Source organism: Ceratotherium simum, chromosome 7 (assembly GCF_057802395.1).
Source record: "Ceratotherium simum simum isolate JZ-2026a chromosome 7, ASM5780239v1, whole genome shotgun sequence".
Lineage (NCBI taxonomy): Eukaryota > Metazoa > Chordata > Mammalia > Perissodactyla > Rhinocerotidae > Ceratotherium > Ceratotherium simum.
In genome coordinates, this window is record NC_141906.1 from 54700420 (window position 1) to 54844598 (window position 144179).

The 144179-nt window shown below is 38.4% G+C and overlaps 3 protein-coding genes across 3 annotated transcripts in view; 1 reads left to right on the top strand and 2 right to left on the bottom strand.

The window, feature by feature from the left end:
- Positions 1–4179: 4179 nt before the first annotated feature.
- BIRC2 (baculoviral IAP repeat containing 2) lies at positions 4180–26764 on the top strand. Its single transcript, XM_014785211.2, has 9 exons — positions 4180–4571; positions 5776–7932; positions 8035–8134; positions 11944–12022; positions 12859–12907; positions 23043–23285; positions 25364–25618; positions 25898–25939; positions 26054–26764. The coding sequence occupies exons 2-9, from the start codon at positions 7035–7037 to the stop codon at positions 26245–26247; spliced, it is 1860 nt and encodes a 619-aa protein (XP_014640697.1). The 5' UTR covers positions 4180–4571; positions 5776–7034; the 3' UTR covers positions 26248–26764.
- An 8630-nt stretch (positions 26765–35394) lies between these two features.
- Positions 35395–91442, bottom strand: TMEM123 (transmembrane protein 123). Its single transcript, XM_014785023.2, has 5 exons — positions 91176–91442; positions 86915–86974; positions 41801–42121; positions 40501–40654; positions 35395–37974 (listed from the first exon to the last, which is right to left on the bottom strand). The coding sequence occupies exons 1-5, from the start codon at positions 91273–91275 to the stop codon at positions 37950–37952; spliced, it is 660 nt and encodes a 219-aa protein (XP_014640509.2). The 5' UTR covers positions 91276–91442; the 3' UTR covers positions 35395–37949.
- A 45247-nt stretch (positions 91443–136689) lies between these two features.
- MMP7 (matrix metallopeptidase 7) overlaps positions 136690–144179 on the bottom strand; it is an 8753-nt gene continuing 1263 nt past the window's right edge. Inside the window, exons 2-6 of the mRNA XM_004427486.3 lie at positions 142592–142818; positions 142357–142505; positions 140888–141016; positions 139054–139215; positions 136690–136718 (exon numbers count right to left, since the gene is read on the bottom strand). Coding sequence (XP_004427543.1) covers positions 136690–136718; positions 139054–139215; positions 140888–141016; positions 142357–142505; positions 142592–142818 — 696 coding nt within the window. The remainder of the gene's footprint in view (positions 136719–139053; positions 139216–140887; positions 141017–142356; positions 142506–142591; positions 142819–144179) is intronic.

Consider the following 144179-nt stretch of genomic DNA (forward strand, 5'->3'; position numbering starts at 1 on the left):
GTCAATGTGTAGCCTCTCCTCTTACCCTTCTATTGCATTCTGTCTTGGTCTCTGAGGTGCAGAGTGGTGCTTTAGCCTCACCCCCATGTTCTAGGATTCTCTCCGTGGTGTCTTGTTCTTGAACAGGTGTTAATTCTTCTTGTGAGGAGGAGTGAAGTCAGGAATGACCTATGTTGCCATCTAGGTGATATCCCTCTCAAAACAATTTATTTACCATACTTTTCCTGGTGACCTTCCTATAACTTGCCTCTCTTATCCAGAAGCCCAAAACTTCTTTTCCTTTGTTGGTATTTAAACCCTAAGTTCTAACCACCACTTTGGGTTACTCATCACTGAGGGTTCTCATTTGAACACGTGCAACGCACATATTAATAAACTTCTGTTTGTTTTTCTCTTGATAATCTATCTTTGGCCAGTCTAATTTACAGGACCCCAGCTGGGGAACCTAAGATGGGCAGAGGAAGAGATTTTTCCTCCCCTTCAGTATATACTGACATAGGGGAGAAAAAAATTTCTCTCTACCCGTCTGAGTTCTTAGCTGAGATCCCTGTAATAAAAGACAGATTAACGAGAGAAAAACAAACAGAAGTTTAACATGCATACCTCATTTATACGTGGGAGATACCCAAGGAAAGATGAGTAACTCCCTGAGGCGAATTAAGCCACAGGCTTAAATACCATCTTCAGCTAAAGACAAAATCAAGAGTGTGGGGAGGCCAGTTATGGGGAGGTTACCAGGAAAAGCATGGTAAACAGGGTAAAGTTTGTTATGCAGATTTAAGTCAGTGCCTTCTCCATTTGTCACCTCCCACCCCACTTTTGGCCCACCTATCCTGATCTTAGCAACAGTTCTGCTATAAGTCAGGTTAGTGAGAATGCCCCCACCCTTGATATCTGACCAAATTCCTTATCTTCCACCTTTGATATATAAGCCCTCGGCCTATATTCAGCAAGAATCCCCCTGCCCTTGATGTCTCCACTAAGTAATTATACATCCACTGACTCCCCTCATTTTGCTGGTTGGCTATAAATCCTCAGCCATCTTTGATGTATTCAGAGTTGAGCCTGATCTCTTTCCCCTACTGCATGCGATAGTCCTGAATAAAGTCTTCCTTCTGTTGTTCCTTACTTATTGACATTTTAACAAGTGTCAGAATAATTTTTCCTTTAACAATACCACATAACCAATCCTAATATTCTTTTATGCTTAATTTTAAAAAAATATATAAAATGTTACATATGCAATTGATGCATATGAAAAGATTTTCAATCTCATTCATAACAAAGAAATTAAAGCTACGCTGAAATATCTATCTGATAGACTGGCAAAATCCAAAAGTTTGACAACATACTCACCTGGTGAAGCTGTACAGAAAAAAGGAACTTAAATATATTGCTGGCTGGATTGTAAAATGCTAACATTCCCATGGAGGGGGAGGGGTATTTGGCTATATCTAGCAGAATTACATATGAATTTACCATTTGACCTAACAATCCAACTTCTGGGAATATATCCTAAAATAAGATGTATGTCCATGTTTATCATTACAGCACTGTTTGTAATAGCAAAATATTGGAAATCACCCAGATGTCCATCAATAGGGAAGTAGTTGAATACATTATGGTACTAGTTGAATATATTATGCTACATCTACACAGTGGAGTACTGTGCAGAAATGAGGACTCTCTCTCTATATATCCTAGTATTGAGTGATCACCAGAATTATTATTAAGTGAAAAAAGATGAGAAAAAGAATGCTATCATATATCTAAGAAAAAGGGAGATATGGATAAACATATATAATTAACTATATTTTTAAAATGAAAAAATGAACCATAAAAAATGTTTAAATCATTACCTACGGAGCAGGAAGGGAGTAAAGGTGAGAACAAGGATTTTTCAGTGCGAAGGGAGAAAGTCACAGATGTACGATCAATGAGGTTAAATAAAACCTTGAATTCCTGAATTTGAGTTGAAAGAGTTCATGATGCATTTTATTAGGGGAAAAAAAAACTACAACAAAACAAGACCATATTACCCAACTCTGTCCATGGAATAAGTTATAAAAACAATACAACTCTAATAATTAGCACCACAAACATTCAGATTATGGTCTTCAAATACTATTTCCCATGAAAGGAAACAGGGCACTTGGAATAAATAGCTTACTACAGGTATGGGGTAAGAAATGTACAAAACCAGCCCGAAAAGCAATCAAAGACTACTAGGGCCATGTTGAAAGGACTCAGGAGCCAATATGAATAAGCTCCCATTGGCCTGAGATTAAACAACTTTGGGCACCGATAATGACAATAACTGTAATGGATTACAACTCACAAGATACGTTTAAATCCTCAGATGATAATGATAGCTGTTCACTTTTAGGGTTTTTATTCACCAGGAATTTTTTTAATAGTTTAGGTCATGATCTAATTTTATTTTTTATTAGAATAATCAGTTATTTGACATTACTTATTGACTAGTTAATCCTTTTCTCTCTAATACATAATATCAATGTCATATATCAAATTCATATATATATGTCTTTTTTCTGGGTTCTTTAACTTGTTCCTTTGTTTATTTGTCTATCCTTGTGTTAATACAATACTGTCTTAATTACCATGCCTTTATTAAATAACTCGTTATCTGGTGGACAAGTCCCCTCCATCTTATTTATGTTCCTCAAAATTGTCTTGGATCCTATAAATATTTTTTCTACAAAAATGTGAAAAATATTAGGATGGCAACCTAACTCTACACTTGAAATATGAAAAAAATTAATTGAATAAATTTAACGCCAAACTACAAGGTTATACAAGATTAAAAGTTATAAAGTAATATTATACTTGAATGTTATTACATACTTTTTTGGGAAAATGTCTAAGGCCTTTGGGTTTTTGAAATTCGAATTTTCCCCAATACTGAAGTATATTCATTATCTTACTTTTTGGTCAGGACAAGAACTGAAAAAGAGAAATAATCTTGAACTCGGAATGAACAATTCTTGCTATATGTATTTTCCCACATATATAAGGAAGGTTCTGTAACTTTCCGAGAAAGAGTGACTTGGACTAAATACTGAACTATCAAAATTCATGTGCATATTTGGAAGTTTTTAGTCATTGGGAGCCATGGCATTTCTTTTCTCTGTATCACAAACTGCTACAAATACTTTCTTTTTATTATTATCATTGGAACAGAAGATCTCCTGTTCTGTGACTGACTGGCAGGCAGAAATGACAGGGACAGGAAATGGGAAATGGTTCAGGGTCTTGGAATTCCCCTGGCTGCCTAATTAAGTGGCTTGTTATTTGGAAGTTTTTGAAATGTTTGTCCCCTGGAGTTCCCCTGAGAGAAGAAAGCATCTGATTTCATTGACAAAGAGTGTCTTCACACACGTAAATTAAAAAATTCCTTCCCTGCAATACAACAAACACACACTGCACGCCTCTGCATTTCGGCACTACTAAAGAGGAGGGACACAAAACGCCCACAACTAGTAACACCAAGATTTTTTACTTAGAATTTTTCTATCAGTGAACTATTTAAAAATTTCATTGCGAAGTGGGCTCCTCTGTGGTTCACGCACGATTTATGTATACACACACATATATATGAATGTACACATTCCATTTTAGTCACATTCAGAAAAACCCGGGAGTGAAGCCTGGCCTAAAACACCGTTCATGTTGCTAGCGATGACTTTTGCAACAAGACACTTTTTCGTTAGTGCATATGTCTCCAGAACAGAAAACCGAAAGTTTAAAAACAATGTTTATAAATAAAAGATACACTGGTTGATTATAAAATAGATATATAATCCTCAAGAGATGATAAAATCAAGCCTTCAAAATTAATCTTCTGACGCTGTTCTACTTTCCAACCACTTTGCTTTTCATTTCCACTGCCGGCTGTGTAATGTTGATGCTATGCAGCTGCGCTCTGAGGCAAAACGGTTACAACTGTTTAAAACGGTTGCAATTGTTTACTTAATTGAAGCAAAAATGCCACCAGGTTGACTTCATCTTCAAGTGCACTCATCTAAGACGAGCGGAGGTGTCACCCCGGAGGAATTTTGCCAGATGCTGGATCATAACTCTGAGGTGACGCGGAGGAAGAGGCGCAAAACCGCCGGGGCTGGGGCGTTTCCGCAGGGTTTCCCAAGATTCAAACTCCACAGCTCCCCGTTTGCCACGTCCCCGTCAGGAGAATGTCAGGGACTGAGAGAGAAGGAAACGTTACTCAAACTGCAAGATTAAAAATCGAAACACCGAGATGATGCAGACGCTCGCGCCTCGCCCCGCGGGCTGACCAACTTCCCGCAGGCGGACGCGCGCTCGCTCCCGCTCTCGGACCGCAGACTCCCCGGCGCCCTCGAGCGGCGGTGACGCGGGGCCGGGCCAGGCGCGCTGACGTCACCGTGCGTCTGCGTGGGCCCTGCTTGGGCGGGGGGCTTCGGGAGCGCCGGACCGGAGCCGGCGGGCCTGTCTTCTGTCGGCGCCGTTGCTCTGGGTCTGTGGAGGTCGCCGGGCAGCCGCGCTGTTTCCGTGTTTGCTGCGCCGGCACTGCGGTGAGTGCAGTTCCTTCCGGGCCCGGGCCGCGCGGGGACCCGCTTCCCCGAAGCTGCGGCTGGGCCAGGGAGGGCAGGCCCTGGGCCCCTGGGGCCGGGGGGCGCGGGTCGCGGTGAGCTCTCTCCACTAGCTCTGTCTATTCTCCCCGAGGCTTTTTAATTCGGAAGTTTCAGCTCCAAGACTCGAAGTCGGAGATAATGTTTAAAAATTGACCTGTTTGCACGCCCGCCCTGGCCGCCGCCCACTTTTCGGCCCTTGGACTTTGACCAAGATGTTTTCTCATAGAGGTTTTGCAGGAATTTAATTTAACCCTCGGTGTTCCTTTAATATGTTGAAACGAAGACAGGTCTGCGGCGGCCAGATCTCACGTTTCAGAGTTCCAGCTGTGCTCCGCCACTTCAGGAGTCTGTTGTGTATTGTGAGAAATAACTCCGGGAAATCAGTGGGTAAATCCCACAGTTTCTCTTCTTTTCCCTTGCAATCTATCCCCCCCACCCAGCTACAGTTTGCATGAAGATGGCGGAATCCACAGTACGGTGTTTGTGTATACAAATTTAAAGATATGATATCAAGTCCTGGTGGAACGAAAGCATTTATGCAGTGGTCACGTTCCCAAGGCCAGTGTTTTTCCCATTGTGCTATGTTTTGTTTTCGAGTTGCTTTCTGTGGTTGTGGCTTGGGAGTTGTAGAGTTTAAGGGTTTATATTAATGAGTTCCTGATGCATTTTACGCTTACTGGTCAGTTTGCCTAGTCCTGGAAAGATGTGACATTCAAAAATAACATCACTGTCTAATTATTGCTGTACTGTTGCTGATGGGATGTAGTCTCTCTTTTTCACCGCTGTCCCCTTTTGCTATTAGCAAACTGCCAGAGATATCATCTTTAAACCGTTAAAAGTTGTCACCAGAAAAGGGGAGGAGACCAAGGACAAAATACTTTCCTCTTTGGAAATGTCCATCTGTCTTCAAAGTTGTACGTTTAAAAAAAAATGTATAGTTAGTGCTAAGGGGGTTATATTGCATTTATTTGAATTAAGAGCTTTTCCATTTAGAAAGTTTTGGAGACAAATTGCTGGAATTAAGATGTGGTATTATCTAAAGTGTAAATCATTTTTAAGACTTCACTGAATAAATTGAAGAGTGTATAAGTTCTATTTAACATGAAGATAGTTTTCTAAAATAGCTTTTGTTTTTTCTTTTCAGATTTACAGCTCTGAAGAGTCTACTTTTTCCCCCTCTTTTTTCCCCCTGCAGTAATAAATCCCGTTATGGAGACCCAGAAACTTTATAAAGGGATATAGTTTGAATTCTGTGGAGTGTAATTTTGTGTATGAATAGGGTTTTCAGAAAGAATGCTACTAGGGATAATTACTGGTACATTTTGCAGAAGCGGTAATTCTCTTGGTAGTGCAATATTTTGTTAGGCATTTGTATTAACACTAAAAAGGACAAGCTGTATCTTGATAAATTGATTTATCTTTAATTACAAAATGAGTGTATAATAGATGCATGACCTTAAGTGAAAGACAGATGATTTAATTTTTAAATGGAGTGTAAAAAGTTTCAGCTGTGGCAATTTTATGGTTAACTAGTTAAGTTTATGGAGAAACTTCAGTTGATCAAGTGTAATAAAGTGATATGCAGTTAGGAAGAAAGACAACATAATGATGCTGCAGGAAATGGAAACAAATATAGACAATATTTAACAAAGATGGAAGATTTAGCAGTTTGTGGGCTTTAAGCAAAATTAATTTCATTTGATATCATACACACTATAACGAGCATAAGTTCAATAAAGCTTGTGGGTGTTGACGTCCCCAAAAGTTGTTAGCTGAAGCTAATATAACCCACTTAAGTAAATACTATGATGATAAGCTATGTGAAATTAGCCTTTCGATAATGTGATCATACAAAGACTTTAGTTCTTGTTTACTAGAATAAAACAAGGTTTTTTTTATATATCATATTAAAGTACTTGTAGGGAAAGAAACTTGAATATAGATTTTTCCTCTTGTAGCATAATTAGTAATTGGCTTGACATCTAGGCTTTGTAGGCTGTAATCAGAAGCAAATTAAAGGTATAACTTAGGTATTCTACAGTTGTTTAGAATTTTGGGAATATAAACCCACTTGAAAAATCAAGGAGTTTTAACTTATTTTTAGAAGTATAGCAACTTAATTCAGGCCATTAGGTTAGTATTGCACCAAATAATAAGCACATAACACTTAAGTTACCTAAAAGAGTTAATATAATCCCAAAGAGTACTAAATAGTATCTTGGTAATTGAGGGGAGAGATTCATCCTACCTGAGTGTAAACTCAGGTGTAAGTCCAGTAAAGAAGGTTTAGTGAGTTTTACATAAGTAGGAGCTTATTTGATTCTTCTTTATGGTAAAAATCTAGTGTGAAGAGATGAGAAATTTCATGTGAAGGTTTTTAGCCGTTCAAAAGTAAAATCACTCATGCACAAAACTACCTCCCAAAGACTTGTCCCAGGTCCCTCGTATCAAAAAATTAAGAGTATAATGGAAGATAGCACGGTCTTATCAAGTTGGACAGTCGGCAACAAACAGAAAATGAAATATGACTTTTCATGTGAACTCTACAGAATGTCTACATATTCAACTTTCCCCACCGGTGTTCCTGTGTCAGAAAGGAGTCTTGCTCGTGCTGGTTTTTATTACACTGGTGTGAATGACAAGGTCAAATGCTTCTGTTGTGGCCTGATGCTGGATAACTGGAAACAAGGAGACAATCCTATTGAAAAGCATAAACAGCTATATCCTAGCTGTAGCTTTATTCAGAATCTGATTTCTGTTACTAGTCTGGAATCCACCTCTAAGAATACTTCTCCAATGAGAAACAGTTTTACACATTCATTATCTCCCACTTTGGAACATAGTGGGTCATTCAGTGGTTCTTATTCTAACCTTTCACCAAACCTTGTTAATTCTAGAGCAGTCGAAGACTTCTCCCCGTTGAGGACTAACCCCTACAGTTATGCAATGAGTACTGAAGAAGCTAGATTTCTTACTTACCATATGTGGCCGTTAACCTTTTTGTCACCATCAGAATTGGCAAAAGCTGGCTTTTATTATATAGGACCAGGAGATAGGGTAGCCTGCTTTGCCTGTGGTGGGACTCTAAGTAACTGGGAACCGAAGGATGATGCTATGTCAGAACACCGGAGGCATTTCCCCAATTGTCCATTTTTGGAAAATTCTCTGGAAACGCTGAGGTTTAGCATTTCAAATTTGAGCATGCAGACACATGCAGCTCGACTGAGAACATTTATGTACTGGCCATCTAGTGTACCAGTTCAGCCTGAGCAGCTTGCAAGTGCTGGATTCTATTATGTGGGTAAGAAACAATGTAATATATAGCTATACATTTTATCTAGTTCATTTTGATTTACATGTTAGAATATGTGTGTATTCAGTTTTAGTTTTTTGTTTTCCTTAGGTCGCAACGATGATGTCAAATGCTTTTGTTGTGATGGTGGCTTAAGGTGTTGGGAATCTGGAGATGACCCATGGGTAGAACATGCCAAGTGGTTTCCGAGGTAATTGTTTTGAAAGGTATTTCTACACAAAGCTCTGTGCTTAAAAGAAGTAGGCATGCTTTCATGATTAAATTTACATTTTAATATAACAGTTTCTTTTACTATTGGGGAATTTGCCTTTTAAAATACGAAGTTTTAACGTTAATTATTTTGATGAAAAATGTTGTAGAATGTTCTGTGTTTTCTTCTTTTGCAAGCCATGTACTCGGGATGTAATTTAACTTATTCTTGATGATGCATTTACAATTATGGCCAAACATTTCATTTACGTATTTCCCATTTTACTTTAAAGAAGACTTAAGGATTATGAAGATATGTAAAATAGAACAAAAGGAACATAAGTTAGAAAACAGTAAGAAGGGAACAGGAAAACAAGAAGGGAGCCATAAAATGGATCTAGGAATAAGACAAATATAAAAATGCATATAATAAAAGCTGGTTAAGTCTTATTATAATTGTAAATTATTTTTTCTATACAGTTTTATCTTGTGATATGTCACTTATGTGCTTTTAGTCACTCTGTCTCTAGCAGTATCTCTTATTTTTTACCATGGCTTAGAAAGAATTTAGAGGCAATGTTGTTAGTGGAAATAGAATTAGAAATTTATTCTGTTTTTGTTTTTGAGTAGCTATGTCAACTTGGACAAGCCATGTGATCCCTTGAACCTCTTTCCTCATCTGTAAAATCAGGAGATTGGACTAGATAATGTTGTTCTTGTTTTTTTAATTGTAGTAAAATATACCTAACATAAAATTCACTATTTTAAGCATTTTTAAGTGTGCAGTTCTTTGGCATGAAGTACATTCACATTGTTCCTCAATCATTACCACTGTGCATTTACAAACTTTATCATCTTTCCAAACTAAAACTTGCACTTATTACGCTAACTCTCCATTCCTCCCTCCCTCCCTCCAGCCCGTGGCAACCACCATTCACCTTTCTGTCTCTATGAATTTGACTACTCTAGGCACCTCGTATAAGTGGAATTGTATAATGTAGATAATGTTTGACCTGTGAGTACCTTTCACAATCATGAGGAATCTCTTGAACCCCTTCAGGAAATTAAAAAATCCTTTTGTCATTTTTGTATAATATAAGATACAAAAGAAATATGAAGTGAGAAATATTTTTTTATGGATTAGTACATTGTTAAAAGTTGTATTTTAAAATTATATCTTTAATATTCATAATATATCAAGATAAATTTTGACTTTCTAACTCTGGAAAGTAATATATATTTTGTTTGTTTTTAATCATTTATGTAGGAAAAAGCATGTTTTATTGTCAGAATTTTAAATGACCTAATTATGCCTGGCTCTATGGGATTGTGTACATATAATTTGAAATTTAACTAATATAGTATTAAAGAGACCAAAACAGCTTTCCAATTTCAGTGTTTGAATTGCTGCATTTTGTCCTTTATAAAACCAAACCAAACAAAACAAAATCTTGGTTTGTTTCTGTAATTTGTGTTTTGTTTTAAATGGTTAAATAACACAAAAGGCTTAGGGGTGCTTTTTGTAATCACTTCTGAAAACAACAAATTTCAATTGTGGATAATCTTAAATCTCAGTAAATGAAAAGTCAAAATGGATAATTGTTATCACTTTATTTTAACACAGTTTATTTATCAAATATTTGGGTGCCTACTGGATACTAAATAGTAGATATTGGGGATGTAACAGTGAATAAGACAGACAAAAATCTGTGTCCTCATAGAATTCACTGGAGAAAAGGGAAGTATGGAGCAGCCAGGGTTTGTTATACTTCCTGTCTTTAATCATTATGAATATAAATTAATCAATCCCGGAATAAAAATAATTTAAAATTATATAAAGATGAAGAACACAATGACAAGTAGCTCCGTTATCTGGGTGATAACCTTGAGTCCTGAGCATGCCTGTATGATCTCTACTGATTCTACCCATTCACTAGTTGAGGGACATTTGGGTTCTTTCCAGTTTGGAGCGATAATGAATAAAATCACTCTAAACATTAATAAACATTTGTGAACATATGTTTTCATTTTGCTTGAAAAAATACTTAGGAGTGGGACTTGTGGGTTGTATGGCAAGTTTTGATTTAACTGTATAAGAAACTGCTAAATTGTTTTCTGAAATGGCTGTACCATTTTATTTTATTTATTTTTTTGAGGAAGATTGGCCCAGCGTTAATATCTGTTGCCAATTTTCTTCTTTTTCATTTTTCTCCCCAAAGCCCCAGTACTTAGTTGTGTATCATAGTTGTAGAGTTGTAGCTCTTCTTTGTGGGACGTGGCCTCAGCATGGCCTGATGAGTGGTGAGTAGGTCCGCGCCCAGGATCTAAAGCAGTGAACCCCAGACCCCTGAAGCAGAATGCATGAACTTAACTGCTGCGCCACTGAGCTGGCCCCAGCTGCACCATTTTAAATTCCCACTGGCAATGTATGAGACCTCCAGATGTTACACATTTTCTTTTTTTGCTTAAGAAAGATTAGCCCTGAGCTAACATCTGTGCCAGTCTTCCTCTACTTTGTATGTGGGTTGCCGCCACAATGTGGCTGAAGAGTGGTGTAGGTCCATGCCTGGGAACTGAACCTGGGCTGCTGAAGCAGAGTGTGCCGAACTTAACCACTACGCCCTGGGGCTGGCCCCCAGATATTCCACATTTTAACTACACTTGGTGTTGTCAGTCCTTTTGATTTTAGCCATTGTAATAGATGTGTAGTGGTATTTCACTGTGATTTTAATTAGCATTTCCTTAATGATTAACGATGGTAAACTTCTTATTTGCTTCTTTGCCCTCTATATATCTTTTTTGGTGAAGGTCTGTTCAAATCTTTTGCCCACTTTAAAGTTGTTTTTTTTAAATTACTAAGTTTTGAAAGTTCTTAATGTATTCTAGATACAAGTCCTTTATTAGATGTGTTTTGAAAACTTGCAGTCTGTGGCTTGTCTTTTCATTTTCTTAACAGTGTCTTTTGATGAACAGAAGTTTTTAATTTTGATGACATCAGTTTATCAATTTTATCTTTTATGGATTATGCTGTTGGTTTCTTAGCTAAGAAATCTTTCCCTAACCTAAGGACAAAAAAAGATTTTCTCCTGTGTTTTCTTGTAGAAGTCTTATTGTTTTAGGTTTTACATTTAGGTATATGATTCATTTGTAGTTTATTTTTGTATATAGCATGGGCACAGATCAGGGTTCATTGTTTTTTGCATATGGATATCAAGTCGTGTAGCACCATTTGTTGAAAAACAAAAGGAATGAAATGGAAACACGTTATGTGAACTTCCTGGAACACCTTTGAGACATTCTAGTAGTTTGAAAACAAGTATTTGGGAAACACTGTCACATTATGTATAGATGAAAATGATTCAGTGTTTTTGAAGGGAGTGTTGATGCTTCAAATGTAATGGAAGAGTGGACACTGGAGAAAGATTAGCAGTTATTATATTGTAAAAGATCACATTTTAAATACCGAATTATAGTTTCTGAAACTGTATTAAGCCCCCAAAGTATATTGTCTAGAACAGCATTTGTCAAGCCTTAGCTTGTGCTCCTTTGAGGTCCAGACCCTTTTATTGTTGTTATTATGTTAATGCAATTAAATAGAAAATATCAGAATGCATCAACACATACTTAAGAGTTTGTAGTGTTTTATGAGAATTTTGTTTGTGTTAGGTATGTGTGTGTGGTAGCTTATGATGTAAAATGTTTATACTATGGGGTACAATCAAAGAGGTTGAAAGCCACTTTTCTAGAATGGTCAGGTTATATTTCTGGTATAAAACAATTTTTAAAAATAATTTTCCTCTTATGTTTTAGATGTGAGTTCTTGATACGCATGAAAGGGCAGGAGTTTGTTGATGAGATTCAAGCGAGGTATCCTCATCTTCTTGAACAGGTAAATAAGTTTTTATAATTGGCAACATTGAATTCTAAATAATAATTACAAAAAATATAAGTGATATTTACATCTGTTTTCTTATTAATTATAGTTACATGTTTTGTATCCATATTAATGACACCTTTAATTTTAATTTTTGTAACTACCTTGTTCAGGGCTAAACAAAAAAGATTGTTTTTAGTTTTTCGAAAAATCACTCAACTTGCCATTGTACAAATTGGTGGTGGGATTGGAGGAGGATCTTTAAGATCTCCTCCATCTTTTTCAGAAAAACAAACAAAAAATAACTTGTTAGGAGTTTGGAACCTCTGAGAGTGATCCAACTGAAATATGACTTTCTTTTTTTTTTTTTTTTTAAGATTTTATTTATTTTTATTTTTTCCCCCCAAAGCCCCAGTGGATAGTTGTGTGTCGTAGCTGCACATCCTTCTAGTTGCTGCATGTGGGACTCGGCCCCAGGATGAACGGAGAAGTGGTGCCTCAATGCGCACCCGGGATCCGAACCCGGGCCGCCAGCATCGCAGCGCGCGCACTTAACCACCAAGCCACAGGGCCGGCCCTGAAATATGACTTTCTAAATGGAAAAAGAAACCATTAATACTTTTTCCTACTTTCCTGAAACTAGAGAAATACTTGAATTATAATTTGGAAGTAGGTGAAGTTTAAGGAAATTTTTATGATGATTAAGGTAAAACAAAGCAAAATGAAGTATGTAAATTACCCAGTTTTCCAAAGAGTATGTACATTACTTAATGTAAACTTATCTAATTGTTGCTCTGTTCAATTGTTTGAGATTTCTGAGTTTACCTATTAATTTTTGTTCCATTTTATAGCTGTTGTCAACTTCAGACACTCCTGGAGATGAAAATGCTGATCCACCAAGTATGTATGAAAATACTTCAAATATGGAATAGGAATTTTTATAAGAATGTTAAGAATGAAAGTATGTAAATAAAGGATTTCTGAGGTCATAGGAAAAAGTGCCAGGGAGTTAACTAATAAATATTATGTCTACCAAGACTGATGACATTTTTAGAGGATTCAAGGAAGTATGCTGGTCTTTGTTCTTAAAGTGCTGATTTTCCAACTGGAGAGACAAGACACCTGCAAAAGAAAAACAACCATAGCAGATAGCTCAAAGAATGAGAGGTGCAAATAAAAAGCCCTCCGAACAGGAAAAGTTTGCTGTAAGCTAGCATGTTTGAAAAGGCCCAAGTCACTTATGATTTAAGAATTGGACTAGATGTTAGCTATTTGTCAAGCATACAGTATTTTAGTGTAAGACAGGGAATATATTTTCTGGTTAAAACTTAATTTTAGCCACATCTGGCATTTAGTTAATGTATGTAATGTACATATGTTATGGTGTCCAAAATAGTGAAGATAATAGTCCACTGTTTTCTGCACTGCTCTAGAAAGAGGTGTTCTGTTCTTGGCACGCTACTTCAAAGAGGGATATTGGCAGATTTGTAGCAGGACCAGAAGAAGATGACCAAGATGTATAAGAGTCCTAGAAACTATGACTCAGGAGGATTGTTGAGGATTTGTTAGTATTTACTTGGAAAAGACAAAGAGTTACTTGGGTACAGGATTACTGTCTCCTGGGTAATGGAGCTGGAAATGATAGACAGTAGTACTCATTGTTCTTACTTTAAATTTATAACTGCAGCTTTCTAGTGAGCTGCCCTGCAATCCTACTGCAGTTCCCTAATAAAATCACTTTGCTAAACTTCCAAATGACTGTTTCACATTTCTCTCTTCATAAGTTTTTAAGACTCTCTTTCCTACTTATTCTCAGCTCATAACCTTGCTTCGCTGAGAAAATAAAAACAGTGAAGAGGGGGCTGGCCCGGTGACTTAGCGGTTGGGTGTGCGTGTTCTGATACTGGCGGCCTGGGTTCGGATCCTGGGTGCGCACCAACGCACCGCTTCTCCGGCCATGCTGAGGCCGCATCCCACATACAGCAACTAGAAGGATGTGCAATTATGACGTACAACTATCTACTGGGGCTTTGGGGAAAAAAAAAAAGGAGGAGAATTGGCAATACATGTTAGCTCAGAGCCCGTCTTCCTCAGCAAAAAGAAGAGGATTAGCATGGATGTTAGCTCAGGGCTGATCTTCCTCTCACACACACACAAAAAAAACAGTGAAGAGGGAACTACTTCATCTTCTCACCAGCAAAACCACCGGTCTATATAATGTATTCATATACTCTCCTTTCTGTTCTTTTATAAGGATACACTGTCCTTGCCCTTATCTAAGGCCAGCTTCTCCACTTGTCCTCTGTCCTCTGAATCTCATCCACTACTGCCAGTTTAAGAACTTTGCTTTGGCAGTGATCTATGCTTTCTTTCTCACATCATAGATTTTTCAATCTCTCCAAATCAGTTATTTCAGCATGCAAACATAATGTACGCCAATCCTAAGAAAACCTTTCCTTTCCCCATCTAGCTATTGTCTCATTTCTCTGCTTCTCTTTACAACAGAATGCCTAGATAGCTTTATCTGTGCTTACTCTCTTCTTCATCTTCCATGCTTTCTTTAACTTATTCTACTAAAAGCTGTTCTCGTCAGGGTCACCAAGAACCACCATCTTAGCAGATCAACTACTTGACCTATTATCAGCATTTGAAACGGTTGAGTGCTTCATTCTGTTTCTTCCCCTCAGCTTTATTAAGATATAATTGACGTATAATATTGTGTAAGTTTGAAGTGTAGGATGGCATGATTTGATACACATATATTGCTAACTGATTACCACATTAAGGTTAGTTAACACATCTGTCACCTCACATAATTAGTTTTTTTTTATGGTAACATTTAAGATTTATTCTCTTAGTAACTTACAAGTATATATTTCAATATTGGTAACTGTAGTCACCACACTGTATATTAGATCCCCAGAAATTATTTATCTTATAACTTATTCATCTTATAAGGTCCATCTGTGTTGTTACAAATGGCAAGATTTCCTTCTTTTTTATGGGTCAATAATATTCTACTGTATATGTATATTATCACATTTTCTTTATCCACTCATCTGTTGATGGATATTTAGAGGTTGTTTCCATGTATTGGCTATTGTAAATAATGCTGCAGTGAACACGGAGGTGCAGATATCTCTTTGAGACAATGATGTCATTTCCTTCGGATCTATACACAGAAGTGAGATTGCTAGATCATATGGTAGTTCTATTTTTAACTTTTTGAGGAACCTTCATACCATTTTCCGTAATGGCTGCACCAATTTGTATCCCCCCCAGCAGTGTACAAGGGTTCACTTTACTCCATAGCATTGCCAGCACTTATCTCTTGTCTTTATGATCATAGCTATTCTAACAGGTGTGAGATGATATCTTATTGTGGTTTTGATTTGCATTTCCCTGATTATTAGTGATGTTGTGCATCTTTTCATGTACCTATTGGCCATTTGTATTCTTTGGACAAATGTCTCTTCAGATCTTCTGCCCATTTTTTTTTTATTTTTTTGGTGAGGAAAATTAGCCCTGAGCTGACATCTGCTGCCAATCTTCCTCTTTTCGCTGAGGAAGATTATCCCTGAGCTAACATCTGTGCCCGTCTTCCTCTATTTTGTATATGGGATGCCGCCTCAACATGGTTTGATGAGTGGTGCGTGGGTCTGCGCCAGGATCTGAACCTGCAAACTCAGGGCTGCCAAAGTGGAGCATGCAAACTTGACCACTGCGCCACCGGGCCAGCCCTGGTCTATGTCTGTTTTTATGCCAATTACCATACTGTTTTGATTACTATAGCTTTGTAAAATAGTTTGAAACCAGGAAGTCTGATGCCTCCCGGTTGGTTCTTTTTTCTGATGATTGCTTTGGCTGTTTGGGGTCTTTTGTGGTTACATATGGATTTTAGAATTGTTTCTTCTTTTTCTGTGAAAAAGTGTCATTGGAATTTTGATAGAGATTGCATTGAATCTATAGATGGCTTTGGGTAATATGGATGTTTTAACAATATTAATTCTTCCAAACCATGAACATGGGATCTCTCTCCATTGATTTGTGTCTTCAGTTTCTTTCACCAATGTCTTATAGTTTCAATGTCCAGATCTTTCTCCTCCTTGGTTAAATGTCTTCTTAAGTATTTTTTTTAAATTGAGATAGAGTTATATTTTATTGTTTTGTATTGTAAATGGGATTGTTTTCTTTATTTCTTTTTCACATATTTCATTGTTAGTGTATAGAAGTAACCGATTTTTGTATGTTGATTTTTTTTTTTATCCTGTAGCTTTAGTGAGTTCGTTTATTCTAACAGTTTTTTGGTGGAATTTTTAGGATTTTCTATATATAAGATCATGGCATCTGCAAACAGAGACAATTTTATTTGTTCCTTTTCTATTTGGATGCTTTTTATTTCTTTTCTTATTTAATTGCTCTGGCTAGGCTGTCAGTACTATTTTGAATAAAAGTTGTGAGAGTGGGCACCCTTGTCTTATTCTTGATTTTATAGAAAAAACTCTCAGGTTTTCACTATTGATTATGGTGTTAGCTGTGAGTTTGTCATATATGGCTTTTATTATGTTGAGTATGTTCCTTCTATACCCAATTTGTTGAGAGCTTTTATCATGAAAGGATGTTGAGTTTTCTCAAACACTTTTTCTGCGTCTATTGAGAGGGTCATATGATTTTTATCCTTCATTCCATTAATATGGTTTATCGATTTTCGTATGTTGAACCATCCTTGCATCCCAGAGGTAAATCCCACTTGGTTGTATGTATGATCCTTTTAATGTGCTGTTGAGTTCAGTTTGCTAGGACTTTGTTGAGAATTTTTGCATCTATATTCATCAAAGATATTGGCCTGTAGTTTTCTCTTCATGTAGTAGCCTTATCTGGCTTTAGTATCAGGGTAATGCTAGCCTCATAAAATGAGTTTGAGATTGTGTCCTCCTCTTCAGTTATTTGGAAGAGTTTGAGAAGCATTGGCATTAATTCTTTTTTAAATCTTTCGTAGAATTCAGCAGTAAACCATCTGGTTGTGAGCTTTTCTTTGTTTGAAGGTTTTTGATTACTGCTTCAATCATCTTAATTATTATTTGTTCAGATTTTCTATTTTTTCATGATTCAGTCTTGGTGAGTAGTATGTTTCTAGGAATTTATTCATTTTATCTAGATTATCCAATTTGTTAGTGTGTAATTGTTCAAGGTAGTCTCTTTGTATTTTTGGTGTCATTTGTAAGGTCTCCTCTTTCATTTATTATTTTGTTTGAGTCCTCTCTCTCTTTTTTCTTGGTTTGTCTGGGTAGAGGTTTGTTGATTTTGTTTATCATTTCTAAAAACCAAGTCTTAGTTTCATTTTTTTTTCTATTGTCTTTATAATCTCTATATCATTTATTTGCTCTTATCTTTATTATTTCCTTCCTTCCTGCTAACTTTGGTCTTAGTTTGTTTTCTTTCTCTATTTTTGAGGTATAAATTTAGGTTGTTTATTTGAGATCTTTCATTTTTCTTAATTTAGGTATTTATTGCTATAAATTTCCCTCTTAGAACTCCTTTTCTTGCATCCCCTAAGTTTTGGTATGTTGTGTTTTTACTTTTGTTTGTCTCAAGTTATTTTCTGATTTCCCCTTTGATCCATTGGTTGTTCAGGAGTGTGTTATTCAATTTCCCTGTATTTGTTAATTTTTCAGTTTTCTTCCTGTTACTGATTTCTAGTTTCATGCCATTGTGCTTGGAAAAGATTACTTGATATGATTTCAGTATTTTTAAATTTGTTAAGGCTTGCTTTGTGGCCTAACATATGATCTATCCTGAAGAATGTGCCATGTGAGTTTGAAAAGAATGTGTATTCTGGTGCTTTTGGAATGTTCTGTGTATGTCTGTTAGGTCTGTTTGGTGGATAGAGTTATTCAGGTCTGCTGTTTTCTTATTAGTTTTCTGTGTGAATGATCTATCTAATGATGAATGTGGGGTATTGAAGTCCCTTACTATTATTGTATTGCTCTCTATTTCTCCCTTTATTTCTGTTAGTATTTGCTTTAAATATTTAGGTGTTCCAATGTTTGGTGCATATATGTTTATAATTGTCATAGCCTCTTGATTAATTGACCCCTTTGTCACTATATAGTGACCTTCTTTGTCTCGTGTCGCTGATTTTCTTTGAAAGTCTATTTTATTTGATGCAAGTGTAGCCATGCTTCATCTCTTTTGGTTACTATTTGCATGGAATATCTTTTTTCATCCCTTCACATTCAGCCTGTGTCCTTAAAGCTAAAGTGAGTCTCTTGTAGGCACCATATTGTTGAATCCTGTTTTTGTTTTAATCACTTCAGCCATTCTGTGTCTTTTGATTGGAGAAATTTAGTCCATTTACATTTAAATTATTTATTGATATGTAAAGACTTCTTATTACGATTTTAATTGTTTTCAAACTGTTTTTTAGTACCTTTATTCATTTCTTTCTCTCTCACTGTCTTCCTGTTTTATTTTCTGTAGTAGTATGCTTTAATTCCATTCTTTTTATATTTTATGTATCTATTATAGCTTTTTTCTTTGTATTTACCATAAGGCTTACATAAAACATCTTATAGATATAGTTTTCCATTTTAAGCTGATAACTTACCTTCAATCATATACAAAACTCTACACTTTTACTTCTCCTCACCCCACATTTTATGCTATTGATGTCATACTTTACATTTTTTTGTATTATGCATCCGTTAACAAATTATTGTAGTGATAGTTAATATTATTGTTTTTAACTTTTATACTCAAGATACAGTTACAATATAGAGTATTCTGAGTTTGCTATGTATTTACCTTTACTAGTAAATTTTATACTTTTATGTGTTTTCATGTTGTTACTTAGCGTCCCTTTATTTCAACTTGAAGAAATCCCTTTAGCATTTCTTATAAGGCAGGTTTAGTGTTGATGAACTCCCTCGACTTTTGTTTGTCTGGAATGTCTTTATCCCTCCTGTATTTCTCAAGGACAGTTTTGCTAGTATTCTTGGTTGGTGGTTTTTTTCTTGTAGCACTTTGGTGTGTCACGTCATTCTCTCTTGGCCTGCAAGGTTTCTGCGGAGAAATCTGCTGATAGCCTTAGGGGGTTACCTTGTGTGTGATGAGTCATTTTTGTCTTGCTGCTTTTAAAATTCTCTCTTTGTCTTTGACTTTTAACATTTTGGCTATAATGTGTCCTGGTGTAATCTTTGGGTTGATCTTGCTTGGGGTTTTTTGAACTTACTGTTTTTGGGTATCCATATCTCTCCCAAGATTTGGGAAGCATTCAGCTATTATTTCTTTAAATAAGCTTTCTCCTCCTCCTTCTTTCTCTTCTTCTGGGACTCCCATGATGTGAATGTTCATTTACTTGTTGGTGTCCCACAATTCATGTAGGCTTTCTTCATTCTTTTTCATTCTCTTTTCTTTTTGTTCCTATAACTAGCTGATCTCCCGTTGAGTTCTCTGAGTCTTTCTTCTGCGTGATCAAGCTCTTGATTGAATTTTTCAGTTCTGTCATTGTATTCTTCAGCTCCAAAATTTCTGTTTGGTTCTTTTTTATGGTTTCTATTTCTTTATTAAACTTCTGATTTTGTTCCTACATTGTAATCTTTATTTCATTTAGTTGTCTGTCTTTGTTCTTTTGAATTTCATTGAGTTACTTTAAGATGATTATATTGAATTTGTTGTCAGGCAAATCATAGGTCTCCATTTCTTTGGGGTCGGTTACTGAATCTTCATTAGTTTCCTTTGGTGTTGTCATATTTGCCTGATTTGCATGGTATGTGTAGCCTTGCTTTGGTGTCTGTGTATTTGAAGGAGCAAATGCCTCCTACAGTCTTTGCAGACTCGTTTTGGCAGGTAAAGACCTTCTGTCATTTCCCTTGGCTGGTGGGATTACCTCTGGAATCACAGATGTGCTTAGTTGGAGCTGGTTACAAGGCTGTTGCTGGGTCTGTGATGGGATCCATGGTTGGTGGGCTTGTTACGAGGGGCTTGGGCTGGTGTGGATTCTGTTTCATCCCTTGGTGGATGGGACTGCCTCCAGTACATTGTTTAGTAGGATGTTGTTGGGACAAGGGTCTGCGTCAAGGTCCACAGTTTAGTCCTCAGACAGCGGGCCCATTACCAGATGTGCAGATGGGTATGGCTCCTGCTGGGTTCCTGGGAAGGCTCCTGTCTGGTCACCGATGGGTCCCTTGGTGGGCAGGACTGGTTCTAGACTGGCTGAGAGGGGCTAGAACTGAGCCCCAGGGCTATTTCAGGTGCTACAGCCAAGATTGAGGTCTGCAGACCTGGCTCTGGAGGCATGTCTCCTGCCCATCTCTTTGGTGCCTAGACTGCTCCCTGACTGTGGGTGGAGAGGCTGGAGCTGTTTCAGGATCGCCTGAGGTGCAGACATGAGTGTCTCCCACTGGTTCCATGTGCCAGCAGCACCGCTCGTGGACTGTGGCTGAGAAGGACTGGAACCAAGTATAGGGCCCTTTCAGGAGCCTAGGGTACACAGCTGGGAGTGTCTCTTGCTGAGTTCCTGTGCCAGCAGTACTGTTTGTGGACTACAGCTGGGATGGTTGGAACTCAGTTATGAGGCCCTTTCAGAATCTGCAGTCTGACAATTGTGGCGGATTTACCTCCGGCAGCTCCCAGACCCTGGCTGGATCTGGTTTACAGGCAACTTCAGTGTCCACAGCTGGGCTGAGGTCTGTATGCCTGTTACCGAAAGCATGGGTAGGCATGGCTCCTTCCCATTCCCTTGGTATATGGTGCTGGTGACAGGACCAAGCCAAATGGGGCTGTACCCAAGTCCTGAGAGGTATGGAACTGTTTCGGGTCTGTAGCCAGGACCATGATTGGTGAGTCAGCCATGTGGGTACGGGTCTGTCTTCTCAAAATGTCTCTCCTTGGTCTTGGACTGCACTGGGGTTTTGTAATCTTCTACCTGGATCCCAAAGCTCCCAAAAAGGCACTTTTGTCCGTGGATGGCTTCCAAATGTTGTTGAATGGGGATACAAGTAGGGGATATCTTATTTAGCAATCTTGCTGACATCACTATTCTGCATCCTTCTTAAGACATCTTCGCTTGGCTTCCCAGATATCACATTCTTGGTTTCCCCTATTTCCCTGGTTGATCATGAATAATATCCTTTGGTGGCTACTCCTTTTTCAAACTTCTAAATGAGGGAGTACCTCTCAACACTCAGCCCGAATTTATTTCTCCGTTTCCTGAGCTCTAGGCTAGCATGTCCAACTACCCGTTTAAATCTCTAGTTGGCTATAAGGGGTGTTTCAGAGTTGATATGACCAAAGCAAACATTTTCTCCCTGTCCTTCATCCCTCTAATTTGCTCCGTCTCTGGTCTTCACCATCTCAGTTAATGGCACCCACTTGCTAAGGTCAAAAAGTTGACTCAGGTTAGGCATCATCCCTGATTCCTTTCTTTACTTTGTATATTTAATCTGTTAGAAGTCCTTTCATCTCTGCCCTCATAATATGTCCCAAATCCTATTACTTCTCCCCATCTCCACCACTATCAACCTAATCCAGACTGTCGTCGTCTTCTGTCATAATATTCTAGCTGGTCTCTGATTCCATTTTACCTCATAAAAGTTGATTACAGAGCTGCCAGAATCATCTTTTGAAAAAACAAATCAGGTTTTTCAGTCTTCTGCTTAAAATCCTCCTAGAATATTCTAGGAAACTTAGAATAAAATATAAACTCCTCACAAGGTGCTCTACATGATCTGGGCATCACCCTCCTCTCTGACTTTCCACCACCTTCTTTCTGTTTCTTAAATATATCAGACTTTTCTCTTGACTTAAGACTTTTACACTTGCTGTTCTCTTTGCCTGGAAGACTTCTTTCAGATATTCCCATAGCTCACTCCTTATCATTCAAGGGTTTGTTCTGGTGTTATCTCTTCAGATAGCATTTCCACATATGTTTGAGCAAGGGAGCACAGGATACATCGTAGCCATTGTATATTTATATGTTTATTATAACAGTTTTCCAGCAGATGGCAGTAAAGTGTCTTAAAGAAGGATGTCTTTTTTTTTAAAACTGTGGCTCAACTGAGTCTTTTTTTTTTTTAATAATTTTATTTATTTATTTTTTCCCCCAAAGCCCCAGTAGATAGTTGTATGTCATAGTTGCACATCCTTCTAGTTGCTGCATGTGGGACTCGGCCTCAGAGTGGCCAGAGAAGCGGTGGGTCGGTGCGCGCCCGGGATCCGAACCTGGGCCGCCAGCAGCGGAATGCGTGCACTTAACCGCTAAGCCACGGGGCCGGCCCAGGATGTCTTTTTATATCTTTCACAGAGGTGCCATATTGGCCAGCATTGACCCTGTTATCAGAAAATGCCTCCCTGATCCCCCTATCTAAATTGTCCTCCTGCCTCCTAGTTTGTTTTAATCACCTTACACTGCTTTATTTTCTTCAGAGCATGTGTTGCTATCTGAAATCACATTACTTCTTTAACCACATTTTTAGAAATATTTTGCATGAACTAGGTATCCATTTTACTGTTCTTCCCGTCTTTGTTATTCTCTCTGCGTCATCTGTCCACCTCTCCTAGAGTCTGCTCTTGTCCATCCTTCAAGTCCAAACGCTAATGCCATCTTTTCCAGAAAGTCTTTGTTGATTTCCCCAACTTTCCTGGCTGAAGTGAGATAATTTCTCACTTCTAAATTTGTGTGGCGTATTGGTTTTCAAAAATGACTGTACATTGGAGTTATTTGGGGAATTTTTAAAAGATACAGATTCCCAAGCTGCATCCCTAGAGAGTCTCTCATTAAGTAGGTCTAGGATGTAGCCTTGGAAGTGGTGTTTCAAAAAAGTACAGCATATTATTACACTCTCATTTGATCCTTATCAAAAGGTCAAACTTTTGTTGGAGTTGATTGGAGGTTGTTGGAGGTAATTGGTGCATGTAGCTCATCTCCCTTACTAGGATATAAGCAGCATGAGATTAAAGATTGTGTCATAGTCTTTATTTTTCTCCATATTTTGTGTTTGTAGAATTTAACATTGGTACATATCTTTTCAAATAGTTGTTCATTTTGGACCTGGAGAAAGTTCTTCGGAAGATGCAGTCATGATGAATACACCTGTGGTTAAAGCTGCCTTGGAAATGGGCTTCAGTAGAAGCCTGGTAAAACAGACAGTTCAGAGTAAAATCCTAACAACTGGAGAGCATTACAAAACAGTTAATGACATTGTGTCAGCACTTCTTAATGCTGAAGATGAAAAAAGGGAAGAGGAGAAGGAAAGACAAACTGAAGAGACAGCATCAGGTATTTGGGAGTGTTAGTCGTCTGCATTATTTCTCAGTGGGGCTCATAGGACTGTCTCACATGTTGCAGGACAGTTAACATCCTTGTCTGTCCGCTAACTGCTGAGAGCAGCCACCAGTCATTTCCAAACCACACATTCCCGTCTCCACTGTGGGCGGTGTACTGCCCAAGTTGAGAACCATTGACTACAGCTTTTTTCTATATGTTTATTTTCCAATAAGATCCCTGATTTATACTAATCAGAGGATTTTAGTATAACTCTTTTCTTGAGCTATGTTGCATTTCTTCCTCATATATAACAAATTCAAATTGTTTTGAAAAAGCAAGATTTTAAAGTTGGATACAAGTCTTGTTTCTACTTTTTTTTTTTTAAGTTCCTTCAAATCATATTCTTAATATGGTGTTTGACTTTCTAATCCTTGCTTAGTGATTCTTATACAAAAGATAGAAGTGATGATGAAATCGTAGAGCTTAATGAGAAACCCCTGCCCAACCCAAAGATAGTAGGGAACTGATTTTGGTATTCATCCAGATTATGTTAAGCCTCAGACTCCCAAAACAAGTCTTTTGAGTTATCATTCCTTCAACAAATATTAATTGAGCATGAGCACCTATGTCAAATACTGTACTAGTCATGGTGCTTGCTCTGAAGAAGCTTATAGACTAGCTGTGGAGACTAGTGTGCAAAAGACATGGTTAAAGAGCCAGCAGAGGTGAAGGTTGCATATATAGTCTAAATTGGGGTATTTGAGTTGGAAGACACTTTTTCTATTTAAACTTGCAATGATAGGAATAGTTTAAGAGAACCTTATTGTGGGGCCACATAGCAAATTGTTTCAAGTCTGACTTCTAGATTGAGACAGATTTGTGTTTAAATCCTGGCTCTGACAGTTATCAGCTTGGCAGTTTATTTAACCATACCTCAGCTTTCTCATCTGTAAAATGGGGAAGGAAAATAGACGTCTCTTTTTAAAACTTATTTCTCATTAAACATGTAAATGTAGAGATGTGTTTTTTTTTTTTTTTTTTAAGCCTGAAAAGGCAATTAAATATTATGGTGATTAGGACACCAAAAGAAGGAACTTTTTGAAGAATACCTCAGGAATTCATGCCCATATTCCGTAAATATAGGAAGTTAATATGGATTTTATGTGATTTGAGGTTAAAGGAGAAAACATTTGCTCTCATAAAAATATTAGGCGTGATTCATATGCAGTTTGTTTTTTTTAAATTGGTATAAACCTAGACGTTTGTAAAATAATATTGGTAGCTAACTGTGTGCCAGATATTGTGCTACATACTTTACATGTATCTCATACAATCCTTACAACTCTTTGAGGAAAGTTCTATTATCTTATTTTACAGATGAGGAAACTGAGGTGTATGGAGGTTAGGGCACATAGCTGGTGGTAAGTGGCTAGGCTGGCATGGAGCGAGATCTGTCCTGACCTTACAGCTCAAACTTTTCAGCACTGCAGTACTGCGTCTTAAGCATGGAGTTGAAAAGAATGCTTATCTAGGAGACCTGGTTCTGCAACTGATTTCTTTCTGTGACCTTGGACAGGTCACTCATTCTTTTCTGAGTCTTTTTCTCCCTACCTGAAAATGAGAAGCCTTGTTTAATTGACAGGATCTTTGTATCAAGTGAGACAATTTATATGAGAATGCTTATAAAAGTAAACTGATAGAATGCAACTAGAAGGCATGCAAATAGAAGGCAGTATTATTAATTCTACGGGGGAAAGTATAGAGGTGGGAAAATTTTACTATCTTCTAAAATTCTCTGTTTACTTTCAATAGAATAAAGCAGGGTATTAAGATACATAAATATATAGACTTTAGAAAGTGACAAAAAGAGAAACCCTATGTGTACTGTATAATATGCCTTAGCTAAATCTTCTGGAAGTTTTCCAAATGACAGACATTAAAGTGCAAACAAGTAATTTTGTTCTTTTTTGATCTCCTGTTTGTTTAGTGCCTAAATTGTTTGTAGGGTTAGTGACTATATGAGTATAATTGGAGCAGTGTAAAATCTAATGGATTTTTTCTTTCTTTCTTTTTTTTTTTTAAAAATGAAGATGATTTGTCATTAATTCGGAGGAATAGAATGGCTCTCTTTCAACAGTTGACATGTGTGCTTCCTATCCTGGATAATCTTTTAAAGGCCAATGTAATTAATAAGCAGGAACATGATATTATTAAACAAAAAACGCAGATACCTTTACAAGCAAGAGAACTTATTGATACCATTTTAGTTAAAGGAAATGCTGCTGCCAACATCTTCAAAAACTGTCTAAAAGAAATTGACGCTACATTATATGAGAACTTATTTGGTGAGTTTGTTGGTAAAATTAGTTTAGAAATCCTTGGGATTATGTTTATCTTTGTGTTTGACAAACAAATCCAATTAGCAAACTATATAGTCTATATGTTTAACTTGTTCTAAAAAAGTGAACTCTTTTATTACCCAAATAGTATGGCTAAATAATTCCTGATAATATATAGCTAGAATCTATGTTGTTCAATAGATGATAGGTGAAAAAAAATAGGTAATAGGTGAAGCACTCCTGTATTTGATAGATGATGCTTTTCATATGTTTTTCTTTCCTCAGTGGAAAAAAATATGAAGTATGTTCCAACAGAAGATGTTTCAGGTAAAACAAAATTAAGACTTAAGACCAACATGAAATCTTCTTCTTCTTCTTTTTTTAATGGGAGATAAGGTAGAAACTGAATTGCACTAAAGTTTTTTTTGTTGTTGTTACTAGGTCTGTCGCTGGAAGAACAATTGAGGAGGCTCCAGGAAGAAAGAACTTGTAAAGTGTGTATGGACAAAGAAGTTTCTATTGTGTTCATTCCTTGTGGTCATCTGGTAGTATGCCAGGAATGTGCCCCTGCTCTGAGAAAGTGTCCTATTTGCAGGGGTATAATTAAGGGTACTGTTCGTACATTTCTTTCATAAGAGAAAAATAGGCTATATCTTAGCCTATATGTAAAAGTCTTTAAAATATTATTGAACATTGGTTGTCATCTGAAGTAAAAAAAGATTTATTGATTCTTTAATTAGTAACATTTGTGTTCTACTCTGCTTTGGTACTAGTAATCTTGTTTAAAAAAGTATTGTATATCATATTTAATCTTAATCTCTGTTTAATGAAAGGGAAGATTTGTGTTTGATGAGCTATATTAGTGTATGTGTGTAAACATAGAAGAAATTAAAAGAGTAGTCTCAGTGCTATTATGTGTCATTTCAGGAGTGGCTGGACTTGGTATTCTTTCTGAAAGCTTTGAGTACTACGTAAGAGTGTAGTTTAAAAGAACTGGAAACCAGGAACTCTGGAGTTTATGAAAGTTATGGTGCCAAATTCTCTTTGGTGTTTTTTCACTTATGTTGTAAAATAAGGATTTTTCTTTTACTGGCAAATAAGCTTTTCCCTAATTTGTGAGAAACGTCTTAATAAAGTTCTTTAAAAAGACTACATCATTAAAAAGTTTTTTTATCGTGACTTAAAAACTAGTTTCCATATGCCTTGATTGGGTTATAAGGATTAAATGAGATAATGTACATATGCAGAGTACCTGTCACATTGTAAGCACTCAAATGCTAGCTATTAAATAAAAAATTGAATTCATGCAACAAATTACTAAGAAGTGTTTTTTAATAGTAATGTGATTTATGAGAATGCCTTTAGATGACAGTATCTTTTTAGTTGCTTTGGATATTATAGATATAATTTGAATTAAATATCTGTATCAGAAATTCTTAAATAAAATTAGGTAGATCTATGTTGGGATTTTCAAAAAAATAGTGTAATTGCTTTGTTGCATAGGTGTTGGTAGAATACAGGCAATGGTAAATATCTCCTTTTTGGGCCCAATCATATTTAACCTTTCCTAGATCGGGGTCTGTGGTGGACTTCTGAGGCCAAGTGGAAAGGAGGTCTAATATTGAAAACTCTCCATTTTTCTTCTTATCCTATAACTCCTTTAGATCTCTTTAAATAGAGAATACACTGGAAAGAGTGAAAATTTGTTTATGCTTCCATCTCTTCTCTTGCCTTTATTTCCATTCTAATGTGCTGATGCATTTATGTAAGTCCAAATCCATACATCTTGGTGCAAGATCTCACGTTAGTGAAAGTGTCTTTCTGTCATTGTGGAAGGAGGGTAAGGAGGGAATTAAATCATTTTAGAAAATTTTCTTTTTGCTTAATAATAGCTACTATATATTGAGGATCCACCATCTATCCAGCATAGTTCTAGTTTCTTTAAACAATTAAGATGTGTTATGGGCTCAATTGTGTCCCCCCCAAAATTCATGTGTGAAGTCCTAATCCTCAATACCTCAAAATGTGACTGTATTTCTAGATAAGGCCTTTCAAGAGGTAACTTAGGTAAAATGAGATCATGTGAATCCAATATGACTGGTGTCCTTATAAGAAGAGATTAGGACACAGATGCCCAGAGAGAGGACCATGTGAAGATACCAGAGGAAGAAGGCCATCAGCAAGCCAAGATGAGAAGCTTCATAAGAAACCAGATCTTCCAACATCTTGATCTTGGACTTCTAGCCACCAGAACTGTGAGAAAATAAATTTCTGTTGTTTAAGCCACCCAGTCTGGTACTTTATTACGGCATCCCCTGCAAACTGATAGATGGTGCTAGATACTTTAAAGCACGTGAGCTCTAATCCTTTCAACTGCAAAGTGAAATTAGAACATTGGTCTGTCTGACTCCTTAGCTTATGCTTTTTGGACAAATTGGTCTATTAAGCTTTATTATTATTTTTAAAAATTACGTGGGCTGCCATTCAGCATAAGAACTATAACAGTTTTTATTTGAGAGTTTATCTTATTTGGCTTTATTCAGCTAGTCAGTGTTAGTAATGTATAAGAATGTTTTTTGCATTCAGTGAAAGTATTGCATAAAATATAAGTAAATAGTAATGTAATTAATATCTTAACCACTTGCTGAGTTCTCATATGTACCTAGATCAGAGAGCAGGGTTTAGTTCCTTATCCTTTTTGCCCTCCTAATGATAATAATTGGTGTCATAACAAGTATTATGTTGAACAGATACAGTCATGTGTCATTTAATGCCAGAGATACATCTGAGGAATGTGTCGTTAGGTGATTTCGTCGTCATGTGAACATCATAGAGTGTACTTACACAAACCTAGAGTGGACAGCCTACTATGTACCTAAGCTATATGGTATTAATCTTATGGGACCACCATCGTATATGCAGTCCATCATTGACTGAAGTGTTACATGGCGTATGACTGTAGATGAATGTTAGATGCTTTGTTAGGTTTATTTATTGCTTTATTTAATCCTTAAAACCCCAGGAGACATGTTATCCATTTTTGTAAATGTGGAAATTTAGGCTCAGTGGAATGGTGTAGATTGCTGGAGATAACAGGTGGGGGGGACGGTGAATTGTATATGGTCCAGGTGGGAGTGACGCCAAAATGTTTACCTTTTTAAATTTTAATCTCTTGTTAAACCACACTTTAAAGTTTTTCCCTCTCCTACTTATGTTTAGAAATAATATGTCTCTATTTCTTTACCTCCTTAACATAAATGGGGGGGATTGTATAATTTATCATTTGTTAGGCCTCTTGCTTCTGCCTTGGTAGCTTCCCACGATCTCTCTGAAGAGAGCACAAGTACTGGAGCTGAATTGAGTTCTCTCTCCTGCTCCACACTAACAACTTAAGAGGCCTTTTACTTCTTGGCTGCCATTCCATAAGGCAAAGGACAACTGGCTGTCAGCTTTGAAGACAGACCTAAATTTTTTTTCAGAAGTATAGCACTTCAGTCAGTATCCCTACCATATATGAGATAAACATATTAGTGTATATTAGTGGTTCTTAAATGTTTTGGTTTCAGAGCCTCTTTTACAATCCTAAAAATTACTAAGGACCCCAAAGAGCTTGTGTTTATGAGGATTGTATCTATTCATATTTACCATGTTAGAAATTGAAACAAATTTTTAAAATATTTACTCATTTAAAAATAAACTAAGTATTTTTTAAATAAAGCAATGTACATTACATGTTATTGTAGCATTTATTATGAAAAATAGTTATTTAAAAATTTAGTGAGGGCCAGCCCCAGTGGCCTAGTGGTTAAGTTTGGTGTGATCTGCTTCAGCAGCCTGTGTTCGATTCCTAGGTGTGGACCTTACACCACTGGTTGGTGGCCATGCTGTGGCGGTGGCTCACATACAAAGTAGAGGAAGATTTGCAACAGATGTTAGCTCAGGGTGAATCTTCCTTAAGCAAAAAAAAAAAAAAGAAGAAGAAGAATGGCATTGTTTTACATTTTAAAGCAAAGCTCTTTGATGTCTGCCTTAATGGAAGACAACTGGATTCTCATATCTGCTTCTGTATCTGATCTTTTGTAATATGTTGTTTTTGTTGAAGTATATGAAGAAAATTCAGCCTCTACAGAGTGTGTATTTGGAAAAGGAAGGAGAATTTTTCATATAATTGTGGGTATTCTTTTTTGATGCTACGCCAAAACTTGACAAATGGTAGTTTTTTAAAGGTAGTTGGAGTGTGGAATCTAAAATCATATCAATGATCTTTTTAAAAAGTTAAATTTAATTAAAAAAATTTATTAATTTATACATTTTATTTTTTAGAGCAGTTTTAGGTTCACAGCAAAATTGAGCAGCAAGTACAGAGTTCCCATGATATACCCTCTGTCCCTACATGCACAACCTCCCCTGCTATCAACATCCCTTGCTAGAAGAGTGCATTTGTTACAGTTGATAAACCAACATTGACACATGATTATCACCCAAAGTCCATAGTTTACATTAGGGTTCACTCTTGGTATTGTACATTCTGTGGGTTTTGACAGATGTGTAATGACATGTATCCACCATTGTAATATACAGAATAGTCTCACTGCCCTAAAAATTCTCTGTGCTCCACCTATTCATACCTCCCTCCCAGCTAATCCCTGGCAGTCACTGAACTTGCTACTGTTCAGTGATCTTTTTGTTTTCTCTTACATTAAGATCCATTGGTGAATCTTGCACTTTGAATGGATCTTTTACCCATGCATAATCTTGTACCATAATGGATTGGTCATTTGGAAAATATTTGTTTACTGAATTATACAGATCTCCCAGATCTCTGACACATTTCATTACTTGGTATCAAAAAGTCACATTTGTTAATCTTACCACCAGTATCATCAGGGCAAGTCTAAAAATTGGGAAACTCGCAAACAGTGGTGGATAGAAGTTTTCTAAAATTTTAATTTTTGCTGGAAAGCTTGATTTTTATCATTAGCTACAATCCCTGTCAGTTGTTGTCTCAGACTCACTTCAAGAGAATGACTGCTAAATACTTGTCATGTCAGTATTTTTTCATCAGTCATTCTTTTAAGAAACAATGCTATTCCATTAAAAAAACAGCTAGTTCAGCTTGCAGTTCAATTGCACACGTTTGTCCTTGAGACAATCATCGTACTTTTGTATGTAGCATAAGTACTTTACGTGTACTTCCTAGTTTGTCACATAATGTCACATAATATTAAAATGATGTCTACTAAAGGGTCATATTTAATAAAAATGTACTTCGTCAAGAATATTCTTAATTCAAGTGACAATTTTTTTTACTGTGAGTACCTGGCAGTGATAGATATGGCTTCTAGTATAGCTGATGCCACTACCTCCATTCATGCTAAAGTATCAACAGTTTTACCACCATTGTATTTGCACCCTCAGTGAAAACGACAACATCTTAGTAGTAGTCGTGAATTTTCAGAGCCCCCAAAGGGCTCAGGGACCCTCAGAGATCCCTGGACCCCCCCTTTAAGAACCACTGGTGTATGGTAGCCATTAGTCTTATTCTTTACAAAAATTAATCCAGGAAGAATTGTATTAAGGGACAACATTTAGTCTTCTCTTTTGAAGTTTCCCTCTGCATAGAAGGAGCGCTCTTTGCCCTTGCACTAACCTTCTTGGTGCTTTTGGGAGAGAAACTTGGATAAGCCTAGTAGTAGCTCAATCCTATCTTTCCTCTTCTTTCTCTTTGGAAGCCAGCCTGCCTTCAGAGAATGTTTTCTGCTCCTCTGTGATTTTGGCATCACAGGGGCCTGCCTTGGTTTTTCAGTATTTCCAGTGACTGAGTAGTAAAGTTTGTTTCATTCTGGGATTCAGTATTAGGAAATATACACGTTAAGTGTTGTCCTCCAAAGCCTTTATCAGTAATAAAGTGACATTTCATCTCTATGTGATGACTCCTTTCACCCTTTATTGGTTCTGAACTTGAGTAAAAGAAGTGTTATTTATTGGGCCCCACAAACCCACAATGGATTATGTTGCCTAGTTGGTCTGTTGGGATGTGTGTGATTAGCTTATTAGAAATGGAAAAATCATGATAATGGTAATTATGCTAGGTCCTGTTACATTTCTGGTATAATAGCGTCCAGACAGGTTTTAACCAGTGAGTCCTTGCAGCTTTTAATCCTTAGCAGGTCTGACAATAAAGGGTAGTAGGTAATTAGCTTGTTGAAAGCCATATGACTGTGTTGCTCAGTGTGGTATAGTGAAAAGAGCCCAGAATTTCAAATCCAAAGGCTTTGCCTCTAAGCTCAGTTCTACCACTTTTGTTGCCACTTTTGGCAAGCACTTTATAATTCTCTCTGACCCTCAGCTTTTATATGAAGGTCAGTTTCGGCCCTACTTATTAGGGCCGAACTTAGTAGTAGAACTGTACATAAGAACTTCTGTGTTCTTTATTAGCAAGCTGTGCTAATGACAGTGTCATTGGTCTGATCCCCAAGTAGCAAGCGTCTTGTTTCACGCCTGACCTGGATAAACTGAGTTATAGCATTGTGTTCCACTCAGTGTTATTGTTTCTTTTTTGGAGGCCAGGTAAAACTTGGATACTTATAAAAGATTCAAATAAGAAAGATACAGTAAAAATGTTTAAGTCCTCCTTAATTTTTCCCCGCCAGTACTTTCTGTCTCCTCCCCAGTGGTAATCATCATTAAATTTGGTATGTATTCAATGTGTGTGGTTGTGTATACATGCACGTGTATACATATATGTGGTTATATGAATGCACGTTTTCACTCAACAATATACCCTGAAGATCTTTATCTTTCCATGTCAGTAAATACCCAGTGATTTTCTAAAAATAGAAACCATAATCTCAGTTTCAGAGTTACAAGGAAACTAAAGATTTTCCTCTGTCCTTATCTGGTATATTTAATCTCTACAGCATTTCAGATGATTACATGTACAATCTCTGTTTCCACCAGAATTCACTGTCTCTTGAGGAAGCTCATCCATTTTGAGGCTATTGTGATTGCTCAGGTAATTCATACTATAGCATAATTTGGAGTAGTTGGGGTATATTTTACAGACACCAAAGGTGAAAAAGCATGGGAGCAGGTAGAGAGATCACTGATAGGTTTGGCATGTGTAAAGACAGAGAGGAGCAAAAGAATAAACATTGTCAGAGAACAGGGAGATGTCCTATAAAGAATTTTAGCTAAGGTAGTAATCAATTGGGTATTGAGGATTAAATAGGATTGGAGTATACAAAGTTGGAGAACAGAGGTGTTTGGAAGTATTTTCCAGGCAGAGGGGAAAAAATGAAGAAAGATGAAAATGCATGAAGCATTTTTGGAAAAAGTGAGTAGTTGTAGGGTCAATCAAGGTGAATAACGGGAAACAAGATTGGAAAGGTAGGATGGGGACTAGGTTTAAGAGGACTGCAAATTAGAACCTCTACTGCTTTTCGTATGTTAATTTTATATGCTGTAACTTTACTGAATTTGTTGATTAGATCTGTTTTGGTGGAGTCTTCAGGATTTCCCATATATAAAATCATGTCATCTGCAAATGGAGACTATATTACTTCTTCCTTTCCAATTCTGATGCATTTTCTTTCTTTTTCTTGCCCAACTGCTCTAGCTAGGCCTTCCAGTACTATGTTGAATAGGAGTGGTGAGAGTGGGCACCCTTGTCTTGTTCCTGATGTTAGAGGAAAAGCTTTTAACCTTTCACCATTGAGTATGATGTTAGCTGTGGGCTTGTTATATACCCCCGTCATTATGTTGAGGTATGTTCTTTCTATACCTAATTTGTTGAGAGTTTTTATCATGAATGGATGTTGAATTTTGTCAAATGCTTTGTGTCTATTGAGATGATCATACAGTGTTTTTCTTTCATTTTATTAATGTCATGTATCACAGTGATTTGTGTATTTTGAACCATCCTCACATCCCAGGGATAAAATCTCAGTGGATCATGTTGAGTAATCATTTTTTGTGCTGAATTCGGTTTGCTAATATTCTATTGAGAATTTTTGCATCTGTATTCCTCAGGAACCTAGTTTTCTAGTAGTGTCCTTTTCTGGCTTTGGTGTGGGGATAATGCTGGCCTTGTAAAATGAGTTTGGGAGTGTTCCCTCATCTTTGATTTTTTTGGAAGAGTTTGAGAAGGATTGGTGTTAATTCTGTAAATGCTGGGTAAAATTTACCAGTGAAGCCATGTGGAAGATGAACATTTAGAGATTTTTGATTACTGGTTCAATCTCCTTACTAGTAATTGATCTGTCCCTATTTTCTGTTTTTTCTGGATTCAGTGTGGTAGGTTGTATGTTTCTGATAATTTTTCCATTTCTTTCTAGAGCTATACTCAGTAGTGGACCAGGCTATGACTCAGCTCCCCTGCCTGGGCAGGGTTTGACCAGGCTCTAGGGCTGCTAAGGTTCTTTTTTTGCAGTCCCAAGTCAGGCAGTCCTGCACCCCACCAAGTTCCCTGGTCAGACTGCATGACCAAATTGATGCTGCAGATGAGTAAAGCTGCTGGTTGGGACTACTACACTTGGGCGCTGCAGGTAGGAACTCGGTCTGCCAAGTTCTGAGTGCTGGTTATTGCAAGCTCCTTCTCTGTCACAATCAGATTCCCAGTGGTCAAGCTCTGCAGATATCCCCACAATCCCCATGGGGTGAGACTGGAGTGGGGGCTCCCAAGAAGCAACCCACAATGCTGGGGGAGCTGGATGTTCACCCTGGGTTCTCTTTTCCCAGTGGGGGGAACTGTAGGCTCTGGAGAGACCCCTTAATGTGGTGCTGCACTGGCCTGGGGGAGGGGCAGTGTGGTCAGCTTGTACCCACTCCTCTTACTCTTTTGATGCTGTCTGTCCTGGTCTCTGAGGGGCAGGGGGTGCTTCAGCCTCACCCCCATGTCCTAGGATTCTCTCAGTGGTGTCCTGTCCATGAATAGTTGTTGTTCTTGTGGGGGGAGCAAAGTCAGGAATGATCTTTGTTGCCATCTAGGTGATGTCACTCTCTGCATTTTTTTTTGTATGCATAACATACTTTAATTTTTAAAAATTAGCTGAAACTTCAAAGGGTATATATATTTTTTTCTGGACAGATGCAATGTTTATTCTATCTACTCCCATACCACTGGGCCAAGAACAAGACACACACCCAAGCCTGAAGTTGGTGGGGGAGTACACTCTGCCCAGAGTGAAGCCAAAGCAAGGGTGGGGAGGGAGGAAGAATTGTGTGCAAATAATACTAGGAGAAGGTACTTTTTATTATGTAAAGGATTTCCTGTAGACTGCACCCTTTCCCTTTGGTTGCCTTATAATAACAAATATTTCAGTCATTCGCAGATAAATTATATCTAGTTGTCAAGAAAAAAAGACTGCTGAAAATACCATACATTAAGGCGTTTGTAGCTGATTTATATAGGGAATGGTAGTTTTTTATTTCTACCACAAATATAACTCTTTTTAAAGTTCCATGGCAGAATAAAGAAGTAGCTGCAAATGAAAATCCTTTGAGCAGTGCTTCTCAAACTTTGGTGTTCATCAGAATCACCTGATAGGACTGTTAAAATGTTGATTTTCGGGCTCCACCCGAGTTTCTGATTCAGTAGGTGTGGGGTGGGGCTCAAGAATTTGCACGTCTAACAAGTTTCCAGGTGATGCTGCTGCTGCTGGTCCAGGCAGCCACATTTACAGTGTCAGTTTAGCCCTAATAATCTACCTGTTGTTTTGGGCATTTTCTGTTACTTTCTCTTGAGTTTGATGAAATGAAGTAAAACCACACACATAAAACCCTTAGGTGGAAAACAAAATTTTATTCTAAAAATAGATCTCAGTAACAATGAAATACCAAAAGCTGGTCATTATAATAAAAAGAAAAAAAAAAGGTATCAGGAATTTGCTTTACATGTTTTTTCTGAAAAATACAAAATTATCAGTGTAATATACTACCACTCTCATTTATCTGTATTTAAATTATTCATTTACGGATTATCCAAGGAAATTTTAAAATCATAGATTGGATTCTGCCTAATATTTAGACATACATCTGGATTGCTTTTATCTTCAAGTAAATACATTCTGAAGGAATGCAAACAAAATTGAACATTTGCTTAAGTAAACAATCAGGAAGATACATTTATGCTTAGGAAATGTGCTCCAAAGCAGAATATTGGTTTGCATCACTGTTTCCCTCAATTTTTGCAGATAACCAAAAAAACTGACTGCATTGAAGTACTGGTATTTGAAAAAAATTCTACAACTTACACATACAGAAAAGACGATTACTTCAAACCCAAAGCACAGGAAACTTGAAAGGCAAATGATGACATTTAGTACTTTAAAAGTGGTTTTAGATCTTCAAAGTGCTAAAGAAACAAGCATTCAAGAAAATTTCAGGCTTGTCTACACAGTTCTGACTGACTTGAAGTACTGAAATATAAAGAATGCAGGAGACAAAACAAATTAAATTTAAAAGGCCCCCATTACTATAAAATATATCTTACTATGTTTTGCAAAAAAATGAAAGCAGTGGTTGAAAGACCAGTTAGGGCTAAGTTAGAAACACACAACTTACCTATCAGCCCACGGCTCTTTTTCAAACTACTGTAAACACATGTTTCATAATATTTCCTCCATACTGCATGTGTCACATACATCCTATCATATCCATATTTTGGATTTTTATCATCCATATTCATCACATCAATTGGGCATAATGCACAGTGAGTAAATGATCCTTTTATATCAAAATTCTTGACATGGCATTCTCTGCAAACCAAAAGCTGATCACAAAGTTAAATTCCTATTAAATTTAATTCCTGTTAAATGTAGGTACATGTTCATTAGGACTTCTTAGCTCATTTTTGGACTATCAGAAATTGGTGTGATTTACTTTGACCATCTAAGAAATACTCTCTTAGTATTTAGTATAGACTAAATACCTCTTTTGTCAAAACTTGACCCTGAGTTTTGAGTGTTGGAATATAAACTAAAACTGAAAACACTCCAAAATACCTTGGCTAATACTGGTGTCCCTACAATACTGTGCTTTTTCTCTCCATTAACATAATACATACGAAAGCGCCTCCTCTTCAGCAAGGGAGGAAGAGGAGTGGTCTGAAAAATATCCAAAGAAGAAGAAGTTAAAAATTCTTAAAAATTCCTGTTTTAAAACTTCATAGGAATCTTCCAAAATGCATTGGTGTTTTAGTATAAAAATGCTATTTCCCCAGATCTTTGAGTAAAATCAATGGTGCATGAAATTTTTCCATGCTGTAGGTTTAGTAGCCTGAGAGGAGCCCCACAGTCCCTGGCTTGATAAAGACAGCATTAATCTACAGTCCTGTATATAGAGTTCTAAATGTTGTTTTAGAACTCATATAAGGGGCTTTTTTAAAAAAAGTTAGGTGTGTTTACACTAAACATTTCTAGATACTGAAAGCAGCTCTACATCTCTTAAAAATATTCACTAAATATAAAATTAACAGCTGAATATGAAATAATTTCCAGTGGTGACAATATTCTCACAGTAGCAAATATTCTAACTTCTTATTTAATACTAACAACTAAGTCTTTAAAACATTGTATCATGTTAAACATTGCAATTACTTGAAATTACACAGTGAAAAAAAGATAATTATATCAACTGCCACTGAAAGCTCAAAAGAAGTTATTAATAAAAATACAGGCTCTCTAATGGCTCTAACAGAGCTAAGTCCAGGTATTGTTTCTGGTTTTATTTGATTTTTTGGTGGTGGTGGGGGGGGCGTGCATTTTGTTTTTAAACCAAGTACTAAGTTTTAAAACGTATAAATTATTGATGATTTCTGAAGAGACACAAACTAAAATTATGCTGAAAACCTGGTTTACTTGTATAATTTCTGCTGTGTGGCATTAGTAATTAGGATATATCCAGCTCTGAATAGCACTGAAGTTCTTTGTGTGAGCAAAAAGACAGTCAAAATCCTAAGTGTGTGACAAGCTCCTTATTTGTATGCCCAGATGGCATCGTGCCCTTCAGTGATGATGTCTTCCAATTACTGGCCCCATGTGACCAATGCCACAAAAAAAATGGGACAGGACTTGTTTGTCTTACTATGTATTTTTGAAAATTGAATTTAACCATTGCACTAACTGTATGCTTTAAGTGTTCATCAAAAAACCCAAACCAAACCCTTTTACCTTTAGTGATCAACGAGGAATCTTTACATATTTATATAATACATTGTAAATTATATGCATAGCCTCTTTATTTTCAAGAAGAGAATATTGTTTTAACTAATAATAAACCAAAATTAATTGATAGGGCTGCATCAATCTTTCTTCTTTCCATTGGTCCTGGGATTTCCTTAAATGATGGCATCATGTTCATCACTGTAATATATCAAAAGTTAAAATTACTTGGTGTTTTGTATTTGTATCAAAACTACTTAGATATTCATATTTTTAAGTAAAGTAAGTAATAATTTCAAGCTTCAGAATCAAAATTAATTGTCATTGCTTTGTGTACATTTCTTAAGTAAAAGCACCCAGGAACTGTAGTGGTTAAGGATTCAAAAGGTGATTGAGGTTGTCCAACAGACCTGCACTCACATCTCTGCTCTACCTCTCAGTGTCTGTGTGACTTTTCACCAGTTAGCTGTTACAAGCTTCTTTAAAGAAGAAAACAACCAAAATGACCATCATTTCTTGAGCATTTACTATGTGCCAGGTGTTATGCTACAGACTTTACATCCATATCTTATTTAAATCATCACAGTAACCCTACGCAGAGGGCATTTTTATTTACTTATTTATTCATTATCCTGTTTACAGAGGATCAGAAGCTAAGCAAGCATGTGAACTCCCATCTTGACCATCATACACTATGCTACATCGTTTATATAAGCATGGGAAGGCACCTTGCTGGTCAGCAGTAGAACCCAGACTCAAAACTAAGTCTGTCTGCCCCAAACCCCATCTCTTAACTATTTCACTCCAGTCTCTCCATGCAACTTTAAGAAACACAGGAGCTAACATTTTAATCAGTGTTATTATCCAATAAATGAAAACTAGCAATGCTCATTATTACTAGATAATAGAAGGTCTCAGTTTCCTTAAGAAGACAAACATTAAGTCCTTATTTATGGAATGCCATTTTTTTATAACTTCAAAGGAACCACTACTTTTTTTTATGTAGCTCTAAGAAAAACACAACCAATTAAATTACAACACAATGCTTATCCCATAGACTGTAAGGTACATCTCAATTTCAGAGGTGTTAAAATGTGGAAAAAAACAAAACCAAAAATGTGTACTTAGACTCAACTAAATATGGTATTTTCACCATCTACTGGTTCCTGTATCAATAAGCCTCCTATTACAGTCAAACTCTGCCTCTGCCAGCATAATTCCCTTACAGTAGTGAGGATTCTGGACTCGGACTTCCTCCATAGGGCATGCGTGCAACCTTATGTGGTCATGTATATGTGAGAAAAAAATTAGCCCATAAAGCTAAAATTACATACTTTGTAGTTAAGGCAGTTTACAATGAAAACAGCACATTTTAATTTAATTCCTTTACTACTTTATAACTTCAACTATATCAATAAATATTATAAAAAATGAGTGGCATTTAATTTCCTATAATCAAAATGTGCCTTCTGTTTAACTGGTGAAATTTACCAAGGAAACAGATGATAAATATTTCTAGAAACACATAGTGGTTTTAAAACTTTAATGTACTTTTAAAGTTAACTCTGTTTAGTCAGAGTTTCCTTCATGTATTTTTTTCTTTTATAGGTTAACCTAAAAGAGAAAAGAATGAATGTTTCTGAATATGCTTTTAATCTGGCAAAACACCACCTTGATATTCTTTTAAAGTGAATTTGATATGATGAATATATAGACGGTAACTTGCAATTTAAATATAATGTTTTAAAGTCTGGTTTTTTAGTTCGATGAAAAATTTGAGAAGTATTTTCATACTATATTATCCTCCTGGAAATTCATAATGCACATCAAGATATCAAAGGCTTAGAGAATTCTTGTAGTAAAGTAACCTGTTCTATTTTGCTTTGCTCAATCAGCATTTCCTAAATGTTTCTGACGTGGAAACTCTGTGTGGGATGCATGTGTGTGTGACAACTTAAACAGAACAAATTTTCAAAAATGGTTATCTATTCTATGGTATTGATATACATTAACAATCAAAAGAATGAACTGGCTCTTGTACATATAAGACTCAAAAGAAAAATCCAAAAGACTTTGTTGGAGTAACAAACGCTGGGAGATGATACCTCCAAAAACCACAAGACCTACAGAATTACATGAAAGGTGAACATGGTTTGTTGATCGGGACTTGTTGATAAAGCTCACCTAAAAAAGATAATTTTACTACAGATAAAATGATAACGTATATTACTTATAACAACTCATTTGATATAGTAAATTATCAGGAAAATGAGGCTGTCAGAAGAATTTCCTTAGTTTGTCTTTGTCATAGAAAGCAAAAATCATGTTTTTACCAAGGATGCTATGTTCGTATGTGTTGTGTTTGTGGGTAGCACTAAGTCAACAGCCTCATGAGACCTGATATGGTATTTCTTACAATGAGGGGTATAAGTAAGTGAAAAGGATTGGCTAAACTTGGGTCTCTGGTAAAAAATGACACTAATAAAACACAAACATTTTTATAGGTATATACATCTATTTTCGTTTGCAAATAATTATAACCACAAGCTTGTACATAAACAATTTACTTTGGACACAGAAGATTAATAGGAACATGACTCATAAATCTATCAGTTATTCATCCCTGACATGAACACTGGCCCTACTGTGTTTGTGATAGTTTGTCATGATATTTAAATAAATACAGAAATAGTAATAATAAAAAAGTCCTGGCCAATCAAAACTCACATGGTTGTATACCGAATGCCTCTTCTTGAATAATATATTTTGCCTCCAATGTAAAGAATAGATAAAAGTCCCAGTGTTAATACAATACCACCAACAAAGCTGCCAGTATCAAATTTTGATCCTTTATTTTCTTTAGAATTAATAGTGGCTGTGACTAGAAGAAAAAACAAAATAGGCGTTAGCACTTGTTAAAACCATTATAATAAGCTAAAACTTTCTGAATTTCTATATAACAATGCTGAATTGGGGATTGGGAGAATCTAAGCATAGAAAGTTGCTCTCCAGCCTCCTTTGTGTCTAGCGACTGCCTGGGTCTAGTTTCTTCACTTTATCCAACACGTCCCTCAATGAAACCCCCAGGGACTGCAACCCGAAGATCTGAAGGTGTTTGGTGGTGCTGGACTTGGATAGCCTACCAAAACCTCAAAGGCAGGAAGATTTGGAAATATTTTTCCTTATAAATCCTCTTAAGAGTTCATGCCTTAAAATAGGTCTGGGTAACAAAGCTGTAATCTTTAAACTGGATCCAATTTGAGTAACTGTTTCTAACTGAAATTTCTCCTTTTGATTAAATTGGCAATTTTAACTATTTTATAAAGTCAAGAGCCCCTGAGACATTAAAGTTGATTTTAATACATAAATTGTTTTAATGAATAAAATAAACTATATGGAGTAGAAATATATAAAAACATAGAAGAAACCATAAAGTCTGCTATTTGTTCTGATATATGTAATCATTAGTTTTTAAACAGAACTTCAACTTTGGATAACTGAAAAGAGAATCGTCTTAAGATTTCTAAATTCATGGTTTCACAGGCATTCTATTTTAAACAAATGCAAAAGGTAAGGAGTGCTGAGACTCTAATACTACATATGTGATTATATCTAATACCATTTAAAAATATCTTAAGGGCACAAATGAATTAAAACCAAAGTTCACCATGATTTTGGTTTAGAAGTCATGTAGATTGAACCTGCCTAACTCCTTTCTAGAATAAGATACAAAGAGTTAAAGGTACAACAAATTTTCAAACCATGTAAAATAAAATTCCCTATTAGGATAAATAACTTATTCACAGATGGTTCTTATTTGGCATGACTAACTTGGAAACTCATTTTTTTAAAGGGACAAGAACACTAGGTCAATTGACTCCTTTCCTAATCTCTACAGCTAATTTACTTAATAGGAAATCATTGTCTAAATTTCTGTATTTATTTTTGCAGAATGGAATGATGATCTAAATGTGGCATTTAACAGCTCTTCTCAGCATAGAAAAAATAGGTCACTTTTAACACATACCTGTTACTGATGAAGAAACAGATGTCACTGAACTATTATTGTAGGTTGTAGTCACGGTGGAACTATTGTGGGTTGTGGTCATCGTGGATGTTGACATCCGGGATGTGCTTTGTGAAACACTTGTTATTTTGGGTGTAGACTTTAAGGTGGTGGAAGTCATTTTTGTTGAGACCCCTGGTGTTGTCATTTTAGATGTTGCCATGGGTTTCAAGGTGGTGTTTGTCACGTTCTTTGAGACTGAAGAAAATGGAGTTGTTGATGGTTTCATAGTGCTGCTGGAAGATTCATTTATAGGGCTGACAGACACATGTTGGGGATCCCCTGCAAGAATATCAAGAAAGATTAAAACTGGAGCTCTGATTTAGGAAATTAAGATCTCACTTCACTGCGACTTTCATGGTCACACATAAATAGGTGTAACAAATACAGCAGCACGAAAGATACTTATTAGTCCATTAATACTTTGCACTATATGGCAATAAAGTATCTCAAACTAGTAAAATTCAGGGACCAAGCCTAGATATACATAAAGTTAGGAAGTTTTGTGAAGATATGAAAAAAATAAAACCGAGAAGACTGAGTTCCTTTAATCCAAGGACAATGTCTTAATCATCTCTGTGTCTGAACACTTTACCATATTTCGTGTCACAAATGTTACCTGAATGGGGGGTTTTTAAAGTTAAAAGTTTCAAGTTTCTCTGCCACATTCTTTTAAGGAGCTTCGAGGACAAACAGTAGCTGCATGTTTCTAAGCCCCCAGTGAATGTTTCCTTAAAACAAACTCCTAAAAATAAAAATAACTTTCTTTTGATTCACATTTAGAAAAAGGTTTCTTAAAAAAAAAAAGAAAAAAAAAAATATAAAATATGCCCTATGACCAAAAGCAAACCTGTCTTCATAATATTATTTCATAGTCTGTCTTCATTGTAACTCCACAACTTAAGTAACATTTACAACTAAAGGTACTTTAGTTATTATAATTCACTGTACACTAATTTATTATAATATAGTATAACTGTCTAGGGAATGAAAAACTTTATATCTCTTTGCCCTTTTAATATGATGTAATTTACTTCTGTATTTGTTTCCTGTTCTCAAAGTTTATTTTCAGGTTTACTAGTTTGCTATGTTGCCTGTATTCTCACATTTTATTCTTTATGTCCAAGTACTCAAGTGGAAAGAATTAACCACCAGGCTTGCCTTCTCCTTTCCCCAGGGAGAGTAGCATGATGCCATCAGGGTCCCTGTCCCACCGCTGCTGTCAAATGCCAAAAGGGATTACTTCATATATTATCATCCTATCTTCTGCAATTATTTTGGACTTTTTCTTGAAAGATTTCCATTACTTATTTTCAATTTAACTGGACAGGCTGGTTTTCATAGTGCTGCTTATCTGCATATCAGCTTTTACTATTCAAATTCCTATCACATTTTCTCAACTTGGAGTCTCTATTGTGTTGTCTCTTCCACTGAATATTATCTAATTAAAAAAAAAGGCCAAAGGAATTAATACTTTTGTACTATATAGACCAATAAATTATAATTATTCAAGTAGATGATACAAATGCCATGAACTTCAACTAATCTTTTATTACTAATTCTGAATGCTCTATACAGAGATATAAGTAACATACTTTAGCACTGGAATAATCACCTTTCATTTTAAACTAGTGAATGAATTCTATTGTAATGAAATTAAATATAGCAAAGAACCATCATTTATATCATATCTTTAGAACAGAATGATCTTTGCAGAGTAAAACAATGAACACAATGCTGCTTTTGGATTCAACACACACAGCCTACTCCCCTCTCCCTGCCATAATAAGAAATTCTTCAGAGATACTGTACAAAGTCACATGGGCAAAAACAGGGAGCTGTAATAGGTTAATTCTCCACTAAGAAAATCCAAATGTGTTAAAGAAACCACTAAGCAGCTAAAAATTTCTACAAATTGACAAAACAGGCAAATAAGTTTTATATTAAACTGTGTTTTGTGATGTTTAAGTGTGTAAACTGCAATGCAAGGATGCTGTCTTCAAGGTCAGACCTCACATCTGGTGATCCAACCCCTCTGTCTATAATATAAACAAGTGGTCATTTGTGCTCCTCTGCAAATGATACCATCCCACCATGGAAGTCTGGATGTCTTCCCTCTCCCTTAACTGTTCAGATACTGACTGGCACCTCCAGCGGGTGGCACAGTAAGCCCCTGCAGAGACGTCAGAACAGACCATCCAGGAAGGACTTGTAAAGGGTTAAGCCCTATCTGACTTTGCCCGTCTTAGCTATTCAGTCTCCCACCTCTAAGAAGCAGAAGTTGTAAAGGTGTGGGACGTGGGCAAGATTTGTGAAGGGGGTCAGAAGGTACAAACTTCCAGTTATAAAATGAATAAGTCATGAGGATGTAATGTACAGCATGGTGACTACAGTTAAGAACACTGTGGGGTATATATGAAAGTTGCTAAGAGAGTAGATCTTAAAAGTCCTCATCATAAGAAAAAAAAATTTGTAACTATGTGTGGTGCAGGATGTTAACTAGACTTATGATCATTTCACAATATATACAAATATTGAATCATTGTATTGTACATCTGAAACTAATGTTATATGTCAATTATATCTCAATTAAAAAAAAGTACTCAAAAAACCCAAAACAAAAGAAAGAAATTGTAAAGGCCGGAAGAGGGTATGTTACTGGAGAGAGGCAGTGTGCTATGTGTCCACTCCCACCAATGTCCGTGGAGGAAAAGAGGAGAACGCTCCTCCTCACCTCAAACCAAGCTGGAAAGGCTTCAAGGGAACCACCTGAAGAGCAGAACCAGTATCTCCTGGACTTGAAGAAACACAGAGACTAGGGTTTGACTCAAGCTGAAAAGGAAGCCTAAAGGTGAGATGCTGTGACTGAGCTGTCTTCACCTGTCAGCAGAATTTAAAGGCTGCACTGGGAGTAGACTCTGTTTCCAATGACAGCAAAGGTGCTTGTTTTCCATAAACCAAATCAGGCCCCGTGGAAGATAGCCAGCATGGGGTTGCCTTAAAAGACAGCCTCCCAAGAGAGTTCTGCATAGAAGGATGAAGATAACTAGCAGAGAGGTAGAACACCAAAAGCTAGGGGCCAAAGGTGTGCAGTGAGAGGGTCAGCTGGAGGAGAGGCCCCACCACGTCAAGAGAGCCAAAAGGGGAGTCCCAACTGGAGGATCTCCCAGCAGTCTACCAAGGAGAACCACATCTGCCATCCAGAGGGCACCCATGCCAGATGAAAACATCCCAGCTTTCACCCCACTGGCTTCTTCCCTTAAACCCCTTTAGGCCTGCTCCTGTAAGGGTCCAAACTAGAAGAAGGGAGGGACAGAAAGGCAGAGCAAGGAAGGAAGCCAACAGTGTCAAATTTCCCACTGCAGGCTTTCAAGCCTGAAGCAGGCCCAGGCTGGCCGAAGGGAGAAATTCCAACTTTGTATCACTGCTGAGTTTTATTATTTTGTTGTTATTCTGGAAGGGAGAGGTACCCTATTACATACAATTCACTCAATAAACTGGACATACTATCGATAACACCTCAGCTAGTGTAGGTGGGGGAGTAGAGCTGCCAGAGAAGGGGTATATGTGACATACAAGATAAACAATGTACATACGAATATGAGTGATGTTTTGTCATTGCTGTAAATCTACTCGACAGTCCAATCTGTTCTCCATTCCTGTTTTGTGATAAGAGAACTATTCTTCGAGCACAATTTTTCTATGATAGAGTAAGAGCTTCCATTTATCGAGCTCTTCTCTTTACCAAGTGCTGGTGATGTTTTCCAGGCACAGTGGGTATGAGCTCAAGCTCTAGATCAGCTCAGCCATTTAACTTGCTGGGTTACCTTAGACAAGTTACTTAACCTCTCTGAGATTCATTCTTCTTCCTTATCTATAAAAAGGGATATCACAAGGGTTTGGGAGAATTAATTGAGATAATTTGTGCTGAGCACTTAGCACAGTGCCTGCTACGGAATGTTTACTCTGTTTTAGCATTAGTTTTATTATATGTATCTCCCCTACAGAGCTGCACTGTAAAGCTCCCCAGAGGAGGGTGAGGAGCAGGCACTGTCAGAGCTCCTATTCTCATGATTATCATCACTGCCATCTGAATAACATCATATTGAAGAGGATGCTATTGGGGGTATTTTCAGTTCATTGATGCAATTATCCAAAAAGAAAAAAAGTGATGCCCCAGGCCTTTTTCTGTTAACCTCAGCGGGCCACCTTCCTATTACAGCAAGACATTACTAAGCAGCCTATTTTTTCTAATCAAGTTAAAAAGTACTCAAGGCCAGCCCGGTGGCATAGTGGTTAAGTTCACCTGCTCTGCTTCGGCGGCCTGGGGTTCACTGGTTCGGATCCTGGCCACAGACCTACTCACTGCTCATCAAGCCATGCTGAGGTGGCGTCCCACACAGAAGAGCTACAGCTCTACTACTATGATACACAACTATGTACTGGGGCTTTGGGGAGAAAAAAGAGGAAGACTGGCAATAGAGGTTAGCACAGGGCCAATCCTCCTCCTCAAAAAAAAAAGAAGTTCTCATCCTCTTCAAAGTCTAGGTTTGTTCCAACTATCTTTGTATAACTCTGCTGTGTTGAAATAACTTTTCTTACTCCTATAACTTTGAGTCCAAATATATCTAAGTGCCATTTTTTTTCCTTTAACCTAAATATTTCAAAGTTGAGAGTGACAATTTATTTTCATGAGGGCAAATACACACTTAAACCACAGTTGAAAATACACATCAATTTTTTAAAATCTCAGTTATTTTTAAATGGGATACTATAGCTTTCCATTTCCTATTACAGTTGTCAAAAATACAGAGCTATTTAAGGCATGGACCATATATTTCTGGTGCCACAGAGTTATTTGGAGGGGTCTGTGATTCTAAGAACAGTCTGCAGCTTGAGCAAATTAAAGAATAACTAGTCTTGTATTTAACTCTGGGAATATTTTTAAACCTTGAGAACCTGAGAACCTCTTGCCTATAAAGAAACTAAATATCAGTATAATCCCAGAAATATTCATTATTTAGAAAACAAAGAGGCCTTGCCTCATTGCACAAAGTCAACAGGCTCCTTCCAAAATTTCTTCTGAATTCAAATTACCTGAGGACCAAAAATCCATAGAATTGAAAAATCTAGGGGCCAGCCTGGTGGTGCAAGCGGTTAAGTGTGTGCGCTCCACTGCAGCGGCCCGGGGTTCGCCGGTTCGGATCCCAGGCGTGCACTGACGCACCGCTTGGCAAGCCATGCTGTGGCGGCGTCCCATATAAAGTAGAGGAAGATGGGCATGGATGTTAGCTCAGGGCCGGTCTTCCTCAGCAAAAAGAGGAGGATTGGCAGATGTTAGCTCAGGGCCGATCTTCTCACAAAAAAAAAGAGAAAAAGAAAAAGAAAATCTAGATTAAAGAAAATCTATCTTAAAAAGTTATCTTTTAAAAAATCTAGATTAAAAAATAGAGAAAACTGGGCTTGTTAAAAAAAGTATCATCATCCTAAAGAACTGTCCATTTTCTGAAAATCAAACATACTTTACAAGTTCCTAAATTTTCAAATTCAAAAATTAAAATTCCAAAAAGGAAAAACAACTGTATATATATAAACACTGGAAAATAACAACTGGGGTGTTTTAAATAAGTTATAGTATATCTGCAATAAATTTTACATCTACATTTTACTTACACTATCTTTCTACCTAAGTCTTTTATTAATATAAACAAGATGTTTGTTTACTCTGGCAAGAACTGAAAGAGGCCTTTTCAGTCCAAGTAATCATCTGCCTTACGGAGAGTGAGAACTAACCACTGGGAGATGCAGTCCAGGTTTGTTTAAGGAAATTCAGTCTCAAGGGTGATCTGTCCCTTCCCAGAGCTGTATGGAGGGCAGCTGAGCGGAGCATCAGAAAACCAGCGTGGCTTTTCAAGGCAGTCAGATGCCCAGAGAGAAGGCCTGCGTTGGCTGGGGCTGTGAGGCAATGCCCAGGCTTGGTTATGCTTTTGCCATAGGCCTTGCCCATTCTATTCCACTACCACCGACACAATCCACAACTAGTAACCCCGGCTAACTACAAAAAAGGTGTGAATCACAGTCACAAGGGCATCAGGCAAGACTGATATATTTTCTGTTTCTGCTCAAAATCTTCCCAGCCTCTCACCTGGCACTCCTTGCTCTCCATGGAACAGAATTCACTCTATTTGTTCTTCCCCAACACACTCCAGTCAGCCTGGCTTCTCACAGCCCAAGAACCAGCCACCCTCACTCCTCCCAACACTTGTTTAGTACCTACCCCGTGCCAAGAACTACGCTAAGAAGCTCTGCGGACACAGAAAAGATGCAGTCCTTCCTTGAAGGAGTTCATGGGGTAGTAAGGAAGACAAGGAAACAATACTGTTACAACATGGTGTGTCAGAGGCCTGTTCCATTTCACCACCTTCCCAGGCATCCCCTCTTTACTGAACACCTATTTTTCATTTTTCTAAACTCTTAATTGTACTATTATTATTACTATTAAAAAATTAACATATATTGTTTTATCTTTTCAATGGAATTAGCTGGGTTATTAATTGCAAGAATTACATCTTGTATTTTCATTTTACTCTTCGAAAGTGCCAGGCACAGTTTTGGGAGAACTTGATTATTTCTAACAAGTGCTCCAAACTGTGCAAGGAATGAGAGGGAAGACCCAAAAGGTGTCTCAACTCTTCGCCATGACAGACAAAGCCCTAGTCCCCTCTGCTGCCTAATCTTCGCCACTCCCTTCTGCTCAGCAGACCTATCTACTCACCTTTCTCCTAGCATGCAGTGCATTTCTGTTTCTGTTGCTTTGTTATATTATTCCTCTGCCTGGAATGCTTGCCACCCATTCTCAGCCTGGTGAAATTCTATTAGATACAAAGTACAGAAAAGCTGAAAAGTATTAAAAGTGAAAGTACAGGAAAAGTTATACAACTACTAATCAGAAAAAAGGTGATGAGTGGTTCTGGTTCAAGATGGCGACGTAGGAAGATCCTAAACTCACCTCCTCCCACAGACACACCGAATCTACAGCCACATATGGAACAATCGCTACTGAAAAAACCCCAAAAACTAGCTGAGCGACTCCTACACATCAGGCAAACGAGAAAAAACCTACATCGAAGAGGGTAGGAGAGGCTGAGACACAATCTCACCATAAATTCCACCTCCACTGCAGCGACCCACAATCGGGGAGGAACTCAAAACCCAGAGCTTCTCCCTGAGGAGCAAACCCCACATTGGGCACCCCAACTTTAAAGACCTCATATGAGAGACAAGCCCCCAAAAGATCTAGCTTTGAAAACCAACGGGCTTGTACCCACGAGACCCGCAAGGCATAGTGAACTGAGAAATGACTCCTAAAGGGTTTGCAGGTTTGGACAAACCCACCCCAAGGACCAGCACAGAGGCAGTCAACTGAGAGGCGCCCAGACTTTATGTGAAAGAGGCTCATTTATTAACCTTAAAGCATTGGCCTGAGTGTCAGGCATCTAATTTAACACACATCTAGGGGCCTTCTGGGGTACTCTCTGGGTACAGAGGCTGGAGGGCGCCATCTTTGTGCTCCTTCTGCCTCGCTCCAGCTCACTGCTATCTCCTGGAAAGGAGCTTGTACCCTCCTCCGCACCCTGATTTTTGCAGCTGCTGCCAGAGGACACCTCTAGATTACCTGGCTCTGGTGGCCAGCAGGGCATATGCTTACGGGTCCCACAGGACTGTAACCAACGGAGAAAGAGTTCTTAACCAGCTACTTCCTGCAAGGCACAGCAAGAGGCAACAATCTGAGGAGCCCAGTTTTTCTGTGAAAGAGGCCTATTAGTTTATCTTCATAGCTGCGGCCTGAGGGGCAGGCTTCTTATTAAAGACACATCTAAGGGCCTACTGTAATGTTTTCCAGAGACTTCGGAGGGCAGGTGCTATTCTGTAGTCTCCCTCTGCTGTGCTTCAGAGTGCCAGTATATCCCGGAGGGCACCTTTCACATGCATCTGGTGCCCCAGGTTTTACCTCTGCTGCCCCAATTTTTGTGGCTGCTACTCAGGGGGCACCCCTTGATGGCCTGGCTCTGGTGGCGGGGGGGGGGGGCTTGCATTCCTGGGTCCCATGGGACTGTAACAAATGAAGAGACAGTTCTTGGCTGGCTGCCTCCCTGAGGGAACTGCACAGACAGCAGACTGAAACACACCCCTAGCCTTCCTGTGAAAGAAGCCTATTTGCTGTCCAGGAGATTTGATCTGAGGGGCAGGCTTCTAGTCTGTCACACACCTAGAGGCTAAGCAGATGCTCTCAGGAAACAGAGGCTGGAGGATGCCATTTTTGCATTCTCGCTCCAGGTCACTGTTATCTCCTGGAAAGGAGCCTGTACACTTGTCTGGCACCCCGATTTTTGTGACTTCCATCAAGGAGACATCTCCAGATTGTTTCGCTCTGGAGGCCAGCAGGACTTATGCTTGTGGTCCCACAAGACTGTATATATTTGCATACTTTAAAAGCTGCTACCTCAGGGGCTGGCTTCCAATCAGCCTGAATCTAGGTGCTGACTGAGATCCTCTCCTTTAGGACACTGATAGCTCTTGGTATACCCTCAACTACTGGGAGCCATTAAAAATAAAATAGACTGCTTAATAGTCACAAAGGTTTGAGAGACAACCTAGGGCAGGAGGCAATGATAAGGTTCATCTCCTACACTCGGCCACTCCTTGAAGACTGGGAGAGGTGGCTGTTTTGTCTAATGCAGAGAAACCAACATAAGAGTCAAGGACAAGGAGGAAACAAAGGAATATATTCCAAATGAAAGAACAAGATAAAACTTCAGAAAAAGTCCTTAATGAAACAGAGATATAAGTAATTAACCTGATAGAGAGTTCAAAATAATGGTCATAAAGATGCTCACCTGACTCAGGAAAAGAATGGATGAACACAGTGAGAACTTCAACAAAGAGACAGAAAAATATTAGAAAGTACCAAAAAGAAATCACAAAGCTGAAGAATAACTGCACTGGAAAATACACTAGAGGGGTTCAACAGTAGACTAGACAAAGCAGAAGAAAGGATCAGTGAACTCAAAAATAGGGCAGTGGAACTCACCCAATCTGAGCAGCAAAAAGAAAAAAAATGAAAAAAAGTGAAGATACCTTAAGGGTCTTATGGGACAATATTAAGTACACCAGCATTTGCATTATAGGGGTCCCAGAAGGAGAAGACAAAAATGGGCAGAAAATTTACTGGAAGAAATAATGGCTGAAAACTTCCCCAACCTGGAGAAGGACAGACCTCCGGATCCAGAAAGCCCAAAAAGTTCCAAATAAGATGAATCCAGAAAGAGCCACACCAAGACACATTATAATTAAAATGTTAAAAGTTAAAGAAGACGGGAGAAAACTCTTAAAAGCAGCAAGAGAAAAACAACTTGTTATGTACAAGGGAATCCCCATAAAACTATCAGCAGATTTTTTAGCAGAAACTTTGTAGGCCAGAAAGGAGTAACATGATATATTCAAAGAGCTAAAAGAAAAAAACTTCCAACCAAGAATACTCTATCTGGCAAAGTTGTCATTCAGAACTGAAGGAAAGGAAAAAAAAAATTCCAGAAAAGCAAAAGCTAAAGGAGTTTATTACCACTAGACTGGCCTTACAAGAAATGTTAAAGGGACTTTAAGCTGAAATGGAAGTGTGCTAATTAGTAACAGGAAAACATATGAACTAATAAATCTCACTGGTAAAGGTAAAATTCAGAATAATCTAATGTTGTAAAACATTGGTGGATTGATCACTTAATGAAAGTTAAAAGACAAAAGCAGTAAAATAACTAAAACTACAATAATTAGTTGAAGAACACACAGGATAAAAAGATGTAAATGTGACATCAAAAACAAACTGTGGGGGCGGAGGAGAACAAAAACGTAGAGCTTTAGAATGCATTCAAACCTAAGTTGCTATCAACTTAAAATAGACTGTTATAAATACAAGTTTTTATATGTAAGCCTCACAGTAACCACAAAGCAAAAACCTGTAGTAGATACACAAAAGAGAAAGAGAAAGGTACCTAGGCATACCACTAAAGAACATTATCAAACTACAAAGGAAGAGAGCAAGAGAAGAAGAAAGGAACAGAGGAACTACAAAATAGCCAGAAGACAATTAACAAAATGGCAGTAAGTCCATACCTATCAACAATTACTTTAAATGTAAATGGACTAAATTCTCCAATCAAAAGACACAGAGTGGCTGAATGGATAAAAAAACAAGACCCATCTATATGATGCCTTCAAGAGACTCACTTCAGATATAAGGACACACAACACACTGAAAGTAAAAGGATGGAAAAAGATATTCCATACAAATGGAAACCAAAAGCAAGTTAGGGTAGCTACATTTATATCAGACAAAATAGACATTAAAACAAAGACTGTAATAAGAGACAAAGAAGGGCATTACATAATGATAAAGGGGTCAATCCAACAAGAGGATATAACATTTGTAAAATTTATGCACCCAACATAAGAGCATCTGAATATATAGAGCAAATATTAACAGACCTAAAGGGAGAAATAGCAATACAATAATAGTAAGAGACTTTAATACCCTACTTACATCAATGGATAGATCATCAGGACAGAAAATCAACAAGGAAACATGGGCCTTAAAAGACAGGTTAGACCAGATGGACTTAACAGATATATACAGAACATTTCATCCAAAGGCAACAGAATACACATTCTTCTCAAGTGCACATGGAACATTATCTAGAATAGATCACGTGATAGGCCACAAGACAAGTCTTACAAATTTATGAAGCTTGCAGTGACATCAAGCATCTTTTCCAAACATAATTGTATAAAACCAGTAATAATTATAAGAAGAAAACTGGAAAATTCCCAAATATGTGGAGATTAAACAACATGCTATTGAACAACCAATGGGTCAATGAAGAAATAAAAAAATACCTTGAGACAAATGAAAATGGAAATACAACATAGCAAAACTTATGGCATGCAGCAAAAGCAGTCCTAAGAAGGAAATTCAGTGATAATTGCCTACCTCAAGAAACAGGAAAAATCTCAACCTAACTTTACACCTCAAGAAACTAGAAAAAGAAGAACAAATGAAGCCCCAAATTAGTAGAAGGAAGAAAATAACCAAGATCAGAGCAGAAATAAGTGAATTAGAGACTAAAAAAGACAACAGAAAAGATCAATGAAACCAAGAGCTGGTTCTTTGAAAAGATAAAATCGACTCACCAAGAAAAAAGAGAGGCCTCAAATAAACAAAATCAGAAATGAAAAAGGAGATGTTACAATTGATACTACAGAAATACAAAGGATCATAAGAGAGTACTGCAAACAGTTATACACCAGCAAACTGGACAACCTAGAAGAAATGGATAAATTCCTAGAAACATATAACCTTCCAAGACTGAGTCATGAAGAAATATAAAATCTGAACAGATCAATTACTAGTAAGGAAATTCAATCAGTAATCAAAAATATACCAACAAACAAAAGTCCAGGATCAGATGGCTTCACTGGTGACTTCTACCAAACATTCAAAGAAGAATACCAATCCTTCTCAAACTCTTCCAAAAAATAGAAGAGGAGGGAATACTTCCAAACTCATTTATGAGGCCAGTATTACCCTGATACCAAAACCAGACAAGAACACCACAAGAAAAGAAAATTACAGGCCAACATCCCTGAAGAACAAGAGATGCAAAAATCCTTAACATGAATATTTATGAACTATCAGAAAGAGGAATTAAGAAAACAATCCCCTTTACAATTGCACCATAAAGAATAAAATATCTAGGAATAAATTTAACCAAGGAGGTGAAAGACCTGTATACTGAAAACTATAAGACATTGATGAAAGAAACTGAAGATACAAATAAATGCAAAGATATTTGTGCTCATGAATTGAAAGAATAAATATTGTTAAAATGTCCACACTACCCAAAGCAATCTACAGATTCAATGCAATCCCTATCAAAATTCCAATAGCATTTTTCACAAAAATTAGAACAATCCTAAAATTTGTATAGAACCACAAAAGACCCCATATAGCCAAAGCAATCTTGAGAAAGAAGAACAAAGCTGAAGGCATCATGCTTCCTGAATTTAAAATATATTACAAAGCTACAGTAATCAAAACAGTATGGTACTGGCATAAAGACAGACACACAGATCAATGGAATAGAACAGAGCACCCAGAATAAACCATACATATGTGGTCAATTAATTTATGACAAAGGAGCCAAGAATATATACAATGGGGAAAGGACAGTCTCTTCAATAAATGGTGCTGGGAAAACTGGACAGCCACATGCAAAAGAATGAAACTGGGCCACTGTCTTACACCATACACAAAAATTAACTTGAAATGGATTAGACTTGAGAATGCCTAACATACTATAAAACGCCTAGAAGAAAACACAGGTGGTAAGCTACTTGACATCAGTATTGGCTATGATTTTTTTGGATCTAGTATCAAAAGCAAAGGCAACAAAAACAAAGAAAACCAAGTGGAACTATATCAAACTAAAAAGCTTATGCACAGCAAAGAAAACCATCAGCAAAATGAAAAGGCAACATACTGAATGGGAGAAAATATTTGCATATCATATATCCATTAAGGGGTTAATGTCCAAATTATGTAAAGAAGTCATGCAACTCAATAGCAAAAAGACCCAACAATCCAATTAAAAGATGGGCAGAGGATCTGAATAGACATTTTTCCAAAGAAGACATACAGATGGCCAACAGGTACATGAAAAGATACTTAACATCACTAATCATCAGGGAAACGCAAATCAAAACCGCAATGAGATATCACCTTACACGTCAGAATGGCTATTATCAGAAAGCTAAGACATAACTAGTGTTGGCAAGGATGTGGAGAAAAGGGAATTCCCACTATTCCCAAATGAAGCTTGAAGTCATATCAAGCATCTTGTCCTAACATAATTGTATGAAACAATTTTCAATTTCAATTTTCAATCAAAAATTGAAAATTGGTGCAGCCACTACGGAATACAGTATGGATGCTCCTCAAAAAAAATTATAACTAGAACTACCATATGAGCCAGCAATTCTACTTCTGGGTATTTATTCAAAGAAAACGAAAACACTAACTGGAAAAGATGTATGCACCCCCATGTTCACTGCAGCATTATTTACAACAGTCAAGATACAGAAACAACCAAAATGTCCATAAATAAATGAATGGATAAAGAAGTTGTGGTATATATATACAATGGAATATTACTGAGCCACATAAATGAACAAAATCCTGCCATTTGCAACAACATGGATGGACCCTGAGGGCATTATGTCAAGTGAAATAAATCAGACAGAGAAAGACAAATATTGTATGATCTCACTTATATGTGGAATTTAAAAAACAAACAGAGCTCACAGACACAGAGAACAGACTGGTGGTTGCTAGAGGTGGGGGGTGGGTGGAATGGGGTGGAGGGGGGGATGTGAAATGGGTGAAGGGGGTCAAAAGGTACAAACTTCCAGTTATAAAATAAATAAGTTATGCGGACGTAATGGACAGCATGGTGACTATAGTTAATAATACTGTATTGTATATTTGAAAGTTGCTAAGAGAGTACATCTTAAAAGTTCTCATCACAAGAAAAAAAATTTGTAACTGTGTGGTGATGGATGTTAACTAGACTTATTGTGGTGATCATTTCACAATATATACAAATATTGAATCACTATGTTGTACACCTGAAACTAATATAATGTTGTATGTCAATTACACCTCAATAAAAAAAGGAATTACCTTTGTATATTTTAAAATTAAGTTTTATACAGCCTGTTTATATAATAAATTAAAACAGATTCCATATTCCTCCCCCAACCAATTTTGCCACTTAAAATCATGCTCAAGATTATAATTCAGGAAAGTCTTTATGAGGTTACTTGTAAGTTTAAGTCAAGAAAAACTACCAATGAGGTCAGAAAATAGTTGTAATAATTTAAAGGAGTAATTAATAAGTAGCTGCCATGAATAAAAAGAAAAAAAAAAGATAAAACAATGATAATACAAGTCAGATTATGATTGTAAATAAATTTTTACTGGAACACAGCCACTCATTTGTTTACATTGTCTATGGCTGCTGTTGTGAAACAAGAGAATTGAGTATAGCTGCCACAGAGACCATACGGCCCCCAAAGCCAAAAATATTTACTCTCTGACCCTTCACAGAAAAAGTTTGCTGGCTCTGGATATAAGCTGTTGTTTTGTTAATGTGTTAATCATTTGTAAAGGTTCCCGTGAGAATCAAACACATAAAAATTACACACTACCAGATTCTTCTCTAACAGAAGAATTTATGGTTTCATACCATAAAGCACTATTGCAATAATTTTAGCCTAGAAAACATTCACCTTGGCCATAAACTTTTTTCTTGGGACAGTACCCATAGCACACATAGCTTAGGGCAGTATAACTCCCTGATATTCCCTCCAAGATAAACTAGTCACAAAATATACTCCTAGGTCTCTAGGTGGGGAGACTTACTGTATGGCAGTGGTTCTCAGCCCCAGCTGCACATTAGAGTCACCTGGGTCAGGTGCCACCCCGACATTCTTATTTAATTACTCTGCGGTGGAGCCTAGGTGATTCTAATGCACAGCCAGTGTTGAGAACACTGCTGTACAGGATTATTAGTTATAGTAAACCAATTTATAAATTGGGAGGCATCTACCAGAAGTGATTACTTTGGTTTTAAAACCATTTATTTGTAGCTGCTCCTTCTGGCAGAACCAGTTATATACTATGACCACTCTAAGAGAATGACAGAATGATGCCATCTCCCTAAAAGACAGTGCTCATGTATTTATTCTAACAGGAGGCATGCATCTAATTCCTCCCAAAGGGTACAACATTTTGAAGAAACAATTTAAACAGAAAGAGAACAAAGGTGAGCATGGAGCGAGAGACTCATGCCTGTTACACTCAACTGCAAATTACTGTCTGAACCATCAAGAGATCTCCTCCAACTCTGGCCCTTGCATTAGTACTAAGTAAGAAATGGGTTTTTTTTTTTTTCTATGAGCACCTCCAGCAGTTTAGCCCATAATGTCATTCCTAACCAGAGGCAAAGGCTAAAAAAGTCCATACAATCTGTAAATGTTCTGTATTGTCCCTGACAGAGTTTTTCCACAAGGTGGTATTGTCCCTGACAGAGTTTTTCCACAAGGTGGTACAGGCGACAACAGTGGTCAAGAGAGGAAGAACAGTGCTTAATTCTACCTCCTCTTGGAGTAAAATATTCATTTGAAAGGCCCTGTAAGAAATGGGCATACATTTTAGATAGAATCTATATAGTAAAACTAAAGAATCTATAATTTAGGAAGGGTAAAGGGGTTGCCCTTTTAAAAAATGGGATACACAGTGATCCAAAAACAACCACACCTGTAGAAATGATGAAGGCAAATAAGTTACAAAGGATCAGGGGCCGGCCTGGTGGCATAGTGGCTAAGTTTGTGCGCTCAGCTTCAGCAGCCCAGCGTTTGTGGGTTCAGATCCCAGGCATGGACCTACACACCACTTATCAAGCCATGCTGTGGCAGCGTCCCACATATAAAAGTAGAGGAAGATGGACACAGATGTTGACCTAGGGCCAATCTTCCTCAGCAAAAACAGGAGGATTGACAACAGATGTTAGCTCAGGGCTAATCTTCCTCACCAAAAAAAAAAAAAAAAGAAAGAAAGAAAGAAAGAAAGAAAGGATCAGTGCCTCCATCTGGAGTGGCTGTGGAGTTGGGACATCTTCCCTGGGAGATCTATTGGGCTTAAGCTTAACAAACAGGAGTTTAACATGAGCGAGAGTTTTTAGATCCAGAGCCTTGTCTAAGACCAACTTAGGATCTACAGTGTATTACTTTTCTATCGCTGTGTAACAAATTAGCACAAATTTAGCGGCTTACACCACCAACACTTATTAGCTCCCAGTTGTGGAGATCAGAAGTAAGGACTCTCTATGCTCTATGCTCCCAAGACCGCCTGCATTCATGTGGCTCCCTCCATCGTCAAAGCCCATGTCCTTCTCATGCTTCAAATCTCTCTGACTTCCCCTTCTTCCACCAGCACAGAAAACTCTTTACTTTTGAAGGGCTCATATGATTATGTTGGGCGCACTGATAATCTCTCTTAAGGTCAACTGATTAATAACCTTAATCAGTTTTTACAATCAGTTTTACACCTGCAAAATCCCTTTTGCCAGGTAAGATAATATAATCACAGGGATGATGTCTCATCATATTCACAAGGGAGGGAATTATACAAAGGGTGAGGGTCACTGGGGTGGGGTGGGGTCATCTTAGAATTCTGCCTACCACATACAGTTATGGGTAAAGTTGATCTTGCTTTGTAAATCTGGGATAACTAAATTCCTACCTGTCAAATGGGACAGAGCATCAGCAACCTCTCACTAAATTCAAAGGTTCAAGTCAGGAAAACAGAATTGGCCACCACCCATAGGCAAGCTGAAGTTCTCCTATGTGGATTTACTGAACACACTTCATACTTTTGGGAGGCTACAAAAATTTTCCAGTAGGCTTTCAATTTAATAAGAACCATGTTTCCTCATCTCCTGAATAATTACTTATTAGCTACCAACAGCTAATTGTCAAACCAGGGTTAATCATGTCCCTTGTGTACCTGGACACAGAATTAATCCAATGGTGTGAGGCAAGAGCACATCCTTCTAAAGGCCTGTCCAGGGGGGAAGTTTTCAATGGTCTTCTAGGAACAAATCACCAAGAGAATTAGAGAGTCCCCTCATCCATCCTCTCTTAGCCACCTCAACTCCCCAGGGCAACTGTGTGCCCAGTCTGTTAGACAATGGTCTCTTTTTAAGCATTCTTTTAACTACTTTTCTTATGCAGGATATTCCATACCAGCATTACCCCTCTTGAAGATGTGAACATTAGAGTGGGCTCCATGGGCTCTACTAGAAGAACAATGAGATGACTGATTTAGGAATAGATTTATTAATCTAAAAAGAGAATTCAATTTATCTATTTACAAACAGAAATTATTAGTGTAGATTAGAAGCATTTGGTATAAAGATTGAGGAGTAGTTTTGCCTTCATTTCTACCTGGAAATAGCATTATCAATTCTGTCCACCAGCTCTTTACCATTTCCACCACGCTTGGAATGGCTTTTCTGGATTAGGTAGAAAATGAATTGTTTCTCCTTTAAGTCTTGGAATATTAATGCTGGAAATATGCTTAAAGTGACTGAGAATTTTTATTTTTCATTCCAGTTACAGATTTCTTCCTGTTGAAACTTAGAAAAAATATTGGAAGATAATGGAAAAGAATGTTGTTTTTTAAAAATTATTTTATTGAGGTCATATTGGTTTATAACATTGTGTGATTACAGGTGTACATTATTATATATGAGTTTCTGTATGGAGTGCATTGTGCTGACCACCAAAAGTCTAGTTTTTATCCGTCACTATATATATGTGCCCTTTTACTGCTTTCGCCCACCTCGCCTCCTTCCCCTCTGGTAACCACTAATCTGTTCTCTTTATCCATACGTTTATCTTTCACACGTGAGTGAAATCATACAGTGTTTGTCTTTCTCTGTCTGGCTTATTTTGCTTAACATAATACCCTCAAGGTCCATTCAAATTGTTGCAAATGGGACAATTTTGTCTTTTTTTTTTATGGCTGAGTAGTATTCCATTGTATGCATATACTACATTTTTATCCCTTCATCAGTTGATGGGCACTTGGGCTGCTTCCACATCTTGGCTACTGTGAATAATGCTGCAATCAACATAGGGGTGCATAAATCTCTTTGTATTGTTGATTTCATGTTCTTTGGATAAATACCCAGTAGTGGGATACCTGGATCATATGGTATTTCTATTTTTAATTTTTTGAGAAATCTCCATACTGTTTTCCATAGTGGCTGCACCAGTTTGCATTCCCACCAGCAGCGTATGAGGGTGCCCTTTTCTCCACATCCTCTCCAACATTTGCTATTTCTTGTCTTGTTAATTATTGCCATTCTAACAGGTGAAAGGATGTCTCATTGTAGTTTAGATTTTCATTTCCCTAATAATTAGTGATGTTGAACAGCTTTTCATGTGCTTGTTGGCCATCTGTATATCTTTGGAAAAATGTCTGTTCATATCCTCTGCCCATTTATTGATCAGGTTGTTTTTTTTGTTGTTGAGTTGTATAAGTTCTGTATATATTTTGGAAATTAACCCCTTGTCCGATACATGATTTGCAAATATCTTCTCCCAGTTGGTGGGTTGTCTTTTTGTTTTGTTCATGGTTTCCTTTGCCTTGCAGAAGCTCTTTAGTCTGATGTAGTCCCATTTATTTTTTCTTTTGTTTTCCTTGCCTGTGTAGACATGGTTTTTGAAAAGATGCTGCTAAGACTGATGTCCAAGAGTGTACTGCCTATATTTTCTTCTAGGATTTTTATGGTTTCAGGTCTTACATTCAAGTCTTTAATCCATTTTGAGTTAATTTTTGTGTATGGTGTAAGATAATGGTCTACTTTCCTTCTTTTGCATGTGGCTGTCCAGTTTTCCCAATACCATTTATTGAAGAGACTTTCCTTTCTCCATTGTATGTTCTTGGCTCCTTTGTTGCAGATTAGCTGTCCACAGATGTGTGGTTTTATTTCTGGGCTTTCAATTCTATTCATTGATCTGTGTGTCTGTTTTTGTACTGGTACCATGCTGTTTTGATTACTATAGCTTTGTAGTATATTCTGAAGTCAGGGATTGTGATACCTCCAGCTTTGTTCTTTTTTCTCAGGATTGCTTTGGCTATTTGGGGTCTTTTGTTGTTCCATATAAATTTTAGGATTCTTTGTTCTATTTCTGTGAAGAATGTCATTGGGATTCTGATTGGGATTGCATTGAATCTGTAGGTTGCTTTAGGTAATATGGCCATTTTAACGACGTTTATTATTCCAATCCATGAGCATGGAATATCCTTCCATTTCTTTATGTCTTCTTCGATTTCTCTCAATAATGTCTTACAGTATTCAGTGTATAGGTCTTTCATCTCCTTGGTTAAGTTTATTCCTAGATATTTTATTCTTTTTGCTGCAGCTATAAATGGGATTGTATTCTTGACTTCTCTTTCTGCTAGTTCGTTATTAGTGTATAGAAATGCAACTGATTTTTGTAAGTTGATTTTGTACTCTGCAACTTTGCTGTAGTTGTTGATTATTTCTAGTAGTTTTCTGGTGGATTCTTTAGGGTTTTATATATATAGAATCATGTCATCCACAAACAGTGAGAGTTTTACTTCTTCCTTTACAATTTAGATACCTTTTATTTCTTTTTCTTGCTTAACTGCTCTGGCCAAAACCTCTAGTACTGGGCCGGCCCTGTGGCTTGGTGGTTAAGTGTGCGCGCTGCGACGCTGGTGGCCCGGGTTCGGATCCCGCGTGCGCATTGAGGCACCACTTCTCCGTTCATCCTGAGGCCGAGTCCCGCATACAGCAACTAGAGGGATGTGCAGCTACGACATACAACTATCCACTGGGGCTTTGGGGGGAAAAAATAAAATAAATAAAATCTTTAAAAAAAAAAAAAAACAAAAAAAAACCAAAACCTCTAGTACTATGATGAATAGGAGTGGTGAGAGTGGGCACCCTTGTCTTGTTCCTGTTCTCAGAGGATGGCTTTCAGCTTTTCACCATTGAGTATGATGTTGGCTGTGGGTCTGTCACATATGGCCTTTATTATATTGAGGTACTTTCCTTCTATACCCATTTTATTGAGAGTTTTTATCATAAATGGATGTTGGATCTTGTCAAAAGCTTTCTCTGCATCTATTGAAATGATCATGTGATTTTTATTCCTCATTTTGTTAATGTGATGTATCACACTGATTGGTCTGCAGATGATGAACCATCCCTGTGTTCCTGGTATAAATCCCACTTGATCATGGTGTATGATCCTTTTAATGTATTGCTGTATTCAGTTTACCAATATTTTGTTGAGGATTTTTGCATCTATGTTCATCAGCGATACTGGCCTGTAATTTTCCTTTTTGTGTTGTCCTTGTCTGGTTTTGGGATCAGGGTGATGTTGGCCTCATAGAATGAGATAGGAAGCGTTCCATCTTCTTCAATTTTTTGGAATAGTTTGAGAAGGACAGGTATTAAATCTTCTTTGAATGTTGGGTAGAATTCTCCAGAGAAGGCATCTGGTCCTGGACTTTTGTTTTTGGGGAGGTTTTTCATTACTGTTTCAATCTCTTTACTTGTGATTGGTCTATTCAGATTCTCTACGTCTTCTTGATTCAGTTTTGGGAGGTTGTATGAGTCTAATAATTTATCCATTTCTTCTAGGTTATCCAATTTGCTGACATATAGTTTTTCATAGTAAAGAACAGTTTTTATATAGAAACATGCACAGGTATATATTATATGTGCACTATATATAAATATGCACTAAGACAGTGGCTTAGAAACTATGATGTACATTTTCTGTTTGTCCCTCCAGATCCCCTCTCTACCCTCATCCCACCTGCTCTCTGCCCTGAGAGGGGACCCTTATGAGTTGCACTGATAGGCTCTCTTGCCCTCCTACGCTTCTGGTTTGGTTTGGCCAAAGGGAAAGCATCATTAATGCTTTGTATTCCTCTTTATTCTTACTAGCGTATATGACTGAAAGGACAGTGTCTTTTACTGTTTGGGGACAGATCCCACCTGGAATGAGCTCACAAAGCTGAGCCCAGTCCTGTGTGCTCTATAGCTATCTGTCTGCCCCATAGGTATTTATTTAATGACTACTTAAACACTACTCACTGTGAACCAGACACTGTTCTAAATATTTTATATACATTAGCCATTTTCATAATTACCCTAGGACGCAGATGTTATGGTCATCCCCATTTTACAGATGAAACAGAGGCACGGAGCGGTTGAGTAATTTGAGCGCAAACTAGCAAGAGAAGGAGCCAGGATGTGAACTTTGGCAGTTTGGCTCGAGAGGCTTTGTTTTTCATCACTATGTTAGGCTGCCAGTCATGAAAAGCAGTGCCACCAAATCAAAAAGCTTTGGTTGGGATGGGTGAGTGATTGTGTCACTGCCCCATGGTTGACCAACATGTTGCTGGCTAAGAATAAGCTGGTAAATAGATTTTAGGTAGAAAAAAATCACAACATAAACATTCTCAGAATTACTCTAAGTATTTAATAAACCTCAGCTGGGTATTACCAAATACTCTTGATGTTCCACGTTCTACAAACCTGCATACAAGAAATATTACCAGTCTGTCTCCATCGTAAAATACACCTAAAACAATAACAACAACTTCTCGTACCCTGAAATATCATTTCATTGTACCAGCAGGGCTAAAATGTGTGAGAAAACATGTCTGAGATATTTGAAATAACATTATTATTTCAACAACAAGCTCAAAAGGCTGTGCAGGTGGTGCTGTCACTCAGTTGCAGAAGATTTATGGTCTAAACATGGAGAATAAGCATGTGTAATGTGCAGCTGCCACATAAGAATTTGGTCATTAACGAGCTCAAAGCAACACAAGAAAGAAAGATTCAGTCAGCAAAAAAGCCGTCTGCTCAAATGTCAGCAAAAAGAAATCCCTACAGATGACAACTATACAGCTTAGTATGCACCAGAAAATATTTTAATTGTGTAAAGCCATTAGAAAATTGAATATTTAATACTGAACATTTTTTGCTACAAGACAAAAGAAAAATGCGAACTTTGCAATTACTAAAAATACATACTTGCTTAAATGCTAGGAATGATTCCAGAATCAAGATGGCAGTAATCTGTGGGAGTAGGAAGAAAATACTGAACATCTGCTGTGTGCCAGTCACTGTACCAGGTACTTTTCATATTTTTAATTTTTAAAAAATTTCATGTGATCTGTATAATAGCACTGAGAAGTGGATTTGCTCCCAGCAATTTACAGATGAGACAACTGATTCAGAAGGTTAAGTAAACGCCCCAAATCGCTGTCAGATTTGGTGGTGAGCAGACCTAACACAGGTCATTGGACTCCTCCCAGCCTGGTGATCTTTTCACTGCTCTGCTCATTGTTTCCTGATGCAAATCCACCTGAATTCCAGAGCCTACTGTATTTACTTTAGGTATTAAAATTTTATTGTTGACTATCTTCACTGCACTAACATCACAATAAACAAATGTATATTGTTCATATTAAAAGTTGAAGCTAAAGTAACAGCTTCTCAGATTTTTTAAAATTTAAATTTAAAAATCAAGAGCCTCTCATAATTTTTATTAGGCAATACTGAAAACATATAAAAAGGTACAAAGAATAATATAAACATCTGCATTCTTACCATTCTAATTAAGAAATAAAACTTTGCCAATTGAGAAATCTCCAAAAGGTGTGCCTGTCCTCAATTGCAGTCCATTAGAGTAACCACTATCCTGAATTTATCATAGATTTCTTTATATTTTTACTTTACATTATTTCTAAGCAACATAATACTGTTTTTCACATATATAAATTTTATGTACCTAGCATCATGCTAGAGGTATTTTTCTGTGCTTGCTTTTTGTACTCAACATTATGTTGATGAATTTCATTCATGTTGACATCTATACCTCCAGTTAATTCATTTCTCATAGTATTTAATTTTTTTTATTGAGAGTTATATTTTAAAAATGTTTTCTGTTCCTATGAGTCCGATTACATGCAATGACTAACTCCAATACCTTTCTGAACCATCCACCCAGAACACAGGTGAAAGGCAAAACACGTTTGTACACGTTCAGGCTCTTTAGTTATAAGAGATCTATCCCCCTGGGCCCTCACTCAGAACCCAACAACTACTGACCCAACAATCCCACTTCTAGGAGTCTAGCTAAATCCTAGCTCAAGTGGGTAAAGGTGTGTATGTATGTTCACTGCAGCAATGTTTAGAAGAGTAAAAATATCCACAAATACGGGCACAGTTAAGAAAATTATAGTACCTTCATAGCAGGGAACACAACACAAACATGGAAATGAATGAGACAGAGCTGTACATACTATGGTGGTTTTAAAATATGTCCATGAATTCTTTGATATGCCTCCCTTCAAAAGGCGAAGCCTAATTTTACGTCCCCTGTATATGGACCTAACTTAGAGATTTGCTCTAACAAAGAGTATGGAAGAAGTGATGCTATGTGACTTCAAAGGTCATAAAAACGATAGCTTCTATGTGGCTCTCTCTAGGATCTCTAGGATCTAGTGACGTTTAGGATTACTCACTCTTGGGGAAGACTGCCACCATGTTGTGAAGACACTCAAGCAGCCCTACAAAGAGAGGAACTGAGGCCTCCTGCCAACAGCCAGGCTGTGAGTTCATTCACCTTAGAAGTGAATCCTTCAGGCTCACTCAAGCCTTCAGGACAGCAACCTCAAATCTGATCCCAGCTAAGCCACTACCGAACTCCTGACCCACAGGAACCGTGAGATAATAAATATAATCCTAAACCACTAACTTCTGGGGTTCCGTCATGGAGCAATAACCAATAATGTATTAACACAGAAAGATCAATACTTCATAGTTCAGTCAAAAAAGCAAGTTGCAGAACATTATATATATGCCTATTTTGTATATTCACACCAGTGAACTGATTATTTCTAGGGAGTCATTGGGAAAGGAAAGGGAGGGAGGGACCAGATTCTTTCTTTTTTTATTTTATATACTTTTGCATTGCTTGAAAGATTAAGTGCATGCATTATTAACTTCTGCATTTTTTTTAAAGCCTATAAAGATTTTAAAAAATAAATATGAAAAAAATTTAAACTAAATGAGATAAGAAAAACTCTCACCCCTTGTAAAAGAACAAAATTAATTTTAGACAGAATTACTAACAAGTTCTATTATGTGGTTTCCTAGTTGACTGCTGATTACAATCAGCAAATTGAGGGAGGAGTGGGCTATTAGAGGGAGGAATAATGCCATCACAAAGACATGACAGTTGAGACTGTTAGAAAAAAGGAGACAGAAGCTAAAATAAGCCATCTGAAGCCACTCAAGCGTGGGAACAAAGACCCCTATGTACTGAGAAGTCTCTGAGGATGGAACTGTCTCACAAGACTATGATTATAAAAACAATATTTATAAAGCAGTCAATAGTTTATAAAGTATTCAACACACAGAATTTTATTTTATCCCACAATACAACTCGAGGCATACACAAGTATTTTTACTGCCATTTTACAGACTTGGAAACAAAACCCAGGGAGTGAGAGGAGCCAGGGCACAAAAGACCCTGAATTCCATTCTAGGAATTCAAACTTGATGGGACAGATAATACTATTGATCTGATACTGAAAAAGGAGGGGGTCAAGCTTGTAGATGTGGGTCCTCAAGTCACTCTGGCCAGAAGGAGCGTTCCCTCCAGACCATCCCACTCTGCACTGACCGCACGCTCATAGCAACCTTTTCAGAAACAGTCTTGATGAAAGACAAAAATATGTTCTTATCAGAGGTGTCTGGGAAACGCTGGAACAGGCAGAAAATGTTTGTTGAAAATGCAGAAGTGGGAACAAAGAAAATTCTAATTTGTATCAATTTCTATTCTCAAGATGATAGCATGTGTCTAATGATCTGTCAATCAATCACCTGAGATTCTGAAGAGGCAGCCAGGTATATTAGAAAGAAATGCAGGCTTTTGCATCAACCACTCCCGTGCCTTAAATGGTTGCAGTCACTTTCTAACTATACCACTTTTCCTCATCTCTAAAATAGGGAAAATAACACATAACTCATATGGTTATTTTGTGGAATTCAATAACAAGGATGAAATACCTGTATAATGCTTGGCAACAGCATTATGTTCAACAAGTGGTTACCATTATGACTACCACCACCACCAGCAGCATTTTACAATGGAGTATGTACAAATAAAGACGGCCTGGACCTTCCTTCCAGCACAGACCCATTTCCTTCCCCTACTCCTTTCTTCACATCGTGTCCTCCAATGATATAGCTGTTTTTCCTCACTCCATCTCTGAATGTCACATTCACTCAGACCTAGTTTAAGAGCTATTTCCTGCAAGATTTTCCTAACTGAAAGTAATCTCTCCTTCTTCTGGGTGCTCACTTAACGTTTTCTGCACTTTTACTACTACATTTAGCATATTGGTCTTTTATTATAGCTATTTCTGTTCTTATTTCCTCTTCAGTTAATTTGTAACCATTCTAAGGGCAGTATCTATGTCCAGTTAAGTCTCTGCAGCTCCCACAGTACCCGGCACACTGCTCAACACATATTAGGTTCAAAGTGAACATTTGTTGAGTGGATATAACAAAGGAACATCAGAGGCTTATGTAGAATTATCACTAAACTTCGATAGGAAGGTCAGCTGGATATTTGCAGCTTTGAGTCTAAGTAACTACAGTAACCTATGAGAACTCTTGACTTCTCCATTCTTGCCCACTGTATTTGGATCATTCTTAACAGTAGTAATAGTTAACATATACTCAGCACCTATTACATGCCAGGGATTGATCTCAGTGCTTTGCATGTTATTAATGTATTTAATCCTCATGACAACCCTATAAAGCAGTACTAGAAGGAAAGAGAGGCACTGAGATTTTTAAGGTCATATCATAGTTTCTTTCTAACTGTATAAGAAAAAGGAAGGCTAAAGAAAACTCAACTCAGTCAAAATAGGAGACAACAATTTTAAAAAGCTATAACGGCCACAGAGAATTTATTAAGCATTGCAACACTTTTTACAGTGTACCTCAATCAATCTTCAGAAAACCCCTCTGGGTTGGAATCAGTTGTATGTTTTGTTTTTTTTTTTTAATTTTTATTTATTTTATTTTTTTTCCCCCAAAGCCCCAGTAGATAGTTGTATGTCATAGCTGCACAGCCTTCTAGTTGCTGTATGTGGGATGCGGCCTCATCGTGGCCGGAGAAGCGGTGCGTTGGTGTGCGCCCGGGATCCGAACCCGGGCCGCCAGCAGCGGAGAGCACGCACTTAACCGCTAAGCCATGGGGCCGGCCCAGTTGTATGTTTTATTTTCCATTCTTTCCCTCTTCATATTTTAGTGGATATTAATGCTATGCTTTTTTCTCCGAGATAAAAGAAGTTTCTAATACTTATCATCTATAATCAATTTCCAGTGATCTACTGAAACACTTTTGGTTACCTCTAACTAAATAGTATAAATGTCAAGCAAAACTGTCTCCCCACCTATAGGCACTGGACTTCCATATGAACGTACTTTGCCCGAGGCCAACTGCTTTGCAGCTAGCTAACAGCATATACAATAAGATATTTTAAAAACAAAACAAAAAATTTATCTAATTAAAACCCTTGTCATGAGTGGAAAATTATCAGGGATCAATTTATTTACAATAATTTATCATCACTTAAAAGAGGTTGCTATGTAAGTTTTAGCTATCTCAAGGAAGTTATAAAAATTGTCTTTGACTTCGTAATAGTGGAAAAACCCAGAAAGTTCACAAGTAAATAAGGTATGCAAGAATTTTGGTATGCTTTTGTTGCTGTTGTTTAACAAGGAAAGCAGTTTACTTACTAGAATATGAAGATAAAGACTGAATGAGCATGTGGCTTATGTTTAGAAATGCTGTTTTATTCCCCACTTATTTATCAAAATCCATGACTGGCAATACATTCACAATTAGAAAACTTCCATTTGATTTAGTGACATCTTGACTGCTATAGGATATCAAATAACTAACTGACGTATACGCCCAGACACAAAACTTTTTATTAACTGAACAGCCAGTTGTGGATAAAGTTTCGTGTCTGGGTATATACACCAGTTATTTGATATTCTATTGCAGTAGGGACGTCACCCAATAGAAGCTTTCTAATTGTGAATGCATTACTGTCTACTGCGGGAGCAAGCTCCAGATTTAGGCTGCAGGGTTTTTTGGCTTTTTTTTTTGCAGGTTCTCTTTTCACAAGCTTTCGCCTGTAGTTGGAACATACTATATGTATCTTGCCCATCCTTCATGTTTAGCTAGTTTGCTCACAAACTATTGCTCACAGTTGACTTTTGTCTAATTTCCTAAACAGCATATGCCCTTTTTCTTCTGTACAAGTTTTACAATGCACAGAGGAAGAAGGGGGCTCAGCCCTCTCCCCGTGGTGGCCAGGACGTTGCTCAGCTCCTCCCTCTTCCTCCTGGCACCAACGTGTGTCCCCACCCCTTTCTTGATGAACTTGAGGGTCCACTTGCCCTTGGGGACGTTGACAGCTCCAGGGCCCACGGCTCATACAGGGCAAAGCCATGGGATACCTATGGGATTAGTCCCGCATGAAGCTGGTGTGCTTGGTGAGGTGCCCATGGAGGTGACTGTACCTTGGTTTGCACACTTTTTTTTTTTAATACTTTTTTTTTTTCTTTTGGTGAGGAAGATTAGCCCTGAGCTAACATCTGTTGCCAATCCTCCTCTTTTTGCTGAGGAAGACTGGCCCTGGGCTAACATCTGCGCCCATCTTCCTCTATTTTATGTGGGACGCCTGCCACCGCATGGCTTGATAGGTGGCGCATAGGTCTGCACCTGGGATCTGAACCTGCGAACCCCGAGCCGCTGAAGCGGAGCGCCTGAACTTAACCACTATGTCGCCGGGTCGGCCCCAGCTCGCACACATTCTTGATCACTTTGCAGCCTTTGTTGAGACCCACGGCCGTAGGGTAGCAAAGAGTCATGGCTGCTGCTCTTCCCCGGGTGCTGCAGCAGAAGGCTGATATATGCCTCTTAATGTCAAGTGGCACCATGCTATCCCAACACAGTTAAATTAGTTTTTGTTGATTATGTCGAGTTTCACAAAAGAAGCCCCAGGTCCCTGTTGACATAGTACATGCCCAAACGATGAGGAATGAGGGGAGAAGGTAGAAGTGGCAGAGAAGGAGCAGGGAGGGTATAAACCCTAAGGAAACAGAATTTAAATGTAAACATTCTGCCAGTTCATTCACAAAGAGAAAGAATATTATCTCTACGCTGAAACGTGGAAAAGAAGAACACACACACACCTTATGAGAATTATCATGATAATTTTCTGGTAAGACACACTTCTCTACTATAAGAACTTGCTGGGGAAAAAATGAGATGCACATAAGAAAAGTGATTCTAGATTAATTTTACCCCTTATCAGAAACTCCTGGTCATCTGGACAATAACTTGACAAAGCTAACTCAAAAAGATATGGGAAATGATCCCCCTTCAATTCAAAATGGCACAACATCTTTGCCATAGCTCACATATGAATACAAAGCTGACAAGAGATGTTTCTGAAGAGAAAGGAGACTAATAACTATTGGCCATGTACTCTGGGTCAGGCAAAGTCACCACTACTGATGGTGGCTATGTGGCTGGTGTAGTGAACACCTGCTGTTTTTTCCCTGCCCAGCTCCTGTTCCTCATTTTTTGTAACAGCTCCCACTCTTCCTTTAGGGAACCATCCTTCCCTCATTCCATGTGGTTTGGAGAGACTGTCAGTGGGCAGGCGAGTGATTCAAACTAGGCCAGTCAGACTTTCCCAGGAATGCAAAACTTGAGAGAGTACACTAGGATGGCAAACAGTCATTTGACAGCAACCTCCTAAAGAGGTTCTCTGTTCACTCCTGCCCCTGGGGTCCCCAACTGCACTAGGTCTGGTCATTCAGTTTTTCCTTTTTGATTTTGTGAGTGACCTGGTATGTGTCCAATAAACCCTTGTTTGCCTAAATTAGCTAGAGTTGGTTTCTGTTGCTTGCATCCAAATCATTTTAACAATAATGAAATTTAAATCTGGGGTGATGTCTACTTTCTTCTTCCTGTTCTTTTCTCTTCATAATCGTGCTTATGGTTTCTCTTCTTGTTTCTTTTTCTTTCCAATGGAATGCACATTTCAACTTGTGCCAGCAGGAAGATTACAGGAAGCTATTTATTGAAAGGCAAGTTTGGTGCACAAACTGGAAGCTTCTAAAATTAGACTTTTCTCTTTGAAAAGGTCTTTGACATACCCCTCTATGAACCTCTGACTCTTGCCTTGAGAAAATATTTCCTAAAATTAACAAACATGAAGACATGAAAGCCTGTGTCTGTGTGCTGCAATGTTACTGTACTAAGCCAAGCCAACTAGACTATTTTGGGTTCAAACGTAAACTGTTAAAATCATAGCACTCCACTAGGCAAAAGTTTTACATCTTATACATAGCACCTTTTTTACTGGTAAACTAGTATAGATTTCAGATGCAGCTAACCTCACAGAATCTACAGGGACTTAGTATCTAAAACATTCAGTCTAAAAAGTTTATTTTGGGTCAGAGTGATCTGGAGCCTAGAATTATAAACCAGATTATTCTCTATTAAATCTAGTATGTAGGGAGATTAACTTCTCCTTTACAGAAACAGCAATACATAAGCTGTATAGATGATGCCAAATCTCATTAATAGAACTATGCTGTAGTAAGCACATATTATCCTTGGTATATCAGAGTTACCGACTACAGATTGCTGAATCTCAATGCTACTTCCTGAAATGGAAGGTCTGTGAATAAAAAGGATGAAATCATGGCAAAATTTGGATTACACAACAACTCTTGCAAGAAGATTTAATACCTAGAACAATCAAATTCAATTGCAAAAACATGAGAAACTGAACACTTTCTCATCTAAGTTTGAGGGTTCACTGAAGAACTGTATAGTTCTTTTGAGTTTACCAAGTAATTTTCGAATCCAGTTAAGCATTATTATGGTCCAGCACAAATAAACAAAAAAAATCATACAACTAAGAGAAAGAGTAGTGAGGTGTCCTGCTGACAGCTTTTTCTAAATCTTGTGGTTTCTCCATAATAAAACCCTGAGGAGTCCCTTGGATTTCACTTTTATGATATTTGATGGGCATGGCTTTCTAGATTAAATTTGGAGAGTTGATTGTCCTTGGTGGGGAGATTCCACAATGATTGTCATTTTTTATCTCTGCCCTTGTATCTTCTGTTGCCTCTATTTGCAGTGTTCTCTTCTTCTCCTGGTGAACTCCTACGGGTCTGGCAAAGTTAGTCACTTGTGCTTGTTTTCTCACTGGGTCTTGGGAACACACACCACTGTGGTTTATATGTCTTTCATGACCATGAGGGTATGATCCCCAAGAGAGTAGAGATTCCATCTGTTTCCCTGTTGTATCCTGAGTCAAGCAGTGTTCCTGGGACTTAGGAGCCGCACATTAATTGTTTTCTAAATGTAAAAAGTCAGCTTCTCATCTATAAAAGGAAGTAGGTCAATAAGATCTACATTTTAAAAACTTTTAAAATTCATCCCTCCCTCTAGGAAAGGATGAATACCCTTTTTATCCTTTAGGTAAAAGTATTTGTATTATTCCTTTTCCTAAAATTTCTAAAGTAGTACATGTTGATGAAAAATAATTCAAATAGCAGTGACTGCATATTCGTGTATATTAAGAAATTATTGGGAGTGATGTCACCAAGATGGCGACATAGGACATTCCTGACTTTGCTTTCCCTCACACGAAGAACTAACAACTATTCATGGACGGGACACCACTGAGAGAATCCTAGGACATGGGGGTGAGGCTGAAGCACCCCTGCCCCTCAGAGACCAGGACAGACAGCATCAAAAGGGTAAGAGGAGTGGGTACAAGCTGACCACACCGCCCCTCCCCCACGACAGGTCAGCACCATGCAGAGGTCTCCCCTGCGCCTACAGTTTGTCCAGGGGGAAAAGAAAGCCCAGGGTGGACAACCAGCTCCCCCAGCATTGTGGGCTGCTTCTTGGGAGCCCCTACTCTGGTCTCATCTCATGGAGATTGCAGAGGAATCTGTGGGGCTTGACCACTGGGAATCTGATTGTGATGGAAGAGAGGGGAAGGGCTTGTGACAACCAGCACTTAGATCTTGGCACAGAGTTCCTACCTGCAGCACCCAAGTAGTAATCCCAACCGGTGGTTTTGCTCGTCTGCAGAACCAAGCTGGTGGTGCAGTCTGAATAGGGAACTCAGCAGGGTGCAGGTCTGCCTGATTCGAGTCTTCAAATGAAGAGGTTTGCCAGCCCTGGAGCCTGGTCTGCCCCTGCCCAGGCAGAGGAGCTGAATCACAGTCCAGTACACTGCTGAGTGTAGCTCCTGGCCCCTCCTGACCAGAAAGCCCAATAGGGAAAACATGCAGGCTGCTTGGAGCTGGCCCTCTAGTCCTGCCCAGGCAGGGGAGTTGAGTCACAGACCCAAACACTGCTGAGTGAATCTCCCAGCCCTGTCTGACCAGAAAGGCTGGCAAGAACACCTGGAAGCTGCAGGACCCAGCAGCGCTCGAGCAGAGAGGCCAGCAGGCAGAGAAGATAGGCTGCAGAGCAAAGCTAACAGATCTGTTTGGCCAGGGAGCATGGGACATGGGTTGACTTGAGTCAAGACCACAAACAAAGAGCCTTATTGACCTTGAAGCTGGTTCTCCCACTGCACCTGGGCAGGGTAACTAATTCATAGCCCCACCCATTGCTGAATACAGCCTTCAGCACTCCCAACCATGGAACCTAAACAGAGCACGTGGGAAGCTGGGTAGCCCATCCAACAGCCATGCTTACAGCGACACTCGAACAGACAGTGCAGCTTGTGGATTTCACTGTCTGCAGAGCAAAACCATTGGTCCTGTCCGGCCAGGGAATTCAGTGCATGGTCTTGCTTGATTCAGGTCCCCAAATAACAAGCCATGCAGGTCCTGGGGCTCATCCTACCGCCCCACCAGGGGAGAGAAGCTAAGTTATAGCCCCACCTACTGCTGAGTATAGTACCCAGACCTGATGATCTAGTAAGCCGACCAGAGAAACCAGGCAACCACAGAGCCCACCCTACAGCCTCGCTTAGGCAGGGAATCAAGCCAGCAGTCCTATCCAACTGTTCTCAGTCAGCCCCCCTCCCCCCCAACCTCAAAGCCCAGGCAGTGACCTTGCCCAAAACAGACCCTGAGAACAAGCTCCACCTGCCCAAAGGTGTTACCAGCAGACATGTCCAGAAACCCAAACTGAGCTGACTGGTGAAGAACTGTTTCTGTCAAAGCAAACCTGTAAAGTCTAGAAGGGGAACTCCGTTATTCAAATACACCGATACCAATATAACGAATCAAAGATCATGAAAAAATACTGGTAACCATGACACCACCAAAGGAGATAAATAAAGCTCCAATAACTTACCCTAAAGAAATAGAGATCTATGAGCTGTCAAAGAATTCAGAATAGTCCTCTTAAAGAAGTTTAGTGAACTACAAGAACACACACACAGACAACTAAACAAAGTTAGGAAAACAATGCATGAAGAAAATGAGAAGTTCAACAAAAAAATAGAAACCACCAAAAAAAAAAAAAAAAAAACACCAAACTCAAATCCTAGAGCTGAAACATACAGTAACTGCACTGAAGAATTCAACGGACACCTTCAAAAGCAAACCTGACCATGCAGAAGAAAGAATCAGACCTAGACGACAGGACTTTTGAAATTATCCAGTCAGAAGAGCAAAAAGAAAAAAGAATAAAAAAGAGGCTAGAAAGCCTATGGGACTTATGGGACACAATCCAAAGAAACAATATCTGCATTATGGGAATTCCAGAAGGAGAAGAGAAGGGGAAAAGAGAGAAAGTATATTTAAACCATTAATGGCTGAAAATGTCCCAAACCTGAAGACAGAAATAGACGTCCAGATCCATGAGGCCCAAAGGACCCCAAAGAGATTGAACCCAAATAGGGCTACCCCAAGATACATTATAATTAAATTGTCAAAAATCAAAGACAAAACAGAATTTTGAAAGCAGCAAGAGAAAAGAGAGAAATTACAGACAAGGGAACCCCCCCATAAGACTATTGGTGGATTTCTCAACAGAAATGTTTCAAGCCAGGAGAGAATGGGAGAATTTATTCAAAATATTGAAAGAAAAAAACCGGCAAAGCTGTCTTTTAGAAATGAAGAAGAAATAGATTTTCCTGAACAAACAAAAACTGAAGAAGTTCATCACCACTAGACTTGCCTTACCAGAAATGTTAAAGGGAGTTTTTGAGTGGAAGTAAAAGGATGCTAATTAACGTCACAAAAACACGAGAAGGTAGAGTAAAACTCACTGGTAATGGTAAATATATAGTCAAAGTAAGATTCTGAAATATGGTAATGGTGGTGCGTAATTCTCTTAGAATTCTAGTTAAAAGTTAAAAAACAAATGTAATAAAAACAGAAGGAGGGTCCAAGATGGCAGCACAGGAAGACCCTGAACTCACCCTCTCCCACAGACGCACTGAATCTACTCCTGTATATAGAGCAATTCCTCCTGAAGAACTGAGGGCTGAACGAACAGCTTCTGTACAACAAATGACAGAAGGAACACATAGAGACCGGTAGGCGAGATGAAGCCATGGTATCAACAGGAACCCCGCTCCCAACACAGTAATCTTCAGGAGGGAGGGGTATCACTGAGGGGCTTATGCAGAGACTTGCCCACCCTGGGGCACAGTGGAAAACAGCAGTTTAAAGGGCACCTAGACTATATGTGAAGAAAACCTATTTACTAACTCCAGAGCATTTGCCAAATGGCCTGGGAACTGTTGGCACTCTCTCTGGGGTCAGAGGCACCAGTGAGCGCCACTTTTTGCATTCCCCCTCCACTGTGTGGAGGAACACAGTGAGAACTTCAAGAAAGAGTTAGAAGATATAAGAAAAAACAAAACAGAGCTGAAGAATAATTGAAATAAAAAACTAGAGGGATCAAGAGCAGATTAGATAATACAGAAGAATGGATCAGTGATCTGGAAGAACGAATAGTGGAAATCACCCAATTAAAACAGCAAAAAAAAAAAAAAAATGAAGATAGTTTAAGGGACCTCTGGGACAACATCAAACATGCTAACATACACATTATAGGTGTCCCAGAAGGAGGAGAGAGAAAGAGGCAGAAAACTTATCTGAAGAAATAATGGCTGAAAACTTCCCTAACCTGAGGAAGGAAACAGACACTTAGGTCCAGGAAGCACAGAGAGTCCCAAACAAGATGAACTCAAACAGATCCACACTAAGACATACTATAATTAAAAAGGCAAAAGTTAAAGAGAGAATCTTAAAGGTAGCAAGAAATAAACAACTAGTCACATACAAGGGAAACTGTAAGACTATCAGCTGATTTTTCAGTAGAAACTTCACAGGCTAGAAGGGAGTGGCACAATATATTTAAAGTGCTGAAAGGAAAAAACTTACAATCAAGAATACTGGCAAGATTAGCATTCAGAATTGAAGGAGAGAGACAGTTTCTCCGATAAGCAAAAACTAAAGGAGTTCATTACCACTAAACCAGGCTTACAAGAAATGTTAAAGGGTATTCTTTAAGTGGAAAAGAAAAGTCCATAACCAGAAATAAGAAAATATATAAAAGAAAAAATTTCACTGGTAAAGACAAATATATAATAAAGGCAGCAGATCAGCCACTTAAAAAGCTAGTATGAAGGTTAATAGACAAAAGTGGTAAAATCAACTATAACTACAGTTAAGTTAAGAGACACAAAATAAAAAGATGTAAAATATGACACCAAAAACATAAAACATAAGAGAGGGGAATAAAAATGTAGTACTTTTAGAATGCATTCAAACTTAAGTGACTATAAGGTTAAAATAGACAGCTATATATATATACATATGTCGATATATATGAACCCCATGGTAACTACAAACTAAAAACCTACAATAGATACACAAAAAATAAAGAGAAAGGAACTCAAACATAACACTAAAGCAAATCATCAAAACACAAATGAAGAGACCAAGAGAAGAAGAAAGCAACAGAGAAGACTACAAAAACAACCAGAAAACAATTAAAATGGCAAGAAGTAGATACCTATGAATAATTATTTTAAACGGAAATGGGCTACCTGCTCCAATCCAAAGATACAGGGTGGCTGAATGGACTAAAAAAACAAGACCCATCTATATGCTGCCTACAAGAGACTCACTTTAGCCTTGAAGACACACACAGACTGAGAGTGAAGGGATGGGAAAAGATATTTCAAGTAAACGGTATCCAAAAAAAAGCTGGGGTGCTATACTTATATCAGACAAAATAGACTTTAAACTAAAAATGGTAAAACAAGACAAAAAAGGACATTATATAATGAAAAAGGGGTCAATCCATCAAGATGATATAACAATTGTAAATATTTACACACCCAACATCAGAGCACCCAAATATATAAAGGAAAAACTAACAGCTAAAAGGAGAAATAAATAGCAATACAATAATAGTTGGGCACTTTAATACTCCACACTCTCAACAGTGGATAGATCATCCAGACAGGGAATCAATAAGGAAACAGCAGATCTGAACAACACCATAGACTAAATGGACCTAACAGACATATATAGAAATTCTATGAGACAACAGCAGAATACACATTCTTCTCAAGTGCACATGGAATATTTCTAGGATACACCATAAATCAGACCACAACACAAGTCTTAGCAAATTCCTAAAGACTGAAATTATTCCAAGTATCTTCTCTGACCACAATGCTAAGAAACTAGAAATCAATAACAGGAGTAAAACTTGAAAATTCATAAATTCATAGAAATTAAATAGCACTCTCCTAAACAACCAACAGATTAAAGAAAAAATTAAGGGAGAAATAAAAAAGTATCTTGAGATAAACGAAAAAGGAAACACAAAATACCAAGACTTATGGGATGCAGCAAAAGCAGTTCTAGGAGAGATGTTCATAGCAATAAATGCCTACATTAAGTAGCAAAAAAGCTACCAAATAAACAACCTAACTCTGCATCTTAATTAACTAGAAAAAGAACAAACTGAGCCCAAAGGGAGCAGAAGGAAAGATTAGAGCAGAAATAAATGAAATAGAGAACAGGACAACAACAGAAACGATTAACAAAATGAAGAGTTGGTTCTTTGAAAAGATAAACAAATTTGACAAACCTTTAGCTAGACTAACTAAAGAAAAAAGAGAGAGGACCCAAATCAACAAAATTACAAATGAAAAAGGAGACATTACAATTGACATCACAGAAATAAAAAGAATCATAAAAGGCTACTATGAACAATATGCCAATAAACTGGACAACCTACCAAGAGCAAATCAGCAAGAAATAGAATATCTTAATACACCAATTATTAGTAAGGAGATTGAATCAGTAATTAAAAATCTCCCAGTGAAGAAAAGTCCAGGACCAAATGGCTTCACTGGTGAATTTTACCAACTGTTTAAAAAAAGAATTAATGCCCATCCATCTCAAACTCTTACAAAAAACTGAAGAGGAGGGAACACTTCTGAACTCATTTTATGAGGCCAGCATTACCTCAATACCAAAGCCAGAAAAGGATACTACCAGAAAAGAAAACTACAGGCTGATATTCCTGCTGAACATACATGCAAAAATTCTCAACAAGACACCAGTAAACTGAATTCAGCAGCACATTAAAAGGATCATTCGCCACAATCCAGTGGGATTTACCCTGAGGTGCAAGGATGGTTCAATATCCACAAACCAATCAATGTCATACATCATGTGGAAAAATGAAGGATAAAAATCATATTATCATCTCAATAGATGTAGAAAAAGCATTTGATAAAATTCAACATCCATTTATAATAAAAACATTCAACGAAGTGGGTATAGAGGGAATGTACTTCAATATAGCTAGGGCCTTATGTGACAAGCCCACAGCTAACAACATACTCAATGGTATAAGGTTGAAAGCTTTTCCTCTAGGATCAGGAACAACACAAGGGTGCCCCCCTCACCACTTCTTCCAGTACATCAACATAGTACTGGAAGTCCTAGCCAGAGCAATCAAGCAAGAAAAAGAAATAAAAAGCATCAGAATTGGAAAAGAAGAAGTAAAATTATCCCGATAACATGATTTTATATATAGACAATCCTAAAGACTCCACCAGAAAACTGTTAGATCTAATCAATGAATTCAGTAAAACTGCATGATACAAAATTAACATACAAAAAGCAGTGGTGTTTCTATAAACTAAAAATTAATTATCTGAAAAAGAAATTAAAAACAAAAGGGTCCTACTTACAATAGCATCAAAAGCAATAAAATACTTAGGAATAAATTTAACCAAGGTGGTGAAAGATCTCTACACTGAAAACTACAAGACACTGATGAAAGAAATTGAAGACAACACAAATGATGGAAAAGTATCGTGTTCACGGATTGAAGGAATATCGTTAAAATGTCCATACTACCCAAAGCTATCTATAGATTCAATGTAATCCCTATCAAGATTCCACTGGCATTTTTTACAAAAGTAGAAAAAAGTCCTAAAAGTTATATGGAAAAACAAAAAAACCCTGAATACCAAAGCAATCTTGTGAAAGAACAAAAAATCAGGAGGCATCACACTTTCTGATTTCAAATTATATTACAAAGCTATAGTAATCAAAACAGTATGGTATTGGCATAAAACACACTAACCAATGGAATAGAAAAGAGAGCCCAGAAATAAACCCATGCATATACTGTCAAGTAATATTTGACAAGGGAGCCAAGAATACTCAAAGGAGAAAAAGACAGTCTCTTTGGTAAGTGGTGTTGGGAAAACTGGATATTCTCATGTAAAAGAATGAAACTAGATCCCTATCCTAACACTACTCACAAAAATTAACTTGAAATGGGTTAAAGACTTAAATGTATTGCAAACCCTAAAACTCCTAGAAGAAAACATAGGAAAAAGCTCCTTGACATGGGTCTTGGTAATGATTTTTTGGATATGACACCTAAAGCACAAGGAACAAAACAAAAAATAAACAAATGAGACTATGTCAAACTAAAAAGCTTCTGCAGAGCAGAAGAAATGATCAACAAAACAAAAAGACAACCTACAGAAATGGGAAAAAATATCTGCAAACCATCTATCTGATAAGGGGTTAATACCCAAAATATATAAAGAATTGACTCATACAAGTCAACAGCAAAAAAATCCAATTAAAAAACGGGCAAAGGACCTGCATAGCCATTCATATATTTGTTTTGGAAAAATGTCTAACAGGTACACAAAAAGATGCTCAATGTCACTAATCACTAGGGAAATGCAAATCAAAACCATGATATCACCTCATGCCTGTTAGAATGGCTAGGATTAAAATGATAAGACATAACAAATGCTTGTGAGGATGTGGAGAAAAGAGAATCCTCACGCACTGTTGGTGGGATTGTAAAGTGGTACAGCCACTTTGGAAGACAGTATGGATGTTCCTCAGAAAATTAAAAATAGAATTACCATATGATCCAGCTATTCCAATTCTGGGAATATATTCAAAAGAAATGAAAACACTATGTCAAGGAGATACCTGCACCCCATGTTCATAGCAGCATTATTTACAATAGTCAAGACATAGAAACAACCTAAGTGTTCATCAACAGATGAATGGATCAAGTTGTGAGATATATATATATATATATATATATATATATACACACACACACACACACATATATACACAATGGAATATTATTCAGCCATAAAAAAGGACATCCTGTCATTTCGGACAACATGGATGGACACTGAGGGCATTATGCTAAGTGAAATAAGCAGACAGAGAAAACAAATAAATAACGTATGATCTCACTTATATGTGGAATCTAAAAAAAAAACCAAACTCAGAAAAACAGACCAGATTTGTGGTTACCAGAGGTGAGGGGTGGGGGCAGAGGCAACTGGAGGAAGGTGGTCAAAAGGTACAAACTTTCAGTTATAAAATAAGTGCTAGGGATGTAATGTACAATGTGATGACTATAGTTAACACTGTTATATGATATTTATGAAAGTTGTTGAGAGTAAATCCTAAGAGTTCGCATCACAAGGAAAAAAAGTATTTTTTTCTTTTCCTATTTTTATTTTGTGCATGTGTGTGTTTTTTTAATCTACATGAGATGATGGATGTTAACTAAACTTATTGTAATCATTTCACAATATAAATCAAAACATTATGCTTTACACCTTAAACTTATACCATGCTGTATGTCAATTATACCACAATAAAACTGTAAAAAAAAAGAAATTGTTAACATTTAAGTGTAATAATGGTATTATGATTGTTTTCAAAAAAAATCCTCAGGTTCATATGTGAAATACACAATCCCAGTATGCACACCTTTATGATAAAAGTTACTGAAGTACTCCTTAAGATAAACTTTTAACCCAATTTAATCATTTATGCATTTCTCCAGAGTAACATTCCATTATTCACAAAATTACTGCTGTTTACTTTTTCTCTTTCTTTCTTTTTTGTCACACTGTGATGTAAAAAGAGTTAACAAGGATGAATTAACATGGGATGAGAGTTAGCTTTAATGTCTCAGGAAATTTTCACAAATAATCCAAGAACAATTGTTAAGAATACATGTATTAAGTTGATGTAAGTAGAATAAAAAGTCTTATGAATGGACTTCTCAACTATTTTCTATAGCTATTCATGTATATAAGTGTTTTGATTCTGAAACTTCTCTCAAGGAAATTGTACATTTCTGGAGAGTTAGTCCCTATTCTCTCTTGACAGCTAATAGGCTTTTATCAAATTTAAACAATGTTAAACACAGTAGCAAAAATACTATACTACTAATAGAACGACTGCTACTCTGTTCCCATCACTCCCCCTCACCCTTTTCCCTGCAAAAAATCTGTTCTCTGGATTATTGCAATGTCTTGTTTTGGGGGCTTTCATGGGATGGGAGGAGGATATCCCAAGATGAGAATCACTGTATTTTCTGCATATCCCCACCAGTTAAGATTTTATAATTCTTTACCAAAAAAATTTTCTTTTTTTAAAAAACTAACCCTCATCACAAAAGCAGCCATGTTTTCCACCCATTCATCAAAGGTTACTTAAGAAAAGTGGCCTTCTTCAGCCACTCTCTAGGTCAGTGATTCTCAACCTTAGTTACACATTAGAATCACTGGGCATGTTTTTACCCCCCTCAGATTTAACTGGCTTTAAGTGGGACCCAGACCAGTATTTTTAACGTTCTAGGTAATTCCAATGTGCTACTAAATTTGAAAAACGTTGCTCTAAGGTTTCTTTCAGTTCTAAGGTTTTATAATTTTTAAAATTAAAATGGAACAATATAACTACTAGATGATAGTTTCTAAGATTTCTCCTGCAAGAAACCTCTTTAATAACTCGGTCACGCAGGACGTTAAAACCGCCTAATTTTATCATTGTCGCCCCACCATCTTTCTCCAAGACCAGGAAACATAATAAAGTGGGATTCTCTTCCCTCTCCACTTTATCTAACCTCGTTTTTCCCAGAACTCATACAACAGGCTGGTTACTCAGTCTCATATTTCGAACCCTTAAAATGACTGAAAATGATTTAAAATGTTAACTATTCCCTTTTATAGTTGACATCACAGTAAAGTACAGCAGCAGTTCTTTTTTTTAATTTTTATTTATTTTTGTTGTGAGGAAGATCAGCCCTGAGCTAACATCCGTTGCCAATCCTCCTCTTTTTTTTTTGCTGAGAACTATTGGCCCTTGGCTAACATCCGAGCCCATCTTTCTCTACTTTATATGGGACGCTGCCATAGCATGGCTTGATAAGTGGTGCATAGGTCCACGCCTGGGATCCGAACCTGTGAACCCCGGGCCACTGAAGCGGAGAGTGCAAACTCAACCACTATGCCACCGGGCCGGCCCCAGAGCAGCGTTCTTGATCTGAATTGGAAGCATTTCATTCGGCTCCTAATTACAACTTTAGGAGAGAGGCATGCTTCAGGAAAGAACACAGGACAGTTCCAATTTATTATTACACCTGCTGTCTTGGGGATGCAGAGAGTATGAAGGTACATAGTGGTTTAGAATCACTATAGCATTTTAATGCTTGAAGGGTTAATCCTCTCATAAAGAAAAAAGACCCAGAGAAGTTAAGAAAATTGCCAGAATTCACATTTCCGTCCTCCTCTTTTAGAGCCTGCTTTACTATGTTTTTGATGTCTCAAAATACAACTTTTATATCTTAAATAGTGTATCTCTGTTTCCTAATTTCCTTTATGTAGTAATGTAACTGCAGTGTAGACCCACCACTGCATGCCAGCCACAGTGACCTGCCTGCTCCTTAGACACAAGAGGCTCACTCCTGTTGGCAGGCACCTGCATCAATTAATCCCTCTGCCTCAAATGCTCTTCCCTCTGGTATCTGTAGGGCTGGCTCCTTCCTGTCAGTCGTCTCAGCTCAGATGACTCCACCTCAGAGAGGTCCTCCCTAACACCCAACTTGAAGCAGCCCTTCCCTAATCATTCTCTACCACATTCCCGTTATTATGTATATATTTATTTTATCCTATGTTTATTTTTTTAAATTACAATCTGAAACTACCTTCTTCAGTTGTTTATCTCCTATAGTCTGTATCTCCCCACCTGGATATAAACTTCATGAGAGCAGGGACTTATCTAATTTACCACTATATGCCTATGCTTAAAACAGTAACTAGCAGAGTGGGCAGTCAAAACAAACATCTGTTCACCGAATAAGTAAACATGATTTTCCCACTCTACATTCCTTGAGACAGCATCTGATGATGTCAAAAATTACCAGCAATTTTCAAATGCAATCTCAAAACCATGAGTTGAACACAATAGTCTTTGAGGAGTTAAAGCTGTTCTTAAGGACAAACGAGTTCTTCATAGTAGTTAGGGAAATTCTTTCCTACATCAAATCTCTAGTTAAAGAACAAATATCAATATCTATTATGTCTGTCTGTCTATCTGCCCATCTAACACCATTTGTATCTGAAGCAGGCGAACTGGTTCCTGTCTTATAGTAGCTACAACTTAACAGGAAGTTTCCATTTAATATTTCTTTCACACATAAAACATTTCCCTTAAAATACATTGAAGAAGGTAGTATGGAATATGGAATTATGTACCTGAGGAATTCTTTCCACTTCAGTAAGACTTTTAGCATTTCCACTGGAGGTAAAAATTGGAATACAGAATTATTTGAGTAAGATGTTCCCAAATTTCCACTGCCCTCTTCTGTGCAAATCTAAGCCCAAGTCAGGTCCATCTGCTCAAAATTGCTACAGTCCTGCCATGTCTGCGGATAAAACCAATCCTACCAGAGTAGTTCAAGTTACTGGACCAAGGATGGGTTACCAAGCCAAACGCAATCATGTACGATGGAACATTAAGGCAGAGCAACTGCTTTGAAAGTGGCTTGGTACAAATTATGCCCAAGAAAAGAACTTCAAACTGGATGGTGGTACCCTGAACCTCTGAGATTCCTCTTTTTGGGGAAGCATCAGTGCTAAGTGATCAAGGAGAAGGCTGCATCCTGAATGATACTGAGCTGCTGTTCTGGTTACTGATGAGACCAGCTGTCCATTCTGGACCATGTCACATTCCCTTGTATCCTTGCCCAAACCCGTTATGAAAAATAATCTGGGCATGTGTCTTCCTTGCACCATAAAGAATAAATCATCTATCCACAGACCCTAAAATATAAACCCTCTGACTATACATGAAATGGGGGAAATTATTTTCTCTATAAGCTGAAAACGCATCAAACAAATCCCTGCAGAAAAGAATGTCAAAAGTATGCCTATCCTCAAATAATGTTTAGAGCATATAAAAAAAATAGAACCGTTACATACAATTCAGTGGTACAATTCCTGTTTCTTTGACCTCAAGCATCTATTTTACTCTATAAATAAATTAAAAACCCAGATATAATAATGGATAAGATTGAAGCATGGACCAGTTATGTCTGCAAAATATATATAGTGGTTCTTTGATAAGCTAAGTCAGCAACTACAAAGTATGTATTTGCTTTCACAATTCAGTTCAACTAACGTGTGCATACCTACTATGTACCAGGCATAGTGTTAGGTAATAGGATGAAGAAATCATAGATACCACTCTTAAGGAACTTAGATGGAGACTAAAAAACAAACAAAATAGAGAAAAAAAGCTGTGTTGAATCCAATGTGGTGAGTCCTATAAAAGTGACAGGCACCCCATGTTGTAAGTAGTATTGCTGGCAGCCTCCACTTTTTCCAACAATACATTCCTGGGATACACATCATACAGGAGTTTGCCAAAGAAAGGTGTTATTTTCCTTTTGGGATTGGTGCCAAATAAACTGTGCTAAATAAATAGCACCGAATAAATTGGTAAACAATATGTTCAAAAAACAATGTTTCAACAATTAGAAGGGTCTGTTACTACAAAAGAGAAAATATTAAGCAGCATGTCCTATAAAATGCACAAATTCAACAGGTTACATAAGGGTTTTCAAGATTCAAAGAGGATATAAGAGGAATACAACAGTTATGGGAGGTGTTACACATCGAACAACAAAAAATTTTTTATAATAGCTATATTATCTGGCGGCCTTAGAAAAAAATTTTGAGGCAATGCTTTCTTTTTTTCCTCAATAAATTTCCCCAGGATAGACGGGGCATTTGAAATCATCCCACTTACTCTGAAGCCGTTCTCAAAGTATAGCATTGATCTTTAACAACCATTCACGGTTGGTCTCAGTAGTGGTATTTCTTCACTGAAAAGTGTTTTTTTAAAGGTAAGGCCACACTGCAGTTTTAGGAAGTGTGGTGAACGGTCACAGGTTTTAGAATCCAAGAAACTGAGTTTCAAATTCTGAATGTGCCATGTGATCTTGAGCAAGTTTCTTAACTCTGTGTTAGGGTTATGTTTCAGTTTCCCACTGTGTAAAAGAGAACCACCCCTACCTCACCATTGTCAGATAATGAAATATAGGAGAAGTGTCTTATATGTTGTAGGTATTCAATAAATGCTGGCTCTTAATACTATTGTTGTTACCTTTACCTTTTTTCTACCTCCTTGGTTTACACAAAGTTAAAGTTCAGCAGTACAGAATTAGATTCAATAAAGGCCAATAGGAAAAGACACCTAATAATCTAATATTAAAAAAAAATACCCTCCCACAACTGCCCAACAATAATCATTATTACATTTTGGGGTAATCTATCTAGTCTTTTCCACCCCCCCAAGGAAAATTTTTCTATGGAATTACTAAAACTAAAATAAAAGTATATCCTGACTATGTTCAGCCAGGAACCAGTAGGAAAGGCAGAGACTATGAAAAGCACAGAAGTAAACTGAGAGTATGGACTACCTGGAGCACTGGGATGCCCACGAGAGTAAAAAAACTCCACAAAGTGCACAACAATGTGAAGGTACTTAATGCCACTGAACTGCACACTTAAAAATGGTTAACATCCTAAATTTTATGTTATGCATATTTTCCCACAATGAAATAAAACAACAAAAAAAAAAACAAACAAAAACTCCAAGAAGTCAGGGCTTGGTCCATTTTGTATCCTTAGCACATTAGAGACACTCAATAAATATGAGTTGAATAAAAGTAGAGAAAATGGGTCTAGTGATAGGATCTTGTAACTTTTTCTAGTTTCTACCTAAAGCCAACTCTGAAGAACAAGGATAGTGAGAAGATAAATTAAATATTGCTTAAAAGAAACATGCCTTGATGGTTTACTACTGATATTTATGACATCAGCCTGGTTCTTGTATCTTTCCACACTAGCGAACTCAGAGTTCCAAGGAAGAAATCCATTTGTCCCAAACTAAAAGCACAAGGAAAGTGTCTCACCAATTGTTTCAACAGGGAAGATGGTGGGTTGAAGTCTGACTGATGGTTGAAATTTAAGCAGGGTCTCCACCAACGCAAATTAAGCTTTCCCTGGCTAACTAGCTTAGAGTGACTTGTTTCACCAGCAGACTTATATATTCATATTTCACATCTACAGCACAGTGCAAAACCTTCACATCTAAAACTGTGCCTCAAAACTCAGCATGAAAGTCTAATACGCTTTTAATTTTAGAACGTATTCACATCTTTGCTAGACTGAGAAAGACCATTCATCCCGGGGACTATCATTTATTGATGGCTACTAACGGCAGCCCTTGAGGTAGGCTTTAGGGGTTCATGAATGAATAACTCACAGTTAAAACAGCTCAGTGTACCAGCTTTGATGTACTTTGCTGGCTAATATTACTTTATGTGTCCTAGACAGATGAAAATCCATTTCTTGAACCTTTTTAAACTCACCTGGTGGCGTAGCACTGGAGTTCTGTAGAAGCACAGACTTCACTGTGCTGTTTGGAGATCCTATAAAAATAAAGAAATATCCTGAGATGAAAGGACATTTAACATTTAACTAAGAACACTAGCAATATGTGTGGTCTTGGTGGTGTGGGGGAGGGTAGATTATTCCACAGGAAGTTCTACTTTTGCCACTGTTGCTATGAAACATACCTTGAAATTGTCAGTAAATCTGGGACTGTGTTACTGGATTTTTCAAGACAGAAAACATAACTTATGTAACAAATACTTACATAGTACTTACTATGTGCCAGCCACTGACTGACTATAATGGCTTTGCCAAGGTTCATTCACACTCATGAGGACACAGTGACTGGTCAGACAGAAACCGTTTTCTGCTACCGACAATGCTGCTCTTCTGAGTGGAGCGGACCATCTTGGGACGGGCCCTTCTATTCATGGGTGCCCCTAGGTCTTAGACCACCAAAACTCTTAACTTCATACAACAGAGAGAAGATGAAGTGGGTAGGATTTTCATTTTTAATTGCAAGCCTTCTAAGTATGATTCTTTTAATTTTTAACTAATACCTTAAGATTTAGGAAAAGTTTAGAAGAATTCTCTGCCTCAGTTAAGCAACTTTCAGAGTGGCTTATTCACCTTGGGTCTTTGTATAAGCGAAGATTAAATACATATACCACGTGGGAAGAGAGCAAGTGTATTATCGTGTACTTTTCACAGATAGCCCTCCCCCACCAAAAAAATCCCTCAAAGTACAAAGAACAGTAAGCAATAACAACTTTGAAGGATCTAGCTCTACAGTGTGTGCAAATTTCTTCCTCCTGATGGAACTAAAATCCACAAAAGGATATGGGGTGAACATTAACTTGAAAAAGATCAAGATCTGTAGACTATACAGATGTATTTAACAGCAGGTATCAAATAACTGCTATTATGAAGAGCTTACTACATGCCAGGCCTCCCAGGGAGCATATAACTTGCATCAGCGCATCTAACCCTCCAACAATTCTGAGACAGGAAAACTGTTGTGCAGTGACAGGAACTGAGGCCCAGAGGCCACCCAGCTAATAAGTGGCAGAGTCTGGATTTGGACCAGGCTGTTTGATTCCAAAGCCCGTACATGTGCGAGTCAGAACAAACTTGATTTTCTACTGTAAACCTGCTTCTCCCCCAGTTTTTCCAGTTGTTGCATTACCAGTTGTTCAACCCCCAAACCAAGAGGTCATCCTTTGATTCTTCCCTCTTCCTCACTCCACCATCCAATCCATTAGCAACTGATTTCAGTTCCATCCCCCAAACAGATCTAGAATCCATCCACTTATCTCCATGATCACGCACCATCATCTTTCACCTGGACTACTGCTAGAGCCTCCTGGTTCTGTGTCCCTGCTGTTGTCACTTTTATGAGGGATGACTTCCTGGCAACCTTTTTTTTTTTTTTTTTGCTTGAGGAAGAAGACAGAAGCAGATGATCTTTCTAGCTCTAGGACCTTTTCTCCCTTTTTTCAATAAGTACTATGAAGCACACTGTGGGCAGGCACTGTTTTGGTACCCTGAGACAAAGAACGTCATGGACTACCTAAGCATAAGGAGGCTGATGCTTTACTTGACAGAAAGACCAAGTATTAAAATACAATAATGCACTGAAAGGAAGAAAGTTAAATTCATGAAGTGGCATAGACTTACTAAGGATTAATTTCATCTCCTAATTGTCTACCCATTATGGTGGCTTTTGAAGCCTGGGACACACTTTAGAAAGTCCCTGTTATTTGGGGTCATGCCCTCTGTCCTCCCCCGTAGGCTGAGAACACTTTAACTATGGCTTGCCTGAGATTTGATAGATGTAACCAAGAGAGCTGGAAGTGGTCATCTCCTGGCAACCTATCTGAACTCTTGAATAGAGCATTTCTGAAGCCACCTTAATCTCTGGGCTTTTCAGTTAAAGAGTCAATAAAGTCCCTTCTTTCCCCTAAGGTTGTTCAAGGTGGGTTTCTGTCACTTGCCACCAAGGGTCCTGATTAATAGCCTCTCCTTCACCCTCCCTTATGTCTTTCATTGCACTCCCACAAGCTATCCTGTTTGCTGGTTTGCTAACTTGTTCAAAGTCTCTCCCCTCCTCCAACTGAGGATATTTGTGAAACTATGCAGCAGACTGTGAAGGATATTTTAAAAGAAGAATTTCAGTAACGTTTTTATCCTCTCCCACAATATGCTGGGCAATGGCAGTATTGTGGATTTAAGCATTATCTACTTGAAGAGCCAACATCACCTAATGTGGCTTAGTGGCAAAATGGTTGAGAGTTTGGATTCTGGTCTCTGAAATCAAACATGTATTAGTTGTTTTATTTTGAATAAGTTAGGTAACTTCTAAGCCTTAGTTTCCTCATCTATAAAATGGGGATAATACTGTGAGGATACAATGGGACGATGTATGGACCTCAATGAGCATAGTGTGAGGTACATAAGCGCCCAGTAAAAATTAGTTATATAAGCTCTAATATGATTGTTAAAAGTCACTGTACTTCATAATGACACTTTATACAGATTACACACTGCATACAAAGACTAGGAGAACATTTATTTGTTTTGAGAAATCCTCTATAAACCCTTTTTTTACTCTAGTTTCAAGGTGATATTATAGTCTGTAGAAATGGATTCCAGCTCATGCTGGTTATACTAGTTCATGAAATGAAGACTCTCCTATAGTACAGCATTCATTCCAAGTTTTCCAAATAGCACCAACCCCTAGTGAGACATTAAGCAATAAACAAAACAGTCCAACAGTGAGTATTAAAATAGGGCAAAAAAAAAAAAACCTGTTATGAGGGCAAAAGAAAGAAAAGGACACTCAATTTCTCTAATCAGTAATTCATTAGAGAAACAATAAAGGTTAACTTTCACAAACTAACAAATAAAAGAAAAATGGAGACCTCCCCTCATAAAAATTGGTATAAAATTAGCACCAAGATATACTGTTTCATTCCAGATTGTTCATTTTTACAATAAAACATCTCATAATACTGAAAAAATGATGGAAATGATTTATTGATCATTCTTTTCTTAAATGATCTCAAAACCGGGTCTGTAAAGCCAGTTTGTCACATGCACAATTCAGCAAAGCACACATAAAAATTCAGCAAAACAAAAACTGTTATTGTCTAATTCACCCAGATTACTCTAACAAAAGCAGGAGTTGTGCCGGAACCATCTGGTTTTACAAACTGCCGTCTTTATCTCCTGCTGGATAAAATTAATCTAAGGCTAAATACACAATGGATGGATAGAATTTGAAACCATGAAAAACTTGGATCACTTAAAGTAACTTATCGTAGTTTACTGACCATTACCCAGTGACCTGACTTCTGTAACAGTTGACAAAGAGAAAACGGAATTTACACAGCAAATCCCAGCTTCCTCGCCTTATCCAAAGAGGACTTTTTTAAGTAGCCAAAGGCCTAAAGGGACGCCCCTCGCCTCCCCCCGAAGAGAAATGTCAAAATCATTTTGTTATGGCCTTACTGGCCACGTCGTGGGCTCCTGACGATCGCGCAGCTGCGATCTTAAGGCTGCACAGCTGATACCGGTGTTCACCGCACACGAGGGGCGGGCAGCGCTCATCCCCAGGGGCATAAGCCTCACCTGCGCCCACGAGGGCCGTGCACACTCCCCAAAAGCTCCCAACCAGCTACGTTAGCCCCAAAGTATTAACTTCAAGGTCTGGGGAACCTTAAGACTATAAATCACTTGTTAACTATTACACAATTAGACGATAAAACCCCGGGGAGACGCCTGAACGGTTCCCCAACTATCTGGTAGACATGTTTCCGCAGGAATCGGTAGACATATTTTTCAATCCACCTAATGTTGTTTACAAAAGGAAGCCTTAGATAAACTCGAACCTCCCAGAAAACATTAACCTCAGGGAAAGACTGTAACAACTAATTTCGACCCTCCGCTGAAGGCTCGCTCGTCCTTCGGGTAACTCAACAGGTTGTACTCACTCCTGCGGGCCTGCGACCACCGCTTGCCGAAAAGTGAGGGGAAGGCCCGGGCAATTTCTAAAGCAGGTGGCCTCCTGGCTGGAGCCTCAGTTTCCCCCAGCCCCATCCGGTCACCTCCAGGTCTGCCCCGTGTCTTTGGCTTAAGACACGCAGAACTTTCGGCACAACCACATCCCCACTTGGAAACTCCCGCGCGGCGGCGCGCCTCCTCCCGGGATGGGGACTGGCGACCCCCGCAGCCACTTACCCCCCGAGTCTGAGCTGTCCACAGCGACCTTCAGCAGGGCTAGCAGCAGCAGCGCCCCCAGCATCAGCACGGCCCAGCCACCTCGCGTGCCGAGTCCCATTGTTCTGAGGGCAGGACGCGGCGGCCTCGTGGGTCCCCAACCAAGGTGGCGGCGGCGGCGCTAGCAAGAGCGGCCCCTCTGCGCACCGGCACCCGCCCCGCGTCCCCTTCCGCCGTGCACGCCTCCCCTCCCGCCGCCTGCCCCCCGAAGACCAAATACGGCGCGGGAGCCGAGCCCGGACCCGCCGTCGCTCGCGGAGCCCGGGCAGCGGGACGGGGCGGGGCCGGCGCGGGGGCGGGGTTTGCGATGCTGGGCGCCGTGGCTCTCCTCTCGGCCTCCAGCTCTGACGCGCGCCCGCGAGCCCCACAACGCTCGGGCAGTTTCCTTTCTCTTCCGAAATGGCAGTTCTATTCTCTTGCAGCGAGCGCCGCTGCCTTTCCGGATACTGAACACGCTGGGCTTCGCTGGGCCCGGAAGGAAGTCTTTGAAGAGTAGTTTTCGAGTGGGGCACGGGGGTGCGTGCGGCTGACTGCGAGTGCAAAGTTGCAGGCGGGGCAGCAAAACAGGGAGGTCAGGGCGAGAAGCTCGAGGGGATGCGATTCCCTCTGAGGGGTCCGTCAGCCCTTTCCTTTCCAGGGACCCAGCCTCAGGGGGGAGGGGGGAAAATCTCGACAAATTCGTTGCTTAAGTTCATACGTAAAACACCCATGATCTCTGTACCCCAAATTGTACCTCACGCTCTTCCACCAGTTACCTGCAACTCTGGATAAAGACACATTCTGTGCTGAAAGCGAGTAGTGGAGTGCGTGGGAGTAGAGGGAGAACGGAAGAGTTGGTAGCTATTCACTCACAAGTATAGCCGCCGAGGCCGGGGGCGCACAAGTCTAACCTCGTCTCTTCTCTCCTTGGTGTCGGCTGTCCCAGTTCGGATGGAATAACCTGTTTTGAATAGTTGTTGGCTAAGTCCCTCTTAAGCGATTGAAGCCAATTCTACTCACCTGTCCTGACTTGCAGTGCTTCTAAAGCCTGCGTCTTGTTTCTGCTAAGAACTCTAAAGTGACTTGTAGCAACAGTGGCTGATGCAGAACCACAAAGATGGAGACCTTGAGCTGAGATGCAAGACAGAGGATCCAGGGCACTTAAAGTCACAAGGAATCCTTCACCTGCAACACTCTAAATGTTGCAGATCTTTGGCATCTGACCCAGATTTCATGATGTGAAGTCCACATCGCAATTAAATTCCCCCCAAAATGTTATGAGACAGTACTTTCTGATCTCAGGTAAGTCTATATTAATATGGACATGACGCATCATAGAGATTAACTGGGACAATCTGTCCTGAATTTACAGACTTCCATCTGTTGATTGAACCAAACTTTCAAATACTCCCTGGCATCCACCATGGGCAAAAAGCAAGCGCTGCACACTTAGCTCTTGGTTACTCTATTTAATTGGGGAATCTGGGTTAGGAATAAATTGTTCTGGTGACTGCCTACCCCATTGTTCAAATATTTCACAATCCAGGCCCAACTTGTCTTTCTAGCCTTGGTTTGGCTGCCCATGGACAAGGACGCTTTCTGGTTCCTGGCATTTATTTGCATCTAGTGTTCTCTCTTTCGGAAATACCCTCCTCCATTATCTTCACCAACCCATATCTAACACTTCCTTTAAATCTCAGTATATGTCTACCTGGGAATCCGGAATGGAATATGAGAAGTGAAATGAGAAAGTATGGAAGACAAGATGTCTACTTGACGATTTCTACTGGGACTGACCTTGATGGAGACTGCTCAGATCTTCTCTGCTGGTTCTTCTCTGATTTTCGTATCTCAGATGTGAGTGGGTGTGCCCAGCTTTGCTTTAATAGTAACAGCCCAGAACTGTGGGCCCACCATGTTTTCTCTAGTCTGAGGAGAGGGGAAAGGGGCAAGGAACGGCCCCTTTCTGTGTCCTTTTTGCCCTCTTAGAAACTCCCATGGGAGGTTTGGACTCCCTGGGGGAAGATCTAGCTGCAGTTTTGTCTCAGGCTCAGCCCCCATCACTGCACCAACATTTTACTGTGGTGACGTGAAAAGTTAAAAGAACAACGTGAAAGCACTTGGCAGTCTAGCTCTCCCCTACCTTTCCAGCCCACGTCTGGATCCCTCTCTGTAACGTCATCAGGCTATCCAAAGTTCTGCAAACATGCCAGGGCCTTCCATGCCCATGTATCTTTGCTCTGGCTTTTTCCTTTGCCCAAGATGCATTCTGACCTCTTCTACCGGGCAGGTTTCACTCATCTCTCAAGATTCCCTTTATATCTCACCTTCTCCCCAACCATCTGGGCAGATTTTAGTGCTCTGATCCCTCTGCTCATGCTTTGATCTGCTTGGTCTTCTCACTTCTACCCTCTTCCCCTATAATCTGTTCTTCATGCAGTAGCCAGTGTGATCCTTTTAAAATATGTCAGATCGTGCCATTCCCCTGCCACCTTCCCAAGTCCAAAATCATGGCCTGCAGGGGCCTGCATGACATGGTCCTTGGCTGCTCTGCCAACTGCATTTTCTACCCTCTCTCCCTCTTCAGTTACTCAGCTCCACCTTCCTTATAGTTTTTTAGGAATGCCAAACCAATTCCCATCCCAGAGCGTTTGTGTTTGCTGCTCCCTCACATCATTTAGGTCTCTGTTCCTCTTCTCAGAAAAGCTTTTTTTGAATACCGTACCTCCCAGCTTTATTTGTCTTTGTAACATCTAGCACTATCTCTCATTATCCTCATTTATATGTTTATTGTTTGCCTCTCCTACAAGGATACAAGTTCCACGAGAACAAAAGACTATGTCTGAATGCATATTTCTGGTGTAGCTCCTATCACGTATTGCTACAGTACAGTGGACACGTCATATTTATGGCTACCTGTCATCTTTTGAATAGCTTTCCTTTTATTATTTTTTTAATTTTTATTTCCTTTTATTTATTTCCTGTATTATTTCCTTTTATTATTAACTCTTCACAATGAAAGCTGATTTATGGGTTTCTTCCTGCTCCCTCTTCCATACCTCTGCTTTCTTTCCCCTACATTCTACATTCCCTGTTTTTCTTGCACCTTCCTCTTCCCTCATCATTTAGTTTTTCCTTCTTGTTTCTTCCCTCAGAGTACAAACTGCAGCTAGAGTGTGAATCTATTCAATTAATCCAAGAAAATTTATTGGGTATCTATTTTGTGTTCAATACTATAGGATTCTGAGATTAAGACACAATTAGATTAGAAGTCTGAGATTAGAACTCAAATTCCCAGCCTCTCTTACAGCTGGGCTCAAGAATGTGACCTAGGCTCTGCCAATCATCTCTTCAAGGTGAAACTTAAATTCAGCTATGAGCAACTGGAGGAAACAGGCTCTGAATGGAGCTTCCAGTTTTGCTGATCTGAATAGCAGCAGAAGTGGCTGGCTTTGTTGGCAGCACTATCAGCAACAGCAGTTTCTCGGTGGTTGCAAGATTGAGTTGCTGATGCAGAAGTGGCATTGGTGGGGAGCTCTAATGGGGAGTTTCCTCACTGGACTAGTTCTGTAGTGGTTTCTTGCGTTATTCCTGGAGGCTTAGCCTCAGTCATGGTTCCCTACACCTTCCAACAATTCTGAGAGCTACACAATATCTTCAACATACTCCTTTTCTGCTACATCAGCAAGAGTCAGCTTTTCTTTCTCACAACTAAGGATCCAGACTTTATACAGTTGGTTGTGTCTTTTTCCCCCTGTAAGCTACAATCTCCATTGGGTGATTTACCAACTATTTATTGAATGCTTACTATGTGATGGACAACGTCCTCACAGAGCTTCCAGCCTAGTGGCAAGACAGATATGTGGACAGTTACAGTAGAGTGTGATAGATGCTAAGATGTGATAATGGGAAAGCACACTTTGGAGCCAGTGTCTGTGTCTTCATCTTTGTACCCGAGGGTCTAACATACGTCCCATTATAAAGAAAGCATTTTCTGTTAACTTTGGGTGGAGATAAACAGAGTAGCAAAACTCTGGTACTCTTCTCCCTCAATAATGTTCTTTTTTCATCCATCCTGTTATTTTCTATGTGTCTTCATCTTTGACTTAGGGTCATGTGAGGGTGGACCAGAGGTTGGAACCATCATTCATTCATTCAATCAGTCAATATCCAAAAATTTATTGAACACATGACATGTACCAGGCACTGTGCTAGGTGCTGGGAAATAGCAGTGAATAACATAGATTTACTGCCTCATAAAATAACAGACCACAGTGAGTATTTAAAAGTGAGTTGGTTTCTAGATAGGAATGGCAGAAGCTGCTTCTCTGATGACTGTACAGACGATATAGAGATTTCATGTTTTCCCACTGAAACTTACTTATTATCCCACAGTAAACTTTTATTCATTTAAAAAGAAAGAGGTGACAGATAGTTACTAGAGTTATTGTGATGATCATTTTGCAATATATACAAATATTGAATCATTATGTTATATACCTGAAACTAATGTAATGTTATATGTCAATTATAGCTCAAGAAAAAAAAAAGGAAGAGGTGATAAAGGAAAGTTCATCTGGTTTTATGTCCACATATAATTACCTTCTAGCTATGAATAAATCAGTCTGTTGATAAAGCAATATTTGCATGAGGGATGAATCAGAATCTGCTTGACTTTGAGATGGTGAGGTATCTGCAAATAAGGCAAGTTGGTGGAAAGATGTAACAAAAGAGTATAAGTTGGCCTGTAGCCATTTCCCTGTTTCTGCCAATTTCCTGTCCACTTCCATTTTAGGAGATTGACAACGTGTTATAAACACTGATTAACTCTTCGCAATGAAAGCTGATTTATTGGGTTTCTTTCTGCTCCCTCTTCCATACCTCTGCTTTCTTTCCCCTATATTCTGGACCACCTGTTTTTCTTACACCTTCTTCTTCCCTTTCCTTTTAGTTTTTCCTTCTTGTTTCTTCCCTCAGAGTACAAACTGCAGCCAGAGTGTGAATCGATTCAATTAATCCAAAAAAAATTTATTGGGTATCTATTTTGTGTTCAATACTATATAAAATTCTCGGATTAAGACACAAGCAGAAGTAAAAAATAAAACAAGTAAAGGTAAAGGCTAAATGAACAAAAATACACAGAGGACAATTAACTCCTTCACAACTGAATTTTCATTTTGCAACAAGGAGGTCAGAGAAGAAAGACTGCTGGGTGGACGAAAGTTTTTAAGGAATGACTTCTCGAAAAGGGAGTGGGGTGCTGTATCTGAATCCGAAAGATTTGGTTGAGAGAGAAGTGGTGATGGTGAGTTTTCAGTATCAGTTCTGGACGGGATTTTGTGGTGCTCTGAGGACTGTAGGAAGATGAGCTCTAAGTTCAGGGGCTTCAGGTGGTGGCCCAGGGAAGCCCCATGGGCCTTTCCATTGTTAAATCCCATGTTATTTATCAGCTCTTACTTTGATTCTGTTTCTTCTTTATAGGAGACTACAGGGATTCAGCCTACTTTCCTTTCCTGTTTAAATTCACTGCCACCTACCCTATCCTTTGGTGTTCTTATTTCTTTAAGCCTTCACATGGAGTTAGTTGCAAGTCATCATGCCATTCTTCCTAGCAGGCCCAGAACATAAGCACTTTCTATAGCAAGAGTTTCATTGCTAATCACCACAAAAATTGAGAAATTGACAAAAGATAAAATAGCTAATGTGAGGATGTTAAAAAAAAAAAATCTTAGGTCTTAGAAGTAAAGGTCTTAGAGTCTTGATCCCTGCTCTGTATTTCCTATCTCCCGTCTAGGAAATGGAGGAGTAGGGCTTACCATTCATTCATTCATTCATCAAAAGTTTGAGCAATTGAAAGCACACACATACACACAGGAAATAACTAGAAATAAGTGTTGTGCCAGGAAAACACAGAATCATGATGTAGAGCAAATGAGTAGTTAATTTAGCATAAGTAGTCAGGGAAGTCCTCTCTAAGAAGGTAACGGTTAAACTGAGCCCTTAAAAGGAGCCATGTGAAAACCAGGGGAAAGTACATTTCAACCAAGCTTGGTGTGTTAGAGGAACAGAAAGAAAGCCAGTGTGGCTGAAGCTTAGTAAGTAAGGGCAGAGAAGTCCAAGATGAGGTTTGTGGCTTTTTGGGTGAGGAGTTTGGATTTTAATTTAAATATGATGGAAAGCCATTCAAGAGTTGGCAAGTGATATGTTATGATTTACATATATATGTTTAAAAGGTTACACCAGCTGCTATTGAGAGGAACAAGAATAGAAACAGGGAGTCCACTTAGGAGTCACTTGTGTGGTGGCTTGAACTAGACTAGAAGCAGTGAAAATGGAAGAAGTGAATGGATTTGGGATGTGGATTGAGAGTAGAGTCAATTGGACGTGGTGGTTGAGGGAAAGAGAAATTAAGGCTGACTCCTGTAGGTGTTTGTAGCTTGAGCAACTGGGTGAGTGGTAGCTCACAACCCTTCTCCTGGAATACTCACGCACACTTTCTGAACTCTGTCCCACTGCCCTTCTGTCATTTCTGAGTCTCCTATAGCAGCCTCCATCAAGAATGCACAGATAGCCAAAGTAGAACAAAAAATTTCAGTGATCATCTGTTGTTACGTACATGAGTCAAGGGGGTAACTAAGCAGTATTGGGTGGTACCTGGACTGAGGGAAAAGAGGAAATAAAAAATAGTTAAATAAAAAAAAAAAACAAAATTAAGAACGAATAACATAACACTTGATTTAATTAAAATAATAAATATTTTTATTTCCTCTAAAAAAAAAATAGTTAAATAGATGAAACTGTTTTTTTGCAGGATCATCATATTGTTGGGGACATAAAACAAGGACTCCAACAAAGACCCCTCTGTACCAATAAAGAAGAGAGACAACATAATTTTAACATTGAGTAAGCATTATCAGTGGTAACATGCGTGTAAGACAACACAAAAGTGACGACAAAGTCTAGAGGGATTTTCACACAATTTTATACAAAAAAGTGAAAGAGAGAAAAATGAAAACATCTCTCTGAGAGACAAGAGGATGTGCCTTGTGCTTGTCTCATTATACCTAGGAGAGACCTCTGAGCTAATTCCAGAGTAAGTATTTATGGTTTCAAGGGTTAGAAGGTCGTCACTTTGCTTTCTAAGATCAAAACGTCAAACCATTTGTATCAGGCTTATTATGTTGTCAAGGTGACACCCTAAAGAAGAGAAAGTGGGTAGGCAAGGACATCTTTCCTCAAAGAAAATTTCATCATTTTACCCTTACAATTGCCACATATTTTTTTCCAAAGACCTTTCGTATAGCCCACCCTAAGTAAATGATATATGAAAATTTCACCGTGTAATAAGAATAAAAGAAAGGACATGACATTATAAGCATTTGTGATTTCTCCCGTCTCCTCCCTCTTCATCTGCCCTCAGTCCTAACTCCTGTGTCTCCCTCCAAGAGGGGGGAGTGACTGTGCCAACTCTATTCCCGGGCAATCCTGATGCAGAATCAGATACTGAGGAGAGAGGGGCTGAGCTGAAAAAACAAGAATGAATGCCAAGAAGATGCAAAGGGCTGTGATTTACTGGCAGGAAGGAAGAAGGGATATAACTCAAAGGAGAGGGGAAGAAAAGCAAAACCAAGAACCACAAAGGATGAAGTTTAGAGAGAATTTTGGTGATGATTTTGAGGGGTCTTTGAGTCAACTGTGGACTTGAGACATAGTGAAGCAAGAGGAATGGGACCAAGGAGGTTTTAAGAAGTACTGTTATGGGTTACAAGTTGAATTCCCTTTAACATTTTTCCAGTAATGGAAGTAAAGATTCAAATGACTTTTAAATTACCTTTGGTTACTGAGCCAATTTCTTAGAATGTGAAGCCTTGCCAAGACAGCCCTGCAGGGCCTGGGTTGGTTTACCTCTTATGGAGACTCTGAAGAGTGTTAACTTTGAAGTTGATAGGAAATCAACTTGATTTTTGGTAAAAATCATCCAAAAGTTCGTTACTGAGCACCTACTGCATTGGTAGCACTCTAGGAGGCCGGGAGGAAGAAAGAAAATAGTATAACATGTGGCCAAGCCCTTGAAGCTCTTATATTTAGATAAATGATACATTTCCATACAGACAGGTAAGTAATAACATACCACTGAAAGGGATATCACAAGACTAGGAGGGCTGTGAGTTGGTAGGAAGGAGCACTCACTGTATGTTGGGTGGTTTTCAACAACTTAATATCTATTTTTTCCTTATTCTGTCTTTTAAGCTTGCCCCCCAAATTTTAATAATTTTCTTAAGCTTTCCGATTCTATAATTTCAACCATATATGCCAAACAAAACACCATTCTTAGAAAAAAAGCCTGGAAAAAAAGTGCTCAAATGTTAATAGTTATTTTTCTGGTTGACAGTATTCTAGGTGATCTTATTTTCTTTCTCCTTTCCACTTTTCTGAATTTTCCAATTTTTTAAAAATGAGTATTTATTGCATTTCAAGGAATTTTTTGAATTGATTTTTTGAATTCTTTGAATTCTAAAATAAGGGCTTTTTTTAGAATTGTAAGTCTAATAATGATTTAAAAAACGTGTCTCTGACTATTCTACAGTTATTCTACTCGACTAAAGACAAGTGTGATTCTCTTAGAGCTTAGACCTGAGGAAGAAATGAATAAAACAAAATTATCTCCATGATGGAGAGCAAAATCCAGAACTTAATCAAATTCCTTCTCCCAAGTATATCAAGTGATCTATTTCCAATAGCCCCCAGTCTTTATGTAGACATTGCTGCCATTTGCCTGATCAACTGAATTAAATCTTAGTGGAGTTAACCTTGGAAAGAGGACTGTATTGGGAATCAAGATACCTGGTTTCTGATGTCAGCTCTGCAGTTCACTTTCTGTGTATATGGTCAAGCTATTTAACTAGAATTACCCTTGATTTCTTCATCTTTTTTTTTTTTTGTGAGGAAGATCAGCCCTAAGCTAACATCCGATGCCAATCCTCCTCTTTTTTTTTTTGCTGAAGAAGGTGGGCCCATCCGTGCCCATTTTCCTCCACTTCATATGGGACGCCACCACAGCATGGCTTGATAAGCGGTGCATCGGTGCGTGCCCGGGATCTGAACCTGGGAACCCAGGGCCGCCAAAGCAGAGTGCGTGCACTTAACCACTTGCAGCACCGGGCCGGCCCCTCTTCATCTTAAAAATAAAGGATTTACATGCATTGCTGGTGGATATGTAAAATGGTGTAGCAGGTGTGGAAAAGAGTTTGGCAGTTCCTCAAAAAGTTAAATATAGAATTACCGTATTACCCAGCAATTCTACTCCTAGGTATATACCCAAAAGAATAGAAAAATGGACTCAGATATTTTAACACCAATATTCATAGCAGCATTTTTCACAATATCCAAAAGGTGGAAACAACCCAAGTGTCCATCAACAGATGAATGGATAAACAAAATGTGGTATACATAGACAATGGGGTGTTATTCAGCAATAAGAATGAAGTTCTGATACATGCTATGACTTGGATGAACCTTGAAAACTTTATGCTAAGTGAATTAAGCCAGACACAAAAAGACTAAAGTTGTATGATTCCACTTATATGAGGTACCTAATATAGTCAAATTTGTAGAAACAGAAAATAGATTAAAGGCTACTAGGTACTGGGAGAGGGAGGAATGGGGAGTTATTGTTTGATGGGTATAGAGTTTCTGTTTGGGGTGATGAAAACAATTTAGAAATAGCTAGTGGTGATGGTTGCCCAACATTGCGGATGTAATTAATACCACTAAATTGTACATGTAAAATTGGTTAAAATGGCAAATTTTATGTGATATGTATTTTACTACAATAAAAAAATGAGAGATTTAGTGAGATATTTCTAAAATATCTTTGTACTCTAATGTTCTATAATACCATGGCCAAAGGGCTAATGGAAGAAGAGGAACTGATCTGGGTCATGAAGGATGTGTTAGAATTAGTCCACTAGAACTCGGTGAAGACAGCAAAACCCAAAGATGGCAAGTGGGAGGCCGTGGGCCAAATCCACCTGGGAGACATATTTTGTTTGGCTTTTGCAGTGTTTACCAACACAGCATTTAAGATTTAAAAAAATTAGTTGCTAAAGTGTAAAACCCGGGAGTATTGCTATGAAAAATTCTGGTTTCTGATTTCTCTTGAAATACTGAAAGATCTGGTAACACCAGATCCATCCTCTCAACCAGCTGGAGTTATGAAATAGCTGCTCCCTTAGGCATACGCACTCTCTGAACAGTCCCTCCGCTCCTTGTTGGCTTATTCCTAGCTTTCCTCATTAATCTCTGCGACTTTCCTGTCCTGTGGCATTTGAATTTGTGGACCCTCACATGAAACAATGAGCAGGCGAATTGTTTCTGCGAGCCCTACACCTGGGTTGTCAATTTCTTTAAAGTAAAGTGTTAAAGAAATTTCTTTTTCTCTTAGTTCCTTTCTGACCTCATTTACAACATGGAAATGACTGTTCTGTGATACCACATAGGGTTTCAGGTTTCTGTAATGGCAGAGATATGTGTGAATAATTTTGTGAGCACAGAGTGCTAAAGAATACTTAAAAAAGAGATTATTCATGCATGCAGTGCCTGAAGTTTGATTGCTGCTTCCTAGAATATTTACACATGTTATAATTGTTTCTAAAGTCTCGAATTTTATTGGGTTTATTTTTTATTTCAAAAGAAGTCAGAAGTATTACTTTAATGTTGAAAAAAAATTTAAACAATACACGGAAGTACATGAAAGGAAAGTCCTTCTTGTTTGACCTCCCCAGGGGTAAGCACAGTTAGCAGTTGGCTGTTTTTCTTTCTGGACCTTTGTTTTTGTTTGTATATTTGTTTTTGTTTTCGCACATACGGTTATGTAGAAGTGTGTACATGTATTTATATGAACATAGGAACATACAACATGTATCTTTTTTCCACAAGAAAGGAATTATACTACATTTACTGCTTTGCAACTTGCCTTTTTTTTTTTTTTTTGGTGAGGAAGATTGGCCCTGAGCTAACATCTGTGCCAGTCTCCTCTATTTTGTATGTGGGAGGCTGCCGCAGCATGGCTTGATGAGTGGTGTGTAGGTACGCACCCGAGATCCAAATCTGCAAACCCTGGGCCTCCAAAGCAGAGTGCACAAACCCAAAAACTATGCCACTGGGCCAGCCCTGCAACTTGCTTTTTTCATTTGACAATATATTGTGATCATTTTTCCATATCTACATGTATAGATAGGCTTCATTCTTTGTGATGGCTATGTAGCATTCAGAGTATGGGTGTAATTTATTTAAACATCTCACTTTTGACAGATATTTAAGTTATCTGTAATTTCTACTAATATAAATTTATGGTGCTGTGAACGTCCTTCAGCCAGTATCCTGGCAATATGGAAAAAGTAATGCTCAAGAGTAGGTTCTTGGAAGTGGGATTATTTAGTCAAGGGATATGTGTTTTAAAAATTTTGATCAGTATTGTAAAGTGCCCTTTAAGATTTACATTTCCACTGTTGGTGACACTGAACATTATCAGTCTCTTTGGCTTTTACCAAGGTGATAGGCAAATAATGATGTCTCATTTTGTTCAATTTGCATTATCCTTTTTATTAACTGAGGTGGCACATCTTTGCCTATTTTATTAGCCATTTGCATTTCCTCTTCTGGGAATTATCTGTTTATATCCTTAGGTGTTTAACTCTTATTTGAGTTATATACATGACAGTATGTAATCAGAAAATATATCCGTATATCAGTATACAAAGAGATGTTTCAAAACCTAGCTCCTGGCTTAGAGTGTATGTATGCTCTTGTTCCTTGCTTGCGTGTCAGCTTCCTCTTGTTGTGGCTTATAGATATATGAGTCAACCATCAGACAAGCAACATTTGTTCTTTGCCCGGAGCAACTAGGTAGGTGCAGTGTGTAATTTAAGAAGAAATAAGGTAAAAGAAACGGCAAGGTTCTCTTAACGGCCTTTAGAAGTTCATAATCTAATAGATGTGAAATGTACATGGGAGCAATTGCGACAAAAATAATGAAAATCACTTGCCTTTGATTAGTGCTTTTCAGTTTACATTTTTTCTTTTTTCTTGTGAGGAAGATCAGCCCTGAGCTAACATCCATGCTAATCCTCCTCTTTTTGCTGAGGAAGACCGGCTCTGAGCTAACGTCTATTGCCAATCCTCTTCCTTTTTTCCCCCAAAGCCCCAGCAGATAGTTGTATGTCATAGTTGCACATCCTTCTAGTTGCTGTATGTGGGACGCGCCCTCAGCATGGCCGGAGAAGCGGTGCGTCAGTGTGCGCCCGGGATCTGAACCTGGGCCGCCAGTAGCGGAGCGCGCGCACTTAACTGCTAAGCCATGGGGCTGGCCCTCAGTTTACATTTTTTTGGTAAAGAAGACATGTACAAAAATAATGAAAATATTAGGTGAAAAAGGTAAGTACTATAACATTGTAATAGAGGTTTGGGGGAAATAGATATAAGTTGGGAATGTGGGTACTAGTATTGTGGAGTAGGAGAGAATTTCAAAAGGGACAATGGAGAGATGAAGGATGAGATGGAAAAGATTTTTCTGGGTGGAAGAAAACTGTGTAAAGAGACAGGACAAAAGGGTGAGGGTCTATCTTGGAAAGAAAGATCAGTTCCCTTTGGATTGAGCACGGCATTTGGAATGCCTGGGAAGTGACCATAGGAGTGAAGAATCCCCTATTAATTTTCTTCTGAGCACCATACTCTTGTTAATTCAATCTCAAAGTTATATCATAATTTTCTTTTATCGGCCGCATCTCACTACTGGTTTATACTGGGTTTGAGAAGAACTTCAATTTTCCACATAGACCTTGTCTGTGACCACAGAAGGAAGATGACACATCTGAACCATCTTGTCTCTGACCTTCAGTCACAGAGATGTCCATTAACTCATTGATTTCTCCATTTATCTAAACGTTACAACATTCCAAAGACAGATACTGTGCTCCCCCATGCATTAAGACCATCCTAGGTGCTGGGGAGACAAAGATGAACATGTCAAGTTCCCTTCCTTTTGGAACATACAGTTTATCACCGGCTGGGATAAGTGAAGCACTTAGGTACTTAGCTAGCTAGAACACGTGAGTATCCCAGTCTCAGGGATAGCGTGTCCAGATCTGAATCAGTTTGAGGGCCTCCTGATCTTCACTCTTGTTACTGAGGGCTAACCTTGCTGGGAGGGGCTGCCAAGTGGCCTGCTGGTGCCTGAGACTCAGGGGGCTGTGAGATGAGCTGAGTATGGGAGGTGTTTTTAGTTCATATTCTCATTCAGGGCAGCCTTGGTTTTAATTTCTATTGTGTTTTGCTATATTTGTTCACAGAAAATGAGTATGCTTCAGTGGAAAGAGGAAGTTTTACTGAGGCTTAACACATTTTTTTCTTGTTAACCAGTTGGCTCACTCGACCCTCTAGCATATTGGAAAGGTAGCGTGACTCAAATGATGGTGGCATTATAATCGAAACACCTGTTACTTCTTTGAAGGTACTTCTGTTCAAATTGCTCGAATTTGTATTACCTTGTTTTATTGCTTGCTGTGAATCATACAGGTAACAATAAAACACTTATCGAGTTGAAAACACTTTCAACTTGCTGGATTTCTCTATTAATAAAACAATTTGTAGTTCCCCCATATCAAATAATTCAGATGGTTTATTTATAAAACATCAATTAAAAAAGTCTGCCTTTAGGATTAAAGAAGGAATAGTGAATGAACACAGTTCTTAAGTGTTAGAAGGTAGGACTACGGGCCTCATTTCTGCCACTTCTAATTGTGGAGCCCAATTCACAAACTTATAGCCCCAATTTCCTCTTAGGTAAAATGCGGAGAATTCATTTGACAAAGGTGTCTTTTGTGTCCCATCTAGATGCCAAAAACAACAACAGCAAAGTGGAACCAAACCCGTGAATTTAAGGGACACAAGCGTGTGCTGATGCCAGAGACGTGCAGCTGCCCACCTTCCTGGCTAAACATACTTGCTCTGCCACCCAACAGCCTGACTGTGAATCTGTCTCTTCCTCCACCTACAAGCCTAAGTTAGTCCCGTAGCTTCTTGGAACTTCCATTTCTTCTACTGTAATATGGGGATAATAATAGTCCCTATGTCATAGTGATGTTAGAAAGAAGAAATGAGATAATTCATAGAAAATCCTTACGGTTGTGCCTGGCACAGTAAGTGTTCAGTGTTAATTCTCTTTTTGTGTAAAATGCTTAGGTCTCTTCTAGTTTCTCTAAGGTTCATATGGGCATGGCTTTCATATGGTTTCTCCAGCCAATGATGCACAAGCCTCTAGGATTATGTGAGAAAGAGTTACTAATTTATAAATGTTGTCACTGACAGGTGCCAGATAGTAATAATAATTATAATATTTTAATCATAATAATAATTTTAATGGTATAAACACAATATAGCACTTACTATGTGACAGGCCATGTCCTAAGATCATTATGTATGTTAACTCAATCAGTGCCTAACAAGGAGGGTACTATTATTGTCACCCCCATTTTATACATGGGGAAGTTCAAGGCACAGGGCACACAGCTGAGCGGCAATGAGGGTTTGAACCCAGAAAGTTTGGGTCCAGAACTCATGCTTTTAACTACTCTGCTTTATTGATTATTTTATAAAAATTGCATATAATCCTGAGCACTTATTTGCTTTAATCAAAGGTTAGAAAGTTTTAAGAAGTCTGGGAAACCTTAGACAAATTAATCATGAAATATGAGAAGAAAGATCAAATAGACTAAAACATTAAAATATTCTAAAATAATAAAGATAGAAAACACAAAATAAAGAAACATTTTTGAAATGAAAATTGAAACTCCATAAGAACAGTAGATAGAACTACCAGTCGGAGACTTGTGTCTCGGGCAATGTGGCCTAGATATCTTGGTTGAGTCTCATAGTGAAAACACATAAATATGCTGGATGAAGGATGAAAGGACATCTAGAAAACAAGACTTCAATAAATTGATGAGGAAGTTAGGAATTTTTAGAGGCTAAAAGGTAAGTGAAAGCAGAAACACAATAAGCTCAAAGAGTTGGTTTTCACCATGGGAACATTTGTCAAACCAAGCTCTGGTTTTCAAGTGATGGGATTCAGGACACACTATCCCAAAACATGACATTTTGGCATATTGAATATCTTAAACTGAAGGAGCTTGAGAAAATGGCAGAATATTTTGAGCTGAAGTTTGAGAAAATGGTCTCTCTGACCTTCCCCCCACACTTCTCCCCTGAAGCAGGTCATGAGGCCCTCGTGTGAGAGGTGCCCTCCCTATACATGGAGAAAAGGAGCATCCTTATCTGCAAGAGGAGGGAGAAGAATCCAAACAAACAGGCCTTGCTAAGTTTCCTCCAGTTGATTACACTTGCCTCATACCCTTTGTCCTATCATATTTCCCCATGACTGTCCACTCTTCATCAAAGCCGGCATAAAATCACTCAGGTTTAGCCATTTCTTTAGGTCTTCATTTCCTTATGAAGACTCCTATGTCACATAAAACTTACATTAAATAAATTTATGTGCTTTGCTCCTGTTAATCTGTCTTTGTCAGTTTAATTTTCAGATCCCGCCAGAGGCCCTAAGAGGGTCAAGGAAAACTTGTTTCCTTTCTTACACAAGTCCTTGAGGGACCCAGGTGACCAAGTGTCAGGGCCTGCCTGAGATGAGGGATCTAATAGCAGATTCCTGTCAAATCTGGAAGACCAAAAGGCTGGAAATCTTGGTGTCCTCTTAGATTTCTTCCTCTCCCTTTCCTTCTGGAAGCCAATTATTCACCAAGTCCCATCCATTCTATATCCCAGTTGTGGCTCCTGGCATTCAACCCTTCAGCCATTGACTTTGTCATCAATAATCAATAGTCACTTGAGTCTTATAACAGCCTTGTGTCTCCCTCCTTCCAGTTAACTCTGTGCTGCAGCGTTCTCTCCTGTCCGTCTCTGCTGTCCATGGTCCCTGAACTCTGCCATATTGATTAGGCTCTGCCATGACTCTGCCTTTGCTCCTGCTATGTCTCTCCCCTGCCTGTGAGGGTCTCACTACTTCTATCCTTCAAGTTCAGCTCAAAGGTTACCTCTTCTGTGATACCTCCTCTGACTTAATTTATTCATCATTCATTTATTAAGCATCTTCATTCCAGGCTTTGTGCTAGTGGGAAAAAAAAGGTAAATAAGATAGAGTTTCTAGTAGGGGTAACTGACAAATCCTCAACAGAGATAGTTAGATTGTTCTCTATCTTCCCATGACAAAGGAAACCAACATATTCTGAGCACCTACTGTGTGCTATCCATTGCACTAGAAGCTTTAGAGTGATTTTATTTAACCTCTCTATTTATTCTTTTATATGTTGTTTTATTCGATAAATTTTATTAGGTGCCTAATTCATGACGATTGGTTAAGTGCTGGGGACATAACAAGAAGGATGGGCATATTTCCTGCCCTCCTAAAGGCTGTAGTCTAACTCTAGCAGGGGGGTGTTTTTGTTCCCAGATTGCAAACAAGGCAAATGAAGCTCAGAGAGTCTGAATAACTAATGGCCACACAATTACTGAGTGGAAAATACTCTATTTGTCTCAATCTTTAGCCCTTGCTCTTTCTATCACACTAGGCTACATATTGAAGATTTGTGTTAGTGAAGTCTCTTGGGTTGCAAGTGACAGAAAAGGAACTCAAACTACATTAAACCAAAACAGAAATTTTGTTGGTTTATGAAACCCAGCCCTAGACAGGGAAGAGAAGGAGCTGGCTTCAGGGATGACTTGGCCCTCTTGCCAGGGAATCCCACAGTGGTGAGAGTCTCTCCCTTGCACTCTTGTTCTCATTCTTGTTCTGTCCATCTCTACATCTCCTCTGCATTTTGGATTGATTTTTTTCCTACGTTAGATAGATTTTTCTCCATATACTGGGAAGCACAGCTACTGGAAATCTGTACCATTTTCTAATAACTCACAACAAAGAAAAAAGAGCAACTTCCCTGCTATGTATAGTTAGAACAATTCTGGGGAAAACTGATTTATTCTACATAGGTCATGAGCACACCTCTGACCTGTCACTGAGGCCAGAAGGGTGAGATATTCCGATTGGCTCCACCTGTGTCACCTACCTACTTCTGAAGCCAAGGATGACAAAGCCTGTTATCAAAAGAAGGGAAGGCGGCACACATGTGGCCACTGAAAGGATCATGAATGGTGCCAACACTTAGTAAGTACCTGATAAATGTTAGCCAAAGAGCAAAATTCTAATAAGTGTCCAGTACAGCACATTTGCATCAATATTTACTAAGGAGATTGCATTCTAAGTTTCAAACGCTATATTAATCAGGTTTGTTCTACTATGATGGATTCTAAAAAAATTAATTAGGAAGCTTGTCTGGTTTTATTCTTGTCTAAATAACATTTAATATTATAAATAACATTTATATTGTTCCTTGACAATTAAAAAAATTCACCAATAAAAACACTAAGGCCTTGTACCTTTTGTGGAGTAGGATGCCAATATTTATTTAAAATTCTTTTCTGGGTATTGGGTGTATTTAAATTTGCACAGTTAATAGCATATGGTAGGCACTCAAAATGATAGTTTTCTCTCTTTTCAACTGGAAAACAGAGGAGATTATAATGTTGAAGATACTTGAGAAAGAGCATAATATATTGAAAGCAGAACTTTAAGAAGATTGATGTGACAGTGTTGAAGAAAAGTTTTAGAGAAGTCCTTTGGGACTGTGCTTCTTAAACAATTTGTGATGAAGAACCAGTTTCTTTTTCCTTTTTTAAATCTATTGCAGATCGTTTGTAGGATACAATTATGAATTACTAGAAAAATAAAATTTAAACAACTTGTATGCTAAATACAAGCCTGATGTTCTATTTTTAGATTCATTCAATAGACATAAAATTACTCTCTCAAATTGTTGTCAATGTTTCTAAACAATAACTTTCAATTTCTGTACTTACCTTGGGTTGGACTGGGAACAAGCTTTTCATGGAAGGGCACTGGTCCCCACTGACTAGGAGGTTGTGCAATAATCCCTATGTCATTCTCATCTAGTCCAAGACCACCAGGAACATACCTGCTCCTGAGCAAATTGGGCTATTTACTCAATGTAGCAAGGGAGACTGCATACCCTGTAACATCTCAGTAAGAATTAATTAGAAAGGGCTTATTTTAGGATTTGGGTTTGTGTTAGGTAACAGTGAGCTTTGTCTGGGATTGGATGCTGTCAGAGAGCAGGGGCAATCCTATGACTGGGTATCTTAATAAATCTTATTGGAAAGGGGTAGGAATAAACAGAGTCTAAAGCTTTAATTGGCAAAGAGGTGATGGCCACTCATATTAGCTAGGATGGAAAATATTTTAGTTATTTTTGTGGTTTGGACACGTTCCAGTTTTTATCTGTGTTCAGATGTGATTACGGAGTGGTCTTGTTTTTGTCGTGATCACAGAGTGGCCTGGTCTGATGATGTTCTGTGAAACTGTTTATGTTCTACACCAAGGCCTAGCTGTGAGTGCCAGGCCAGCTCTCAGATATCAGGAGCTACTTTTCTCTTTCTCACATCTATAAAGTGACTTGAAAGATAAAGGAACAGGATGTGCTGAGTTGCTATCACTATTCAGCGTCAATCCTCGAACTTGAACATGCATCAGAATCATCTGGCAGGCTTGTGAAAGCAGAGCGTGCTGGGCCCCACCCCCAAAGTTTCCGATTCAGTAGATCTGGGGTGGGACTCAGAATTTGCATTTCTAACCAGTTTCCAGGTGTTGTTGATACTGCCAGACCACACTTCGAAAATCACTGAAGTAGATGGAAGTATCAAAAGTGAGGATGATTTCAGGGAAAGAAAGACTTATTATAGTTAGGTTTATAGGAATCTGCAAATCTCAAGATAAAAATCTAGAGCATTCTCCTGGTAATATTCGGATGCAGTTCTAACACTGGACTACACTGTGCGTTTTCCTATTTAAATTACCAGTCTTTGAGGGGGAAGTTCACATAGGAAGAGTCTCTCTAAAATAAATTGTACAAATTGCTGACTACTAAAGTTTGTAATTAATGTGGAAGTAAAATATATATGTTTATTGTCCATTTTCCAGAAATGAAAAGTTCCCAATTACAAATAGGCAGATCCATTTTAGGAAAATAGTTTAGAAAACCATCTCTTCAACTGGATTATTTGCAAATAAACATTGTACCTATTAAATGCAAAGTAGTCCTTACAATCCCCCTTTTAACCATTCTACTCCGTCAATATTAAGACAGACTTCCTTAAAAGGTATGCAACTGTCCCTGCTTTTGAAATATTTAACTGTCTTTACTAAACATTTGACATTTTATACTTGATTTTTTTTTCTCTTCTGGGACATTTGGTGAAAAGAGAAGGTGGAAAATAGGGGTGAGAAGGGGTGATCCTTGCTTGTTCTGAAAAATTGGTTTTAATTGAATTTTTTCTATATTTGCCTGAATAGGGGATAAAAGAAAAGTGTGAAATTGACCTTTTGTGGTTCAGCTGGATTGCCTCTGTCTTATAATTTACACTGAGATTCAGTTAATTCTTGACCCAAAAAAAACTTAAGTATCATACAAAGTGTGTGTATAGGAACTTATATGGAGGCCAGCCTGGTGGCGTAGCTGTTAAGTTCACAGGCTCTGTTTCGGCAGCTCGGGGTTCGCAGGTTTGGATGGGGCATGGACCTACTCACTTCTCATCAAGCCATGCTGTGGCAGCTGTCCCATCTAAAGTAGAGGAAGATGGGCAAGGATGTTAGCCCAGGGCCAATCTTCCTCAGCAAAAAAGAGAAGGATTGGCAATAGATGTTGGCTCAGGGTAATCTTCCTCAACAACAACAAAAATATATATATGGTTTTCTATAGCTCTTTTGACAAGTTATAAACTATTTTATTAACTCTCTCCTTAAAAGGCTTACCAAATTACAAAAATTTGATAATTAATGAGAAACAGCTCAAATGTAAATTATTGCTGTAAAAGTAGGAAACTTGGCTTTCTTTCTAAAATCATTTCATTGTCTCTCTAGAGAGAATAGTCTTTGGCAGGGAGCTAGATCTTGCAAATCTAATAGGAATTTTTCAGTTTTGCATCAGAATAAGAATTCAAATAAAATATGATGATTAACTTTGGGGTTGAAGTGGGTCTACCTCTGATTACCTACTGGACCAGGAGCAGGTCTTGCTCTGATGAGTAATTTAACTTCAGTTTCTTCATTTGTAAAGTCAATGAAGTGAACCTATAGGGACTAGAGAACCTATAGGGATTCTCTGAAGTCTTTAAGGCTCAAGTTGTTATATTAGGCCTAGGACTGCAAGTTTTAACTAAGTATGTTGTACTCATCTCTTTCACAGCTTTTCTTAAATATTTTTTCAATACCAGAAGCATGTTGACAATAAGGGTGTGTATGGAGGTGGCAAAGGGTCTGGGAACAGATTAGGTAGAGTTATAGGAACTGAGGATTTTGAGCTTGGAAAAGAGGAAGTTCAGGGTGGGAGAGATATGAGATCTCTCTGAAAAAATATGTGGAACCTGTCATGTGAAGAAGGTAAACATGTATTCCAAGATCAACGGGTGAAAACTACAAGGAGAGAAACTTTGGTTCAGTGTCAGGAAAAACTTTTCAGCTGTTTATTTAAACGTTACCAAATATTTATTGAGCACCTGCTATATGCCAGTCACTGATCTAGGTTCTGGGGATCAGTCAGGGAAGAAAACACAAAAACTCTTGCCCCAGTGAGGTGTACATTCTATTAGGGTAGCCTTATGGGGTGGTCAGTGGAGGTTTTCGAACAGAGATGGACTGATCATAAGGAATACTGCGGCCAGGATTCCTGTTTCAGACTGGATAACTTCCACAGTCTCTAAAGTCTTTAAAGTCTCTATAGTCTCTAAATGCAGGAACATTTCATCAGTCAACAAACATTTATTAAACAACTTCTAAGTGCCAGATATAGCTCTCATCACTGGAAATGCAAACATGCATAGACGGATCTCACCTTCAAGGAGCTATCAAACCTGTTGGGGAGAAAGACATAAACAATGTGGAAGTTGGTAATAGGAAAATGTAATGGAACAAGAGCACACCAAGGTGGAAGAGGAAACTCAGCTTGAAGGTGTTCTGAAAGAGGGGACACCTCAGGTAAGTTTTAAATGATGAAGAGGACTTCACCAGGCAGGGAGACCTCATGAACAAGGTCACAGAGGTCATAGACAAAATGGTGTATATGGAAAACCTCAGATAGTTGTATGATTCTAGTTTGTTTGTTTTTATTTTTGGTGAGGAAGATTAGCCCTGAGCTAACATTGGTGCCTATCTTTCTCTACTTTACATGTGGGGCGCCTGCCACAGCATGGCTTGATAAGTGGTGCATAGGTCCGCACCCGGGATCCAAACCTGCAAACCCTGGGCCACCGAAGCGGAGCACGCAAACTTAACCACGATGCCACGGGGCCAGGCCCCTCTAGTTTTGATTCTAATTCTGTATGAATAAAAATGGGATAGAGACCATCATCACTTGGGATATACAAGTATCCATGTGCCTTTGAGGGTGGATCCCAGGATTTGGTAGGCTGATCATATATATTCATTTATTCATGCATTCTTCCCAAAATCATTGAGTACATATTATGTTTTAGATACTCCATTACACTGACTGGGTTCCAGAAAAATGTTAGACTGAGTCTTTGTCCTCAAGGAGGGTCCAGTCTAAGGGAGGAGAACAGACACAATAAACGAGGTAGAATAAAGTGTCATACGTACTGTGATAGACGTTTGTGTAAGGGCATTGAGGCCACAAAGACTAAATAAGGAGAAAGGATGGGAGACGAGAGAAGAGAGAATAGGAAAAGCTTCAGAGAGGAGCTGACCTTGGAGTTGAGTCTTCAAGATGAGTGGATTCCACCTGGAGAATGGGCAGTGAAAGGGAGGCAAGTCCGTGGGAGCTGGTGGAACAGCAGAGTGCACTGGGAGTCAACCTAGTTGGTGTTTGTATTGAGTGTGTGGTTCAGGGGTACTGTATCATGAAGAGTCTTAGTTATCACATTAGGGAATTCTAAATGTATCCTGAGCAGGCCTGTGCTAACATTGGCGGGGCCCAGGGCAAGAGCACAAGTAGTTTCCTGGCTGGTCCCCTTCTCTTCCTATTTCTTCTCCTGCAACTCAAAGGACTTCATATACATGTGTGAACAACCCAGACTGCGTGTCCAAATTCTGTCCCATCTTTCTGAAAACGTCTGTCTTTCAGCCACCTCTAAGGCCTGAGAGTGAGCCCTCGCAGCGGGTTCAGATTCTCTGGGTTGGGAATTCCAGGAGTATTATCTAGAAAGGAAGAGGGCAGAGGCTCTGGGTGGGACAGCCCTTTGGAGGGATGGGGACTCCTAGATGAGTGGGGAGGAGAGTGGTTGGAGGAGGGACATAGCAGAGCCCTTTAAACTTCAGAGGGGGTAGCAAAATTTTTCTGTAAAGGGCTAGACACAAATATTTTAGGCTTTGCAGGCCACATATGGCCATTGTTGGATACTCTTCATTGTTTTCTTTGGTTAAAACCCTTTAAAAATGTAAAATTCATTCTTAGCTTGCGGGCCATACAAAAATGGGCTGCAGGCTGAATTTGGGCAGGGGCCATCATTTGTATGACACGGGACAGCAGAGTAGTGAGGCATCACTGAAGGATGTTAAAAAGGGGAGTGACAGTCACTTTGTGTTGTAGAAAGACCAGTCTGGCTTTGTGGAGAGTATATTAGAGTTGGACAAGTTAGGAGGCTGTTGTAATAATCCAGGCAGGAGATAATGACGTCCTGAACAAAATCAGAAGTAGCAGGACTGGAGAAGGTGGAGAATTAAGACTATTTTAGAAGAGTTGATGACTTTGGGTTTCTGATTAAGGCAACTTGTTAGTGGTTCTAATCACTAAGATAGGGACATCCAGGGGTAGGGGGGCAGGAGATAATGGGTTCTATTTTTAGCATTTGGAACTTGAGTTCTATGGAGGACACTCAAGGGGATGTCTGGTAGGCTGTCACACATACAAGCTGTTATTCTATAGTGAGGCCAGGGCTGGAGATACAGATTTGAGAGACACCAGGGGACAGATGGCCATCCCCAGAACATTTGGAAAGTAAAATCAAAGAGGAGAAATACCTTCTATTCTACAAGCCTCTCTTTCCTGAGATAAATCAGATCAAGACAGGGTGGGAGAGAAGATACTGCCTTTCCCTGGACACCTGGCCCAGCTTCTGGGGCCGACAATAGATGCTGAGGCTGTTGAGCAGTGTGGTGCCAGAAACTGAAGCTTGCTTGGAATGTGGCAGTAATATGTCTGAAAGGGTGACCGAGGAATGGTAAACAGAGAGATCTTTCCTCCATGGGATAGTCTCTCAGCCACTGGATTTATATCCTGAGTCAGGAATCTGCCGTATTGTAACAGGTTTGAATCTAACACCAGAATGTCAAGTGTGCAAGAAACATGACATTTCTTTATGAACCATGAATCAACCTAATTTTGACTCCAAGCTGCCATTCCATTGGGCTGGTAGGAAGTAAGTCGTTCTAGCAGCTTTGAGTCCTCACCTCAGCCATGCTCCCTCACTCTGCTAAGGTTCCGGAGTCCTTTCCTAGTCATGAGTCATCTCTCCAATCCAGTTACTGCTGATCTGCCCATTGTCTGTGTCTGTACAATCCTGTCAGGTCTGGCAGCTTCTGGCAGTTTTCCTGATACATTTAGGACACTAGAATATTTGGCAAAGCTCTGGAACCCAGTGCCTAGGGCTCTGCTTCCCTAGAGAACTGGGCACCTCCTGTCTGGAGTCTTGCTGCTTGACGGGATAATGACTTGGAGCAGAGTCATTATCCCTCCTGCTTCTAGACCTACAGACCTCTTTTCCTCACCACCTCCAAGTAATCTCTAGTCTGGGTGGAAGTTCTTCCCTCTTGTTCTTTCACCATATATTTTAAGTTCATTAAATCCATAACTTGAAAAACATGTTCCCCTTTGCTCCAGGGAAGGGAGGGCTTACTTTGCCAAAGATGAGAAAAACTATTTGCATTTCATTGTCTAGTGCATCAAAGAAAAGGAAGACAAATAAAAACAGGTAAGATTATGCGTTGAAATAGTGTGAACATTTACATCCTGCCACATGTTGTTGGAGAGGAGATTGGCAAGTGTGAGGAAGAACTTAGGCCTCTGAAGGACTGGATGAATGAGACAATTGGTGGGACAGGTGATGGGGATGAGGAGTGACCGAAGGTGGCGTTTGTGGACTTGGGCTTCCCTGATTTTCAGAATGGAGCATTGCAGGGAGCCTGTACTCAGAGACCAGAGATCAAACCTGGAATATACCCACTCACCTAGTAGACTGAGCTGCAGGTGGTAGGGGTGGGAGAGGATAGAGAGCTGGGCATTGGTTGTTGTGTAGGAAAAACACCCAATCTTCCTCCTGTGTTTCTCCTTTACTCTCACACTACTATTACACTCATAACACTTCTGACACCATGTGTGGGTTTTTCCCGCAATAAGCAATTCTCTGCAACACCAGCTGGATGTCCTACAATTTAACTCAATTCTGACACTATCTACCTGGAGATAGTGTTAGATCCCACAGGTTAAGGGCTCAGTCCCAGGAGACTGCCCCCCCACTTCAGATGCCAGTTTCAAGGAGTATCTCCCCAGGTTACCCACAATTTCTGTCCAACTTGACTACAAATCAGAGGTTCTCATGATCCCCCTCCTTAGATTTGATCATTTGCTAGAACAGCTCACAGAACTCAAGGAAACACTTATGTTTACTACTTTATTAAAAGATATGATGAAAAATACAGATGAACAGCTGATGAAAAGGTACATAGGGTGAGGTCTTGGAGGGTCTCAAGCTCAGGAGCTTCTGTCCCCGTGGAGTTGGGGTTTGTTACCACCTCGGTACGTGAACGTGTTCACCAACTTAGAAGCTCTCTGAACCCCTACTTTTGGGATTTTTATGGAGGCTTTATGACATAGGCATGATTAATTATTTACTCCATTTCCAGCTTTCTCCCTTCTCAAGAGAATGAGATGCAGAGCTGAAAATTCCAAGCTTCTAATCATGACTTGGTCTTTCTGGTGACCAACTCTCATCCAGGAACCCACCCAGTGTCACCTTATTAGAACAAAAGACACTCCTATCACCCAGGAAATTACAAAGGTTTAAGTAGCCCTGTGTCAGGAACCAGGGTGAAAGATCAAATATTAGAACAAAAGATACTCCTAGTGCTCCTATCACTTAGGAAATGACAAGGGTTTTAGGAGCTCTGTCCCATGAACCGGGGGCAGAGACTAATGTTTATTTTTTCTATTATCTTGCAGTGGTGTAGCATCATATAAACTTCCTTGCCTCTAGTCAAGATGGCTTTGGAATTCTGCTTGGTTGAACCTGGGTGCTGGGATCCTCGCTATGATCTGTGGATTGCTGGGGATGGCTGGTGTTAGAATCAGCTATCTTTTATTTAGAAGTTACAAGTTTACTTGCTTTATTTCATTTACTCTTCAAAGTACCCAGGGAGGTAAGTGTTATAATTTCAGTTCTGCTGATGGGAAACCTGAAGCTCAGAGAGGCCAGGTGAATTTACCACAGTAATACAGCTAATATGTAGCATCAAATCCATGTCAGTTATTGTAGGTCCACCCTAATGGATAGTTTATTGCCCCACAGTGACATTTTGAGAATGAAAGGGGTTGCTATTAATAATTGTGCCAGGACAGTAAGTGTAAAATGGAGTTCTCTTGGGAAGACTGGATGTATGGGCAACTGGCTATTTCTCTATTTTTATTAACTTTTTAAAAGAACAAATTGTAATTTTGGTAATTATTTCTACTTTAAAAAGTTATCTGTTTTATTGATTTATAACCTTAATTTTATTATATTCTTTCTTTAAGAAAGAAAGAGTGCCAATTCCTTTTATAAAGTCAATTTAACTCTAATATCAAAACTTGATAAAAGCAGTACAATGAAAGTAGATTACAGTCCTGTCTCACTTGGAACATAGGTGTAAGAATCCTAATATGTATTAGCTAACTGAATTCAGTAATGATTAAAAGAATATAATATATTGTGACCAATTATGGTTACTTCTTAGGAATACAAGGAGAAAATTCTACATTAGAAAAATCTATTAATGTAATTTCCCATACTTACAAGCTAAAGAAGGAAATACTTATGAACACTTCAACAGATGCAGAAAGAGCATTCATTAAAGTTCTGTATTTATTTATGATTTAAGTTAGTAGAAAACTAGAAAAGAAGTTCCTTAATGTGATAGAAAGGTATTTATCATTTTACATGTAAATCTTGAAAAGCATTTGCTTTATGATTAGGAACAATACAAGGATACGTGCTATCATAATGTTCTACATAACACTGGAGGTTCAGGTCAAAGTAATAAGATACGAAAGAATACTAAGAAATACAAGGATTTGATGGGAAGAGAGAAAACCACCATTTGCAAATGTTACAATCATTTACATAGAAGACTAAAGAAAATCAACAGACTCTTAGAAGTAAGAAGAAAGTTCAGTAAGTTTGCCGATTATAAAAAATATACAAAAACAATATACAAAAACCAGTAGCATTCCTCATTACCAGCAATAATAAAATCAAGAAGGTAATAGACCATCAGATACCATCCAAAACAACAACAACAAAACTATAAAACATCAAGGACTTAAGAGAGAAAAATTCACAAGTCTATTACAGAAGAACATTATAAAACTCTACCAAAAGGCATAAAGAGAAAGCTGAATTAATAGTGAGATAAATCATCTTCATGAATGAGAATGCAGTATTTAAAAATAACAATTTCCCCCCAATTTAATGCAATTCCAAGCAAAGTCACAGCCACTTTTGGGGAGATCCTGCCCCCCTCATATTTTGAATGAGCCCTCCATTGAGTGAGTCTTGGTAGAAGGCAGAGCCCTACCTCTCTCTGTGGAAGTTGAAGACGCGCCAGACACTCCTTGCTCTTTGGAAGCTAGCACATGAGTATGTGATCCTCGCTCAGACATACACTTCTCCTTCCCAGGACTCTGAATCTTGAGTGAGTGGTGCAGTGATGCAGATAGTGCTCAGAAGACTTTTCACTGTCACAGCATCCGTGGCGTCATCCTAACTGGGCACTCCCTGCAGTGTAGCCTTGTCTGTTCTGCTGCCAGGCCTCCCTTGGTTCTTGCCCATTTTTTGAGCCTGTTTCTCTAGCCTCCTTCCTGAGAGCTCCTGTGAGCTCTCTGATATCTTCTCCAATAAATTAATTTCTTCATTAAATTGCACAAAACCAGTTTCTGTTGCTTGCAGTCAAGAACTTGGAACTGGGAACCTTGCCAAAATGATTCCGAAATTTATGTGGAAGAATACAAGTCTGTGAGTAACTAAGATCGGGGGTCAGCAAACTTTTTCTGTTAAAGGTCAGATACTAAACATTTTAGGATTTGGTAGCTGGATGCAACTACTCAACTCTGCTGTTATAGTGCTCAAAAGCAGCCAAAAACAGTATGTAAACAAATGGTCGTGGTTGTGTTACGATAAAACTTGATTTACAAAAATAGTCAGTTGGCAGAGTTGGCTCACAGGCTGATCCCTGATTAAGACAATCTTGAAAAAGAAAAGCAAAGAGGAGGCAGACTCACTCTACTAGATATTCAGACATATTACCCAGTCGTAGTCGGTAAAACAATGTAGTACTGGTACAGGAACATACAAATGGACAGTGGAACAGAATAGAACTCAGAAAGAGGCACATGAGAGTTTGAGCTATTGAAATATTTTGTAGGAAAAATTGGCTCATTGTATGGAAAAAAATAAATTAGATCCCTACCTCAGGCAAAATATAAAAATAAGCTCCAAATTATGAAAATAAGTAAGGAGCTAAATATGAAAGATTAAAATTTCTAGATGAAAATATGGCATATCTTTAGGACTTTGGGATAGGGAAGAATTATGATTGTTGGGTCAATATTAAACTATTTTGCATTCTCAGAGGACATAGCAGAGAAACTGATTGTGTTATAAGGGCAAGTTAGCCTGGAGCTGAAATCTGAGTGGTTAATTCAGGTGGGCTTAGTCTCACTCAAAGAACCGAGGACTGGCTATGCATTGGTGGCTGAACAATCATAGGGCTGTGAAAAGAAAGGAAGTCTAGGCTGAGTAGTGAATGAGTTGTTTTTGCGTTGACAATAATGATGAGAAAAACTGAAGGGTCAGAATTTGGAGCCAAAAAGCAATATGTGCTCCTGATTGATAATTCTATAAACAACATGGCTTTCAGGGACAAGACTGAAGCAAGTGACCAGGTCCAGACACAAAGTTAGATATCCTATAATTTTGTTTGTTATTGTTTTGTATATATCCTTAATGTTATCTTATTGGAGAGGCAGTAAAAAAGATTGGAAACATACCAACATGGTTTCAAATCCAAGCACCATCACATACTAGCTGTGAGAATTTCCTGTTTTATGAAATACACAAAATAATACTTACCTTTCAGGGTTGCTAAAATGATTAGAATGTAAGTATGTAGGGTGGATTGAAGATAGTTACACACTCTTTGTCATGTTCTCCCATTGAGAAATGGAGTTTATTTTCCCTTGCTTTGAATCTGGGCTGACTGGCACTGTGTCTGCTTTAACCTATGGAACTTAGAAGAAGTGATGCTTCTGCTTCTTCGTTCTGGGAAATGGTAGGTCTGGGGCTTCAGCCACTGTGTAAGGAAGAGACCATCTACAGAGAGAGAGGTTTCGGCCCTCCAGCCACCCTGCCAAGCCACCAGACATGTGAAGGAGGCCATCTTGGACAATCCAGCCCGGCTGCCATTTGACTGAAGACTTATGAGAGACCCTAAACAAGACCAGCGGAAGTACTACCTAGTCAGTCCACAGAATTATGTGTGATAATAAATGATTGTAGTAGTTTGAAGACACCAAATTTTGGATTTATTTTCTGTGTAGCAATAGACAACCAAAAGAGTATGTTAAACAACCATCAGAGTGCTTGGAATATCGAGAATTCCAAGCAATTATTCCAAGCAGTTACATTTTGGCAGTTATTATCCCAGTGATCCCAGCATATGGAGAAATCATTCAGGGAAAAGTCAATTTCCAGTTGATGCTTTTCCAAGCCACTAATTTATGAATAAATTAGTTCATTCTTTCATTCAACAAATATTAAATGGGTGCCTACTAAACAAAACAGCTAAATTCCCTGCCTAAAAGTAATTAAGATGATACCCTTTAGTCTTTGTTTGTGATATGATGGTTATTAAGATAACCAGAATATTAAGGTTTAGCTAAAAAGGCCTAATTGGCTGATATGAACATGTAAGAAATGAAGTTCAAAGGAAATCTGTCCTAAGTAAGTTATAATTAACATCTTTCTAAGTATTAATCTTTAACAAGCTAAATAGAAACCATTTAGCTATTTCAAATTTAAATTAGCCTCTACCTTACTTATCATTCTTGATTTACACTACCATCTTCTAGATGTCTAAAATAAAAATTTTAATTGAGCAAGTTAACTCAAATATTCATTCATTCATTCAGCCATTCAACAAATATTTATTAGACAACTTCTATGTGCCAGTGATTGTGTTAATCATCAAGTTTCTAACTCTGAACAATTCAGACATAGACTCTGCTTTTTCTGCCAAGAACTCCACTTTTCATATCAATATCATGCGGGAGGAGAAGCTTAAAAAAAGTATTAGATTAATCATGTTTTCTATACCGGAATGATTCCTTAGATTAAGAGGTTGTATTCTATTTACTTTGAGGTAGATTCTTCCCTGAATATGATCTAGTTATAGATAACTGAGAAAGTATAATTAGGCATTAAAGTTTGAATTAAATTTCAATCCATTATTTAATGTTTCCCAATTTTTCTATTATAGTTGCTTGTTTTTATTCAGGGCTAGGTAATCTTGCTAATTTGAGAAGCAAGAAAAAGAAGCATCTCAAATGCATTTACATGATGCTGAGGTAGTTCTCAAGGTCTCTTTCAAGTGAATGTTTAGCCCATACACATACACACAAAACAAACTTGACAATCACCGTTATGAAAGCCTAGGAGAGCAAGTCTACCCTTACTTTGCAACCAAGGAGAGTCACTGGTTCTTGGTCCTAAAGTCTACAATGCTTAGAAATGCCTCAGCAAAAGATAACAGGGATAAAACACTGTGTTGTTCCTTAAATTTTAACCCATTATCTTTTGGTAACCATAACGCCATGTTTCTTCCTCACCAATTAAAGTTGCAACAGTAGATCACAGCTGTCCCTTAGCTAGAGATCAGGCCAAATTGCAATTTACCATCTTCTTTATGCTTGCTAATAATCAGAGTTGCTCTTTCACATGTGTAGAATGATCAGTGACTAAGTGGGCAGGGGTCATGTTGCGTGACAGCCTTTTATACTTGCAGAAAATATAAAATTTATGTCCAAAGAAACAGTTGTGGTCACAAGGTTATGGTCTATAGATTCATACGTCCCCTGAACCATAAAGCACTAACTCTGAATTACCTTTTTGTTGGGTAGGGCGTTAACATCTGGGCTGTGATGGTAAAAGAGGGTGCAAACAAGAACTTATTTTTCCTGATCCATACAGCATTTTTATCATAGCAAGTGTACTTTCAGTTGGAAAGAATAAATCTCCTCTGGTTTAAGTGATAGATGGTTTCATAAGAGGAAGGGTGACCCCATGTGGCAGTTTTAAAACGTGACTGCAAATTCTCTGGCACTTCTTGTTTCAAGATGGGATGTATATTTCCTCATCTTTACTGTGGGTGGGCTTGTGGTTACATTGACCAGTAGAGTGCAGTGGAATGATGCTATGTGACTTCTGAGGTTAGATATAAAAGGCTATACAGCCTCTCCTTGCTTGTGGGAAAACTCCGTCTTGGAGCCCTGAGCCTCCATGTATGAAGTCCCATCACCTTAAGATCCCCATGTTGGAGAGGCCATGCGGAGGTGATATGGTTGACAGTCCCAACTGAGCCCAGATTTCCAGCAACCTATACCAAGGTGGCAGACATATGAATGAAGCCATCTTGGACCCTCCAAACCAGCCCATCTGCTCCATGAGACAAAAGAATTACCCTGCGGAGACTTGCCTGAATTCTTGACCCACAAAATGATGAGATTTAATAAAATGATTGTTGTTTTAAGCCACTTTTGGGGTGGTTTTTTAATGCAATAATAGATAACTGATACACCTCATGTGTCAGTTCAGGTCCTCCAAAGAGCAGATGCCAAGACGAGATTAGATATGCCAGAGATTTATTCCTAGGTATCCTTCCTGTAGGGTAAGGTGGAGTAGGCAGGGAGAGCCTTCAGACCATGATGCAGGTCTGGAGTCTGTGAAGTCTTAGGATACATCACAGTGCTAAGAAAGTTTTGACCAGGCTGGTAGGGTGGCCCAAGCCTGTTAGAGAGGTCCTTCTTATCCAGAATACTTTGTGATCTAACTGGAGTTTTGGACTTGTGAGTTATCTGTGATATGCTATAATTTGTAGAATGTAGCTCAGAAACTCATTAAAATAACTTAGAATCCCAATATAGGGCTTTCTTTCTCTCATATTGCACAATCTTTTATTACAACACTTAAAATGGGTGTTATAATAGTTTCTTGAGTATCTGCTTTATTCATCAGACTTTGGGATTCTTTTTTGTTGTTGTTGTGAGGAAGATTAGCCCTGAGCTAACATCTGTTGCCACTGCCCCTCTTTTTGCTGAGGAAGACTGGCCCTGGACTAACATCCTTGCCCATCTTCCTCTACTTTATATGGGACAGCATGGCTTGACAAGTGGTGCCTCGGTCTGCACCTGGGATCTGAACCTGTGAACCGTGGGCCACTGAAGCAGAGTGCGTGAACTTAACCGCTAGGCCACCAGCCCAGCCCCCTTTTTCTTTTTTTTTTTTTTTATTGCTGAGGAAGATTTGCCCTGAGCTAACATCATTGCCAATCTCCCTCTTTTTTTCTTTCATGCGAGCCACCACCACAGCATGGCCACTGATGGACAGGTGGTGGTGTGGTTCCGTGCCCAAGAACCAAACCCAGGCCGCTGAAGTGGAGCATGCTGAACTTTAGCCACTAGGCCATTGGGGGCTGGCTCAAACTTTGAGATTCTTGAAGGCAGGTTCTATGTATTTTTCGCCTTTGTATGCTAACTTATTCCCCAAGTTCCTGACTCAGTAAATGTTTGTTGAATGGCTAACTGACAATAATGGTCAAATTATGTTTTCTGTGTAGTTCTCAGAATAAATTATAATTATCTGATTTATTTACAAGGATTCATTGTTGGTGAAATATCTGAATGTTAATTACCTCTTTTAAAATATGTTATAGATAGACTTCTAAATAATCATGGTGAAGAAAATCACGTGACAGAAATTTTTTTTATGGCACATCGCTATTTATACCTTGGTAAATATTTTTTATGGTCTTGTCAACTAGTTATGGCCTCCTGACTTTTTCTGAAGGATTATGGATAGGAGAGTCCATAATTCATAAGGCTGACATTTTCGTTGACTTCCTAGAAAACAAATCTCATCTTGTGAGTTGCTTACCTAAAACCTTCCTTGTCTTTGCAGCCTACTGCAGTGGCTTCCAGATTTTTGGATTTCATGGACTAGTATCGTTTTAAAAAATTGGGGCACTGACATTTATTTTGTAAAATAGGTGCATTAAAAGTAATCTATTACCTATTGGGGCCATCATTTTACAAAAGAAAGAATATCCCCTTAACAAAAAGTAAGAAAGGAATAATCTTAGAATTTAAAAATGGAGTGAGGGGCCAGCCCAGTGGTGTAGTGGTTAAGTTCATACACTCCTCTTTGGCGGCCCAGGCGTTGCAGGTTCTGAACCCCGAGCGTGGACCGACGCACCACTCATCAAACCATACTGTGGCGGCATCCCGCATACAAAGAGCAGAGGAAGATGGGCAGAGATGTTAGCTCAGGGGCAATCTTCATCACCAAAAATAAAAACAACAAAAAAAAGGAAAGCAACCATAGACAATACTTAAATGAATGGGAGTGTCTGTGTTCCAATAAAACTTTATAAAAAAATAAAAATAAAATAAAAATGAAGTGAGATACATTACAAATTTACTATATGATCCGTACTGTTCTTCATTTCTTTGCAGATTGGTACCAGCCTGTGTACCCAAGTTTGGAAACCACTGATTGCAAATTAAAATTCCAACTTCTTATTTATTCAAGGCTTCCCAGTTAGTTCTCAGCCTGTGTCTCCAGGTTCTTTTCACCCCACTTCCCATACCCATCAATTGTAATTTTCCAGACATTGGGAAGGGAGAATGAGAGAGTCTAGGGGAAAATGCTTCATTTCTGAGGAGACAACTCCGGCGTTACACACATCACCTCTGTTCATGGACTTGGACACATTAACACACCATGGAGGCTGGGAATTCTGCTCTGTAGCTGTTGGTCATGTGTTTAGCTAAAACTTGATGCTTCTGTTATTAAGACGAAAGGGAGAATGGATACTGGAAAAAATAGTGATCCTTTGCAGTGCACTCCTCTGGTCATCCATGTAGCCATGCTCAGCTTTTTTCTCACCAATAGAGCATAATCACACCTCCTAATCTCAAGTTCTGTCCAGATGCTACATCTATGTCAAAGTCCAGATCTCTGGGTGACGTGCTGTCCTCTCTATCAGGTACAGGATGCCTCTTGCCTCCCACACCTAAATCCAACATGTAATAATGGAGTAGAATGTTATATCTGTAATAAAACCTCCCTTTCAGAAAATGAAAGAGAAATAAATGAAATGGAAGAGAAATAAAATCCTACCTTGTTTGAGCTTTCTCCAGCATTTCTTCCAGCCAGCATTGCAGGCTAGAAGAAGTGGGAAAAGTAGAAAAGCAGAGTATCAACAGAGTTACGTCCCTTTAAGCTTTCCCAGAAATCCCACGTAACATTTTTGCATACATGTTGTCAGCCCCTGCTTACCTCCTGACTACGTGAGAGACTGAGAAATGTCATCTTTGATTCAGGATGGCAACGTGCTCAGCTTACTTTTGGGGTTCTCCAAAAAGGAAGGAGTAAGTGCATGTTGGAGTAGGCATCTAGCAGTCTATGCCATCCTGTCTAAATACCTGGGGAAGATTACTTATTTTGTCTGATATTAGTTTAGTCACCCCTGCTCTCTTTTGGTTACTATTTGCATGGAATACCCTTTTCTATCCTTTCTTTTTCAACCTCTTCATGTCTTTGGATCAAAAGTGACTCTCTTGTATACGGTATATAGTTGGATCATGTTTTTAAAATCCATTTTGCCAATCTCTGTCATTTGATTGGAGAGTTTGATCTATTTACATTTAAAGTAATTGCTGATAAGGAAAGACTTCTGCCATTTTGCTGTTTGTTTTCTATTTGCCTTCTAGTTTTTTTTGTCCATCATTTCCTGCATTACTGTATTCTTTTGTGTTTAGTTGTTTTTTTCTAGTGAAATATTTAAATTCCTTTTTCATTTACTTTTCTGTATATTATTTAGCTGTTTTCTTTGTGGTTACCATGGGGATTACATTTAACACCTTAAAGTTATAACACTCTAATTTGAATTTATACTCACTTAACTTCAATAACATACAAAAACTTTTCCTGTTTAACACCTCCACCTCCACCCCTTTCAGTTGTTGGTGTCACAGTATTACATCTTTATACATTGTGTGTCCAAAAACATAAACTAGTAATTTTTTTAATGCATTAATCTCTTAAATTATGTAGAAAACAATGTGGAGTTACAAACCAAAGTTACAATAATACTAGTTTTAGGCTTATAATTAAAAAAATTTATTAGTCTCTTAAATCACATAGAATACAAAAACTGGAGTTACATATCATTGTTACAATAATAGTAGCTTTTATAACTGCCCATGTGTTTATCTTTACTGAGATCTTTATTTCTTCATATGGCTTTGAGTTACTGTCCTTTAATTTCAACCTGCAGGACTCCTTTTACCATTTCTTGCAGGGCAGGTCTTGTGGTTATAGTCTCTCTCTACTTTTGTTTATCTGGTAATGTCTTAATTTCTTCCTCACTTTTGAAAGACAGTTTTGCCAGATATAGGATTCTTGTTTTTTTTCTTTCTGCACTTTGAATATATCAGCCCAATGCCTTCTGACCTCCATAATTTCTGATGAGAAATTTACGTATAATTTTGTTGAGGATCTCTCGTATGTGATGAGTTGCTTCTCTCCTGCTGCTTTCAAGAGTCTGTCTTTATCTTCGCTTTTCAACAGTTTGATTGTAATGTGTTTTGGTGTGGGTCACTTTGAATTCATCCTACTTGGAATTTGTTAAGCTTATTGAATATTTATATTCATGTCTTTCATCAAATTTGGAAAGTGGTTGGCTATTATTACTTCAAATATTCTCTCTGTCCTTTTATCTCTCTCTTTTCCTTCTGGGACTCCCTCAGTGCGTATGTTGGTCTGCTTGATCGTGTCCCACAGGTCCATTAGGCTCTGTTCACTTTTCTGTGATCGTTTTTCTTTCTGTTCCTCAGATTTGATAATTTGCATTATCCTATTTTCAAGTTTGTTGATTCGTTCTTCTGCCTGCTCCAATCTGCCTTTGAATACCTCTAGCGAATTTTTTATTTCATCTATTTTACTTTTCAGCTCTAGGGTTTCTTTTTGGTTTTCTTTTCAATATTTCTTTATTGATATTTCCATTTTGTTCATATATTGTTTTCTTGACTTTCTCACATTTTCTTTTAATTCTTTGAGCATCTTTAAGATGGTTGCTTTAAAGTCTTTGTGTAGTAAATCCACCATCAAGTCTTTCTCAGGGACAGTTTCTGTTGGTTTATTTTTTTTCCCTTGAATGAACCATATTTTTGTTTTTTTTTTTTTTTTGTATGCCTTGTAATTTTTTTTCTTGTTGTTGAAAACTGGACATTTGACTCTCATAATGTAGTAACTCTGGAAATCAGATTCTCCTCCTTCCCCAGTGTTTGTTGTTTTTGGTTTTTGTTTTTGTTGTTTTGATTGTTGTAGGCTGTCTCTGTGCTGAGGATCTGCCTGAGGTATAAACTTAAGGTCTTCTCAGTTTTTTTTTCAGCCTGCACCTTCTCAAGGGCATGTGTAGTGACTTTCTAATTTCCCTATCTATGCAGTTTCTTTTGAATATCCTAGTCTTCTGTCTGGCTCCCAATAGGGGAAAAAGACAAAAATGAAGGGAGGAAAAAGGTCACTGATCATTTAAATCACCTGGAAGTCACTTCAGCTGGAGGAGGAGAGGCTTGCTATAATGGGAGGAGGTACAACAACAATGGCTGTTGTCTCTTTGTCTGCACCTGTGATCAGAGGCAGCAATCAGTGATCAGATATCAGATCCCTGATATTTGGAGAACAGGGCCCTTTTTTCCCACTCTGACTCCCACACTGTGTGCAAACCGTGTGCAAGCTGCTCCAGGAACACTTGTGCAGCTGTCTGCCATGGGGCTGAGAGGTAGAGGACAGGTAGCTGTTAATATGCTAAGAGCTGAAATTGACCATATTACCCATAATTTATTGTCCATGCCTTCCCCTGGAAGTTGCAAGCCTTTAATAGACTCCACAGTTCCAAAAGAGTTACATCAGACAGATTCTGTCAGTGCAATTGTTGTCTAGGTGAGGAGATAGATTTCTGGTCCTTCCTACTCCACCATCTTCCCAGAATCCTCCTCTGGGTTTCTTTGTAAAGTTCTGGTCTTTTTTTCTTCTTAATTTCTAGGGCATCAATCCAATTACACTCTAATGGATAACTTGATATTGTGTCTTTTAGAAGTGTTTGAATGATTTATTAATTTGGATACAGCCTTAATGAAAGGTTTCTGCAAATGAAGCTTTCATTTAATTTCTGGAATAATATTTCTTTACACAAACACATTCAATTTCATTAAGAAACTGACAATCTAGAGTGGACTTCTTAATTAAACAGAAGATTATAAGTCAGTGATATAAGTGATGACTGTAAGGAGTGTTAGGTACCAAGGAAAATCTTAAGAGGGGCAACTAGGCAGGCTTAGGGGAGTGAGGTCAAGTGAAAGTTTTTGGACATAAAGACATCAAGGCTAAGATGTGAAGAACTGTAGGAGTAGCCAGGTGAAGAAAAGGAAGTGCCTATTTTTTTTTTTTTTTTAATCTGCCTTGAGCATTGTAAGCTGGGGCTGTTTCCCTCACACAGTCGCAATGAGTGGTTCTGATGGCACACATTTGCTTTCATATCCTTGCTTTTCATGATCAAATTGATAGAGTTGATAAATTTAGTCAAGAGTGAAGCCTTAGTTGATCATTGAATTTTAGATCATACATCTTGCTTTATGAAGTGAGGGAATTAAAACAAAGGATGGTCCATAGCCAAGAGAAGACAAGGAAGCCCAAAGCTTCCTTACTGGTTAGACAATAGCCAGGATCAAAACAGAACTTCAGACACAGTTCAATACTCTTTCTGTTACGTATTATTATTTTTACATTAACAACAATGGTGATGACGACAAAGTAACGGCAGCTCTGGTTAGCTTCTCTCTGGGCTGGCACAGGAAGAATTACTGACTTACTTGTCTATACCACTTTAGTCACTTTTGATCTAATCTTTGTTCTGTATTGTTGGACTCCATTTTTCTGGAAGGTTTCACGGCAAAAATGGTGACTAATGCTAATGAGGAGAGGAAGAGAATGCCTATATTCTACTTCTTCCCTTCATTGTTGGACTCATTTGTTTTGGTAATAGCTTAGATAAAAAGGGAATTTATTGGAAGGACATTGGAATGCCTTATGGAATCCAGAAAACAGCTAGGCCTTGGGAAAGGAAAGTTCTACAGAATTGCTGAGATCTTCAGCAGCAGAAACTTTTGGATCTTTCCTGCAGAATCTCACCATGAACAAGACTCAGCTCAGAGCTCTCATTCTCTGGGTCTCTCTCTTCATCGTTTATGGTGAGTTTGTGGGATCCATGTACATATAGGGACTTTCTTTGTTTGGAATCATATCCTCAAGGTTAGAACAGTGCCTGAAACATGGTAAACCCTCAATAAATATTATTGAATGAGTAAGTGAATTGAATTCCAGAATTCCCTGGAGAAGGTACCTGATGGGCCCTGCCTGAGGTGGGTGTTTGCTCTTGTTCCAAACAACTGTAGCAGGAGGTGGGATAGTACACACTTGATGCCCAAGGCCCACTGTCGGTCAGGGGCACTTCTCAGAGAATAAGGACTGTCAGAGGACATGGCCAACACCTTGAAAGTGACTGTTATTTGTGTTTGTCCCTAAAAAGACTGACAGGAAATCAACAGTTCTGGAAAACTGACATTTAAAATAAGGGAAGATTACAGTACAAAGTTTTGTCTCTTTTCATGTACTACATTTAAACTTGGTATTCCAATTAGAACATTTCAGGGAATTAAAATGTCATCTATTGTAGGATGAACCATCTCTTTGTGTACCATTAAAAAAGAAAAGATGATCAAGAAGCAGAGTCTAACAGGAGATCCTGACAAATGGCTGGGGCACAAAATGGCTGGTCCTTCAGTGCAAGGATAAAAAAGAAGTAAACCTACCACACCAAAAATGCAGCAAGGGCACATGACTGTCTCAATCACAGTACTGAGAGGAAATAAACCATACTCCCTGAATATATGATCTTCAAGCTGGTACTCCTACAAATTTGCTGATTGAATTCACGTGAACAGTGTTGTCTAAACAACCACAAGTAAATGATTTAATATAAAGTGATCTCAGGTTGATGGGGCCCCATGTGATTGGCAAAAGCAAACCCAAATCCTCTCCTGGAGAACCACCAGCAGCAATTGTAAGATGCCATCTTATTTTAGCAATGTTAATATGTAAACATGTAGGTTTTACAGTATGTGAAATTGGCAATGTGCTCCAACTTCCTATTTTTTTATATTGTCATGATTGATCAAATTACATTTCTTCCTGTAAGCATAATTAAGTTGTCTGAGATTTATCTGTATGCTGATTCTGAATACTGAACAACCAATAAACAGCATTTAAATGTATCACCGTGTGAATATTATTCAACCCAGAGTCAAGCAATGAGCGATGACTCCAGTAACATGAGCTCTATGCCTCTCCAAGGAGGATTTTTCCTCCATTCCAAATGAATTCTGCTTTCTTCTGCTCCTCTAGTTACTTAAAATCATGTCACATTTGACTTTGCCTTATATTTGAACCATAATTTTTATTATAATTCCTCATTTTGCCTGGATTTTCTGGTTGCCTTTTTTCTCCCTTAGGAGAAGTCTATGCCCCTTCACCACATCCTAAATATCTTCCAGATTCTTACTCATGATTCTGTAGATGGCTTAGTATCTATCTCATTTTTCTTAAAGTCTGTCTTTTTTGTATCCCATCAATTTCCTGTTCTAATTTGGACTGGTTACTTTCTAGCCCTCGTGTTCAGCTATTATTCTGAGATTCCTTTTCTATCATTTCTATATTTCACATCTTCCTCTTTCTTGAGTTTTGTCTTGTGTGCTTACAATACATCTTAAATTAGCTACCTCAGAAAAAATGCACGAGTGGTAGACTTTCTGAACTCCTATTGTACAAGAATGAGTTTATTTTGTCTTCAGACTTGTATCAATTTCCTAGGGCTGCCATAACAAAGTACCACAAGTTGGGTGGCTTAAAACAACATAATTTATTATCCTATAGTTCTGGAGGCCAGAAGGCTGAAATCAAGGTGTGAGCAACATTGGTTATTCCTGGAGGATCTGAGGGAAAATCTGTTCTGTGCCTCTCTTCTAGCTTTGTGTTATTGCCAGCCCTCCTTGGCTTCTAGTGCTATCACTCCAATCTCTTCCTCCATTGTCACATTGCATTCTCCCTGTGTGTCTTTGTGTACTTGTGTCTTTACATGGACTGCTTATAAGGACAATAGTCACTGGATTTAGGGCCCATTCTAATGCAGTATGACCTAATCTTAACTTGATTACATTTGCAAAGACCCTATTTCCAAATAAAGTCACATTCACTGGTAGTGGGAATTAAGACTTCTACATATCTTTTTTGGGGGACACAATTCAACCGAACACAACACTGTACTGATGGTTTGGCTGGGTGTAGAATTCTAAGATCAAAATAATTCCTCCTTAGAACTTTGAAGACTTTGCTGCACTCTAATTTAGATTCATTTTTCTGATAAGAAATCTGATATCAGTTTAATTCTAGTTCTTTTGTTGGTGTCCTATTTTTTTATTAAATCTTGGAGTTTTATTAAGATCTCTTTATCCTTGTTGTTCTGAAATTTTAACATGATGTGGGCTCTTTCAGTTTGAAGGTTTGTGTCTCCCCACACAGTTCTCCCTTCTCAGTACTGGAAAATATTCAGTTATTTCTTTGATGATTTTCTTTTTTTAATCTATTACATATATTTGGAAATCCTATTGGCTGGTGTATCAGACAGAGTTCAGTCACAGAAGCAGAATCACTAAGAATTAAATTAAAAAGGGACTTAAAATTATAAAGATTTGACCTTACACAGTTGTGGGAGCTGGTAAAACAATCTTAGTTGAGCTGCTGCTTCTGCATATGGCTCTGACCTTAAAGTTACAGGACAGGTAGTAGGAGTTAAAAGATAGGTGTGAAGTGGGGAGGGCAGGACAACTGGGAACCGTTAGGAACAGGCTGGAGACTCTGTCTGTCTCTTATTGGAACTTGTGATGGCCTCTCCCTGTTGCTAAGTCTCTAACCTTGCAGCCGTGAATGCCCTGCAGGAGAAACTGGTATTCTTGTCACAGAGCCATACTCACACCTGGCCCAAGGTTTGAAGTTGAAGGGAAAGATCATGGTGGAGCTGTGAGACTTGTAGTGTTTTATACTTAAAAGGTGAATAAGCAGATCTCTGAAGTTGTGCATGAGCTGCAACAGCAGCAGACCTACGTCAACCTTGGGAGAACAAAGTTAGCTCTTGCTTTACTTCCACCTTCCACATTTCATGCAGATTTCTTTTGTGACCAGCCCTAAGTAACATATAGAGAAGGGACTTCTGGGAAATCAAGTTTAACTTAGCCAAGTTGACACATCCCAAAGCCACCAGAGTTGGGTGCTGGACCTCTTGAATTGATCTTTTTTTCTTTCATATTTCCTAATTTTTTGTCTTTCAACTCTTTGTTCTGGGTAGTTTTCTTTACTCTCTCTTCCAACTCTTTATTTCTATTTTGGCAATTACATTTTCAATTTCCAAGAGTTCTAGCTTGTTCTCTGTTCATTTTTTATGACATCTTGTTGTTGTTGTTTATAAATGTAATATCTTCTCAAATTTCCCTGAGAATGTTCTATTTTTTCCCTTAAATCTCTTCTGTTCTTTGAATTATCTCTATTTCTTCTGGGATGGATTCCTTTGGTCCTGCAAATTTTCCTCAAATATCTCGTATTTGGTTCCTCAATTTAATTTTAATAGTTGGGCAATAGGAAAGCTGACTAGAGGCTTGGTGTACATGGGTGGGTCTTGTTCACTGGTACATTTAATTTAGGATGAGCAGATGGATGGTCTTCTCTACCTTTAACCTGAAAGCCAAAATATGAATATTTTGTTTAGAGGCACAGCACCTGCTTTAAATGTCCTGTTCTCTCTCAAAGTCTTTTAAAATTTATTTAGCAAAGAACGCTTTGATATGTTTTCTAGAAGTAAACATCTGACTCCCTGGCATTTTTCTTATAGGAATGAGGTCAGGGTCAATTATCCTATATACAGATCTTCCATTAATGCCCTGATTTTATTTTTCACCTTTACCTTCATCAAACCTTCCAAATGGGATTTCAGAGCCTCTCTGGAGTTGGACAATTTAACTCTCATTTCCACTTGAGCACTCTTCGCATATTCCAGGCTGTGTCTGATATGTTTCATCTATCAGCTGTATTAGGTCTTCAGAAATTTATTGAAATCCCTTACCCATTGACAGACCTCCCCCTTTTCTGTTTATTCCCTTACTACCATTTAAATGGCATCTCAGAGGGGAATGAAGACAAATTCATGACCCCAGACCTCTTCCATAAACTGGAGTTTGACTTTAAAATTAGAAAAGATAACAATAAAAGTAATTTACAAAATACAAGCAAGTTTTTAAAACTTCTATAAACACACAGTATCTTGGCTTTGGCATACAAGTGGTTTTATTCCTTAAAATATGACAATCCTTTCCTCAGATGAGGGGGTCAAAAACAGGCAATGCCACATAATCCTTTCCTTTCCCTTGGGATGGTAGAGGATTAGAGGATAGCAGGGTCCTGGGTGAAAAAAAGGTGTAAGGGACGTTGAGTATAATGCAATGAAATAAGAATTTATTTTCTTTAGCTCAGTGGTTCTCAATTGGGAGCTATTTTGCCCTTTCTAGGTCATCTGGCAATGTCTGAAGACATCTTTGGTTGCCATGAATGATGATGTTCTACTGGCATCTAGTGGGGGGATGTGAGGGATACTGCTTAGCATCCAGCAATGTACAGGACAGCCTCTAATAAAGAATTATCCAGTTGAACATGCCAATAGTGCTGAGATTAAGAACTTTACTCTTGCACAACAATGTGGCTATACTTAACAATACTGCAATGTACATTTAAAAATAGTTAAGACTGTAAATTTTATGTGTAATTTACCGCAATTAAAAAAAAGAACATGGGTGGGCCGGCCCCGTGGCTTGGTGGTTAAGTGCGCGCGCTCCACTGCTGGCGACCCGGGTTCGGATCCCGGGCGCGCACCGACGCGCTGCTTCTCCGGCCATGCTGAGGCCACGTCCCACATACAGCAACTAGAAGGATGTGCAGCTGTGACACACAACTATCTACTGGGGCTTTGGGGGGAAAAATAAATAAATAAAATCTTTAAAAAAAAAAAAAAGAACATGGGTCCTTATTTTCGAGGGAAAATCTCTATTTACAAGTCAGCGTTATGCTATTTTGATAGGAATAAGAAAATTTAACTTCTATGTTCAGTTAGAGCTTAACTTTACTGTTAAGATTGGCGTTGGGATAAGATACAGTTATGAGTCCATATGTCAGATACCATAGGAGAGCCGATCAAGGTACTATGTCAGGGATTTGCAAATAACAGACACAAACAGACTCTGGCTAACTTAAGCAATCAACAAAATTTATTGGAAGGCAATGCAGTCAGTTGCAAAGTATGGAAGAGAATCCCTGCACCTAAGCTGTTTGTAAGACAGGACCCAGAGCCGCTTCAGGGATCTATTTGGGTGCAGGAATGAACAGGTAGTGTCTCCAGAACCCACTTCCAGAATGAATTAGCCTCCAGTGTTTTCAAAGGTGTGTCTGATAGGCCAAACTTGGGTCCTATACTCCCCTCTCAGCCCTGGCAGTGTGTGGCATCCTAAGTGATGTCCCAATAAGACTGTATTCAAACGGGAGAGGCAGTCCCTGTCCCCAAAAGTAGGATGAAAGGATGCTGAGCAGGGAAAAACAAGTGATATCCACTTCAGCTGCAAGATAGATACTGCCTTCTGCTGCTGCCCAAACCAAAATGCAAACAGGCAAACAAACGAAAATATGCTTTAATCGCGTCTACATTTGCTTATATGATTCTTACGGAAATAATTTAACCTCTTTTCATCTATTTTGTCATCTACAAAATGAGGAACTTGAATTCAGTACCTTCTAACTTTCTTTTCATTCTGGTGTTATAGACTTATTCCCTTACATTTCAAAAGGGTCTTTGAACTCCTATTCATATATATGCCACATTTTGCCTAGATTATAGATTCTCCCCGTCGTGTAATCTGTCTCTAGAATGGCTTCCTAATGGCTTTGGTAGTATTTCTTTTTTTTTTGTATTTACTGATTTTATTTATTTTTATTGTGGTAACATTGGTTTATAACATTATATAAATTTCAGGCATACATCATTATATTTTGATTTCTGTGTAGATTACATTATGGTCACCACCCAGAGACTAATTACAATCCATCACCACACACATGTGCCTTACCATCCTTTTCACCCTCCTCCCTCCCCTCGCCCTCTCTAGTAACCACCAATCCAATCTCTGTCTCTATGTGCTTGTTTGTTGTTGTTTTTATCTTCTATTTACGAGTGAGATCATATGGTATTTGACTTTCTCCCTCTGACTTATTTCACTTAGCATAATTCCCTCAATGGTGGTATTTCTGAGTTTTGGGATATTGATCTGTTTTGAGTGAAAAAAATCCTTACATGAAATGTTAAAAAATAAATGCATCTTTTTAGGGTGTGTGTGTGTGTGTGTTTGTGGCATAATTGATATCAGTAAGAAAGTAAATTCCAATTCTTCATCCTTCTATTTATAGAGAAAACCATGCATGGTGTGGAGAGTGTAGAGGAGTAAGAAAGGCTGAAATGGAAAAGCCTTTGCCAGTTCTGTGTCCTGCTGAGGGGTTTAGCCTGCATGGAGTGCTTCTCCCAGAGAAACACATTAGTGAGTCTCTGTTCATGGAAAGGAGAGCTGGAGCTGTGAGGACTTCAGGAAAATGAGTTTGTGAGGGAAGTCAGAAGGAACGGGGTATAGAGATTTGAGGATCGTGGAGAAATGTGTTAGGAGGTTGGATCCTGCAGAGGTAGGTGGGCAGTGAGAAATTCCTGATGCTATTATTGGTAAAGGATTTGAAGAACGGGGATATCTGATTTTAATTTCATTGTCCTCATGCAATACAAAATCTCACTGTTGATACAAATCTTCAGCAATGTCAAGAGTCTCCCAAAAACCTTGTAGGACTGGTTTGGAGAAAGTTAAAGAGAAGAGGGTGAGAGCAATAGCTTGGTTGGCATGGGGAAGAGGAAAGGGAACACAGAGCTGCTGTGGCAGGAGAGACACAGTGAAATCAAGAGGTCAGGGGTAGAAACTTGGAGCCAAAGTGACTATGAGAATGTGAATCCTTGGGAATTCACACACATTTTGTGGGAAGAATTGGACTTTCCAGAATACTCAGAGTGAGAGATTGGGCCAAAAGGCTAAGGGGAACTTAGTGTACCTTTGGGCTGCACTAATGAACAATAAATGGTTGGAGTTCCCACATTACCAACCCGGTGACAGAGTGAGGTGCAGCTGAAGATTCAAAATAATGTGGTGGAGTTTTCTTTTTCTGGTCTTAGCCTTTGATTTCATTGTATAGCATGCCTTCTCTTGACACAGAAACAGTGCTCCCAAATATAAATCATTTTACTATGGACATTTTTTTAATTTATCTGTGTATTTAACATTCATTGACATCTGCTAAGTTCAAATTGCTTGAGGTGCTTCACAGATGAGAAAGACACAATTATGTTGTAAAAGACCTTATCCCCAGAGGGAGAGAGATACATGTAAAAACCAAGCTCAATTCAAGGAAAGAGGAAGTAAGGGCTAAATGGAGTGCAGGAACAGTGTTCATTAATTCTGGTTGGGGAAGAATGATATAGGATCCCGTGATTGAATGTGTGTTCTCCCTGAAGTTTCTAATTCGTTCTTGAATTATTTCTCTTTCCTGTTAAGAGAGAAAATAAGAACATTCTGAATATTTGTGCATAAACAGAACATTTTAGACAGAGGTTCTGAAGAACGGGTTCCAAAGGCTAAGAAGGCAGTATTGTATAGAGTGTAGGCTTTGGGGGATGGATATCTTTGCATCCTGTCTCTGCCATTTTACCAGCTGTGTGATCTTGGGTAAGTTACTCCTTAGCCTTTCTTTTTCTTTTTTTGCTGAGGAAAATTTGCCCTGAGCTAACATCTGTCACCAATCATCCCCTTTTTTCTTGAGGAAGATTCGCCCTGAGCTAACATCTGTGGCCAATCTTGCTCTATTTTGTATGTGGGTTGCTGCCACAGCATGGCTTAAGGTGGCGTTGGTCTGCACCCAGGAACCAAACCCAGGCTGCCAAAGCAGAGCATGCTGAACTTAACCACTAGGCCACTGGGCTGGCCCCACTCCTTAGCCCTTCTTAATGTTAGATTACCAATCTGCAAAATGAGGATAATAACAACTCATTGGATTGTTGGATTAACGCATATGCGTTAATACATACGCACTTGGTACACTGTAAATACTTGGTGCATTCTAGCTACTACTTTTATCATTCTGAAAAGAACATTGGGAATTTTACACTCATGAGTTTAATCACATTCTTTTGAATTTATATTTTCTGTTCATATCACTTCTTGGACTAGCGAACTCCCTAAATTTAAAACCTATATAATTAAATCTTACTTTCGTTTGTAGCAGAAGTTACTTCTTTCCATCTTTGACAAGGGGCACCTCATTGTCTATACTTAAGGATTTAATGCACAGTCTGTATTCTTCATGTTAAATCTGATCAGTCTGCCTCAGAATCTCTTTTAGTCCCTGTCTAATTTTCTTGAGGTCCTAAGATAGTTATACATACCATAGAGTATTCCATGAATTCCATAGTCTTCCATGAGGGGTGATACTATTTTCTGTTTTGTTGGTGATAACTTACCAACAATTGTCAGTGTTTTGTGAGCTTTTTGACAGCAGCAGCTCTTTGAGTAAGAACTTTAAGGTACAGTTATATGGCATTTTCCAAAATGTGTTCTCCAAAATGTTATTCTGTGAAGGCTCCATGGGTGTTCTATTAAAAGGATTATAATTTAGGAAGCACTCAATTAAACAAGAGTTTGTTAGGTACTCTTCATATCCTGTGCACCTGAAATACAGTACTTAGTGTTTTTTGAACATATTTCACCATAGCAACCTTTTTTGGGAATTGTCTTATAGGACTAGCATTCTGGGAATACAATTTTGGAAATGCTCGTTGATAGTAAACTCTAGGTTCAACTGATAGCTTAAATCTGTTATCCTATAGGAATAACTTTCCCCTAAGGACATTGCTCTATTAAGTGGAAGCACTTTCATTGCTCTTCTGATCATTCAAAGACTCTTAGGTGATCTTTTTACAGTGTATTCTTATCATCCTGATATTTTTCTGGAAAAGTTTAATTATATCTGTGGACTTAAAGAAACCATTCTGTATTCTCCTTTCCAAATTGCTTGCAAAGGTTACTTAGTAGTGATAGGCAGAGATATGCAGTAGAAAGAATATGAGATCACACAGCCTTGGCTTGGAGTCATTGTCCAAACCCTTGGCAGCCACACAACCTTGGACCATTCATTTATCTTGTTTGAATCTTACTATTCTCATCTTTATCTAGAGATATAGCTTTTTATCCTTTTCCTTTGATTCTTTTCTCACACTATTTCTGACTGACTTGATCAAGCAAATACAAATCAGCTTATTCTTTTAAATTGAATTTGGAACTTGATTATAACAAAAAAGTATAGATTGAGACATGGGATATTCATAAGTGTCATGACCAGCAAGTATAAGCATCACCATCCATGGTTACCCCCTTTCCCTACACATACATGCAAGCAGGGGAAATTGGGTCACTTTTAATCACCTAGGGCCGAATCCTTGGGAGTGGGCAGCTAAGGAGGAAGATGTTATGTTCCTCAGTCCGTTCCTACCGGAGGAGACTCTTCTAAAGTATTTGAATTGAGCAAGAAAGAATAGTGAGTGGCAGCTTGAAAAAAAAAAAAAACCTCGATAGTGTCAGTCATTTTCATGATTTCACCAAATGATGATACTGTATTACTGAAAACCTAGAATCAATATACTCATAGCATAAAATAGCCTGGTTAAATTTCTAGTATCTAAGGTCTCAAATTTCTCTCCTCAATAGGCTTTTAGATATAAGTTCCAGTGTGTTTTTCCAAGTAAATACTCATTTCCCATCTTTTCTTGTTCAAGCCTACCCCAAGGAAACAATGTGAAATCCCCCTTATTTAAAATCATGAATATTACCATATAATTTCTGAATTTCATTGATATCATCCTGTGAAAGTCTGAAATTCTTGGGATCTACATCTCTATAGGTTGGATTCATCACAGCATTAGGATCAGACGAATGTAGCAGACCCAAAGAATGGCCAATTTCGTGAGTTGCAACGGAAAGCAAGTTAACTCCTACAATCAAAGAGTGACATACAGTAACTATAAAAGTAACTCTATATAAAATAAAGTAAAATAAAATATTATATATAATATAAATTAATAAAAAATAAAATAACTATAAAAATGCCTAACTCTTCAAATCATCCATAGTTTACTTATTTGTTTCTAGGCCTTCACAAGGCGGGAGGGTTTAGAAAGAGAATCAGAATAGTAGTGCTTTAATCTCATCACCACTTTTATTTTATTATTTGTTTATTTATTTTGTGAGGAAGCTCAGCCCTGAGCTAACATCCATGCTAATCCATCTTCCTCCTTTTTTCCCCTTTTTCTCCCCAAGCCCCCAGTAGATAGTTATATGTCATAGTTGCACATCCTTCTAGTTGCTCTATGGGGGACACCACCTCAGCATGGCCAGAGAAGCAGTGCGTCGCTGCGTGCCCGGGATCCGAACCCCGGCCTCCAGTAGTGGAGCGCGCGCACCCAACCGCTAAGCCGTGGGGCCGGCACCTCGTCACCACTTTTATTGTTTTTAAAAAATGTAATGTTTTCCTGCCTATTTGCTTCTTATATAACCACTCAGACAGCAGTGTTTTGTAGTGGAAAGTGAGGGCTTTAGAAGCATTAAGACCTGGGTTTGAAACCCAGCTCTGCTTCTTACTAGCTGAGTAACTCTGGACAAATTGATATTGCTGAGTCTTAGTTCTTCATGTGTTAAGCAGAAATAATAATTCCTACCTTGTAGATTTGTCATAATAATTAGAGTTTCCCAATATCTGGAAAATAATGGTTATTCAATAAGTGAGAATGACTTTGAATAGCAGGAGAGAGAAAGCTGGCTTTGAGAAAGCAAGACTGAAAGGCAGAATCTCCAGGCAATGCTTGGTTTTGCTTCTGATTTTTTAAATTGTCTTACATACATGCTTTTCTCTTTCTCAGACTCACAGAAAGGCTTTGCACATAATGGGGAAGGTGTGAGCCTATGAGTTTGAGTGGCCAGAGTTCCAGTTGTGGTGATAAGATTGAAGAAGCTGCTTTTAGCCTACCTTGAGTGTGAAGAAAGGAGAATGAAACAGGTATGCAAGATGTGAGATGTCTATAATCTACTTTGTAAGGTGATGAATATGATGGGCTGGGTTATGATGTGGGTTCTTGTCAATAATCTCAGAATTGTATATAATTCTTAAATATCATAGTTGCTACTGCTGTTTCTCCTCCAATTAAAAACTTATTTTGGGGAAATATAAAGAAAGAGCTATAATTTACTGAATCATTAACATATTCCAAGCACTGTGCTAAGCACTATGTAAGAGTTATCTCATTTAATTCAAACAACAATCCTGTGAGGTGGTAATTATTTATAGTTCTATTTCATAGATGAGAAAATCGAGGCTCAGAGAAGTTAAATAACTTGCCCAAAGACACATAGCAAGTACTTGGTAGAGGTACGACAAATTGAACTCAACACTGCTTGACTCCATAGCCTGAACTTCCGTCTTCTGTGTATGTAGCATTATGAGCATATTGAATGAAATAATGCATTTAAAGCACATAGTACAGCGGCTAACAGTTAAAAGCAAGGGCTCAATAATTATTATTAATTAAAACAATTATCAAATTAAGTTTGTTATAAGAAGTTCAGGATTTTAAAAAGGATGTGTAGTAGAAGAGATACGGGATGCTATACCTCTCCTGCTACCATAACTCCAGTGTTCATCGTCATCAAAGTGAGCATCTCCTCCAAAGCCTCGACCAGGTAAAAAGGCATGAGCCAGTATGTTTCCTGGTCCGTCAAATGGGAAGGCATCCCCATGAGCTGAAAGAAAATAGAGTGATTGTCCTTAGTTACTGAATTTATCTTGTCATTCTATCCTTTAGTTTATGTGAGTATTGAGGCTAGAAAGATCAGTCCAGTCTAAACAGTCAGCATTTGTTGTTATAAGCCAGCTGCATACACAGGGTGGTTTGGGTGTTTGTCACAGGCACTTTTTCTTTCACAGAACCACTACTCCTCACTGATAACCACCATACATCGAAAGCTTACTTTATGGGATGTGGGACTTGAACTACTTTCACGTCTAACTTATGGTGGCATCTAAGTGTTAAATTTGATTATTTTGCTTGGCTGGATGGTGGCAGGATGGAGAACGAGTGTGAATATTGCATTCAGCAAGTAACTTTTGTACCATTTGGTATAGTTTTTCTTAAAAACCTAGCTTACTATTTGTGAGTATAGTAGACAGTCTCTTGGAGAACCACGCTCAAGGTGTCTTAAAATGGATTTTGAGAGTGCTTTTATTTGTGATGCAGAGCTATTTATTTTCAAACTGGTATCAGGCCATATCTAGTTTTTCCAGTTCTTAAAAAGCATGGAGTGCCATGATCAGTACTTTCTGTAACATTTTCTTTGATGTTGTCAATATGGTGGCTGAAGTTCAAATTTCAGCTAAATTCACAGCACCTAGGCAGCTCAACATTAGACCAAAAAGAGCAATATTTTTCTCTAAATTTGCACCATGAAACACTAGCAATTAATAGCAGTTCATATATATGGGTTACATCTTTTTAAGCCCTTTAATATGAAAGTTCTCTATTTTCTACTTTCTTACTACATGAAGGGTGTTGGCAGCAGGCCGTAGGGGCAGTCCTGCTTCTGGAGACCACTTAAGGCTTCTGGAATTTCTAACCACTTCTCTTGGTTTAATATTGTTATTAGCTAGATATAGTTTAAACTGTCTCATAAATATATACCATGATTCATGCTACAAACCAGGGGTTGGCAAACCTTTTCTGTAAAGGGACATATAATATGTAATTTAGAATTTGTGGGCTTGATGGTCTCTGTCATAATTACTAAACTCTACCATTGTAGCCCCAAAGCAGTCATAGACAATAGGTAAATGAAGGACCATGGCTGTGTCCTAATAAATATTAATTTACAAAAACAGATGGTGGTCTGGATTTGGATCACGGGCCATTGTTTGCCATCCTCTGCTATAAAAAGTAGTTCTAAATTAATGGACTAGAAAAAATGTAGTAACATTGCTATATATATATATATGTCATTAAAGATATTAAATCCTCAAAAGAGGAGGACACAGATATAATCAACAAGCAAAACAACACACAGAATAAGCCTACGGGAATCTTCCTTACATCGTCTTCCAAAGAGAATCATGATATCAGCAGTTCCCCAGCTGACGTTCTTGAAGGTCAGTGGGATCTCGTCGCTCCACATTTTGAGGACCTTTGCCAGTAATTGATTCACTACGACAAGTGGCAAGTCTTGAGTATGTGACACGACCCTGGTAAGCAAACAAGAAAGCAATGTTTGACCTCTTAGGAAAAGGCCTTTATTGTTTTTACCAAAATGAGCCAAAGCAAAACTAACCTATAGGTGACGACATTGGAAGTCCATTTTGCTCTATTTGCCAATGGTGAGTATTCTGCAACATCTGGCACTCCACATCTGGGTTTCTGCATTATTTCCATGGTGTGGGAAGTTAACATTCCAGTTACAGGCAGGCGAAAAAATTTTTGCATCTCCTTGAGTTTGGCTTCTAAACTGTTGGCACCTCTTGTTTTTGAATCAGTTGGATAAAATCTCTTGAGATAGTCCTATTGGAAAGAGAGTAATTGATTTGTAATTCTTGTTTACTGTCTTCTTTTACCTCAGGAGTCTGCACGTCTTTACCTCTGATTCCTGTGGACTCAAATAGTGGTTTAAGAATATATACAGAATATATACCTAGTCACCAAGTAAAACAAGTGTTCATTAATGAGGAGAAAATTTAATATTGATAATTAAGCATTGTAATTCCATTTCATGAGCAAAAGAAAAGAGTCCTTCCATTTCTCTTTTATCTCATTAAATGTTTTGAGGAGAAACCCACTCTGCACTTGATAAAACTTAGACTTGTTTATGATAGCCAATCAGGAAGAGTGCCCAGCGTGTCCTCAAGGGGCACAACTGAGACCTTCCCTGGGCGTCAGAGACCATGTGGAGAGATCTGAAGCAACCTCGCCCTATCTAAGACTCTCTGGAGATCTGGTCTCAGTTGAGGTTAAAGGGTCTTAAAATTTTAGTTCTGGGAAAGGATATTACAAAGTTATTTAGTTTAATGTGCATATTCTCCAGGTGAAGAAATCAAAGCTCATAGCAACTAAATGATTTTCTCAGGGTCACATATTAAATTAGTAGCAGAACTGGCCCTGAGTTTCCTGACTGCCAACTCTGTGCTCTTTCCACTGTTAAATCTCTAGTAAAACCCACTTTGCAAGGCTGCGGGATAAGGCGGGCCCCCCCGGGTGTATTTCATGCACAACTGGGTCCCTGGGAATTTCTTAAATGACCCTGCTGTCTGGATATGAGGATGGCAGTCCAGCAGTCTAAATAGGAAAAAATAAAAAGTGAGTGAAATAACAACAGCAGCAGCAGCAACCTCACAAGAACTTTTATTAAGCACTTTCTAGTGGCAAGGACCATACTGGGAGCTTGTCTCATTTAAACCTCATAACCATCCTGTGAAGTAGGTACAACATTGTTATTCCTGTTTTACGTATGAAGAATCATGGCTCAGAGAAGTGAAATAATTTGCGTAAGGTCACCCCATGAGTAACTGAAGGAGTCGGGATTTGAATTCATGTTCTGATTCCAAAGTCCATTTCATTAGAAAAATGTATACGGCTATACAATGCATAATGGTATTGTGGAAATGATTTAAACAGTGGCTTGCTCCTTTGCAGTCTAATTTGGAGTAGGTGGTAACGGTTACTTGTCTCAGAACCTCTCAGGAGTATGAGCTTGTTATGTAAATAACCTTCGTAACATTGTACTCTTTCTTCCTGTTACCCGTGATTGTGTTTCATTCAATACAACAACTACTTATTGTTCATCCATGACAATTAGGAATTAATCTCTTATGTAAAAACAAATAGCCCATTTTATCCTTTACAGAGCTACATGCTTTACAAACACA

What these genes read in the sequence shown, in the direction of transcription:
- TMEM123 (XM_014785023.2), bottom strand. Translation starts at nt 91,275, where the DNA reads ATGGGACTCGGCACGCGAGGTGGCTGGGCCGTGCTGATGCTGGGGGCG. An exon ending in CTCCAGTGCTACGCCACCAG is followed by an intron (nt 42,122 to 86,914) that starts GTGAGTTTAAAA and finishes ATATTCTTGCAG; the next exon opens with GGGATCCCCAACATGTGTCT. An exon ending in GGCATTCGGTATACAACCAT is followed by an intron (nt 37,975 to 40,500) that starts GTGAGTTTTGAT and finishes GATATATTACAG; the next exon opens with TGATGAACATGATGCCATCA.
- BIRC2 (XM_014785211.2), top strand. Translation starts at nt 7,035, where the DNA reads ATGCACAAAACTACCTCCCAAAGACTTGTCCCAGGTCCCTCGTATCAA. An exon ending in TGCTGGATTCTATTATGTGG is followed by an intron (nt 7,933 to 8,034) that starts GTAAGAAACAAT and finishes TGTTTTCCTTAG; the next exon opens with GTCGCAACGATGATGTCAAA. An exon ending in AACTGAAGAGACAGCATCAG is followed by an intron (nt 23,286 to 25,363) that starts GTATTTGGGAGT and finishes TTAAAAATGAAG; the next exon opens with ATGATTTGTCATTAATTCGG.